We start from the raw sequence: 110,673 nt of genomic DNA on the forward strand, positions 1-110,673 counted from the left end.
ATCTGTTCATTTCTGACACCAAAGAGTGTGCAATTCTAACATCCCCTAGACTCATCATATATTAAAGCTAGGCACCAGTGGTTCACATCTGTAATCTTACCTATTCAGGTGACTGAGATATCAGGATCTAAGTTCAAATCCATCCCAAGCAGATGAATCTGGGGCATATTTTCAATAAATCTGCAAACACCAGAAAAATAGGTATGGCTCTTAAGCAGAAAAAAAATTTAAGAGACAACACCTAAGCCCTAACTAAGGTCAAGCCCCAGTAACAGCACACAAACATAAACCAAGAAATCCCTCATGTGTTAAAGCTTGGTCCTCAATCAAGCATGCTCAAAGATGTGGCTTTAAGAGATGATTGATCATAAGACTTTCTTCAACAAATTAATACCAATTAAGAGAACTATTCAGAGGTAGGACTAGTGGGAGGAAGTAGGTCAGGGGGAGAACGCCCTTGAATGGAAGGAAAGTATTTTGTCCCTGCTATAGCTTTGAGAGAGGGAGATTAAAAAATGGGAAGAGAAAGTGGAGCTGTGGCTCTAACTGGTAGAGCTCTAGCCTTGAGCAGAAAAGCTCAAGGACAACACCTAGACTCTGAATTCAAGCCCCATGACAGAGAGACAGGGAGAGAGAGAGAGAGAGAGACAGAGAGAGAGAGAGAGAGAGAGAGAGAGAGAGAGAGAGAGAGAGACAGAGACAGAGAGAGACAGAGAGACAGAGACAGAGACAGAGACAGAGAGAGACAGAGAGACAGAGACAGAGACAGAGAGACAGACAGACAGACAGACAGACAGACAGACAGACAGACAGAGAGGAAAATAAATGGGACTTGGACTGGGATGTAGCAGAGACTGAGACTCTGTGGTGACAATGCCCCTAAAGTCCCTCAAAACTGAGATAATGACACCAGTTAAAGCAAAGCCTCTGACAGCCCTGGAGCAGACCCCTGCCCTACCACTTGGGGTGAGGTGGTCAGTGACCCAGCAAATGGCCAGAACAGCTGTGAGTGAACCAAAAGAGCTATAAAAGAGGGACTCCAGGGCTGGGAATGTGGCTTTGTGATAGAGTGCTTGCCTACCATGCACAAAGCCCTAAGTTCCATTCCTCAATTCCACATACTCAGAAAAAAAAGAGAGCATTGTTAATAAAATTTGGGCCAGTAGTAGGGCCTAGTGGTAGAGTGCTCGCCCTAGCATGCATGAAGCCCTGAGTTCGATTCCTCAGAACCACATACACTGAAAAGGCTGAAAGTGGCGCTGTTGCTCAAGTGGCAGAGTGCTAGCCTTGAACAAAGTATCCAAGAACAGTGCCCAGGCCCTGAGTTCAAGCCCCAGGACTGGAAAAACGAAACAAAACAAAACAAAGGACTCCATGGAATCTCAATTTCCAGGGCCCATTTCTTCATCTCTAACACCAAGAAGGCTGTACTCTCCTGCTCCTCTTCATCTGGGGAGGTGAACAAGCCCTCATCTGGCAATGGTGGCCCTCCCAGTCAGGAGTCTGGGTTCCCCAACTTACCAACAGCTAAGAGGTTTTCCTTAGTTTCCCTACTTACTTTCAAATAAAATTTGCCTGTACTCGCACTTTTCCTGCCTTATACTTCTTGTATTAGATGGAGAAAAGCAAAAGGACACAAGACCTTTATATGGTAACATCTGTCTGTGTCTTTGCCTTCCTTTCTCCCTTCCTGTCTGTCAAGTTCTCTCTGCTCCTCTGCCTCCAGAGCGTTCTGCCTTGCCTCAAGCCTAAAGCAATGAATCCAGCTGAAACCTTGAGGCAGAATAAACCTTTCCCCATTTTGGTTGCTTTTCTTGAGTATTTTGTCCCAGTGACAAAAAAAAAAAAAAGCAGAGGTTACTAAAGCAGAATGCCATAGATTACATGGTTTATACACAACTTAAATTTCTCACAGTTCTAAGGGCTGGGAAATCCAAGGTCCAGGTGCTAGAAATTTTCTGTGGTGAGGATTCTTTTCTCTGGTTAAAGACAACCATCTTTGTGTTATGGCAAAAGTAGTGGCCTTTGAGGGCGAATATCCATTGTTTTTCATAAATGAAAATATGTCTGGCAGGTTTCCTGGTATGCCAGTGCCTCTTTATTTTTCCTTTTTTCTTTTCTGCCAGTACTAAGACTTGAACTCAAGGCCTGTATATTGTCCCTAGGCTCTGTTGCTCAACGTTAATGCTCTACCAGTTGAGCCACAGCTCCACTTTTTGTGGTTAATTGGAGATAAGAGTTTCCTGGACTTTTCTTTTTTTCTCTTTCTTTCTTTCTTTCTTTTTTTCTTTCTTTTTTTTTTTTTTTTGCCAGTCTTGGGCCTTGAACTCAGGGCCTGAGCACTGTCCTTGGGCTTTCTCAAGGCTAGAGCTCTACCACTTGAGCTTCAGCACCATTTCTGGCTTTTTCTATGTATATGTGGTTCTGAGGAATCGAATCCGGGTCTTCATGCATGCTAGGCAAGCACTCTACCACTAAGCCAAACTCCCAGTCTTTCCTGGACTTTTCTTGCCTGGGCTGGCTTCAAACTGCAATCCTCAGCCTCCTGAGTGGCTAGGATTACAGGCGTGGGTCACTGGTGCCTGGCTAGGGCTTCTTTTAATAGGCACTAATCGCCTACATTAGAGCTCCACCCTGACGACTTAATCTCCTCGAGACCCCATTGCAAATATTGTCATATTGGGAATTAAGTTTCAACATATTGTTGGGGGCCGAGTAACGCCATTCTAATAACTTTCTGCTGAGACCTGTAGCAGGGGTAAACAAGTGGACCTCTTTATCCTGCCCACCTGTTGTGCTGATAGGCTCCCGCACCCAATATAAGGAGGGGAGTTTTAGAGAGAGAGATTCCTGCCTTGATGAAGCTGCGTGGCATTTCTGTTCGTGCTCCAGAGAAGCAAGGCTGAGTGCGGGAGGACAGTGGGCCCTCTCCTCTCGTGGCTTGGACTGGTTGGGGTGTGTTTTTCCCCATCCCTCCTCAAGAGGGACTGAGGATGAAGGACCCTGACAACATATGAATTTAGGAGAGATACAACTATTTAAGTTATGCATAGGAGGAATGTAGTAGATGGTTCTTTTGGATTATGATAAAGTCCAGTAAGAGCTATAAGGGTAGGACATAATTTGACCAAAATCCAAGTAGGCCAATCAGACATTTGATTTCTGTTTAGACTTGCTTGAGGATATAATTTGCCCTTGTTTATTTATTTATTCTTTTTGAAAAATATTATTTTGTATGATCAGAGGCACATAGACATTGTATCTTTGTGCTCTTCCCCAGAGGGTGTCCTCCTTTGGCTTTTAATTGTCTGAGTTTAATTCCTAAGCACTAATTTAACTATTTTCTTGGTCTTAGGAAGTAGAGTTCTCTCTACTGTGTGAGCGCTGATTTGAACTTAGGGTCTCAAGCTCTTGCTTTGCTTTTCCGGCCCGCGACAAGGCTAGTGCTCTACCACTTTGCCACAATTCTATTCCCTTCATTTCGCTGGTTAATTGGTGACAAGAGTTTCTGATTTGTCTTCCAAAGCAGGCATCCAACCAGCTTCATCAGGCTCTTGAATAATTAGGATTACTGGTGTGAGCCACTAGTACCTGGCGGAACTCTTTTTTTTTTTTTTTTAAGTCTAATAAGTATCTGTATCCAGGTTGGATCTGTATCCAGGTTGGAAAACCTATTTTCTTTATGGGTTTTAGGGGCCCCTTTCCTGGTCTTCCCAGGAAGGAGGCTATAGCACCTGGGACCTGAGGGTCTCTGGATAGCAACTTAGCAACAACTTTGTATCTGAGCTAGTTTTCTCCTCTCAATTCTCTGATTGCTCTTTTCAGGCTGCCCTCTCCACCCAACTTGAATTCCTGGGAAGCCTCTTTCTTAGTGTATGAAGCCACCCCAGCTATTGGGCTCCTTTGCAACCTCAATATCAGCTTTTCTGGAGCCTACATTTGTGTGTGTGTGATTCAGGGGCTTGAACTCAGGGCCTAGACATTGTTTGTGAGCCTTTTTTTGCTGAAGTCTAATGCTCTGTCCCTTGAGCTATAGCTCCACTGTTTTGTTTGTTTGTTTGGTGAGGGATGGTTCTTGGGACTTGAACTTTGGGCCTGGGTGTTGTCCCTGGGCTCTTCAGTTCAAGGCTATCGCCCTAACCCTGGCCCTGGGTATTGTCCCTGAGGTCTTCAGCTCGAGGCTACCACCCTACCCCTGGAGCCTCAGCCCCATTTCCCATTTTCTAGTGGTTAATTGGCGATAAGAGTCTCTTTTTCTTTAGTGCCTGGGCTGGCTTTGAACCTTGATCCTCAGATCTCAGCCTCCTGAGTAGCTAGGATTACAGGCAACAGCCACCATGCCCAGCACGGCTCCACTTTTGACTCTTTTTGTGATTTATTGGAGATAAAAGTTTCATGGACTTGGGGCTGGGAGTTTGGCCTAGTGGTAAGAGTGCTTGCCTAGCATGCACGAAGACCAGGGTTTGATTCCTCAGCACTCCACATACATAGAAAAAGCCAGAAGTGGTGGTGCTGTGGCTCAAGTGGTAGAGTGCTAGTCTTGAGAAAGCCCAAGGACAATGCTCAGGCCCTGAGCGCTCAAGCCACAGGACTAGCAAAAAAAAAAAAGTTTCATGGACTTTCCTACCCCAGCTGACTTCAAACTGGGACCTTCAGATCTCAGTTTCCTCCATAGCTAGGATTCTAGGTGAGAACCACCTGCACCAGGCTCTGAAACTTTCTTAATTGACTTTCATAGTAATTTCTTTTCCTTTCATTATTCTCACTATTCCCCTTCCCACACCCACACGCACTGTTTCCTTTAATAAGAGACTAGTGACTAGTCCAACATATTTTATCCCCCTTTTCAGTTGGGTCTATAAAGCAAGACCATTGATTGATTGAAAGTCTCTCCCCAATACTTGGGAATGACAAATCACCTTAGTATGATTGTATCAGAAGCATGGAAACATATTTCAGAGGCTTGGCTTTTGGGGGGAAAAGGGAGTGAGTATTTAGTTGATTAGTTCTTAATTTAATCTACTTCTTTTGTTCTGGATCTGGGGCTTGAACTCAGCTCAGATCTTGTGTTCTTGCTTAGTTTTGTTTTTATTTTTTGGTTGTGTGTGTGTGTGTGTGTTTGTTTTTGCCAGTCCTGGACTTGATCTCAGGACCTAAGCACTGTCCTTGGACTTTCTCAAGGTTAGAGCTCTACCACTTGAGCCTCAGCACCATTTCTGGCTATTATTTTTTTTAATGTATGTGGTACCGAGGAACCGAACCCGGGTCTTTGTGCATGCTAGGCAAGCATTCTACCACTAGGCCAAACTCCCAGCCCTTGTGTTTAGTTTAGTTTAGTTTTGTTTTCTCAACGCAGGTCCTCTACCTCTTAAACCAGCCTTAACTTTTGGCTAATGGGAGATAGGAGTCTCACAAACTTTTCTACCCTGGCTCATTTCAACCCAAGATGCTTAGATCTTAGTCTTCTGAGTAGCTAAGATTACAGGTGTGAGTCACAGAGGCCTGGCTTGTTTAAAAAATAATTTTTTGTTTCTCTTTTTTTCTTTCTTTTCTTTTCTTTTCTTTTTTTTTTTTTTTGGTGCTAGAGATTGAACCCAGGGCCTCATGCAATCCAGGCAAGTGCTCTGCCACTGAGTTAAATCTGCAGCCCAAGAGTTTCACATGCTACTAATCTATTGCTATTACTTTTATCTGATGAGGAAATATACAACAGGAGGGACTTCATTTTGTTTTATTGTTTAAGACAGGGTCTTATGTGTAGCTCAAGTTGTGATCCTTGCCTTAGCTTCCCAAGTGACAGTATTATAGGAATGTACTACTAAGCTCAGATGAATTACCTTTAAATTCTTGCCCCTAAAAGTTAGATACACTTTTTTTCTACTTAGAAGGGAATATTACATTTGAACAGTAAGAATGCTTAACGTATGTCCCTTTTTCTCTTTTTTCTTGTTCTGTTCTGCCTTCTTTCCTTTACCCTAGTGTTGGAAGAGACTGCACACAGAATCTCTCACATTTTTTTTTTCCCAGTCCTGGGCTTGAGCTCAGGGCCTGAGCACTGTCCTTGGACTTTCTCAAGGCTAGAGCTCTACCACTTGAGCCTCAGCACCACTTCTGGCTTTTTTCTATGTATGTGGTACCGGGGAATCGAACCCTGGTCTTCGTGCATGCTAGGCAAGCACTTTAACCACTAGGCCAAACTCCCGGCCCCATTTTTGACAAACTTTTTTTTACCACTGAGCTATATTTCTAGCTCATAAGTAAATATTTTTAGTTCTCTATTAGTCATAGGTATAGAGAAATAACTTCCTGGTTTGAGTAGATAGCAGTTCCAGTAGAATAATAACCATCAATTCCTGAGTAGGATGGAATAGGAATCAGGAAAACAACTGAGAGTGGTAGAGCTAAGGCCCTGAGAGACAGACTTCTCCAACTCAATTTTTTAGAGTTTAGGCTTAACTTAAGCTCCAAGACTCGGGACTACTGCCTGGATCTACCAGCCACCTCTACCACTTCTGGGATATCTCACAAATGACTTAGTCTTTTTGTGCCTCAGTTTCCATACCCCCATATCCCATTTTTTTTTTTGCCAGTCCTGGGCTTGAGCTCAGGGCCTGAGCACTGTCCTTGGACTTTCTCAAGGCTAGAGCTCTACCACTTGAGCCTCAGCACCACTTCCAGCTTTTTTCTGTGTATGTGGTACCGAGGAATTGAACCCGGGTCTTTGCGAATGCTAGGCAAGCACTCTACCACTAGGCAAAACTCCCGAACCCATATTCGACTTTTTGTTGGTTACTTGAGATAAGAATTTCGTGGACTTGGGCCGGGAGTTTGGCCTACTGGTTAAAGTGCTTGCCTAGCATGCATGAAGACCCAGGTTCGATTCCTCAGTACCACATAAACAGAAAAAGCCACAGTGGAGCTATGCCTCTTGTGGCACTGCTAGCCTTGAGCAAGATAAGCTCAAGGACAATGCCTAGGCCCTGAATTCAAGCCTCAGGAATGGTAAAAAAATAAATAAATAAAAATAAATAAATAAAAATTAAAAAAATAAAAATAGGATTATAGGCATGAGCCACTAGTGCTGTACCTGGTTGTGACTCAGTTTTCCTTTTCTTAAGGTATGGATAATAACAATAAAGGAAGATTAAATTTGTAAAATAGAACACTTCTGGGGAAGTACTATCAGCTGATCTCTGATTATAGAAATATGAGGCTAGGGGCCGCGAGTTTGGCCTAGTGGTAGAGTGCTTGCCTAGCATGCACGAAGACTGGGGTTTGATTCCTCTGTACCACATGAGTAGAAAAAAAAACTGGAAGTGGTGCTGAGGCTCAATGGTAGAGCTCTAGCCTTGAGAAAGTCCAAGGACAGGGCTCAGGCCCTGAGCTCAAGCCCAGGACTGGCAAAAAAAAAAAAAAAAAAAAAAAAAAAAAGAAATATGAGGCTAGATATTTTGGAGTTGGAATATCCAATTTCTTTCTGGACTGGCCTTTACCTGAGATTCTCTGTTTTGTTGTTGTTGTTTTGTTTTGTTTTTTTCCAGTTCTGGAGCTTGAACTCAAGGCTTGAACAGTGTTCTTGGGATTTCTCAAGGCTCTACTACTTGAACCACAGCATCACTTCTGTTTTTTTTCTGTGTATGTGGTTTTGGGAATTAAATCCAGGGCTTCATGTATGCTAAGCAAACACTCTACCACTAGGCCACATTCCTGGCCCCCTGAGATTCTCTCAACTCAGCTTTCTGACTACCTAGAATTATAGACATGAGCCACTAGTGCCTGGTGAAATCTAAGTTCTTATATGAAATTTCTCATTGTTTTAGTTGTGGCTTGCTTAAAACAGATGTGGTATCAGTATGCCGTGAGGGTGCAAGCTCTATGAACCCGTGTACTCTCTGCCATGGCAACCTCACCAGCTCACAGGAACTCCCTGGTAACAACCATATGTTCACAGCACTACTCATCAAATCTCTTCCAAATCCAGAGCCACATACCAAATACAAATAAAATGCCTGTTTACTATCTTCACACAGACCCCCATACTCAAAATTTCCCAAGGAGAATTCCTATTTAACCTCCCGCCCCCACGCCAACAACAATTCTGAGGATGGAACCTGAAATATGCTAGTATGCACTCTAACACTAAGCTATATCCATAGTCCAAAAAAGGGATGTCTGTCTGTCTCTCTGTCTGTGTGTCTGTCCTGGAACTTGAAGTCAGGGCTTGGACACTGTTCTTGAGCTTTTTTTTAACTCAAGGTTAGTACTCTACCACTTGAGTCACAGCTCCACTTCTAGTTTTTTTGGTTGTTAATTGGAAATAACAGTCTCACCAATTTTTTTTTTTGCAATGACTGGCTATAAACCCTGATCCTTGGATCTCAGCCTTCTGAGTAGCTAGAATTGGAGACAAGAGTTAATGAAGCCCAACCAAGGATTTCCTCCCCCACTACCCATCCCAGTACTGAGCCTTGAACTCAGGGCACCAAGTTTTCTCTTGACTTTTCTACTCAAGTAGATACACCTCTACTTCCTATTTTTGTTGTTGTTGTTGATTAACCAGAGATAAAAGTCTCACAGACTTTTCTGCATAGGCTGGCTTTGAACTGAGTGCCTTAGATCTTAGCCCCTGAGTAGTTTAGGATTACAAGAGTGAACCCAGTAGTGCCTGGCTTATCTGTTATTAAAATAACACAGTGTAGGCAGCTGTGATAAAAATCTATCAGATCTTTAAGTGATGCAAACTTTCTCATGGGATCATATTCCTATTGCACAGGTGGCCAGTGAAAGTTATCCAAGTCTCCCCTGGCCTAAAACTAATTGGATAAAATGTTGTATAGAAATTTGAGGTTTGGGAGTCCGGGGGAGGGAAATGGGGACCAAGACATGAGAAAGGGTATCAATGTTTGTGAAGTAATGCACCTGGTGAATATAATGTAACCCTTCTATTAATCACAATAAAAATATATGGAAAAAAATTCAAGGTTTGGGGGCCAGGAGTTTGGCCTAGTAGTAGTGTGCTTGCCTAGCATGGACGAAGACCCAGGTTCGATTCCTCTGCACCACATACATAGAAAAAACTGGAAATGGTGCTGTGGCTCAAGTGGTAGAGCTCTAGCCTTGAGAAAATCCAAGGACAGTGCTCAGGCCCTGAGATCAAACCCGGACTGGCAAAAATTAAAAAAGAAAAAAAAAGAAAGAAAGAAAAAGAAAAGAGAAGAGAAATTCAGTGTTTCAGTCCTATCAGAGCCTTCTGACTTTTCTATGGGAGGCAGTGGCAAATTGTGGGGGGGGGGAGGGAGAGCATTAGCTCTGTAGGCTGGGTTGGGAGCTACAACTTGGGTTCTCACTGGCCTCTGCTAGTGTATGCCTGCTCTTTCCTGGTCATTACTGCCTTCATCTGTGGATGAAAGTTGGTTGGTATGTTCAGGATGTGTTGCTTCAGTGATATCTAAGAGTTTGAAGTTTCATCTTAGACCTCTCTTCTATCCCTGCTCCTCTTAACCAGACGATTTTAAAGCACTTCAATTCTGCAGGCAACCTCAGCTCTGCCTATTCCTGATGTTTTAACCATATTTCCATCCCTTCCCTGCCTATCAGCCTGCATCACAAGGTCTCTCTGCTTTATGATCAATTGAACTTAACACAGTGGCCACTGGCCCATCTATGGTTCTCAATCGGGCTTCCTGTATGTCTGGCAGGAGAGTGCAGAGAAGTCAGATTTCCACCATAATAGTTGCCAAGTGGTGGAAATTAGTAGCATTATATCACACTCATTTCATGTCTGCATAGTGTAGGGAATCTCCCCAAATGGAGAGGCCTTCCAAAATAGGCCAGGGGAAGTTTACTTCTAGCTTTCTGGGCATTTTCCTATGTCCTGGCCTTAAGGGTAGACCCCCCAAGAGAGAAGAAACTCAAAACACTCATCCTAACCACTTACCTTATCTCATTTCCCTGCCCTTGCTGGGCTGCACGTGATCCTCCCTTTAGCCAAGTGTCTGGGACTACAAGCCTGAGCCACCACAGCATCTGTAAAAGGTACCCCTGTCAGCACAGAGGTATTCACAGATGGCACACACCTACATATCATAATTACTATTGTTATTACTGTGGAAGCTCATGTACAGGAAACTGAATACCAAACTACATTGAAAGTAGAATTCAAATATTTAACTTTAAATTTGTATTGTTATTATAAAGGTGCTGTACAGGGATGTTACAGTTACATAAGTTAGTTAACGAGTACATGCCTTTTGGACAATTGGAATTCAAATCTCCTAGGCAGGAAAACAAAAGATGACAGATTGCCCCGTAGTAGGTAGATCCAGGGTCAGACACCCACGGGCACTGACCACGCCCACAACCCCGCCCTCGCCACGCCCCTGCAGACGAACTCCGCCCCCAGCTGCGCGCGTCCCTGTCGCCGTAGCTCCCGCCCCCGCTGCTGACGCGCGGGGCGGAGCGGGTCGAGCGGGATTCGTCGTGCCGAGTGCTTCCGCGGCTGCAGGGTCGTCGGGGCCTCGTGGCGGAGCGTCCCTGCGGGCTTGGCGCGCTTCCTTCTCTCCCGGTACTCTCGCATAGCACCTGGAGGGATCGCGGTGCAGCCGGAGACGGGAGGAGGTGAGCGTCGTCGGGAGCAGGAAGGACCTGGCGGGTGCGCGCCCCGCTCTCCCGGGCTTTGTCTGGGCGGGGGCGGCGCGGGCACGTGCGCGCCCCTCCCCCATGGCGGTCGGAGGAGCGGGCGGGGGCGGAGCGGACGGGGGCGGAGGCGGGAGCTGGCCGGGGCAGGCGCGGGCGGCGGGCCGCGGTCGGGACTGAGTGAGGAAGGGTCGCGGGCCTGGGCGGAGGGGTGGCGGGATCTGGATGCGCGGGTCGGAGGCTCTTAGCGGAGGGCCCGGCGTCCTGAGGAGATGGGAAGCGGGGGAGGCCCTGCAACCACTGCGCCCGAACTCTTCGGGCGGCTCGCCGGAGGCCTGCGGGGGGAGGGGGCCCGAGGAGGGAGGGGGCGAGGAGAGCAGAATGCTTGGGGCCCCCGCAAGTTGTGTGTGTACTCCGTGAAGTCTCGGGTGTCCTTCGGACCCGTCGCCACCCCGGCCGGCCCTCAGGTGAAGGGTGGGTGGGATGGACAGCCGTGAGGGCCCCCGGGGTGAGGGGCTCCCCCACCGACCCCCCGAAGGGATCCTCGTGGATGGTAGCCACCTTGCAGGGCACCAGATGCTTATAAACACCCTCTCCCCGTAGACACAGATTTATATTAGAAAAAAAGAAGAAGGGGAAGTGTTACCAGTATCCTACAGCCTTGACCCGTCTCTGAAAACCTCATCTAAGCATGTTTGTTTCTTGGGGAGGTGTCGGGGGCAGCACCGGAGCTTTGAGTTGAAGGCCAGGATTCTGTTAGCTTTAGCTCAGGCCCCCACCACTTGAGCCACTGCTCCATTTCTGCATTTTGGTAGATTGGAGATGTTTCTCATGGACTTGACTGCCTGGCTGGCTTTGAACTCGGATCTCCACATCTCAGCCTCCTGAGTAACAGTACACTGGCATGAGCCACCAGAACCCAGCACTTGAACCACATCTCCAGCCTAATTATTTATTGTCAAGTATTTTGTGCCTGAAGCAGGCTTGAACTCAGGACCAGGACACCTTACCTGAATATCTTTGCTCCAGGCTAGCATTCTACGACTTGAGCCATAGCTCCACTTGTGACTCTTCTGTTATTAATAGAGATGAGAATCTCAGACTTTTGTCCAGGCAGGCTCCCACCTGGAGCCTCAGATCTCCTCCTCCTAAGCAGCTAGGATTACTGGCGTGAGCTGTTTGCACCCAGCAAGAATTTATAATTTTTTTCAGTCCTGGGGCTTGAATTTAGGACCTGAGCACTTTGGGCTTTTTCCTCAAGGCCGTTGCTTCTGACATCACTTGGGGCTTTTCTATGTATGTGGTATCCAGGAATCTAACCCAGGTATTTGTGTATGCTAGGCAAGCACTCTACCACTAGGCCAAACTCCCAGCCCAAGAGTTTATTATTACTATTTTTTTAATGGGACATCTTTGAAAATTTTAATAGTGTGATTGAACGGCCAAATAAAGGAAAATTCTTGAGTGGAGCTGAGGAATCACTGTTGCGTTGGGTTGGGTTCATGACAGTGGAGATGTGAAGGAATAAAAGGATGAAAAATACTTTGGAAGTGGGATTAACAAAACTTGGAAGTGAATTGAGGAGGGAAAAGGGAATGAAGTGAGGAATCTTTGCTGTTTCTACTTTCTAACAAATGAGAAGGTAAGATGGTGAAGCTGTTTACTGAGATGAAAATGGAAGAGAGAAATTGGAGATGGAGAAAATTATGAGTTTTTTTAATTGTAATGTATAGAAGGGTTACAGTTACATTCACCACATAGTAAGTGCATTATTTCTCACACATTGATACCCTTCCTATGAGTTTTATTTTCGATAAATTGAATTTGTCAGTTTGGAACTCTGGGCTGTAGATAAGAATTTGGGACTAAACCATTCACTCTGCTTATAATTCTAGCTACTCAAGGGGCTGAGATCTGAGGATCCAAATTCAAAGCCAGCCTGGATAGCCAAATCTGAGACTCTTATCTCCAGCAAAAGCCAGAGTGAAAATGTGACTCTAATGGTAGAGTGTCAGCATTGAGAGAAAAAACCAAGTAAGAGTATGGAAACCCTAAGTTCAAGTCCCAGTACCTGCAAAAATAATAAAGAGTAAAGAAAAAGCAGAAGAAAGAAAAGGAAAAGCTAGATACGGTGGTGTGCACCAGTCAGCCTAAGTTATGTTGTGAAGCATAGGGTATGGCCTGGGCAACAGTGAGATCCTGCCAAATGAAAACACCAGTTAAAAACATCAGTCCAGGAAAGGGTGGGGTGGGGGGACAGTGGAGAGTGCTTGTTTTTTCTCTTCTTTCATTGAACCACAGATTTTTATTTGAATCTTTGTTGTGGGCTTGAGCTCAGGGCCTGAGTACTGTCCTTGGGTTTTCTCAAGGCTAGAACCACCACTTCTGGCTTTTTCTATGTATGTGGTACCAAGGAATTGAACCTGGTCTTCATGTATGCTAGGTAAGCGCTCTACCACTAGGCCAAACTCCTGCCTTGTCTCTTCTTTAAAGTGGCCAATTTCATAGTCTTTAGTCCTGCCCCTCTTTTAGTCTATTTTCTGCACGGCTGCCTATTGGAGGTTGGGGTTAGTGCACTCATTTCTTCAGAAAACATGAAATCATTTTCATATGATTTGCTCTAAAGGAATAGGAAAAAGAAAGGTGCACTTGCCTAATATGGGCAAGGCTCTGAATTAGTTCCCCAGCACTGCTAAAAAGATCAAAGAGTATTAGAAGGCTAGAGTTCACCTCATGTATGAGTTGGAATTTAATTTGTCTTTTGAAGAACGGTGAGTGCTTTGGTAAGGAGAGATAGTTGAGATGAAATCTGAATGCGTTGGAAGGTGATTGAGATGTTCAGGCATGTAAACTTTGTTGATTACAAAGCTACAGAGGTAAGAAAACTAGTTTTCCTAGATTGGGTGGTTTATTCTGCTCATGGAAGAGTGAGCTATGGAGGGAGAATTGTTACTCAGCCTAAAGAAAGGTGAGCTAGGCATGGTGGCTGACACCTGTAATCCTAGCTACTCTGGAGACTGAGATCTGAGGATCAATGTTCAAAGCCAGCTGAGTCACGAAAAAGAGCTAGACCGATTCTTATCTCGAAATTATCCACTAGAAAATGGGAAGTGGGGCTGTGACTCAAGGGGTTGAGAGGTAGCCTTGAGCTGAAGAGCTAAGTAAGGGACAGTGTCCAGGCTCAGTTCAGTTCAAGCCCCATGACCCTCACACACACACCCAAAAAAAGGGGGAGGAAAGAAAAAGGTGATTGGGATAGGGGTGGTATTAATTCACAGTTGTAAATATTTATTTATTTATTTGCTGGTCCTGTGGCTTGAACTTGGAGCCTGAAGGCTGACCCTGAGCTAGCTGTGTGTGTGTGTGTGTGCGCGCGCGCGCGCACACACACGTGGGTCTGCGTTCGTTCTTTTTTTTGTTCTTTTTTTATAATATTTTTATTGTAATTAATAAAAAGGGTTACATGATATTTGCCAGATAGAAGGTGCAATAGTTCACATGCATTGATACCCTTTCACATGTCTTGGTCCCCATTACCCTCCCCCCCCACCCCCCCATCTTTTTTTTTTTTTTTTGTGGGTGCCGTCCCTGAACTTTTCATCTCAAGGCTTCCACCCTACCCTTGAGCCAAGCCCCACTTCCCATTTTCTAGAGGTTAATTGGAGATGAGTCTCAGGTCCTTTGGTGCTTACGCTGCCTTTGAACCATGATCCTCAGATCTCAGCCTCCTGAATAGCTAGGTCGCTCCTGGTGACCCTGAGCTTTTCTGCTCTACCACTTGAACTACACCTCCTACTTCTGGTTTTTGGCTGGTTGACTGGAGATAACAATCCCAGTCTTCTGGCTTCAAATCCGTGACCCTTAGATCTCAGCCTCCCAAGTAGCTAGTATAGCAGGAATGAGCCACCCATGCCTAGCTTGTTTTGTGTTTATTATTTTGTGTATTTGGCGGCGGCGGCGGCGGCGGCGGCGGCGGTGGCGGTGGTGGTGGTGGTGGTGTGTGTGTGTGTGTGTTGGTACTGGGGCTTTAGTTTCATGTTCTTGTTTGACTTTTTTACTCAAGATGGACATTCAGCCACTTGAGCCACACCTTCACTTCCGGGTTTTTGCTGGTTAATTGGAGAAAAGTCTTTTGGATTTGTCTGCCTGGGCAGATCTCGCCCTCCTGAATAGCTAGGACTAGGAGTGTAAGCTGTTGATGCCCAGCTTGCCTAACTTTTGAAGTGTATAATTCAGGTATTTTCTGTAATAGTCACAAAACTGTTCATCCATCACTATGATTGAATTCTGTGGCATTTCTTATGAGTGGTCAATCCCAATTTTCCTAACCTCCTGGCAACTGCTTTCTGAGGACTTGCCTATTTGTAGACATTTTATGTAAATAGATACTACAGATAGCTTCTTTGACCTGCAGTAGTTTTCAGGGCTCATCCATGTATTAGCATATATTAGCACTTTGTTTCTTCTTCATCTATGTTTTCGTTACTGTTTGGGAAACATCTATGTTTCGTTACTGTGGGTGGACATGCTAGGGATCAAGCTTAGATCTTGTATCTATACCACTGAGTTACAAACATTTCTTCTTATTGCATAGTACTTTTTTTTTTTTGTCAGTTGTGGGGCTTGAACTTTGGACCTGGATACTGTCCCTGAGCTCTTCAGCTCAAAGCTGCCACCCTACCCCTTGATCCACAGTGCCACTTCCTGTTTTCGGGTGATTAATTGGAGATGAGAGTCTCAAGGACTTTAGTGCCCGGGCTGGCTTTGAACTGAGATCCTTAGATCTCAGTTTCCTGAATAGCTAGGATTACAGCTACTGTAATCGTACTACTGAGCCACTGTGCCCAGCTTCATAGTACTTTTTACAAGAATGTACCACATTTTGTTTTTGCTGTTCATCCATTGATGGACATTTGTGTTGTTTCTACTTTTTTTCATTATAAATAATGTTGTTCCATATATTCACAGTTAGCTGTTCATTGCTATGACAAGACCTTTAAAATAAACAACTTGTAAGAAGGATTTATTTTGGCTTATTGGTTTCAGAGGTTTCATGGTTACTTGGCTCTGTAGTTTTTGAGCCTGTGGCAGAGGAAAGCTGTCATCACATGGCATCGGAAAACAAAAAGAGAGGATAGAAGCTGGGCACCAGTGGCTCACACCTGTAATCCTAGCTACTCAGGAGGCTTGAGATCTGAGAATCATGGTTCAGAGTTAGCCAGTTCAAAGCCAGCCTGGGCATGAAAGTCTGTGAGACTCTTACCTCCAATTAACTACCAGAAAACCAGAAGTGGTACTGTGGCTCAATTGGTAGAGTACCTTGAGCTGAAGAGCTCAGAGTTCAAGCCCCACAACCAACCTGAAAGTGAAGGCATGGTATGTGGGAGGGGGGAATGAGAATAAATGGTGCTGAGGTTCTAGTATTCCTTTCAATCACTTACTTGGAATAAGATAACTTATTTCTGCTAGGTCTTAACCTCCAAAAGATTCTACCATCTCCTAACATCCCATCAGCCTTCAGAGCTTTTGGGACATTTAAGACATGAACTGAGCACTGATGGCTCACACCTGTAATCCCAGCTATTCACAAGGCTGAGGACTAGAGGATTCAAGGTAGGTTGGTTAGGGGAAAAAAAAATCTTTGAGAGTCATCTCCAACTAACCAGCAAAAAGCATGGCTCAAGTAGTAGAGTTCCAGCAATGAGCAAGAAAGCTGAACAGAAGCACAAACCTTGTACTGCCCTCCCACCAAAAAAAAGCCAAATCATAACATGTACGCATAATATTTTTACATAGACATGTTATCATTTCTCTTGGATAAGTAGGGATGGGATTGCTAGATCAAGGAGTAATTCTGTGTTTAACTTATTTAGAAATTGCCAAAAATTCCAAAACAGCTGTATCATTTTCTATTTTTTGGGGGGGGTAAACTCTTATCTCTGAGCCTCTGTGCTCAAGGCAGTGTTCTACTACTTGAGCCACAGTGCCATTTCTGGCTTTTTTTGTTTGTGATGTGGTACTGAGGAATTGAACCCAGGTCTTCCTGCATGTGTGAGCACTCTACCACTCTACCATATTTCCCAGCCCCAATATTTATATTTGTTTAGTGTGTGAGTTCCCATTATGTATTTTGTGGAGAGGGAATGAGTCTGGGAGCTTGAATTCAGGGTCTGGGTGCTCTCCTTGGGCTTTTTTGTTTTTGTTTTTTTTTGCTCAAGGCTAGTGTGCTTGAGCCACAGTTTCCCTGTTTGAGCACACACTTCCACATTTTTGAGTGCTTAACTGGAGATAAGAAGAGCCAGTACTGGTGGTTCATGCCTGTAGCTGAGATCCAAGGATCACAATTTAAAGCCAGCCAGGGCAGAAAAGTCTGTGATACTGTCTGTGCTCAGAAAAAGCCAGAAATGGCACTGTGAATAAAATGGTAGAGCACTAGCCTTGAGCAAAAGCAGCTCAGGGCAGCATCTATGCAGAATCCAAACCCCAGTACTGGCAAGAAAAAAATGAATTAAAGATATAGGGGCTGGGAGTTTGGTCTAGTGGTCAAGTGCTTGCTTAACATTCACGAAGATCCAGGTTTGATTCCTCAGTACTACATAGATAGAAAAAGCCAGAAGTGGTGCTGTGGCTTAAGTAGTATAGCACTAGCCTTGAGAAAGTACTATGGTCAGGCCTTAAATTCAAGCCCCAGGACTTGCAAAAAAAAAAATAATAATAATAATAAAAGTCTTACAGACTTTCTTGCCTGGGCTGGCTTCAGACCATAATCCTCCGTCTAAGCCTCCTACTTGGCTAGGATTAAAGGTATGAGCTACCAATATCTAGCTCCTATTGTGGGTTTTTGGGAGAGAGAGATGGGAGAGGTCATGGGGCTTGAGTGCTTGAAGCTTGAGGCCTGGGCTCTGGCCCTGAGCTCTTTTTAGCTCAAGGCTAGTGCTCTACACCTTTGAGCCACAGCACCACTCTGGTTTCACTTCTGGCTGAGTAGTTAGTGTTACAGGCATGAGCTCCTAATAACAGTGTACTCTGGTCTTTTTTCTTTTGGTGTATGTGCCAATCCTGGGGCTTGAACTTAGGGCCTGAGTGCTGTCTATCCCTGAGCTTCTTTGTTCAGGGTTAGTGCTCTTACCACTTGAGCCACAACTTTACTTATATTTTTGGAGAATTTCACAGACTTTTCTGCTTGGGCTGGTGTTGAACCTTGTTCCTCATATCTCAGCTTCCTAAATAGCTAGGATTACATATGTGAGCTACCAGTGTATGGTAATTTTCTTTCTTTTTTTTGGGGGGGGGGGGTCAGTCATGGGCTGGAACTCTGAGCCTGGGCTCTGTCCCTGAGCTCTTCAGCTCAAGGCTACCACTCTAGCCCTTGAGCCACTTTTGGATTTCTAGTGGTTAATTGAAGATAAGAATCTCACAGACTTTAGTGCCTGGGCAGGGTTTGAACCACAATCCTCAGATCTCAGCCTCCAGAGTAGCCAGGATTACAGGCATGAGCCACCATACCTGCAATCATATTTTTAATTATACAGTTTGAAAGATTATTTTTTTTCTCTGAGTTTAATTCAAGGTATAAAACATTAAAAGGTTTTTTTTATGGTTTTGGGCTTAAACCTTTAACAACTTGTACCTGTTTATGGTGTTTGGATGGGGCTGGTAGGTTTACTTAAAAGCTTTCATTTTCATGTGTTTGCTGTGGAAAGTATTTTCTGTTTGAATGGATAATATTTGCTTTTTATAAGAAGGCTGCTTTGATGAGGTAGAAATTTTAAGTTGGAGGATAGTAGGTCTTATTTTAGCCCTGGTAAATTATTCATTTGATTTTGTATCTACATATTTGGTTTTGGTCTAATAGAGCAAAAATCTACTCTTATAAATTATGAGGGTAACAGTTTTAAAAAAAAAATTGTTCACGGGGATCTGGGAGTTTGGCCTAGTGGTAGAGTGCTTGCCAAGCGTGCACGAAGACCCGCGTTCGATTCCTCGGTACCCCACATACGTAGAAAAAAGCCGGAAGTGGTGCTGAGGCTCAAGTGGTAGAGTGCTAGCCTTGAGAAAGACAAAGGACAGTGCTCAGGCCCTGAGCTCAAGCCCAGGACTGGCAAAAAAAAAAAAAAAAAATCACCCTTTCACGTTCAAAATTTAGAGAGGATTAGGATACTTTGTTTCAAAGTTGAATTGCCAATTTCTAACAGCTGCTTACATCTCCTTCTCATAAATCTAAAAGCCTCACAAGAAGAATCCCAAATGTAATTTAATCTTGGGTCACAGATGTGCCTAGCTTTAGCTAGAATTTATTTCAGTGTGGCATGTTTGTACTTTAGTATTTATTGTTTTTGCTAGATAGCAGCAGACCTGATTATTTAAGAATGTTCAGGGCAGAATCTTTAAGCTTTTTTTTTTTTTTTTTTTTTCCTGGATCTGGGGCTCTAACTCTGGGCCTGGGCGCTGTCTCTGAGCTTCTTTTGCTAAAGGTGAGCATTCTACCACTTGAGCCATAATGCCACTTCTGGCTTTTTATTGTTGTTGTTTAGTAGTTTATTGGAGCTAAGAGTCTAGCTAGAGGAGTTTCCTGCCCAAGCTGTCTTCGAACTGTGATCTTCAGGACTTAGCCTCCCGAATACCTAGGAATACAGACATGAGCCACCAGTGTCTCTGGTTTTGCCAGTCCTGGGCTTGAGCTCAGAACCCGAGCACTGTCTTTGGACTTTCTCAAAGCTAGAGCTCTACCACTTGAGCCTCAGCACCATTTCCGGCTTTCTTCTATGTATGTGCTACCAAGGAATTGAACTCGGGTCTTTGTGCATGCGAGGCCAAACTCCAGGCCCTTAGTGTCTCTGTTTTTTTTTTTTTTAGAGAATTTATTAACATTGATTTTTTACATCATATTTCAAATGACATATTTAACAAAGAAGTATTCAAGAAGGGAATCTATATACAATCACTGGCACTTAGATTTTAGAACATAATTAAAATTAGGCTGAGGGTTTGTATATCATAGATACATATTAATCTATGTAATATATATATAAACATTATGTTTAGAGTCATAAGTTTTTATGTCTATGTAGTTGTGTTTATATTTCCAATACCATGTCCATAGCATTGGGTATACAAATATTGAGTCCTCGCTCTTGTACTGTTTGGATCTAATAGCCACATATTAAGGACACCATGTGCCTTTTGTTCCTTTGGTCTTGACTTGTCTCACTCAACATGACTCGCTCTAGATTCATCCACTTCCCTGTGAATGCCATTGTTTTATCTTGTCTGTTGGCTATGTAGAATTGCATTGTGTGTGTGCACACACACACACACACACACACATATCACATTTTCTGTATCCATCTGGATTGTTTCCATCGCCTGGCTATTGTGAATAGTGCAGAGATAAACATAACTGAGCAGGTGTCCTTATCATATCCTGGGTTATGATTTTCAGGGTAGATGCCCAGAGGTGGTATGGCGGGATCATAGGGAAGGTCAATTTTCAGTTCTTTAAGAAACCTCCACACTGCTTTCCAGAGTGGCTGAACTAGTTTACAGTCCCACCAGCAATGCAGTAGGGTTCCTTTTTCTCCACAACCCCACCAGCATCTGTCATTGTCTGAGTTCAAAATCTTGGCCATTCTTGTTGGGGTAAGGTGATATCTTAGCGTTTTTTTATTTGCATTTCCTTTATGACCATGGATGATGAGCATTTTCTCATATGCTTTTCTGCCATTTTAACCTCTTCTTTTGATAAGTTTCTCTTTAGTTCCCTTGCCCATTTAGTAAATGGTTTGCTGGGTTTGGGGGGGATTAGTTCCTTGAGTTCCCTGTAGATACTAGATATTAAGCATTTGTCAGATGTATTATTGGTAAATATCTTTTCCCAGTTGGTTGGCAGTCTCTCTACTTTTGTAGCTATGCTTTGATCTGTGCAGAAACTTCTTATTGTTAGGTAGTCCCATTTATTGAGTCTCTCTCCAATCTTTTGTGACCCTGGGATTCTTCTGTTCAGGAATCTTTTGCTTGTGCCTATGAGTTCCAGTGTCTCTCCTACCCTATCATGTAGCAGTTTCATGGTTTCCAGTCTGACATTGAGGTCTTTGATCCACTTTGAGTTAATGCTTGTGCATGGTGAAAGGCTAGGGTCAATTTTTAGTTTTCTGCATGTGGCTGCCCAGTTTTTCCAGCACCAATAATTGAATAGGCTGTGTTTGTTCCACTGTATATCTTTGGCTCCTTTGTCAAATACAAGTTGACTATAGGTATGTGCTTCTATTTCTGGATCATCTATTCTGTTCCATTGATCTTCTGGTCTATTTTTGTGCCAATACCATGCTGTTTTTGTTATTATGGCTCTATAGTAGAGTTTGAAGTCTGGTATTGTAATATTGCCAGCATTGTTCTTCTTGCCTAGAATTATTTTGGCTTTTCTAGGTCTTTTCTTGTTCCATATAAACTAGTGTCTCTGTTTTTATCAGAAGCTTTTTTTCTCAAGGACTACATGAAAAGTAAATTACTTTGTCCCCTCAAATTAAGTTATTAGTGGGTTTTTCTTATCTTCCTTCTCTGCATAAATTTCTTCTCTGATAACTCTCCTAATTTTAGAGGAGTCAAGAGTTATGCTTTATTGAGGGAGGGAATGTGGGAGAAAAACATGAGAAGGGGTATTAATGTTTAAAAAGTAATGTACCCACTACTTGACAAATAAAACTGTAACCCCTCTGTACCTCAACAGTAAAATACAATGAAAAAAAGGAAAAGAAAAAAAAGTTATGCTTTATCCCTGAATTGAGGATAAAATAAACTACATAGTTTGTTTATATACATATATATATATATGAACCCTCCATCTTCTTAGGGAGGAGCCATTGTTACTTTTGAAATTACTTGAGAGGGGCTGGGAGTTTGGCCTAGTGGTACAGTGTATGCATGGAGACCTGGGTTCAATTCCTTGGTACCTCATACATAGAAAAGCCAGAAGTAGTGCTGTGGCTCAAGTGGCAGAGTGCTAGCCTTGAGGCCAAAAAAAAAAAAAAAAGAAATATCTAGGGATGTGGTGAAGACCATGCACACCATGAATTTTATAGATGAATAAATGAGAATGATGCTTGACTTGGGGTCTGTTTTACAGATAATCCCATAAAATGATCTACAAGCTCTAGAAGACAGGTGGCCACTGAGGAAGCACTTTGGTGCAGGAACAAAGTGAGGTCTATATGTTAGAATTTATTGACCTGGTTTAAGGTTTATCTGTGAGTAGAAGATAGGGTTCTTTTTACTTGTCTGCATTCATGAGGAAGAAGTAAGGCTTATATAACTACCAGAGTTTTTCTCACAGTGTTTAATTATGACCAAAGAAGAAACAAAACTCCCCTCTTTTTAAAAATTAACTTTACAAAAATAGTAATTAGATTCTAAGGTACTCCAAAAATATTCAGAATTACAGCAGTTGACTCATGATTATGGACTAGCATTTTAATAAATTGCTGGGATATTTACAAATGCATGAAGCATAGTGTTATTTTAATAAATTGCTGGGATATTTACAAATGCATGAAGCGTAGTGTTATTGGCACAGTTCTGCAGTTAGAGAAAAATGTTTTCATGGATTTAGGCTTTACATAGTTACCATTCCATAATGAATCTCCCACCTGTATCAAGTGCTCTTATATGTCTCATAAGATGTACTAACATAGTTCTTCATGGTGCTTTGAGGTGTAAGTGCTCTTAGCACCTCTAGTGGCATCTTTTTTCCATTGGTGATTTTCAAGGTAAGGTTTTACTTTCATACTCCTGCTGACCTAGGCTGTGATCCTTCTATTTATGCTTCTCCTGTTGCTGGGGATGACCCAGCCATTGTCATTCCCTTAGCTAGGTTATCAAGCATTCTGCCACAGTCCCCAGATAATGGTTGAGGACTTGTTTTTTGCCAGAGCTCATCTTATACCTTGTTCTCCTAAGTAACTATGATTATAAGCCTGAGTCCCAAGGCTCAACCTTTTTTTTTTTTTTGCATTTAGCAACTTTTGTGTGTGTGTATGTGTGTGTCAGTAGTGGAAGGTGAACTCAGTGCTTTGCTCTCTTTTAGCTTTCTTTTTTCAGAGCTAATGCTCTACTGTTTGAACTGTAACTCTGCTTCTAACCTGTTGCTTGTTAGTTGAAGAGTCTCATGAACTTTTCTGTCCAGGTTGACTTAGAACCTGGATCTCACATCTCAGTCTTCTGAGTAGGTAGGATTATAAGTATGAGCCACCAGCAACTGGCTACATCAACTTTCATGTTCCAATATTGTACTGCATGGTAAATACCCATGTGTACAATGCTGTTTGTCAATTTATTATTGTTTTGCAGTGAAGAACTGAACATCACCATGTCTGGAATCAAGCGAACAATCAAAGAGACTGACCCTGATTATGAAGATATAGCTGTGGCCCTTCCAAATAAACGACAAAAAGCAATTGAGAATTCAGGTAGAAATTGATTACATTATATTAAAAATGAACTATGTCACTTGAAGGGAAATTGGGGGAGAAGGAAGGAAAGAAGGGATGGCATTGGCCAAGAAGCATTATACTCATAGCCTGACTTGCAGATTGTAACCCTTTGTACAACTACTTAATAAATGATAATAATAAAAATGACTTGCCTTGGGAAATTATTTCTTAGTTGACATTTGCCTTTTTTTTTTTTTTTGCCAGTCCTGGGGCTTGAACTCAGGGCCTTGGACACTTTTTGTGCAACGCTGTGGCCACAGCACTACTTATGGCTTTTTCTGTGTAAGTGGTACTGAGGAATTGAACTAGGGTCTTCATGCATGTCAGGCAAGCACTTAACCACTAGGTCAAACTCCGTGCCCCCATTTGCCTTTTCTCTTAAGAAATGAGAATAATTAGGCTCCTGCCTGTAATCCTAGCTACTCAGGAGGCTGAGGTCTGAGGACTGCAGTTCAAAGTCCATGAGATTCTTATCTCCAATTAACCATTAGAAAATGGGAAATGGGGCTGTGGCTCAAGGATAGGGTGGTGGCCTTGAGCTGAAGAGCTCAGGACAAGCGCCCAGGCCCAGAGTTCAAGCTCCATGACCCACACATACCCCAAAAAATGAGAATAATTTCCATGGTTGTGTATATAATCACAGGAGTTTGTAAGAAGGATTTGTCAAGTGTTTTGTGTAATAGTATATAATAGTGGCATAGAAGACTGATCTGGCAGAAACACATTAAGTCATGTGTGAAAGTGGTGTGAATGAAACAAACAGCTTTAGCTATTTTTGCGTGTTCCTTTTCTTTTTTTTTTTTTTTGCCAGTCCTGGGCTTGAGCTCAGGGCCTGAGCACTGTCCTTGGACTTTCTCAAGGCTAGAGCTCTACCACTTGAGCCTTAGCACCACTTCCAGCTTTTTTTCTATGTATGTGGTACCGAGGAATCAAACCTGGGTCTTCATGCATGCTAGGCAAGCACTTTAACCACTAGGCCAAACTCCGGCCCTGCGTGTTCCTTTTAATTATAGTCTTACGATATTTGGACGATACTGGGTAATCGTGTGGTGACAATAGATGATCTATAGATAAAGGCTATTTATTTTGATGTTTGCATGTTATTTTAATGTGTATAGAAACAGTTTCACCAGACTTGTTTTGTGACTTAGAATAAAATAAATTATTTAAGAATATTACTTGTGACTAGGAATGTGGCTTAGTGGTAAAGTGCATAAAGCCCTGGGTTCAATTTGTCAGTACTATGTAAAGAAAAAAAGCTGGAGGTACCATTGTGGCTTACGTGGTAGAGAGTTTGCCTTGAGCAAAAGAAGCTCAGGGACAGTAATCAAGCCTTAAGTTCAAGCCCCAGGACTGGCCAAAAAAAAAAAAAATTACTGTTAGTTAAATATTTTACATGTGTGTCAGCCTGTATTTTATCAGTGATGGAATACTTGAGAAACAATGAAAGGAGGAAATACTTATTTTGCCAGTCCTGGGGCCAGAACTCAGGCCTGGTGGCTGTCTCTGAGTGACTCAGGCTCAAGACTACCAATTGAGCCACAATGCTGCTTTTGGCCTTTTCTGAGTAGTTTATTGGAGATAAGAATCTTGCAAGTTTGCCTCCCATAACTCACACCTGCAATCCTAGCTGCTCAGGATGCTGAGATCTGAGGACCATGATTCAAAGCCAGCCTGAGCAAGAGTGTTTGTGAGACTCATTATCTCCAGTTAAATCAAAGAGAATGCCAGAAGTGGTACTGTGGCTCTAGTGGTAGAATACTAACCTTTAGCTAAAGGAGCTGAGCTGTAGTTCTCAGGCCCAGAGTTCAAGCCTCAGGACTGGTAAAAGGAAAAAAAGAGAGTCTTATGGACTTTTCTGCCCAGGCTGGCTTTGAACTGTTATCATAGATCTTAGCCTTTCGAGTAGCTTAGGAATACAGGCAAGAGCCACCAGCACCTGCCTGAGGGAAAAAAAAAATTGTCAGTCATGGGGTTTGAGCTCTGGGCCTGAGCACTGTTCAAAGCTAGCACTCTACACTTTGAGCCATAGTGCCACTTCTGGTTTTCTGGTGGTTAATTGGAACCAAGAGTCTCAGAGATTTCTGTGCCCAGGCTGTCTTTGAACCATGATCCTCAGATCTCAGCCTCCTAAGTAACTTAGATTACAGGTGTGAGCCATAGGCACCCAGCTAGGCTGAGGAAATTTTTGATTTCCTGGTTCCAGTCCAAGCCATAAGTCAATTACTTTGGTCTTAAGATGGATAGAATGTCTGGTAGTGTAACAGAGGAGGCTGTTCACCTAATGGCAGCCTAGAACCAGAGCTTAGAGAGCCAGCAGGCCAGAAATGGCCCTAGGGAAAAAAATATACTCGTCATAGATAATCCCTAGTGCTGGGAGTTTGGCTTGGTGGTAGAGAGCTTGCCTAGCATGCACGAAGACCTGGGTTCGATTCCTCAGTACCACATACATAGAAAAAAGCTGGGAGTAGTGCTGCAGCTCAAGTGGTAGAGCTCTAGCCTTGAGAAAGTCCAAGGACAGTGCTCAGGCCCTCAGTTTAAGACCCGGGGTGGGGGGGGGGGGGAATAATCCCTAGTGAGCTCCTTCTTCAACTAGGCCAGACTGCCTAGAGTTTCCACTACTTCAATTGCTTCATCAGCTGAGGATCAAGCTTTTAGCATATGATATTTAGGAGACATTTAAGATCCAAACTAGATTTACTTGGGAAGAAATTAGATAGCTTTTTTTTTTTTTTTTAAAGCTGTTCTAGGGCTTGAACTCAGGACCAGGGCACTGTACTCACTTGAGTGACAGCTCTACTTATGGTTTTTTTGGTGCTTAATTGCAGATGAAGAATTTCTTGGACTTTCCTACCTGTGCTAGCTTAGATCTTAGCTTCTTGTGAAGCTAGGACTATACACATGAGCCACTAGCATCCAACATATATATATATATATATATATATATATATATATATATTTTTTTTTTTTTTTTTTTTTTTTTTTTTTTTTTTGCCAGTCCTGGGCTTGAGCCCAGGGTCTGAGCACTGTCCTTGGGTTTTCTCAAGGCTGGAGCTCTACCACTTGAGCGTCAGCACCACTTCTGGCTTTTTTCTATGTATGTGGTACCGAGGAATCAAATCTGATTCTTCATGCATGCTAGGCAATCATTCTACCACTAGGCCAAACTCCTGACTAGATATATTTCTTTTTTTTTTTTTTTTGTGGGGCTTGAACTTGGCCAGGGCACTGTCCTTGAGCTTTCAGCTCTAGACTACTGCCTTATCCCTGGGCCTAGGCACTGTCCCTGAGTTCTTCAGCTCAAGGCTACCACCCTACTCCTTGAGCCACAGTCCCACTTCCTGTTTTCTAGAGGTTAATTGGAGATAAGAGTCTCATGGACTTTAGTGCCCTGGCTGGCTTTGAACCTTGATCCTCAGATCTCAGCCTCCTGAGTAGCTAAGATTATAGGCGTGAGCCACCATGCCCAGCTTGGACCAGTTATTTTTATTTTATTTTTTTTTTGCCAGTCCTGGGCTTGAGCTCAGGGCCTGAGCACTGTCCTTGGACTTTCTCAAGGCTAGAGGTCTACCACTTGAGCCTCAGCACCACTTCCAGCTTTTTTCTATGTATGTGGTACCAAGGAATCGAACCCGGGTCTTCATGCATGCTAGGCAAGCACTTTAACCACTAGGCCAAACTCCCGGCCCTTGGACCAGTTATTTTTGTAGGCTGTCTTTGGTTTGGTTTTGGCTGATATTTTGTTGTGAATAGATCCAGGTTTTTTGTTTGTTTGTTTGTTTGTTTTTGTTTTTTGTTTTGTCGTGGGGCTTGAATTCTAGGCCTGTGTTGACCCTGAGCTCTTCAGCTCAAAGCTGCTGCCCTACCCCTTGAACCACGGTGTCACTTCTGATTAATTAGAGATAAGGGTCTCATAGACTTTAGTGCCCAAGCTGGCTTTGAACCATGATCCTCAGCTCTCATCATCCTGAGTAGCTAGGATTACAGCCACTGGGCCCGGCATTCCTTAGACATTTTTTGCTCAAGGCTAGCACTCTGCCACTTGAGCCACAGCACAGCTTATTCTGTGTATGTGGTACCAAGGATTCGAACCCAGGGCTTCATGCATGCTAGGTGAGTACTCTACCACTAGGCTACACTCCTGGCCCCTAGATCCAGCATTTTTGCAGGAATGTCACATGGTAATACAGTAGTCCCTTTAGTGCTTTGTTGTTGTTGCTGCTGCTATTGTTGCTTATTGACCAAATCAAGACAGCTACTAAATTGGGCTTGGGCATATTTTATGTTTCTTATGTAGCTCGAGATGCTGCTGTCCAGAAGATTGAGACTATTATCAAGGAACAGTTTGCTCTTGAAATGAAAAATAAAGAACATGAAATTGAAGTCATTGATCAGGTATAAATGATGATATATTATAAATGATGATACATTGAAAAAAGACATTTAAATCTCTGGAGGAAAGTATATGATGGTTTTTTGTTGTTGTTGTTGTTTGTCTTTTTTTTTTTTTTTTGCCAGCCCTGGGTCTTGAGCTTAGAGCCTGAGCACTGTCCTTGGGCTTTCTCAAGACTAGAGCTCTACCACTTGAGCAACAGCACCACTTCTGGCTTCTTTCTATGTATGTGGTACCAAGGAATTGAACCGTGGTCTTTGTGCCTGCTACTACACAAGCACTCTACCACTAGGCCAAACTCCTGGCCTGATATTTTTTTTTTTTGTGAGTCATAGGTCTTGAACTTGGTCTGGGCACTGTCCCTGAGCTCTTTAGCTCAAGGCTACAACCCTACCCTTGAGCCAACCCCCATTTCCCGTTTTCTAGAGCTTAATAGGAGATAAGAGTTTCAGGTCTTTTTGTGCCCGGGCTGGCTTTGAACTTTGATCCTCAGATCTCAGCCTCCTGAGTAGCTAGAATTACAGGCATGAGCCACTGCGCCAGCCTCTTGAGATTTTTTTGCTCAAGACTAGCACCTTACCACTTGAGACACAGCTTTGCTTCCGGCCCTTTAGTGGTCTGTTGGAAATAGTCTCAGAGGCTTTCCTGCCTGGGCTGGCTTTGAACCTTGATTATCAGATATTAGCCTCCTGAACAGAATTAATTATAGGGATGAGCCACCAGTACCCAGCAATCCTATTGTCAGTCTCATAGGTAGCTAGAATTACAGGTATGACGTACTAGCATCAGCCCTTCTATTTGTTTTAAAATGACATAGTATCTTACAGTGTAACTCACCACGGTGGCCACAAAGTTATGATTCTCCTCCTTTAACCTCTAGAATTGGAATTGCAGACCTAAACCATCAAATCCAGCAAAAAATACTAGTTAAAAAACATCCTAGCTGGACATACTAAACCCACTAGCACAACGATGTTCATTGCAGCACTATTTACCATAGCAAAGATATGGAACCAACCCAGATGTCCCTCAGTTGATGAGTGGATCAACAAGCTGTGGTATTTGTACACAATGGAATTCTATGCTGCTGTCAGAAAGAATGACATCACCCCATTTGTAAGGAAATTTACTTAGAAAAAATCATATTAAGTGAGGGAAGCCAAAGGAACATAGGCCCAATAGTCTCCCTCATTTGTCATAATCAGTAGAAACATTGGACTCTCCTAACAGAGATTCATAATAGAACAAAATCTAGAAACATAAGGCCATATAGTATGACACTAAATGTAAGGACCTCCAGGATAAGGAAACAAAAGCCATATAATGAGTGATTGTTGTCCTTAATGTACCATGTTATCTCTCATCTCTTTTGCTATCCCTTGGTTATCTCATATTGTTACAATATTTCACCCTGTTATCTGATATATTTTATATGTGCATAATTGGTTATTTGAAATTGGATAGGGAAGGGGGGAAATCAAGATAAGGGGTGGGGGTGGAGGGAGGGAAATGGGGACCAAGTCATGAGAAAGGGTATCAATGTTTGTGAAGTAATGCACCTTCTGTCTGGTGAACATAATGTAACCCTTCTATTAATTACAATAAAAAACTTATTTAAAAAAATCCTAGCCGGGCACCCAGGCTCAGAGTTCAAGCCCCTGGACCCCCACCAAAAAAAAAAAAATACTGAGACATTGGTACCAAAGCTGTAATTCTAGCTTCTCAGGAGGCTGAGATCTGAGGATAGTGGTTTTAACCTAGCCCACACAGGAAAGTCTTGAGAAAGAGCTGGTGGTAAGAGTCTCCTTTTGACCACAAAAAATTCAGGAATGGAGCTGGAGCAAGTGACATAAAAGTTCAGGTACGCTTCCCAGTTCCTGAATTCCAACCCTAGAACTGGCACCAAAAAAAAAAAAAATTGGTTATAAGATTTATAGAGGTGGGCCAGGAGTTTGGCCTAGTGGTAGAGTGCTTGTCTAGCATGCACAAAGACCGGGGTTCAATTCCTGGGTACCACATACATAGAAAAAAGCTGGAAGTGGTGCTGAGGCTCAAGTGGTAGAGCTCTAGCCTTAAGAAAGTCCAAGGACAGTGCTCAGGCCCTCAACTCAAGCCTAGGACCTGAAAAAAAAAAAAATTACAAAAGAGAAAACGTTATTTGATTGTCAGAAATAATCCTTCTTTGTTATTTGGGTAGAATATGGATAGTCTCTATTTTCATACACGTACATATTAATATATTAACATATCTTTTTGGTAGTTCTTTAAATCTTTGCCAATTTTTTGGTTGGAAATGTTTTGTTTTTCTTTATAAGTCATGCCTCTATTATTTGCATGTCTTGTTTTGTTTGTTGTATGTTGCTTGTATTTGCTGTATTCTAAAAATAACATGCAAACACTTGTTTTTAGCGATTGATTGAAGCAAGAAGGATGATGGATAAACTTCGTGCCTGTATTGTAGCGAACTACTATGCTTCTGCAGGTCTTCTAAAAGTTTCTGAGGTAAGAATTCCTTATTCACTTGCTAGTCAAATTTGTTGTATTATGTCAGTATGGAATGCCTATCTTTTAGAATTTGACAAGCCTAGCCTATCTTTCTGGTAAAATACACACATTTATCTGTCATTACATGCTTCCATATCCCTTGGTTTTCCTTCTCTAACTTGTTAATACTTAATCCTTCTTACTAATTGTTAGCATTATCCTAAGCTCTGTGGTTTGATTGAATACAAGTGAGACTTGTTTGCAGCTTGTCCTGGTTCCTAATTTGGCTTATTTCTCTGCACCCCCAACCCCACCCTATACCTGTATGAGGGCTTGAACTCAGGGCTTCGTGCTGTTTTTTTATCCAGCACTGAAGCTTTACCACTTGAGCCTCACTCTACTTCTGGCTTTGTGCTGGTTTATTGGGAATAAGAGTTTCTTCAGTTTGTCTCTCTGGGCTGCTTTCAAACTGTGATCTTCAGTTTTCAGTCATTGGAGTAGTTAGGGTAAGTAGCTAGGTGTAAATCAACAGTACCCAATCCATTTAATTTATCTTATTCAACATCCCTTGCTAATTCCTCCCACTCTTTTTTCTTTATTTCTTTTTTTTAGGGGGGAGGGTAGGGGGGGCTCAGTCATGGGTTTGAACTCTGGGCCTGAGCGCTGTCTCTAAGGTCTTTAGCTCAAGGCTAATGCTCTAACACTTGAGCCACAACCCCATTTCTGGTTTTCTTGTGGTTGAAGAGACTTAGGGATTTTTGTACCTGGGCTGACCTCAAACTGTGATCCTCAGATTTCAGCCTTCTGAGTAGCTAGGATTACAGGCATGACCCACTGGTGCCCAACTTCTTCCACTTTTTATATCAACTTTCAGATTTTTTTATTTTTTTATTTTTTGCCAATCTTGGGTGTTGAACTTATGGCTTGGGTATTGTCCTTGAGCTTTCTCAAGCCTAGCACTCTATTACTTGAGCCACAGCATTACTTCTGGCTTTTTCTCTGTGTGTGGTTACCTTGGAATCAAACCCAGGGCTTCGTGCATGTGAGGCAAACACTTTACCACTAGGCCATATTCCTGGTACATTTGTTTTTTTCTTTAAGCCAGGGTTCATACATGCTTTTATAATCATGTGCTCTATCACTGAATTCCATCCCCCAATACTTTGCTCATTCTAGTAATCTTTCTAAAGTCAGGCATCAGGGATTAGACTGAACTGAACTGAAATGGGCTCTTCTTGTTTGATGTTTTGGTAATTTTAGCATAACTTTTGTTCTGTGATATATATATATACACACACACACATATACATACACTTTTTTTTTTGCCAGTTCTGGGGCTTGAACTCGGGCCTAGGCACTGTCCTAAAACACTTTTTGCTCAAGGCTAGTGCTCTGCTACTTAAGCCACAGCACCACTTCTGGCTTTTTGTGCATATGTGGTACTGAGGAATTAGCCCCAGGGCTACATACATGCTAAGAGAGCACTCTACCACTAGGCCACACTTCCCTCAGTGAGTGATTGTTGTCCTTACTGTACTATGTTATCTCCCATCTCTTTTGCTATCCCTTGATTATCTCATATTGTTACAGTATTTTACCTTGTTATCTGATATATTGTATATATGCTGATTTGGTTATTTGAAACTGGATAGGGAAGGGGGGGGACAAGATGAGGGGCAGGGTGGGGGGAGGGAAATGGGGACCAAGACATGAGAAAGGGTATCAATGTTTGTGAAATAATGCATCTTCTATCTGGTGAATATAATATAACCCTTCTATTAATTACAATAAAAATATGAAAAAAAGACAAAGTAAATTGTTTTGCAATATGAAAAATAAAAGGTATATGTTACTTTGGGGGAAAAAAAGCTTATTATCCGGGCCTGGAGTGTGGCCTAGTGGTAGAGTGCTTGCCTATCATGCACAAAGCCCTGAGTTTGATTCCTTGGTACCACATACACACACAAAAGCTGGAAGTGGTATTGTGGCTCAAGTGGTAGAGCTTTACTAGCCAAGCCCAAAGACAGTGGTCAGGCCTTGAGTTCAAGCCCAGAATTGGCAAAAAAAAAAAAATAGCAGTTCTGATCTGTGATATTTAGTGGTCTAGAAGTGCATATATTTTATCTTGTTATGATGAATAGGATTTATTCAAGGTTATTGAAGTATTTTTTAATTTATTATATGATACCTAATTGACCAGGGCACTTACTATCCCTTAGCTTTTTTGTTCAAGGCTGGCACTCTACTATTTGAGCCATATTGCACTTGTGGCTTTTTCTGTTTATGTGATACTGTAAAATTGAACCCAGGGCTTCATGCATGCTAAGCAAGCACTCTACCACTAAGGCACATTCCCAGCTCCCAAAATTACTTATTTAAATTAATCTCATTTACTTAAAATAGTCCTAGAATCATTTAGAGTTTATCACAAAGTTCTGAGAAATCTTTATTGATGATCTTTGTCAGCTTTGAGACTTTGATTCTGAAGAAGTAGTGTGATTCCTTTTCACTAAAATGAGTATTTTTGGTCTGGTCTTTTTTCCTCCAAGTCCTGGAGCTTGAACTCAGGTCTAGTCAATATGCCTGAGCTTTCTCAAGGCTAGTACTCTACCACTTGAGCCACAGCACCACTTCTGACTTTTTCTGTGTCTGTGGTACCAAGGAATCAAACCCAGGGCTTCTGTGTATGCTAGGCAAGCACTCTGCCACTGGGATACATTCTTGGCCCTAAACCAATTTTTTTCTTTTCTTTTTTTGGGGGGGTGGGGTCATGGGGCTTGAACTTGGTCTGGGCACTGTCCCTAAATTCTTCAGCTCAAGACTACCGCCCTACCCTTGAGCCAAGCCCTACTTCTGGTTTTCTAGAGGTTATTGGAGATAAAGTGTCTCAGGTTCTTTTGTGCCCTAGCTGGCTTTGAACCTTGATCCTCAGATCTTTGCCTCCTGAGTAGCTAGGATTACAGGCGTGAGCCACCGTCCAGCTTAAACCTAATATTTTCATAAAGAGTTTTAAAGTAAATAATACAGTTCTAAAAATGGCATCTTAGGAACATAACTACATTGAATGACTTAATGGAATGCAGTGTATTTCACTTGTTTTTTTGAGAATGAAGAGTACTTTGCTAGGAAAGTAAACTTTTTTTTTTCTTTTTTTTTATTGTAATTAGTAAAAGGGTTACATGATATTTGCCAGATAGAAGGTGCATTAATTCACATACATTGATACCCTTTCACATGTCTTGGTACCCGTTTCCCTCCCCCCCACACCCCCTAGGAAAGTAAACTTTTATCTTGAGGAATGATGTAGATAGTTGGATAAGGATGCTATGAAGAAGCTATTACTATTTTCCCCCCCCATGGTGGATCATGGAACTTGAACTCAGGGCCTGGGTGCTGCCCCTTAGCTCTTCAGCTCAAGGCTAGCACTTTACCACTTGAGCCACAGGGCCACTTCCAACTATTAGAACCTAGAGTTTATTGTCTTATAGGATGGATTACTGCTTGAGACAAAATCAGGGTTTTGTCCACTAAGAGTTTTGTTTGGTTTTATTCTGTTTTGTTTTCATAGACAGTTGTATTATATTTCAAAATTACTCATTCTTTTTCTTTCCCTTTCTCCTTATCACATTGCTTTTTTGTTTTGTTTTGTTTTTTGTTTTTTTTGTTCCTTTGCCAGTCCTGGGGCTTGAACTCAGGGCCTGGGCACTGTATTACTATATATCTTTATTTCTCTATTTCTTGTTTATTTTCAGAAGCCCTTATATACTGTAGCTTTTTGTTTGTCTTATTTTGAAACATTGTCTCACTATGTATTCCAGGCTGGCCTCAAACTCCTGATCCTCCCTTGTGCATTGTGTATACTGGCTTATCTTTGGCTTTTAGTGTTGAGCTTACTCTAGCTTTTTTTTAAAAAGGACTTTAGACTTTTATGGATATTGGAAACTTAAGGATTTTAAACAAGATCTTAAGGTGCAGATTTTTAGAGAACAATTTTTTTTTGTCAACTTCTTCTGTCTATTAAAAGTTCACTTGCATAAAATAATGGCATTTGCAGGGAAGTGGATAAATGTAGAGCGAATCATGTTGAGTGAGACAAGTCAAGACCAAAGGAACAAAGGCACATGGTATCCTTAATATGTGGCTATTAGATCCAAACAGTACAAGAGCAAGGACTCAATATTTGGGTACCCAGTGCTATGGACATGGTATTGGAAATATAAACACAATTAGTACATAGACATAAAAATCTATGACTCTATAGACATAATGTTTTATTACATAGATTAATATGTATCTATGATATACAAACCCTCAGCCTAATTTTAATTATGTTCTAAAATCTAAGTGCCAGTGATTATATATATAAGATTCCCTTCTTGAATACTTGTTTGTTAAACATGTCATTTGAAATATGATGTAAAAGTCAATGTTAATAAATTCTTTAATAAAAAACAAGTTCACTTTCTTTTTTTTTCCTCTAGGGATCAAAGACATGTGACACAATGGTTTTTAATCATCCTGCTATCAAGAAATTTTTGGAATCACCATCTAGGTCATCTTCTCCTACTAATCAGAGATCAGAAACACCATCAGCTAATCATTCAGAAAGTGATTCTTTATCTCAACACAATGACTTCTTGTCTGACAAAGATAATAACAGCAATATGGATATGGAGGAAAGACTCTCAAGCAACACGGAGCAGAGACCAAGCCAAAATCCTGGAAGGGTATAGAGTTTGATGGAGGGGAGGGAGCCAGAGGAAAGAGCTAGCATTTATTAAGTATGCATGAGTTGTTCATTGAATATTCAAAAGAGTCATAGCATGTTTTCCTTTTGAGTGACACTGTAGGTCTTAATGAAGTTAATTATAATTGCCTAAAAGGATTAGAATTGAGTAGCCCATATTCTAATTTTAGGGCTCAGAGCTCCAATACATAGCACAGTTCCTTGATGTCATTATGTATAAAGGCAGAAACTTTTAGGAGTTGGCATTTCAGTGACCTTCTAAAATTCTTTACACTCTTGTCAAATTTATTCTGTCATCTTTATTAAGTGACTCTCAAGCGCTTTACTCTGTGAGGCTATTTTATATACTAGTAGCTGGAGAGAATTGGACAAATAATAAATAGAATTGAAAAACATAAGCTTGGCGTGGTGGCTTATGCCTGTAATCCTAGCTACTCTGGAGGCTGAGATCTGAGGATCAAGGTTCAGAGCCAGCCCGGGCACAAAAGGACCTGAGACTTTTTCCCCACGGGAAGTGGGGCTTGAGCTAAAGAGTCCAGGGACAGCATTCAAGCCAAGTTCAAGCTCTATGACCCCTCCCCCCCCAAAAAAGACATGTATTAATATATGATCCTGTTAGCTTGTGTTTGAGTTTCCAGCTCAAACTTGATACAGAGTGTTTACTAGGTTAAGCCTAATAAACAGAATTGAAAGACATGTATTAATACATGATCCTGTTAGCTTTTATTATTTGAGTTTCCAGCTTAGTATATTTGGCTACAGTGTTTATTAGGTTAAGCCAATGGTTTTTCCATGTTCAATAATCGAGGAATTTTCTGAGTTGCTTTCCACATACTTACATATTAGTTGTTTGATTTTTTTAAAGAAACTTTTTCTAATTATAAAATAAGAGCAAAATAGACCAAGACACTCAATGGTGCTACATAAAAATCAGAACTTTAGTGTTTGAATTTACTTTTATCTTCCTACTGTAATTTCTGAGAAAATATTGCTAATATTTTAAGAATAGTTTAGGTCTAAGTAGTCATAGGATTTAGAAATTCAGGTCTTTTAAACACTGTTAGATCATTTGTGTATATATTTAATAGAATCAGCATTTCGTATGGGCAGTGCACTTTCCTAAGAACTCCAAACAATCATAAATTAGGTGCTATTAAACAAAAATCCTTTCAGGAAATTGTAGCAAAGAGTAAGTACACAAGACTCTGTTTTAATACATAGAAAGAGCAAGATTTTATCTTCCCGCCCCGCCCCCCGCCCCCCTCCTCTGGTTGTGGGGCTTGAATTCTGGTCTTGGGCTGCTGTCCCTGAGCTCTTCAGCTCAAGGCTACAGCCCTAACCCCTTGAGCCACAGCCCCACTTCTGTTTTTTCCAGTTGTTAATTGGAAATAAGAGTCTCAAGATCTTTAGTGCCTGGGCTGGCTGGCTTTGAGTGGCAATCCTCAGCCTCATCAGTAACTAGGATTATATGATTTTTATCTTTAAAATAACCATTTATTGCTTTTCCTTGCAAAATTATTATAGAAGTTTAAAAGGTAAATTGTATTGAACTCTTCATTTCCATTCCCATTTTCCAGAGATAACCATTTTGTTTTTCCCCTTCCACACCTTATTTTCATATGTAAAGCAGTTATGTGAATCAGCAGACCATTAAGAAGAATACAAACTTTTTATTTAGTTTTTGGCCTGTCCTGGGGCTTGAACTCAAGGCCTGAGCACTGTCCTTGGGCTTTTTCTTCAAGGCTGGTGCTCTGCTACTTGAGCCATAGCACCATTTTTGGCTTTTCTATATATATGGTGCTGAGGAATTGAACCTGAGTCTTCATGCATGCTAGGCAAGCACTCTATCACTAGGCCAAACTCCTGGCCCTGAAGCACACAAATGTTTAAGTAAATTAGTTCAGTATTTTCAGTAAATATTTTAATATTTTAAGAAATATTACAAAGCTTATATAGTAAAATTTCTGAATTTTCCACTCATAGCTTTTGTAATAGTTCAATTTCTGTCTTATTTCGAATTGCATAAAATATAAGTGAATATTAATTGTGACTTGTTTGTTTGTTTAGGACACTTCCAATGGTACTAGCTCCCATAAACCAGAACAAAGGAATACTGATATCACAGGGGATGAGACTTCACGCCTATTTGTGAAGAAAACAATAGTTGTTGGTAATGTGTCCAAGTGAGTACAGTTGGATTGTCCCATTTTCAGTGTCATTTATAGTAATACTTTGGCATTGCTGTTCCTTTATTGTGGTATTGAAGTGGGATAGTGTCAGGAATTCGTTTTCACAAGCTCTCAGTTGCTTCAAAAGTAAATTTTGAAGACAGGAGTCAGTGTGGCTCACAGCTACTCAGGAGTCTGCGATCTGAGGATTGATGTTCAAAGACAGCTCAGGCAGGAAAGTCTGTGAGACTCTTATCTCTGATTAAGCACAAAAATATCCATAAGTAGAGTTTTGGCTCATGTTGGGTAGAATGCTAGCCTTGAGCAAAAAGGCTCAGGGACAGTACCTAGGCTCTAAGTTCAAGAGCACACACACACACATAAAAGTAAATGGTGGTCCAGAGACTTACTTAGTACAATCTCATTAGTAAGCAGAATTAGAATTAGAATTTAGAGGCTTCCTCCTTCCTGTGCCTCTATTTTCTGCTGTATTCACAAATATCCACATATAGAAAGACTTGAGATGGTCACTCTAATAAAATGTTGCTGGAGAGGCACTATAGTAATAATAATCTGTTGTATTTTTTTGTTCCATGCTTCTTGTTGGTCATGGGGCTTGAACTCAGGGCTTAGGCACTGTCCCCAAGCTCATTTGCTCAAGGCTAGAGTTTTACGATTTTAAGCCACAGCGCCACTTCCATTCTTTTTTGGTGGATAATAGTTTCATGGGCGTCTTTCAGCCAGAGCTAGATTTGAACCACAGTGCTCAGATCTTAGCCTCAAGAGTAGTTAATTACAGGCATGAGCCAGTGGTGCCCAGCTCTCATTAAATTTTTGAAAGCCTGTGAGAGTGATAAATTCTCAATGCATTGGTTCTCTAGTTTTCAAATCTACATTTTTTTTCCCTCCATGTATACAGTTAGTCTCAGTACCAGCCATTTATTTGTGATTGGCCCTATCAAAGCTAAAATAAAATTCTTTTAGGGCACCCAGCTTCTTGTTTTCTGTTGAAAATGGAAGAATTTAACGGTGGTAAGCTTCTTTAACTTTTTTTCTTTAAAAACCTAATTTTAGGTCCTTCTTAGTGCTTCTGTAAGGCAAATCAAAGAGGCTTGGATCTTACAAGTGATTGAGACATGAGAACAAAGTAGATCTCATTTATAGCTCTTCATGTACATGAATATTTGGGTGTAGGTACTCTTTGTCATCCTAGAAAATATAATAGTAGGCAGCTGTTTTCCAGATTCTTTATTTCAAAAGTAAACTGAGGTCTACCTTCCTTAATGTGTTTAGATCCTTCCTTAAAGTGTTTGCCATACATTAGTTTAGAAGAAAAAGTACTTGGAGCTGAACACTGCTGGTTCATGCCTATGATCGTATATACTCAGGCTGAGATCTGAGGATCACAGTTCCTCACCAGCCTCTTTTTAGAACAGCAATAACAGAAAGTTTTAGGGGTTAAAAATACAATGATTAGCTACAAAGACTCATTTTTCTTGTTAGGTGATATAGCTACTTAATACTGTTCACCTTTATTCTTGTTTTTTACCCCTAGGTATATACCTCCAGATAAGAGAGAAGAAAATGACCAGTCAACCCATAAGTGGATGGTGTATGTCCGAGGGTCCCGTAGAGAACCCAGCATTAACCATTTTGTCAAGAAAGTTTGGTTCTTCCTTCATCCTAGCTATAAGCCAAATGACCTTGTGGAAGTTAGGTGAGCACATGTACTATTTAGCCTAAAAAGTACAAGAATGATTTAATTTCACAACATTCCTTTGGAAGTTATGTATAATTAGTAATTTACTCAGGGTTGGATCTTAATCAGTTTTACCTGTGTACATTAATGTTTCCTGGAAAAGACACTGTCACTTCCTTCATATTTCTCCTGACTTAATGATATGAGTTAGTTGCTTCCCTCTGGAAACTAAGTTTGTGTATCTACCTTTCCTTCTGACTTTTTGCTGATTTATTGGAGATCTAAGAGTCTCTTGGGATTTGTCTGTACCACCTGGCTTCAGCTCCCACTCCTTGTGGAGGTACTGGGTACTGACTCCAAGGCCTCAAGCATGCTAGGCCAGTGCTCTACCATATGAGCCACACATCAAGTCAGAAATGTAATTTGTGGAGAAAATACAGGAGAAATTAATGGAACAACACTGCAAACTATTAGGGTTATCACTGGGGCTTGAACAGAGGGCATGGCACTTTTACTTTAGCTTTCTTTACTCCTTGCTGGTTAAATGGAAATTTAACCAGCCAAACCACAATCCTCAGATCTCAGCCATGATAATAGCAGGTTTAGATTGTAACTTAAAACAGGATCAAAGCCAAATATATAGTGGTGCCAAGGGGCACAGGATGAAGTAATTTTTGTAACTAATGTAAATGTGGATAGCAAGCTTAATTATTTAAATTCCAGCAAAAATGATAGTCTAAACTCATTTGCAACATGCCTCAATTATACTGTTTGTATGCTAAACCCTTACAGAGAATAAAATATATTAAGTTCCTAATTCATACATACAGACTAACCTTCAGAGACTAGACAGAAATGACTGTGGCCAAGAAAAGTCAAAGGCAAAAAGTCAAGTCAGGAATTCAGGAATACTTGTTTGTTAAACATGACATTTAAAATACGATGTGTAAAAAAAAGTAAAGTCAGGAAAAGGAACTATATATGTGTGTGTGTGTGTGTGTGTATATATATATATATATATATATAGAGAGAGAGAGAGAGAGAGAGAGAGAGAGAGAGAGAGAGAGAGAGAGAGAGGGAGGGAGGGAGGGGGAGAGGGAGAGAGAGGGGTGAGAACTATAGATATATGTGTGTGTGTGTGTGTGTGTGTGTATAAAGAGAGAGAGAGCGAGCACTCTACCACTTGAGCCACAGCACCACTTCCAGCTTTTTCTATGTATGTGGTACCGAGGAATTGAACCCGAGTCTTCCTGCATGCTAGGCAGGCACTGTACCACTAGGCCAAACTCCTGGCCCTTTTTTTTTTTGCCAGTCCTGGGCTTGAGCTCAGGACCTGAGCACTGTCCTTGGACTTTCTCAAGGCTAGAGGTCTACCACTCGAGTCTCAGCACCACGTCTGGCTTTTTTGTTGTTGTTGTTTCTATGTATGTGGTACAGTGGAATCAAACCCAGGTCTTCTTGCATGCTAAGCAAGCACTATACCACTAGGCCAAACTCCTGGCCCATGATTTAGCTTTATGTGAGGAAACCTAGGAGATTATAGAAGGACATGGATTCCTGGTTCATTCATGATAAAAGAACCTTTTCTCTGTAGAGTAAAAGGATGAATATGGATTGAATGTGTAAATAAGTATCTTCTTTTCCCTAGAGAGCCTCCTTTCCACCTGACCAGAAGAGGATGGGGTGAGTTTCCTGTGAGAGTTCAAGTTCACTTTAAGGACAGCCAGAACAAGCGGATAGACATCATACACAATCTGAAGGTATTGTAACAAAGGATTGTTCTAAAAAAAACGTGGAGCATGACCGGGAGTTTGGCTTAGTGGTTAAAGTGCTTGCCTAGCATGCATGAAGACCTGGGTTCGATTCCTCGGTACCACATACGTAGAAAAAAGCCGGAAGTGGTGCTGAGGCTCAAGTGGTAGAGCTCTAGCCTTGAGAAAGTCCAAGGACAGTGCTCAGGCCCTGAGCTCAAGCCCAGGACTGGCAAAAAAAAAAATGTGAAGCATCTTCCTTCACTAACAGTTTACTTAAAAAAATGGCAGTGTTAGGTTTGCAGAGGGAAGTGGCCAAGGACAGTGGCAGGGTAGTCTTTTGGGCATGTTTTGTTGAGTGCTGAACTTCTGTAACTTTGGAAGCTTGGAAAGGCAGTTGCTATACAATTGGAAGATTGATTTAAAAAAAAACAACAACCTTAACATTAATGTATGACTTGAGAATAAGTTACTGATATGTCTGTTTTGAAAACATCTATTTACTTTTTTGTAAAATAAGTAATTGATGAGGCCTTAGATTCAGTTCTTAACACTGCAAAATAAGCAACCATATAATTCCCCTCTACACACACAATGAAGCAAATAACAAGTTTTGCCTGTAAGTGCCATACAAGGTCGCAATAATTTGATAAAACGAAAACTACTCATAAGCCGATAAGCCGGGTATGGTGGCTCACACTTGTAATCCTAGCTACTCAGGAGGCTGAGATCTGAGGGTCAAGGTTCAAAGCCAGCCCTGACACTCAAGACACTGAGATTCTTATATCTAATTAATCACTAGAAAAGGGGAAGTGGGGCTGTGGTACTAGAAGTAGGGTGGTAGCTTTGAGCTGAAAAGCTCAGGGATAATGCCCAGCTTCAAGGGTAGGGTGGTAGCCTTGAGCTGAAGAGCTCAGGGACAGCACCCAAGCCCAGAGTTAAAGCCCCATGACCCACAAAAAAAAAAAAAAAATCACAAATCCTACATTGTATCCAATTGTTATAAATAATTTTGTAAAGTATTTTAGTATGTGGGGAAGAACCACTAGCGTACATGAAAAGCAGAGTTTAAGACTTCTGTTTATAGGGAGGGGGATAACTCAGTGGTGGACATGCATGCACAAGGCCCTGGTTTCTATCACCATTGCTGCAAAAGACTTACAGGACTGCCGTGGGGTCCAGGGGTAGAGCACTTGCTCAGGGAATTGATTCTCAGCACTGTTAAACAAACAAAAGCAGAAGTATTCATAATGAAATCAGCCATAGTTTTACAAGTATAAAAGAAATATTGAAGTAGTGATCACTTTCCTCACAAGGAAAAGGCCATATTTTTGTTTAATGCCTTTGCACAATAAATATATGTAACTTTTATAGTCAGAAAACAGACCTGTGTGTGTGTTTGTGTTCATGTTCATGTGTGTTTGTGCATGTGTGCCAGGCCTGGGACTTGAACTCAGGTGTGAGCTGTCCCTGAGCTTCTTTTCTTCTAGGCTAGCACTCTACTACTTGAGCCAGAACTCTATCTACTTCCAGCTTTAGGGTTTAGTTTACTAGAAATAAGCCCTTCGTAGACTTTTCCTGTCCAGGCTGGTTTTGAACCATGAACATTACAGCTTCCTAATTAGCTAAGATTATAGGTGTGAGCTGCCTGGGCTCCGCTAAGATTATTATTACTTTTTTTCTTTGCCAGTCATGGGGCTTGAACTCTGGGCCTGCGCATTTTCCCTGAGCTCTTCAGCTCAAGGCTAGCACTTTACCGCTTGAGCTACAGTGCTACTTTCAAGATTATTTTTAAAAATATTCTTCTAGTCAGTCTTCCTTGTGCAGGGGTTGGAAATCCAAGGACCATTTAGATTTTTTTTTTTTCCTGTTTCCAAGGCTTGAATTAAGGTCCTCCCGGATTTGGCTTGCTCACTTATGTGGTACTTTACCACTTGAGCCATGCCTGCTTTTTCTTGAGGACTTTTACGTTGTCTTGTTGTACAGTGATCATTAATAGGTGTATATTTCTGTAACGTGGCATTTAAAATACTTTTGTGTGGGGCTGGGAGTTTGGCCTAGTGGTTGAGTGCTTGCTTCGCATGCATGAAGACCCGGGTTCGATTTCTTGGTACCACATACATAGAAAAAAGCCAGAAGTGGTGCTGAGGCTCAAGTGGTAGAGCTTTATTTAGCGTAGAGAAAGTCCAAGGACAGTGCTCAGGCCCTGAGTACAAGCCCAGGACTGGCAAAAAGAAAGAAAGAAAAGAAAAGAAAAGAAAGACCTTTATTTTAGATTGTCCTTCGGCTTTCTCGGGCTAGGCAAGCACTCTTACTACTAGGCCAAATTCCCAGTCCCGGAATAGGTTTTTTAGAAGTATATAATTTAAAATGTCCATACCTTTTTTTTTTTGTCAGTCAAGTGGCTTGAACTGGGCCTAGGCACTGTCCCTGGGCTCTTAGGCTCAAGCCTAGTGCCGTACCACTTTGAGCCATAGCACCACTTCTGGTTTTCTGGAGGTTAATTGGAGATAAGAGTCTCACAGACTGTTGTGCCTTGTCTGACTTTGAAATGTGATCCTCAGATCTCAGCCTCCCGAGTAGCTAGGATTACAGGTGTGAGCCGCTTTTTGGGTTTTTTTCTGTTTTAATTTTACTTGAATTTTTATTGAAGATGGTAGTTTGCAAAATTAAAAAAAAAAAAGTAGATTCCATGGTATGAAAACTTAACAGTTTTAGGTATGATTGTATCTAGGATTTATAAGGGAATGCAGAGAAATGACATTTTCCCTTTCCTTTTAATAGTTGGATAGAACTTACACTGGCTTGCAGACCCTCGGGGCAGAGACAGTAAGTATTTTTCTCCTTATAGTATTTTGAAATGGGTATCATATGAAAAAAAGATGTACCTTTTGTCCTGTTTGGGGATTTTATTTTGAGACAGTTTCACTATGTATGTGGCTTATGCTGGCTGCAATCTAAAGATCCTCCTGCCTGAACTCTCCTAATTGTTGGAATTACAGGCGTATAGTACACATAGTGTTTTACGTTTTTGTTGTTGTTGTTCATGGGGTTCGAACTCAGGGCTCAAGTGCTGTCCCTGAGCTCTTTTGCTTCAAGGATAGCACTGTACTACTTTGAACTACAGCTCCACTTCTAGTTTTCTGGTGGTTAATTGGAGATAAGAGTCTCACAGACCTTTTTTGTCTAGTTGGCTTTGAACTGCAATCCTCAGGTCTCAGATTCCTGAATTGCTAGGATTACAGACATGAACCTGTAATCAGTGCCCCTCTAATGTTTATTTGTTCATTTTGTGAGGGGGGTGGGTCATGGGGTTTAAACTCTGGTCTGGGTGGTATCCCTAAGCTCTTCAGCTCAAGGCTACCACCCTACCCTTGAGTTAAAGCCCTACTTCCCATTTTCTTATGATTAATTAAAGATAAGATGCTACACCCACTCCAGTGGAGTCTGTGCATTATGGAGCAGAAAGAGCTTGAATGGCTGCCAGTCCTGAGGTTCGCACCAATGGTGATCAGGCCTCCTGGAGGTCCCTGGCAGAGACCGGGACATATGCATGGAATGCTCATAATGCTGGGTGCTGGGATTCTTTTATCACTCTTTTCATTTCTGATAGTTGATGGTATGGCAGTAATATTCTGTGCCAGCTACTGGCCTATACAATTGATTGAGCGACTAGATGCTCCAGGAACTAAAAGTGCATGCCCGGCTACTCTGGCGCAAGACACACCCACAGCAGCCTTGATGACCTCAATGCATTATATTAATAATAAGACAGAATTAGAAACTAAAACGGAAAATATGATCTTTAAATTAGTAATAAATGTTAGTTTGCCTGAATATGCCTTTGATGCGTCTGCATTACTTGTGTAAATGTTGCAAGTATATAATGAATCACATGGGAAAGGATTAGAAGGGCTAGAGCACCGTGGTGTGCTCTAACTGAACAGCAACAATGGACTCTTAGGCTTAAGGTTTTACAATTCCTGGCACAGGGTAATAATTACTGACTCAGAAACAGAATCATAGGAAGAACTAGAATGGAACAGATGGTAAACAAAGCTAATATTGATTAATGCCAAGGCGAATGACGCCTAATCACAATGTCTGACATATTAACCATAGCTTCTTAGAAGGGAGGGAGAAGTTTCTTTTCTACTTAGAAAAATGTACCCTGTAACCATTCTTAAACATGATTGTAATCTTTTGACCTTATGCCAACTGAAAGAAAGTGCTCCTACTTTGACTGTTTATAATCTCACATTCAACAAGTAAAGCTTCGCAGCAGACTTCAAACCTCCCTTGTGTTTGTGTCTGTCTGTCATCGCCGAATCCATTCCTGACCTGTGAATCCAGACTTGGTCTCCCCGCACTCCCGCTGAGTCGGTCTGCTGCAATAAGAGTCTCTGGGCTTTGAATTGCCTGGCTGGCTCTGAACCTTGATCCTTAGATCTCAGCCTCCTGAGTAAACAGGCGTGAGCCCCTGAGCCCCTGAGCCCGGCTTTGTTTATTTTTAGTTAGGAAAAGCAATTAGTTTTTTTTTTACTTAAGTTCTCCTTCCTTAGCACATTTTCTTAATTATGGTTTAAAACCATACAGGATGAAATTTCACCATCTTAACCATTTTTTAGTGTAAACTTCTTTGGCAATTATTGTGAACCTATCACAACCACCAATCTCATGAATTCTTCCCATCTTACAAAATTAAAAGTTGGGGTTGGGAATTTGGCCTAGTGGTAGTGCTTGCCTAGTATGCAAAAAGACCCACGTTCGATTCCTCAGTACCACATACATAGAAAAAGCCAGAAGTGGTGCTGTGGCTCAAGTGGCAGAGTACTAGCTTTTAGGAAATGCCCAAGGACAGTACTCAGGCCTTGAGTTCAAGCCCCAGGACTGGGGGGAAAAAAATTAAAAAATTAAAGTCCATACTCATTGAGTGAAAATCACCAGTTTCTTCTTCCCACTACCATTCTTTCTGCTTCCAGATTTGCTTAGTTTGGGTACCTCATACATTGGGAATCATAAAATGTTTGTCTTGGGGTAATTGCCTTTTTTCTTTTGTGTGTGTGTGTGTGTGCGTGTGCGTGTGCGTGTGTGTGTGTGTGTGTGTGTGTGTGTGTTGGGGGCTTGAACTCTGGGCCTGGGCGTTGGCCCTGAACTCTTCAGCTCAAGGCTACCACTCTACCCTTGGGCCTGGGTGTTGTCTCTGAGCTTTTCAGCTGGAAGCTACTGCCCTACCTCTTGAGCCACAGCCCCACTTCTAGTTTTCTAGTGGTTAATTGGAGATAAGTCTCAGGGACTTTATTGCCTGGGCTGCCTTTGAACCTTGATCCTCAGATCTCAGCCTCCTGAGTAGCTAAAATTCCAGGCGTGTGCCACCACTCCCATAAGGTAGAGGTAGCATGTGCCAGGATCCTTTTATTACTATTGTAAATGTGAGTATATACATAGGTGTACAAATTTCTTTTTTCAGTATCCAGAAGTGGTACTGCTAGGTCATATGGTATGTTCAGAGCATTTTTGAGGAACCACCATAGTGTTTTCCATGGCATTTTATTTTCCCTGTATAAGTGTAGGGTTCAGTTTATTCTTATCCTCATCAAGATTTAGTGTTTTGTTTTTTAAAAAGTCTATAGGTGGGTTGGGAGCATGGCCTAGTGGTAGCTTGCTTGCCTACCACTCCTGAAGCCCTGGGTTCGATTCTTTGGTACCACATATGCAAAATAAGCCAGAAGTGTATCTAAAGTGGTAGAGTGCTAACCTTGAGCAAGCCCAAGGGCAGTGCCTAGGTCCTCAGTACCACATATACAGAAAAAGCCAGAAGTGGTGCTGTATGCTGTATCTCAAGTAGTAGGGTGCTAACCTTGAGAAAGTCCAAGAGCAGTGCCCAGGCCTTAGTTCAAGCCCCAGGACTGGCCCTCCCCCCCACTCCCCCCCCCCCCCCGCAAAAAAAAAAGAATCCAGAGGTGCAGGGTGCCAGTGGCTCACATACCTGAAGTCCTAGTTACTCAGGAGGCTAAGATCTGAGGACCATAGTTCAAAGCCAGCCCAGCATGAAAGTCCATAAGATTCCAGCTAATCACCAGAAAACTGGAAGTGGCACTCTGGCTCAAAGGGCAGAGCACTTGAGCTGAAGAGCTCAGCTCAGAGACAGTGCCCAGAACCAGAGTTCAAAAAAAGTAAAAAAAAATAAAAAATCTATAAGTAGCTATTCTAATGGTTGTGCAATTGTTCCTTATAGTTTTGATTTGCATTTCTGTAAGTGATGTTGAACATTTTTTAATGAGCTCATTGGCTTTTATTTTATTTTCTTTGGAGAGATATCTGTTCAAGTTATTTGTTTATTTTTTCAAATCAAGTTTTGTTGTTTTTATTTTGAGTTTCAGGAATTTTTCAGTATTACCAATATTAGTCCCTTATATGATTTACAAGTATTCCCATTTTGTTATTCATTTCTGCCTTTTATTCTGCTGATTAATCTCCTTTGATGCACAAAGTTTTCATTTGATATACTTTCTTTTGATTTTTTTGTCATGTTTCCCTTGTGTTGTGTTGTACAAGTTTTACTATTTTAGTTCTTACTTGTAGATTTTTTAATTAATTTTTAGATAGTTTATATATAGTGCAAGAGTCCAACTGCATTTGCAGGTGGTTCCATAGTTAAATAATCTTGGCACTTTAGCTGAACATCATATGATCATACTTGGAATGATTTATTCTGACCTATTGGTCTGTGTATGTCTTATATCACAATTGCCGTTACAATCAGCTAGTGAAATTGTGTTACATCAAAAGGAATATATTTAGCACCTTCTGTATGCTATGCACTGTTCCCAGAGACCAACAATACAGAAATGAATAGAATAATATTTAACATCAAGGAGTTATATTCTTAGTGACTTTGCATAAGGGAAAACTATACAGTAAACACAAAAACAGTTATGATTTTAGTTACAGTAAGTGCTATAAAGAAAGTTGGTGGGAACATGGGGTTGCATAAGCTAAGGTATTCAGAAAAGATTTCTCTGAGAAGGTGACAGATTGATACCTCTTGGTGACAATGGAACATGCAAGATCTAAAGAATAAAAATAGCAAATGGAACAGCATTTATTTCACTGAGGTCCAACTTTTAAGAGAAAATAGAGGCAGTATTAAGAGAAAATAGAGGCAGTTCTGGAGATTGAAATTCCTTTGAGATATGGCAAGAAATTTCTCAGAGACCTCATTCTGGATCAGGACTTGAGCTTTCCATTACATGAGTGATAATCTCATGATCCCAATTGTTGCCCAATTGTTTAGGTAGTGGATGTTGAACTCCATCGGCATTCTCTTGGAGAAGACTACATTTATCCTCAGTCCTCCGAATCAGACATCTCTGATGCCCCTCCATCTTTACCTTTGACCATTCCAGCCCCCGTGAAAGCTTCCTCACCAATAAAGCAGTCCCTTGAGCCAGTATCTGATGCCCCTGTGGAGAAAGGTAATGCAGTATTTTTCCTTTTACAGAGTTGTTCTCTGGGAAACTTCTCATTTGGGTAATATACTGAATTTCTGCCTTCTGCAACCTAGAAAATAAATTGTTATTAAATAGGCGTACTGCCTCTCCCATATAGACGTTATGAAAATAGCCAAGTATCGGCTTTCATAAAAAGCAAACATCAGTAAAAATACTAGATTTTTATCATTTGCTGAAGACTTTCTGTTTCAACTTCTGATTATGTGACTAGGGGACTTGAATATTAAGTATATAGCTTTATTAAAAATAAAATAATCCTTGGCATAAATTTTGACTGTGGCATTTCCATGGTCAAAAGAATATAATTATATAAATAAGTGTTCACATTTATAACCTCTTTGCTCTCTCTGTCTCTGTCTCTATCTCTCTGTTTTTCTCTGTTTCTATGTGTGTGCTTAAACTCAATTTGGGTGCTGCCTGAGATTCTGTGCATAGAATTAGCACTGTATACTGTACCACTTCCATCACATATGATCATATATAATGTAAAAATGATCTTAAATATTCCTTTTATAAAAAGTTCTTAGTTTTTTGGGGCGGGAGTTTGGCCTAGTGGTAGAGTGCTTGCCTAGCATGCATGAAGCCCCGGGTTCAATTCCTTGGTACCACATACATAGAAAAAAGCCAGAAGTGGTGTTGAGGCTCAAGTGGTAGAGCTCTAGCCTTGAGAAAGTCCAAGGACAGTGCTCAGGCCCTGAGCTCAAGCCCAGGACTGGCAAAAAAAAAAAAAAACCCAAAAAGTTCTTAGTTTTATAAGGTCTTAATTTTTATTTCTCTCCTTTTTTTATGGGTGGGGGTGGCTAGTTCTGATGCTTGAACTCAGGACCTGAGCACTGTACATGAGTTGTTCTGCTCAAGGCTAGGGCCCCACTATTTGAATCAGCAGCTTAACATCCAGCTTTTTTGGTGGTTAGAGTGGGGCCTTAATGGCTTTCCTGCTTGGGTTGGCTTTGAACCCAGTTCTCAGATGACAGTCACCTGAGTATCAGGATTACAGGCATGAGCCATTGGCACCTGCCTTTGAGTTCATTTCTTTTTAAATTTCAGTTGTATCCTTTTTTTTTGGCCACTCCTGGGGGGCTTGAACTCATGGCCTGGACACTGTCCTTGGCACTTTTTTTGCTCAAGGCTAGCGCTCTGCCACTTGAGCCATAGCACCACTTCTAGCTTTTTCTGGGTATGTGGTACCAAGGAATTGAACCCAGGACTTTGTGCATGCGAGGCAGGCACTCTACCCTTAGGCCACACTCCTAGCCCTGCATCCTCTTTATAGACATTAATAAGCTAAGACTTTGTAGCCGGGCATTGGTGGCTCAAACCTGTAATAGTAGGTACTGTGGAAGTTAAGATCTGAGAATCACAGTTTGAAGCTAGCCAGCCCTCGCAAGAAAGTTTACTTAAACCAAAAACTGTAAGTGGAGCTGTTGACTCAAGTGTTAAGAGTGCTAGTCTTGTGCACAAAAGCTGAGGGACTGCACCCAAACCCCAAGTTCAAGCCCCAGGACTGGCACACACAAAAAAATAGGACCTTGTTAGATTTTGAGTTTTTCCTTATTTGGCAACTATGTTTTAAAAATCAAAATGGAGGACCATATGCATGTATGCTCCTTTTATATTTTATTTAGCTGTGATGGTTAATGTTTTCTAATATTTGTTTTCTTTTTTTATCTTTTCTATTTTTTTTTTTTTTTTTTTTGCTGCTCCTGGGGCTTGAACTCAGAGCCTGAGCACTGTCCTTTGGCTTCTCTCAAGGCTAGCACTCTGCCACTTGAGCCACTTTACCACTTCCAGCTTTTTCTATTTATGTGGTACCAAGGAATCGAACCTGGGTCTTCGTGCATACTAGGCAAGCACTCTTACCACTACGCCAAACTCCTGGCTAACTATCATTTATATTCTGCCAGATTAAAAAAAAGTACACTGGGGCCGGGAGTTTGGCCTAGTGGTTAAAGTGCTTGCCTAGCATGCACGAAGACCCAGGTTAGATTCCTCGGCACCACATATAGGAAAAAAAAAAAAGCCGGAAGTGGTGCTGAGGCTCAAGTAGTAGAGCTCTAGCCTTGAGAAAGTCCAAGGACAGTGCTCAGGCCCTGAGCTCAAGCCCAGGACTGGCAAAAAAAAAAAAAAAAAAAAGTACACTGATTGTAATACTGGATAGTATAATATACTTGATATAAATATATCACAAATAATGCAATACTTTTTCCTCACAGTGGTAAAATTCTGTTATTTGATTGATTGATGACACATTTGCTTATTAAATTTCAAATAGGATTCCTTGCTAACATTGAAGCGGAGAGACCTGCTGCATTGTATTCTTTATCATCTTCATTGGAAAGAACACCCACCAAAGTGACAACAGCCCAGAAAGTTACCTTCTGTTCTCACGGCAATTCTGCTTTCCAGCCAATAGCATCGAGCTGCAAAATTGTGCCACAAAGCCAGGTTCCTAATCCTGAGTCACCTGGGAAATCTTTCCAACCCATCACTATGAGCTGTAAGATTGTTTCAGGTATGTAGAAGATGTGTTGAAGAAGATGTGTGTAAAGTTAGCTGCATGTTAGAATTGTTGGAATGTTGGGCCAGTGATGTGATTAAGTTGTAGGGTACCCACCCAGCATCACAAGGCCCTGAGTTCAATCCTAGTACCTTGTAAAAACCAAAATCAAACCATTGTTGGAATTCTAAGCAGAGGTTTTGTTTTTGTGACATTTCCCTCCACCCATCACCATCCCTTACCTCATTACCCCTTCTTAAAATCATTTCAACATGTCTTATTGTTCTTTTTTTTTTTTTTTTTTTGCCAGTCCTGGGCTTGAGCTCAGGGCCTGAGCACTGTCCTTGGACTTTCTCAAGGCTAGAGCTCTACCACTTGAGCCTCAACACCACTTCTGGCTTTTTTCTATGTATGTGGTACCAAGGAATCGAACCCTGGTCTTTGTGCATGCTAGGCAAGCACTTTAACCACTAGGCCAAACTCCTGGCCCTTATTGTTCTCTTTTTATACATAAGTAATGTAGATTTTTTTGTTTCGTTTTTCTGACACCAGGACTCAAACTTGGCAACATTTAGGCAGAGGGAGCACTTCTATGCAACTCTTAAGTAAAGGAGGAAAACAGGAATCTTGCTGCTCAGTGGACAACTATGTAGAAATTTATCTAAGTCTTTGAAATTAAGGAAAAATCAAGAACCCAGTTTTACCTACCAAATAGGATTTTGTAATACACAGATGATAAACTTCAGTGGACAGTTGAAGGCGTTTAGCTATAGCTGAGTAACCTTTGAGAATGTTTTGTGGGAATATGAATCTTTATATATTGTGCCTGTAACATAATACAGCAACAGGGTTTGGTGCATTTTGCATTTTTTCTGTTAAGTTCCTCAATGAGGTTATTCACTTACTAATCTCTTGTTAATTTTAGTATCTTTGTGAATAGTTAGTATTATAATGACCTGCCTATTACATTTACAAGTCTATCATGGCAGTTTATGTAGTACTATGCTTTGTTATACAAAGCACTGTTCTTCAAACTTGAAGGTTCATTCTAGGAGATCTAGTTAAATGAAGGGTTTTGTTGTTGTTTTGTTTTTTGTATTTTTTTGTATTTTTTTTGTTTGTTTTTATTTGTTTTCATCAGTCTTGGGGCTTGAATTGGGCACTGTCCTTAAGCTTTCTCAAGGTTAGCACTCTACCCCTTGAGCTTCAGCACCACTGCTGGCTTTTTCTCTGTGTGTAGTACCAATGACTAGAACCGAACCGTGGACTTTGTGCATGCTAGGTAAACACTCTACCACTAGGCCACACCTCTGGCCCATAAAACTTTTTTTTTTTTTTTTTTTTTGCCAGTCATAGGGTTTGAACTCAGGGTCTGGGCACTGTCCTTGGGCTTCTTTTTGTTTGTTTCCTCAAAGCTAGCATTCTACCACTTGAGCCACAGTCTTTTCTGTTTCTGTGGTACAGAGGAATCAAAGCCAGGTCTTCATGCGCGTTAGGCAAGCACTCTACCACTAAGCCACATTCTGAGCCCCTAAAATGCAGGCTTATATTCTGTAGTAGGCCTGGAGTGGACCTGAAAATCTATTTCTTGTTAGTGCCCAGTGATGTTGATGCTCTGGATCCAGGAATCAGGTGCAAAGTGAGGCATGCTACTCTATAGAAACAAGCCATGCTGCTCCTGCTGCTCCTGCTACTCCTGTTCCTGCTGCTCTTGCTTCATGCCCAAAGCATACAGTTCTACCCTCTCTTTCTCATTTTTCACCTTTATTATTGGTGTCTCGTCTCCTTCTCCCCCCTCCCTCCAGGTCCTGGGGCTTGAAATCAGGGCCTTGGTTCTGTCCTGTAGCTTTTTTCTACCACTTTGACCAATTGCGCCACTTCTGGTTTTCTGGTGGTCAATTGGAGATAAGAGTCTCATGGACTTTCCTGTCCAGTCTGGCTTGAAACCATGATCTTCATATCTCAACCTCCTGAATAGCTAGGATTTACAGGTGTGAACTACTGGCACCCAGCATTAAATGAGTAGAATATATGAATTTTGTCTGTTTTCTCTTTTTAATTAACAAAGGTTCTCCAATATCAACTCCAAGTCCATCACCACTGCCTCGAACCCCAACCTCCACTCCAGTCCATGTGAAGCAAGGCACGACCACCTCTGTTACAAGTAACCCTTACGTTATCATGGATAAACCAGGGCAGGTTATTGGGGCCCCTGCTACTAGTACAGGTGTGTATTTGATCAGTATTTGTGCAGTCCAGAGAATTTGATGTTTTATTAAGGTGAAATCTGAGCATAACTTTGTAGTTGTATAATAGGAGAATGCAGGAGGAGAATGAAATCTCCATCTGTAAATAAGATTATGTAGAGAGTAATGTTGAGAGCTGGAAGCATGTCTAAAGTGGTTGTATGGTGCTTGCCTAGCAAAATGCAAGGCTGAGTTCAAACCCTCTACCACCACAAAACAAAAATAAACTTACAAAATTAAGTAGTGTTTCTTTGAGGGAAAAATTGGTCTTTACAAAAATTATAACATAAATTTTAGGAATTAAAATGCCATAATTCATTTTCTTCTAAAGAAATAGTTTTCAGGGGCTGGGAATGTGGGTTAGTGGTAGAATGCTTGCCTAGCATGTATGAAACTCTGAGTATGATTCCTCAGTACTGCATAAACAGAAAAGGCTGGAAGTGGTGCTGTGTCTCAAGTGGGAGAGTGCTAGCCTTAAGCAAAAGAAGCTCAGGCCCAGAGTTTAATAAGCTCTAGGACTGGCAACCAAAAAAAGAGAAATGGTTAAGTGTTTTGTTTTTATTTTCTTCATTTATAAATACACGTCTTATTTTTGGGCCTGCAAATAATGTGGTTAACCAACTTCTAAGTTAAGCTTTTAATATAGGAATAGTATTGTGAGCCATGCACATTTCTCCCAAATCACACAAAAATACTTACCTTTAAAATATATTTTGCTAGTGGTAGGAAAGTAGGAACCTACTATTATAAAAAGAGAGTCCTTAGCTGGGCGCTGGTGGCCCATGCCTGTAATCCTAGCTACTCAGGAGGCTGAGATCTGAGGATCACAGTTCAAAGCCAGCCTGGGCACAGAAATCTCTGAGACTCTTATTTCCAATTTAACCACCAGAAAAACAGAAGTGGCACTGCAGCGTAAGTGGTAGGCCAGTAGCCTTAAGCTGAAGAGCTCAGGGGCAGCACCCAGGCCGAGTTAAAGCCCCATGACCACCAACCCCCCCAAAAAAATAAGAGAGAGGGTGGGGGGATCCTAGTAAGAACACTAACAAGTCTCCTATGTAATCTTTGTCTTCACAGTCCTGTACAACTACATAGTGCTTTTTAGGGTTGTTTATATGCTTTAACTTATTTTATTTCCACAAATAATGTAATTTACCCCATCATTTAACCCACATGTAATACATTTTCATAAATGTTGTCTTCCCTGATTAAGAGAAATAGTGGAAAGAAAAAAAAATTAGATGGTTCCTTCCTTCCTTCCTTCTTTCCTCCCTCTTTTTTTGCATTACAAGGGATTGAACTCAGGGAGGTCATTGTGTTTGCTAGGTAGGTGCTCTGCTTGAGCTAGCTATACCTTCCCCTCAACAGACCTCTTTTTAACTTGTTCAAAATATGTTTTCAGAGTAAGTGTTTTTGTTGTTGTTGTTGTTGTTTGTGTGTTTGTTTAATTTTAAAGCTAAGTACTTTAACTGGTTTTTGTGAACACCTTTAAAAAGTACTGCTTTCAGCCTTGAGAAAGTCCAAGGACAGTGCTCAGGCCCTGAGCTCAAGCCCAGGACTGGCAAAAAAAAAAAAAAAAAAAAAGTACTGCTTTCTGGGCCAGGAGTTTTGCCTAGTGGTGAGCGCTTGCCTAGCATGCATGAAGACCCAGGTTCAATTCCTCAGTACCACATACATAGAAAAAACTGGAAGTGGTGCTGTGGCTCAAGTGGTAGAGTGCTAGCCTTGAGGAAAGCCCAAGGACAGTGTTCAGGCCCTGAGTTCAAGCCCTAGGAGTGGCCAAAAAAAAAAAAGTATTGCTTTCTGGGTTTCCCTAATAGCCCTTTGAATATGTTTAAGGATAGAACCCTACCACTTGAGCCTCTCAGCATTACTTCCAGCTTTTTTCTATGTATGTGGTACCAAGGAATCAAACCCAGGTCTTTGTGCATGCTAGGCAAGCACACTACCACTAGGCCAAAATCCTAGCCCCAATAATTAAATAAATCTTGATTTACTGTTACTATTGATAAAATAAATCAGTGTAATCACACTCTAAAATTTGTGTAGATAAAGTAAAATTTTCACATGGGCATCTAACATAGCAAAACTATTATAAAAACTAAATTCACTTATGTGCATTTTGGCTCAATACCATTATGCTATATTATTTCTTACTACATTAAGGAATAGTGTATATAATTTATATCATTTTTCTTTTGTATGTGTGTGTATGTGTGCTTACTAGCTTCTTATCCAATCTCAGGCTGAACATGTGAGCAGTTTTATAGAGATAAAAACCACAAAAATGCCTTTTCTTTTTGTTTCAGGGTTGAAAACCCCTTAAATAACAAGTAGTGGAGTTGAGTACCAGAGTCTCACACTTGTAATCCTAGCTACTTGGGAGGCTAAGATCATGATTCAAATCTAGCCTGGGTAGGAAAGTCCATGAGACTTTTTATCTTCAATAAACTACTCAGAAAAAGCCAGAAGTACTGCTATGGCTCAAGCTGTAGAGCACCAGCTTTGAGCAAAAAAAGCTAAGGGATAGTACCTAGGCCCTGGGTTCAAGTCCCAGTACTGGCATAAAAAAGGAAGGAAAGAAGGAAGGAAGGAGTGGCAGAGAGAGGAGGACAGTAGAAAATATTCAAATGATATAAATTTTACTTTGTTTACACTTAATTCTGCCTTGCTTATCAGGAAGTCCTGCAAACAAGCTCTCCACAACTTCTCAGGTCTCTCAAGGAACAGCTTCCCCTATTCCAAAAATTCATGGAAGTAGTTTTATAACATCTACTGTCAAGGTAAGACCCTTACTCCATTTCTGTGTTTTGCTGGTTTCTAAAAAGATTGTTCGGAGGGCTGGGAGTTTGGCCTAGTGGTTAAAGTGCTTGCCTAGCATGCATGAAGACCCGGGTTTGATTCCTCGGTACCACATACATAGAAAAAAGCCGGAAATGGTGCTGAGGCTCAAGGGCTAGAGCTCTAGCCTTGAGAAAGTCCAAGGACAGTGCTCAGGCCCTGAGCTCAAGCCCACGACTGGCAAAAAAAAAAGATTGTTCGGAGTGTTGGCAAGAGTATGTGAGTTGATGATGCAGATTTCATCTTCAGCATTGGAAAGTAGTATCTTGAGGAGCATCTACTCCTGACTACCCCTACTTCACTTTGCCTTTTCTAAGTGTCAACAATGCTTGTTAGTGCTTCTATCGGATGATCATCATATCAACTTGGAAACTTAGTATAGTGAGAAGGTGACCTTATTTATTTATGTTTCAGAGGTACCAACTTCATTAGAAATACTTTTTTTCTTTTTTGCCAGTCCTGGAGCTTGAACTCAGGTCCTGGTCACTGTCCTTGAAATCTCAAGGCAAGCACTCTACCACTTGAGCCACAGTATGACTTCTGTTTTTTTCTGTGTATGTGGTACCCAGGAATCCAACCCAGGGCTTCATGCATACTAGGTAAACACTACCAGTAGGCCAAACTCCCGGCCCTAGAAATATTTCTTTATAAAATGTTTTATATTATGCCTCATGTTTCCTATATTTGTACACCCAAGTAAAAATATATTTCCATGTTAACCCTTTAATTACTTACACATTCATATTGCTAGTATTGGAGCTTGAACTCAGGGCTTCATGCCCAGTTTGCTTCTTTGCTTATGGCTGGCACACTACTACTTGAGCTATACCTGTAGCCTTATATTTTGCTGGATAATTGGAGTTGGAGTTTCAAACTTTTCTGCTCCTGGGATGGCTTTGACCTGTAGTCCTCCAAGTCTCGGGCTCCTTAATAGGTAGGACTACTGGCATGAGCTACCATACCACCTTAATAATAATTCTTTTATGCTGATGCCGGCCAATTTTGCTTTACTGCTTTGAGCCACAGCTCAACTTCTGGTTTTCTCTGGTGGTTAATTGGTGATAAGAGTCTCACAGACTTTCTGGCCTGGGCTGGTTTTGAACCATGATCCTTAAATCTAAGCCTCCTGAGTAGCTAGGATTACAGGCCTGAGCCACCAGCCCCTGGCAAAATAATTCTTACCTATAGGCTGGCACCAAAATTTAAAAAAAAATTAGTTCTTCAAAAATTGAAACTCTAGCTGCTGGTAATGGTACCTGCCTATAATCTACTGCCTACTCAGGATGCTTTGGTAAAGTTCAAAGCCAGCCCAGGCAAGAAAGTGGTTAGACTCTTTTTTTTTTTTTTTTTTTTTTTTTTTTGCCAGTCCTGGGCTTGAGCTCAGGGCCTGAGCACTGTCCTTGGACTTTCTCAAGGCTAGCACTCTACCACTTGATCCTCAGCACCACTTCTGGCTTTTTTCTATGTATGTGGTACCAAGGAATTGAGCCCGGGTCTTCATGCATGCTAGGCAAGCACTTTAGTGGTTAGACTCTTATCTCCAGTTAATCACTCAAAGGTTGGAAGAAGAATTATGGATCAAGTAGTAGAATACTAGTCCTGAACAAAAAAAAAAGCTAAGGGATCTGACTTGTGTAACTGTAATCCATCTCTCTGTATATCACTTTTATACAGTTAAAAAGGTGCTGGTGGCTCATTCCTATAATTCTAGCTACTCAGTGGCTACGATCTGAGGATCACGGTTCAAAGCCAGCCCAGGCATGAGAGTCTGTGAGACTCTTACCTCCAATTAACCACCAGAAGAACAAAAGTGGCACTATGGCTCAGAATGGTAGAGCACTAGCCTTGAGCTGAAGAGCTCAGGTACAGTACTCAAGCCCCCCACAACCAACAAAACAAGACAAACTCAGGGACAGTGTCCAGGCCTGAGTTCAAGCCTCAGGACTAGTTTAATCCCTCTCCCCGCCCTCCCCCCCCCCCCAGCACACACACACACCCTAGAAAAAGGAACTTTGAATATTGATTTAATTAATTCAGATGAGATTGCCAGATGCTTGCCATTTGGCAAAGATACTTTTCCCTGGTATTTGGTTCATTATGTATCTTTCTTGTTATGAGTACCATCAATTAGATAATAAACTCTGAGAAACCCTGAGAATACAGTTTTTTCCTCTTACACAACTATTGCTAATCACAGCATTTCTTATTTAGATGCTGTATGGTTTTGACCTTGATTAGGTTCCTGACCCAAAGTGAAGTTTTCCTGTATAAATGCAGCATACAAATACTATTATGACTGAATTACAGTAATTTCCTTGAAGCTTTTACCTTTGTAGTTTTGTTTATTTTTGTCGTTCTGGGACTTGAACTCAGGGCCTGGGTGTTGTCCCTAAGCTATTCAGCTCAAGGCTACCACCCTGCCCCTTGAGCCACAGTGCCACTTCCAGTTTCTGGTGGTTAATTGGAGATAGTGCCCAGGTTCAGATCTCAGCCTCCTGAGTAGCTTGGATTATAAGCATTAGCCACCAAGCCTGGCCTCTTTGCAGTTTAGATTTGCTTCTTAAATACTTGATGATCTTTTAATTCCATGCCCCCAAAATGTTCTTGACTTTGTTTCTTACTCTTAAATTTAATTATGGCATATTGCCTCTGAGATTTGCATTTTATCTTTGTAAACTAGAAGCATACAAACTATAATGGTTTGTTTATAATTTAAGTAGTTGTACAAAGGGATTTCAGTTAACAGTTTCTCAGTATAATGCATCTTGGTCAACATCACTCTTTTCTTTTCTTTTCTTTTCTTTTCTTGTTGTTGGTCATGGGGCTTGAACTCTGGGCCTGGGCACTATCCCTGAGCTCTTCAGCTCAAGGCTACCACCCTACCTGGAGCCAAGTTCCACTTCCGTTTTTTTCCTAGTAGTTAATTAGAGGTAAGAAACTTAGACTTTAGTGCCGGACTAGCTTTGAACCTCGATCCTCAGAGCTCAGGCTCCTGAGTAGCTAGGATTACAAGCCTGAGCCACCATGCTCAGCTGACATCACTCCTTTCATCTATATAGTGGATTTGAATTGATCTTGTCTTTACATATACTGATTTAAGTTTTTTGTGATAGGATTATAAGTAGACTATATGAAATCACCGATTTTAACCAGATTGACTATACAGTTATGCTTTTACTTATACAGCAGGAAGATTCTTTGTTTGCATCAATGCCACCTCTTTGCCCAATTGGTAGTCACCCTAAAGTTCAAAGCCCTAAACCTATAACTGGAGGACTTGGAGCTTTTACAAAAGTGAGTATGTATTTTATAGTCCCACAAGTCCATGTGGTCCTGTTAATAATCCTTCCTACTTCCCCCTCCTCTTCTTTTTTCTTCTTTTCTTCACTGGGGCTTGAACTCAGGACCTGGAGCTCTTATTTGGCTCTTTGCTCCAGGTTGGTGTTCTACCATTTGAGTTACACCTCTTGTTTAATATACTCTAACACCTCTACTTCTGGAATTTTGGTGGGTAAATGGAGATAAGATTTTCACGGACTTTTCTGCTAGGAGCGGCTTTGAACCTTGATCTCACTTAGCCTTCTGAGTTGTTAAGATTACAGGCATGAGCCAGGTGCTGGTGGCCTATAATCCTAGCTACTCAGGAGGCTGAGATCTGAGGCTGTCAGTTCAAAGCCAGCCCAGGCAGAAGAATCTGTGAGACTTACCTCCAATTAACCACCAGAAAACCAGAAGTGGTGCTGTGGCTCAGAGATAGAGCACTAGCTTTGAGCTGAAGAGCTCAGGGACAGTGCCCAGGACCAGAGTTCAAACCACATGACCTACTAGCACCTGTCTCAACTCAAATCATTCACTATAGTGAGACATGCTTCATTTACTTTGTAATGACTGCTGTCTTAGAGTCCAGAGAGCACAGCTATGTCTTGTTTCTTTCTGCTTCTGTTTTGCCATCAATCTCTCAAGTGACAGTAGCATAGAGTCCAGCCCAGATGTTGTGTTTGGTCTCTTTTTTTAGCTGTTAAGGCTGTGGAGTAATTTTTTATTTATTTATTTTTTTTTGCCAGCCTTGAACTCAAGGCCTTGCTACTGTCCCTGAGGTTCTTCTTTTGCTCAAGGCTAGCACTCTACCACTTGATCCATGTTTATATGGTACTGAGGAATCAAACCCAGGGCTTCACATGTGCTGGCAAGCACTCTACCACTGAGCCACATTCCCTGCCCCTATGGAGTTCTCCTCCTCCTCCTCCTATTCCTCCTCTTCCTCCTCCTCCTCCTCCTCCTCCTCCTTCTTCTTCTCATTACTATTGCTAAGTCATTATTATTGTTGTTATTTTTTATTTATTTATTTTTTTCTAGGCTTGGGCTCAGGGTCTGAGCATTGTCCTTGGAATTTCTCAAGGCTAGCACTCTACCACTTGAGCCTCAGCACCACTTCCGGCTTTTTTCTATGTATGTGGTACCAAGGAATCGAACCCAGATATTCGTGCATGCTAGGCAAGCACTCTACCATTAGGCCAAACTCCCAGCCCTGTTGTTGTTATTATTGCCAGTCCTGGGGCTTGAATTCAGAGCCTGAGCACTGTCCTTGGGTTTTCTCAAGGCTAGAGCTCTACCACTTGAGCCACAGTACCACTTGTGGCTTTTTCTATGTATGTGGTACTGAGGAATCGAACCAAGGCATACTAAGCCAAACTCCCAGCTCCTGTGGAATCATTGTTTATACACCAATTTTATTAATTTATTAATTGTTGTAAGTAATAGGCTCGGATACTAGTAATTTTTTTCTATTATAGAGTACTTATTCAGTGTTTATTGTCATGTTTATTGCAAGGTGATCATCAAACAGGAACCTGGGGAAGCCTCTCACGTGCCCACCACAGGAACTGTCAGCCAGTCACCGCTCCCTCAATATGTGACCGTGAAAGGAGGTCATATGATAGCTGTGTCCCCTCAAAAACAGGTTATAAGTACTGGAGAAGGAACTACCCAGTCACCGAAGATTCAGCCTTCCAAGGTTTGTCTTGGGTCGGGATATAGGAAGGTCACCGTATAAATGAATTTTGTTTGTCTCAATAGCCAGCATGTACTAAACAGATTCAGGATGCAGAGTTGCAGATTCCATCCAGGTCTGTGGGTGACAGCCCATTTAGAACATTACCTGACAGCCAGCCAGGTAATGTTAAAACTCTGTGGTCCAACAGTTTCCCCAGGAGGAAAGCATGTACGAAGGTCAGGGTGGAAGCATGCTTAGAGGAGGTGTTATGGATGGAATTCATGTGTCTTAGCTAGATTTTTACCAGTGATTGGTGGTGTACAGTGTATCATAACCAATTTGATGATTTATTAATCACAAAATAACAATACACAAAAACAAAACAAAAAAAACCCTCTGTGGTCCAAGCCGTGTGCGATGGCTCACACTTGTAATCCTAGTTATTCAGGACTGAGCCCTGGCACTAAAGACCGTGAGACTCTTATCTCCAATTAACCACTACAAAACCAGAAGTGGCACTGAGGCTCAAAGAGATAGGGTGATAGCCTTGAGCTTGTCCCTGAGGACAGTGCCCAGGCTCAGAGTTCAAGTCCCATGACCAACAAAAATAAAACCAAAACAAAACTCTATGGTCCTTAGCATCCCAACTACAGGGACTGTCCAGGAATACTACAAGAGGCAAATGGATGTTGTGTCTCCTCTCTGCTAATGAATGACCAACTTCAGGGACACATCTTTCCACCAGATTCCAATCTAAGATGGGGATACTATTTCACTTTTTTCTAAGCTGTGTTTGATGAATAATTAATTCCTAGCTCTTCGGAGAGTTTATTTTCCTTATAGTTTGGAGCTATTGGAAGAGCTAATGTATTGGGAGATTGATAATGTACTTCATTATCTATTAACTATTATTTCAGTGTTTTTGTATTTATCCATAACCTATAATTTTCCCACCACCCTGGAAGGTGGCATTTTCACCCTCATTTTATGAATAAGAAAACTGGCTCTGAAAGGTAGCTTCCTTAGCTTAATAAATAACAGGGTCTTTAATCCAGGTCTGCCTGCTCTAGACTTCTAATTCTAGAAGTAATGTGAATTTGTGATCCATTGTCTCTAACCTAAGCATGCTTTTAGAACATCCAGAGTTAAAATAGCTCAGCATTTTGGCATTTGCAATCTAAATTTATTAAGAATATTTTGTGTACTTTCTTTGAACTTGGAAGCCAGCCTATGAATGATTTTTTTTTCTTTTTGCACTGATTCAGATATCTTTGCTTTTATTATTTTTTTTTTTTGTAATTAGTAAAAGGGTTACATGATATTTGCCAGATAGAAGGTGCATTAATTCACATACATTGATACCCTTTCACATGTTTTGGTACCCATTTCCCTCCCCCCCTCACACCACCCACCTGAATGATTTTTTTTTTTTAGAAGAATACTCTAAGCTTGGGCCGGGAGTTTGGCCTAGTGGTTAAAGTGCTTGCCTAGCATGCACGAAGACCCGGGTTCGATTCCTCGGTACCACATACATAGAAAAAAGCCGGAAGTGGTGCTGAGGCTCAAGTGGTAGAGCTCTAGCCTTGAGAAAGTCCAAGGACAGTGCTCAGGCCCTGAGCTCAAGCCCAGGACTGGCAAAAAAAAAAAAAAGAATACTCTAAGCTAGAAAAATTTTTAATTTGGGTTTGTTTAGATAGCTGGATAAGGATTGATATAAAAAAGTCTTAGCATTTAAAGCTAGTTCTAAAATCTGCAAAAATTTTCTGCTCAGTCCCATCTGCTTCTGTAAAAAGTACTAAAGGCAGATATAGTAACATGTCTGTAATTCTAGCACTTGGGAGGCTGAGGCAGGAGAATTGTGAGTTGTAGCCCAAATGGGTTATGGTGTAAGACCTTGTCTCCATAAATAACAATGATAAAAATAAAAGTATTGTACTTTTCTGTGTTCCTATGGAAACTACTTGCATATTTGTTTTCTATGGATTTGTATTCACTTTTCCAACATGCTATAAAGAGTGTCCTTGCTGCCGAGCAAGCATTTGTAGCTTGTGCAATGGCAGCAAGGGCCAGAAGCTTAGTGTTGGGACCTGTTTTGAAAGTAAAGTATCTTGAAATAATGAAAAAAAAAATAAAGGCATTGATTGATAGCTAGGGTCTGAATCTTCTCTAGGGCCATGATAATCTGGATATTTAATTGCTCCCCTGATGGTTGATTTTCATAGAATTTGGGGTATCAAATCGAACAGTATCAAATTGAACTTTGGGTTTTTTTCCTTCCTTCCTTCCTTCCTTCCTTCCTTCCTTCCTTCCTTCCTTCCTTCCTTTTGCCATTCCTGGGGCTTGAACTCAGGGCCTGAGTACTGTCCTTTGAGCCACAGCACCACTTTCAGCTTTTCTTTTTACACATGTGGTACTGAAGAGTTGAACCCAGGTCTTTGTGCATGATAGGCACTCTACCACTAGGCCCTACTCTCAGCCCCTGATCTTTGGGTTTCTATGGCCAAAAATTACACATCCCCACTTGTATCACAGTAATACCTCATGTTGTTTTAGCCTTGGGGATAAGCATTCTCTCTCAGTCCCTTAGTAAATCTGTTGTCATCTGAACTTCCTATTCAGATTGTCTTAATCTATTTTACTTCATATAGAGATATGTGGTGTTACTGACTCAGGGTTTGACTCAGTCTGATTTTGCTGTTAAAGATAAGACCTGAGATAGGTTAGTTTCCACTTTTTACCACTGCATTTTGCCAGTCCATTTATCCCTAGTGCTGACTGTCTCGTCCAATTGATACCTGCTTAATGGCACTATAGGACTAAGATAAAACAAGTGGATTGATGGCAATACAGGCTCTCTCTGGCTACTGCAGAAGTTCATTCCTAGAGGGCTGGGAGTTTGGCCTAGTGGTAGAGTGCTTGCTTGGCATACACAAAGACCCAAGTTCAATTTCTTAGTACCACATACATACATAAAAAACAAAAGCCAGAAGTGGTACTGTAGCTCAAGTGGTAGAGTTCTAGCCTTGAGAAAGCCCAGTGTTCAGGCCCTGAGTTCAAGGCCCATGACTGGCCAAAAAAAAAAAAAATCATTCCTAGAAACCACATGAAAACTAGAGGGTGGAAAAATTGGTAGTTTTCCTTCCATTCAGTGTTGGCCCAGTAGAAACATAGCTTTTTTAAAAAAATTAAAAAGAAAGAGGAACCCTACTGCACTGCTAGTGGGAATGCAAACTAGTACAGCTAGGCAATTAGAGGAAGGCAATTTAGAGGTTTCTCAAAAAACTAAAGATAGACCTTTCCTATGACCCAGCCATATCTTTCCTGGGCTTCTGCCCTGAGCATTATAACCTAGGATATGATAAGGACATCTGCTCAGCCTTATTCATCTCTGCACTGTTCACAATAGCCAAGCAATGGAAACAACTCAGATGCCCCACTACAGATCAATGGATACAAAAATGTGGTACATATATACAATGGAATTCTACATAGCCAACAGACAAGATAAATAATGGCATTTGCTGGGAAGTGTATGAAACTAGAGCAAATCATATTGAGCGAGATAAGTCAAGACCAAAGGAACAAAAGGCAAATGGTCTCCTTGATAGGTGAATATTAGATCCAAACAGTACAAGAGTGATGACTCAATATTTGGGTACCCAAGGTTATGGACATGGTCTTGGAGGTATAAACATTAATTATGTTCCAAAATCTGTGTGCCAGTGATTGCATATAGAGATTCCCTTCTTGAATACTTGTTTGTTAAACATGACATTTGAAATATAATGTAAAAATCAGTGTTAATAAAATCTTTCAAAAAAAATAAAAAGGAAACTTACCTTTATAACAAAAAGGGAAGTCATAAAATGAGTGAGCCATAAATTAATTGGTTGTAGACCTCATTAATTACTCATTACTTTTGACTTGGGCAGGTTACTTAACCTCTCTGAACCCTTGCCCCCCCCCCCCCACTTCTCCTCTCCTTCCCCCTACCCCTCCCTGCCAGTCTTGGGGCTTGATGAACTCAAGACCTAGGTGCTATCTCTTAGTTTCTTTTTGCTCAAGACTAGTACTCTACTACATGAGCCACAGTGGCACTTCTGGTTTTTCTGTTTATATGGTGCTGAAGAATTAACCCCAGAGCTTCAAGCATGCTAGACAAGTACGCCTAGGGAAATTTCTCCACCAATCTAGTTGTTTTGTTGTTTTTTTTTGTTGTTTTTTTTTTTTTTTTCTGGGAGGGGTTGTTTGTTTTTGTTTTGCCAGTCCTGGGGCTTGAACTCAGGGCCTGAGCACTGTCTTTGAGCTTTCCTTAAGGCTATTGCTCTACCACTTGAGCCAGAGTACCATTTCAGGCTTTTTCTGTACATGTGGTATAAGGGAATCAGCTTCATGTGTGCTAGGCAAGCATTCTTACCACTTCTCTGTGTAGGAGTTCTAGAGCTGAAGAGAAGAAATAGTTACAGGTAAGGATAATGGAGATGTTATGAAAAGATGATACTTAGCTAGGTGTGGTAGTTCACATCTATAATCGTAGTCAGAAGACTGAGATCTGAGGATCATGTGTGAAATCAGTCCAGGACTAAAAATCCTTGAGATGCTTTAAAATCTCCAACAAAAAAGCCAAACCCAGAGGTATGATCCAAGTGATAGGGCCCCAGCAGTGAGTTGAGCAAGAGTGCCAAGTCCTGAAATCAAATTCTAGTACTTGTGCATGGGCTCACGCACACGTGCACACATACACACACACACACACACAGGAGTTTGTTTTCCTAAGTGAAGATACTTATTACTAAGTTTTAAATTCTTGAAATGTTAATGATAGTGAAATGTTTACGGTTTTACAGTAGTATACCAAATATACTATTAATTAGCCATTTGAAAATGTTGGAAACACTGGAAGATGCTTACAATACTTTGGATAATAATCATAATGTGTTCAAGAATACTCTATATGGGGCTGGGAGTTTGGCCTAGTGGTAGTGTGCGTGCCTAGCATGCATGAAGACCTGGGTTCAATTCCTTGGTACCACATAGATAGAAAAAGCCAGAAATGGTGCTGTGGTTCAAGTGGTAGGGCTCTAACCTTGAGAAAGCCCAAGAGCAGTGCTCAGGCCCTGAGTTTAAGGCCAAAGACTGGCAAAAAAGAATACTCTATATGAATAGCTATTGAATAGGCAATGTGAAATGAGTCTGGGGATAGGGACCAGATAGGATAGTGGTGACTGATCAAGAAGCACTGGACAATTATAAATGTTAAATTATAACTGCATTGTACAACCTTTAGAAGTTTGGGTGTGAGGGGAGGAGGGACTTTACACATAATTCTAGATCTTGGAAGTTGATGGCCACCTGGGATACATAGTAAAATCTTGCATTAAGTCTTAAGTATTTACTTGGTCAGTGTCAGGGTATTTTTTTTCCAGGTTTCCTTGTTATTTTTTTATGTGGGTACTAGGGCTTGAACTTAGGGCTTTGAGCTAAAATTTTCTGCTCACAGGCAGTATTCTACTATTTGAGCCACATCTCTCTATTTCTAGCTTTTTGCTGGTTAATTGGCAATAAGAATTCCCTCTTTGCCCAGCTGGCTTTAAACCACGATCCTTGGATCTCAGCATCTAGAGTGGTGATGATTACAGGCATGAGCTTCTATCATGAGGCAAGTTTCATTGTTGTTGAAGATAATTATAAACAAAATAAGGCTTTATTATTGTCTTCAAGTATGATTTTTTTTTTTTTGGTCAATCCTGGAGCTTGAATTCAGGGATTAGGCACTGTCCCTGGGCTTTCTCAAGGCTAGGGCTCTTCCCCTTGACCCACAGCACCACTTCCAGCCTTTTCTGTGTATGTTCAAGGAATTGAACCTAGGCCTTTGTGCAAGGTAGTCAAGCACTCTACCACTAGGCCAAACTGTGATTCTTTTTGCTTTCAAGTTGAAATTCTGAGTTCTCATTTATATTGGTGAAAGATTTGGGGGTAGGGCTAGTTGGAAGGCTGGTTCTTTTTTTAAAATAGTATTGGGGTTTGAATTAAAGACTTTGTACTTACTGGTAGCAGGTACTCTGCCACTTGAATCATTTCTACATCTCTTTTTGCTTTCATTACTTTGCAGATAGTTTCTCACATTTATGCTTAGGCTATCCTGTCCTGCCATTCTTCTATTTATGATTCTTGTAGTTAACAATGACAAGTGTGTACCACAGCCAGCTATATTGTTTAAGGTAGTGAAAACCCAGAACTCATTACTCAAAAGTTCTGAAAAGTATCTGCGTTTATGCCAACAGTGCTTAAGATATTAATATTGTAATATCCAAAATGTAGAGACTATTGTTTCACATCTCTCCTTAGCTTTGCTTAACACCTGAATTAGACTCTAAGTGTTCTTTCCAGGCCTTTGCCTGGTACTTTGTTTCAGAGCTCTCAGAGGTACTGTGGGAAGCAACTCTGCCAAACTTTTCCTTTGTGTTTTGAACAGGTTGTTGGGGTTCCTGTTGGGTCTGCTTTACCTTCAACAGTAAAGCAGGCTGTGGCAATCAGTGGTAGCCAAATCCTTGTAGCCAAGGCCAGCTCTTCTGTTGCCAAAGCAGTTGGTCCAAAGCAAGTAGTGACCCAAGGAGTCGCCAAAGCCATTGTGAGTGGAGGTGGAGGAACCATCGTTGCTCAGCCAGTGCAGACCTTAACCAAGGCTCAGGTCACTGCCACTGGCCCTCAGAAGAGCGGATCCCAAGGCTCAGGTAACTGATCCTAACTGGAGACCATTTTAGAAGCATCTCTGCCAGAATTTGCTATGCTAATCTTATTTGGTATTTGGTTTAGACTAGGGCGGCCTAATCTGTTATTGCTGTCAGAGTATACAGAAATATTCTCTTTTGGGGGCAGGGAGTTTGGCCTAAGTGGTTCAATTGGTAGAGTGCTAGCCTTGAGAAAGCTCAAGGACATTGCCTAGGCCCTGAGTTAAAGCACCAGAACTGGCAAAAAAAAAAAATTTCTCTTTTGTGGAACATTTCAATAGAAATTTATTAGTAGTTTGCTTTATACTTCATTATAAACATTCTTGGGGCCAGGAGTTTTGCCTAGTGGTAGAATGAAGACCAGGGATCGATTCCTTGGTACCATATAGATAGAAAAAGCTGGAAGTGGTGCTGTGGCTCAAGTGATAGGGTTCTGGCCTTGAGAAAACCCAAGGACAGTGCTCAGACCCTGAGCCCTGAGCCAAGCCCAGGACTGGCAAAAAAAAAAAAAAAAAAGAATAAACCTCATCTGTCTTCATCCCCCGTTGGGTTGTATTTCAGATTTAAATCCTGGTTATGAGCATTTACCACCAACATTCTAACATGCTTGATTTGTTTTTGTTGTTGGTTTGTTTGTTTTTGTCAGTCATGGGGCTTAAACTCTGGGCCTTGGCGCTGTACCTGAGCTTTTCAGTTCAAGGCTACTGCCCTACCACTTGAGCCACAGTGCCACTTTTGGTTTTCTAGTGGCTAATTGGAGATAAGAGTCTTACAGCCTAGAATGGTTTTAAACTGCACTCCTCAGATTTCAGGCTCCTCAGTAGCTAGGGTTACAGGTGTTAGCCACTGTGCCCGGCATTATTTGAGTTTTCTAGCAAAACTTTGAACCATTTGAATATATTTTAGCCCATATTGTGTTGTTTCTTTGATAGCCTGAAAGAAATACCTTAAGATATTGGGTATTTATTTTGAAGGTCTAAAAGAGGCTAAAGAATTGTTACAGTGAGTTGGAGGGGATAGAAATAGTAAATATCCAAAACAGATTTCAAAAGTGGTCAAATGGGCCCAGGAATGTGGCCTAGTGGTAGAGTGCTTGCCTTGCATACATGAAGCCCTGGGTTCAATTTCTTGGTACCATATACACAGAAAAAGTCAGAAGTGGTACTGTCACCCAAGTGGTGGAATGCTATTTATAAAAAAGTTTAAGGGGGGCCAGGAGTTTGGCCTAGTGGTAGAGTGCTTGCCTAGCATGCAGGAAGACCCGGGTTAGATTCCTCAGTACCATATACATAGCAAAAAGCCGGAAATGGTGCTGAGGCTCAAGTGGTAGAGTGCTAGCCTTGAGAAAGTCCAAGGACAGTGCTCAAGCCCTGAGCCCTAGCCCGGGACTGGCAAAAAAAAAAAAAGTTTAAGGATAATGCCCAGGCCCTGAGTTCAAGCTCCAGGACTTGGCAACAAAAAAAGAAGTGGTCAAACCCTGGTGGTGGTCTAGTCCATGTCATGGTATTCAATGTATATCTGTGATATACAAACCTTTAGCTTAATTTTGATTATGTTCTAAAAACTAAGTGCCAGTGATTGTATATAGAGATTCCCTTCTTGAACACTTGTTTGTTAAACATGTCATTTGAAATATGATGTAAAAATCAATGTTAATAATTTTTTTTTTTTTTTTTTTTTTTTTGCCAGTCCTGGGCTTGGGCTCAGGGCCTGAGCACTTCCTTGGACAGTGTCAAGGCTAGCACTCTACCACTTGAGCCTCAGCACCACTTCCGGTTTTTTTCTATGTATGTGGTACGGAGGAATTGAACCCGGGTCTTCGTGCATGCTAGACAAGCACTCAACCACTAGGCCAAACTCCCGGCCCCTAATAAATTCTTTAATTTAAAAAAAAAAAAGGAAAAAAAATAAGTGCATGAAGAAATGGAGCTGTGACTTAAAGTGGTATAGCACTAGCCTTGAATGAAAGATCTCAGGGAAAGCATTCAGGTTCTGTGTTCAAGCCCTCCAACTGACCAAACACACACACACATACACACGCGAGCATACACATATGCACTAGAGCTGGGCATGGTGGAACATATTTATAATCTCAGCACTTGGAAAGCAAAGCCTGAGGATTGGGAGTTCAGGGTTAATCTAGATTACATATTGAGATTGTATCTCCAAAAAGAAACCCCTAAGAACTAGGAGCTCATGACCATAAAGCTTCTTTGGAAGCTGAGATGCAGGGTTTGAAACCAGCCTGGGTGGAAAAGTGTATGAGACACTTAGCCTGCACAAAGCAGGTGTGGCTGATGTGCTAAGATACCACCCTTGAGGGGCCGGGAGTTTGGCCTAGTGGTTAAAGTGCTTGCCTAGCATGCATGAAGACCCGGGTTCGATTCCTCGGTACCACATACATAGAAAAAAGCCGGAAGTGGTGCTGAGGCTCAAGTGGTAGAGCTCTAGCCTTGAGAAAGTCCAAGGACAGTGCTCAGGCCCTGAGCTCAAGCCCAGGACTGGCAAAAAAAAAAAAAAAAAGATACCACCCTTGAGCTAAAAGGCCAAACCAGAATATAAGGCCCTAAGTTTACCCTCCAGTACTAGTACACACAGACACATGACTTTAAAATATATATATATATATATATATATATATATATTTATGATGAGATAGTTTAGGAGAAATTTTCTCTGGAAATCGAATAGCTGAGAAGCTAGAGAATAAATGTAGTTTTGACACTGACAAATTCTTAATAGGAGAGCAAAACCTAATTAGGAATTGGTATTTGGGTATGAGAATGATTCCATAATGTATGTGCCATTTGAGCATTTCTAAGTTCTTAGAAAGTAGGGAAACATTAGAAATCTTGTTTGTTAGAAGTCTTGTTTTAAGTCAGTAAATTTAGTTCCTTTTTTTTTTGTGCCAGTCCTGGGTGTTGAACTCGTGGCCTAGGTGTTATTCCCAAGTTTTTGTACTCAAGGCTAGCACTTTACCACTTAAGCCATAGCTCTTTCAGCTGTTTTAGTGTTTAATTGGAGATGAGAGTTTCATACACTTTTCTGCTCAGGCTGGTTTTAAATCATGATCCTTAGATCTCAACCTCCTGAGTAGCTAGGATTACCACCATGAGTTACCAGTGCCAGGCTGGACATTCTTGCTGGACATTGACTAATAGAACTTTAAATGGGGGTAGTAATTGTATTCATCCATACGTGTTATCATGTCACTGATTATGAAAGTCATGGTATTTTCTGAAGATAAAAAGTTAATAAATACAATGAAGATCTGATGATACAACTTAAGTGCTAATGTATACTTAGTGTGCCAATGTCTAGTAATGGTAATAACACCTATGACATACAGGTGTAAACTAGAATTGTTCTTAGCAAAACTGACTCAACGATTAGCCTACTTATGTGCAAGATAAATTACTTTGTAGGATTGTTCTGGTATGGAAGATATTTTTTAATTAGCAAGCTATTTAAAAAGCACCTGGGAACAACCTAAGTTGTTTTAAATAAGTGTTTTACTCTATGTTTTAATTTTAGAATGTTGCTGATAGGTCTAGTTATCTAACAGGCTTTCTTCTTCCTCCTCCCTCCACCATTTTAGTGATGGCAACACTGCAGCTACCAGCCACAAATTTGGCCAACTTGGCAAATTTACCTCCAGGCACTAAACTCTACCTTACCACGAACAGCAAGAACCCTTCAGGAAAAGGAAAACTGCTATTGATTCCCCAAGGAGCCATCCTTCGAGCAACCAACAATGCTAGTTAGTCCATCATTAAATCCTTTGGGCCTTGGGTCTCTAGGCGTGTTCATCTGTGGCTGAAGGGAAGTCCTTAACTGCCCTAGGAACTATTCCTATCATTCTTTTTGGTGATATAATTGCTTTTTCCCAGGAAGATTTGCCCAGAGTAAGTCCCTGGTAGCTCATTCCTATAGTCCTGTCTACTCAAGAGGTTGAGATTGTAGAATCACTGTTTGAAACCAGCCTAGGCAGGGAAGTCCATGATTCGCTTATCTTCAGTTAATCACCACTAATTGAACATCCATAATCTAAACACTTGAAATCTCAAATGCTCTAAAATTCAACACTTTTTAATGTCTTTTAGCACATAAAGAATTTGTATTTTAGATATACTGAATAGTACCCAACCTGTAACTAGATTTCAGTCCTATCTTTAGGAAATTCTTTATTTCCCTCCAATTGGTAGGGTTTGAACTCAAGTCCGGGCACTGTCCCTGAGCTCTTTTGCTCAGGGCTATCACTCTACCACTTTGAGCTACAGCTCCGCTTCTAGAAAGTTTTTGAGTGGTTAATTAGAGATGAATCTCATGTGGACTCTTCTGCACAGGCTGGCTTTGAACTTTAATCCTCAGATCTCTGCCTCCTGAGTAGCTAGGATTATAGGCTAGAGCCACTAGCACTCAGTAGGCAGTTCTTATTGTCATAGTTAACAGAGTAAGAGGTGGAGAAAAATAGTATTACAAAAAGTCTGTCTAGGCTTGTCTGCTTTTCCCGTATAGATTTTTGTACTTCCCATGATTGCTGTCACTCACTACATTTGTAGATCTTCAATCCAGCTCAGTTGCCAGCAGCAGTGGCAGTACAGGAGGAGGAGGAGGAGGAGGAGTTGGAAGCAGCAGTGGTGGTGGAGCAGGAGGAACCCAGAGTACCACCAGCCCTGGAGGAATCTCCCAGCACCTGACTTACACCTCCTACATCTTAAAGCAAACTCCTCAGGTCTGATCACTTGTGCTTAATTTTACAAACCTTTGACTTGTCTTGACAGTTACATCTAATTATGATTGACTTATTTTTATTTACCACTTTGAGATCAGGGATCTGCACTAACATTTTAGCCATGTTAGACGTCTGTATTAGGTATGAGGGATGAAGAAATAGGTTTAGAAAATTCTTAATATATACTGTTGTGCCCAAAATTCGGGGTCCCCAAAGATCACCAAGGAGCTGAATTCGAAGTCTATTGCAGCTCGAGCCTGGACTCACAACTGACACTGGCACAGCGTGTCTGAGTTGAGAGCCCCGACCCTCCTGTCAGCAGGGTTTGTATACAAAGTCAGGTCTTGGGGGTTTCCTGCCGAGTTACTACATGATTGGTTCAAATCACGATCTTATTGACTATAGGCACGAGTTTAAAAAATACAATGCTCTCTTACACCTGAGGCTCTGATGTTTGTCACCTGGTAAAAGCATTATTAAAATGGAATGAATTTAAAATGGCTTCACTGTGGTTAGGGCCCTACAATACAAGATCTCCTTATTAAGCTAATAGTAGGGATAGAGTTTAAGTCCATCTTCTTGCCCCAAAGGGGGATTTCTGCTCTATTAATTTTAATTTGCTATTCAAAGGACATAACCAAAGAGAAATCAAACTGTGTTGAAGTTAGGTTGGGTATAATAGAACAGATTCCTGCCATTCTCAAAAGTCTTTGCTCTCTAGGTCTTCTTGCAGCAGATGGATAGTTACTATCTGAATGGTTGAATTCAGTTTTGAGAACTAGATTGCAAAACTAAAGTTTATACCATATTGGTCTAACTACTATTCAAAGTTGGAGAAGTGGGGATACTTCTAACTTACTGATACTCTTCAGTTATTGTGACTCAATTTTAGAATGGAGGCGAGAACATTAATTTGGTACCTAATGATTTAAAGAACGGAGCAGTGCGTTGAATTCAACAAATTCTTGTTTCTTTTTTCTTTACGTAATAAGGGGACTTTTTTAGTTGGCCAGCCATCACCCCAGACGTCTGGAAAACAATTGGCTACAGGGTCAGTGGTCCAAGGTACCCTGGGAGTCAGCACATCTTCTGCACCGGGACAACAGACATTGAAAGTCATCTCTGGACAGAAAACCACTTTGTTCACTCAGGTAAGTGCACACTTGTATATTCCTAATGTGCTGTGATGTATAACTCTTTTTCTTTGGTCAGTTGGGGGCTTGAATTCGGGGTCTCGGCATTGTCTCTGAGCTCAAGGCTACTGTCCTACCCCTTGAGCCACAGTGCCACCACTTCCGGGTTTCTAGGGGATAATTGGAGATAAGAGTCTTGCAGACTTTTGTGCTCAAGCTGGCTTTGAACAATAATCCTTAGATCTCAGCCTCCTGAGTAGCTAGGATTACAGGCGTGAGACACCGTGCCTGGCTTTGTGTATCTCTTATCTATAATATTATTAGTTTCTCTGTTTATACAATCTCCAAAAAGTTCTAAGGAAGTTTACACATGTCTGTAATCCTAGGTACTCTGGAGGATGAGATCTTGAGGATCACATTTTGAAGCCAGCAGAAAAGACCCCATGAGACTTTTTTTTTTTTTTTTTTTGCCAGTACTAGGGCTTGAACTCAGGGTCTGGACACTGTCCTTCGGCTTTTTCAAGGCTAACACTCTACCACTTGAGCTACAGCACCACTTCCGTCCCCCACCCAGACTCTTATCTACAATTAACAACTAAAAAACTGGAAGTGGTGCTGTGGTTCAAATGGTAGAGCAATAGCCTTTAGTACAGAGAGGCTCAGGGCCCACACCCTGAGTTCAAACCCCACAACTGACAAAAAAAAAAAAAAGGAAATATGTGCTGCTCATTTTGGCAGCACATATACTAAAATTGAAATGATATTTGCAAGGATGACATACAAATTCATGAAGCACTTCATATTTAAATGAATAAATAATAAATCATGGTCAAAAGTAAAATAAGGGGCTGGGTCTTTGGCCTAATGGTAGAGTGCTTGCCTAGCATGCATGAAGACCTGAGTTCGATTCCTTGATACCACATACATAGAAAAAAAAGCTGGAAGTGGTGCTGAGGCTCAAGTAGAAGAACTCTAGCCTTAAAAAAGTCCAAGTAGTAGAGCTCTAGCCTTAAGAAAGTCCAAAGAGGGCTGGGAGTTTGGCTTAGTGGTTAAAGTGCTTGCCTAGCATGCATGAAGACCCGGGTTCGATTCCTCGGTACCACATATAGAAAAAAAAGCCGGAAGTGGTGCTGAGGCTCAAGTGGTAGAGCTCTAGCCTTGAGAAAGTCCAAGGACAGTGCTCCAGCCCTGAGCTCAAGCCCAGGACTGGCAAAAAAAAAAAAAGAAAGTCCAAAGACAGTGCTCAGGCCCTGAGCTCAAGCCAAGGACTGCCCCCCCCCCCAAAAAAAAAAATTAAATTTTCAAGTTTGGAGAAATCGTAAGAATGAGAACATTCTTGCTCGGGTACACAAATAGTACACTCATGTATACAGTTAATAAAGTGAAATATAAGTTTAATAACGAAAGCAAAACACTTGGCCAGGAGTGTGGTCTAATGTGACAGACAGTGCTTGTCTAGCATGCACTATACCCTGGGTTCAATTCCTCTGTACCACATACACAGAAAACGCCATAAATGGTGCTGTGGTTAAAGTGGTAGAGCACTAGTCTTGGAACAAAAGTGCTCAGGGACAGTCCCCAGTCTCTTGAGTTTAAGCCCCAAGACTGGCAAAAAATAAAATCACACTATTTGTGAGAAAGATTTAAGAAAATAACATTTCCTTAGAGGAAACAAAGATTCCTTGATAGTACATTTTTTTTCTCCGTGTGTGTGTGTGTGTGTGTGTGTGTGTGTGTGTGTAACTGTGCACACATGCCTCAGCATACTGAGCTTTATGCTCTTGGTTGGCTTTTTTGCTCAAGTCTGGTGCTGTACCACTTCAGTCACACCTCCCTGTGGTTTGTTTTTTTTTTCAGACTTTTCTCTAGATAGGATCTCTTAGATTTGATACTCAAATTTCAGACTCCTGAGTAGATAGGATTATACCCAGCTTGATTGTAAAATTTTTCTAAAATTTACCTGAAACCAAATATGTTTTAATGTTATTTCAGCCACAATATCCATACAGTTAGTGCTGTAATGCTTGCTGAGGGGTTTAGAAAAATATATGTCTATAACTGTTTTTTTTTTGGCCTGAGCACTGTCTCTGAACTTCATTGGCTCAAGGCTAACACCATACCACCTGAGCCACAGGGCTTCATACATAGTAGTCCACTAAACCTAAACCACATTCCCAGCCCATCTATACATTCTTTAGAATAAAGAATGATGTCATCAGAGAGAAATGATGAAATTTTGACTAGGCAAGGGACATCATGATCTGTAGGAAGATACTGAAGGTAGATCTCCAAGTCTTTTTCTTTAATGTTTACTTCATTTTTAAAATTGGCATACATTAATAATAGGGAGTTTCATTATGGTAGTTAGAATATGTGGTATAAAGAGAGCAGGTTCATTCCCTCTAGGATATTCTTGTTCCTCCTCATTCTCCTTTCCCTTTTCAAACACTGTTCAGTGCATTTCTCATGTTGCCTTTGATTGTATATGTGTCTGCATGTGTGTGTAACCTACTTCAGTTTTCCTCACCCATCAGAATCGTTTTCTTTCTTTTCACTGATCCCATTGCACAACAATTTTCTTTTACATTCATATCTTATTATGTCTCATCAACAAATAAGTAAGAACGTAACAGTATTTGGTTCTTTGAGATTGTCTTATCCACTTTATCCACTCAGCATGACGATGTATAGTTCCATCCTCCTCTCCCCCCCACAGGTTTGGGGCTTGAACTATAGGGCTGGGCACTGTCCCTGAGCTGCTTTTGCTCAAGGCCAGCTAGTGCTCTGCCAGTTGAGCCAAAGAGCCATTTCCAGCTTTTTTTGAGTAATTTATTGACAGTAGTAATCTCAAGGACTTTCTTGACCCCGCTGACTTCAAACCACTATCCTTACATCTCAGCCTTGTGAGTTGCTAAGATTACAGATGTAAGCCATGGCACCTGGCTAGTTCCATCCATTTTCCTAAAGCTGACATCATTTTATTTTTCCTTATGGCAAGGTAATACTATGTTTTTTTCCTTTCACTATTCTTTGGGCCCTTCTGCTCAACACACAAATTAGCTATAGTTAACAGAACTACAGTAAATATGGGTATGCAGATATCTTGTATATTGATTTAATCAACATTCCTTCAGATGTATGCCCAAGAATGATATTACAGAGTCATAACATAGATCTATTTTTAGTATTTTGAGGCACCTCCATACTGTATTTTCACTATGGAAATAGAGATTTCTGGAATTTTATACTAGTTTACATTCTACTAGCAGTGTGTGAAGATTTATTTTCCCCATTTCCTCACCAGCATTTGTTATTGTTTGCTTTTTTTGTTTGTTTGCTTTTGATTGCCTTTCTGGCTGGGGTGAAATGGAATCTTGCTGTAATTTTAATTTGTATTTCCTTTATTGCTAAGAAGGTTGAATGTTTACTAATTGGTTTATTTGGATTCTTTTCGCTGTTCAATTTTTTGGGGCTCTTTGTCTACTTTGACTACTAGTCTTTTATTAATTGAGTAGCTGTAGAAGATTTCCTCCCTTTTTGTGGGTTCTTGATTCTAGTCATTGTTTCTTTTGAAATTCAGAATTAAAAATTAAAGAAATTAAGGGGCCAGGAGATTTCCCTAGAGGTAGAGTGGTTGCCTAGCATGCATGAAGACCCAGATTCGATTCCTCGGTACCATATACATAGGGGTAAAAGCCGGAAGTGGTGCTGTGGCTCAAGTGGTAGAGCTCTGGCCTTGAGAAAGCTCAAGGTCAGTGCTCAGGCCCTCAGTTCAAGCCCCAGGATTGGCCAAAAAAAAACAAAAAGACACAATTGTTTTTGTCTATTCTTGTTGACAATTACCTGGGTAATTGGAATCCTGTGCCTGGATTTTCTAGCATCCCTCTCTATGCTTTCTTGTAATGGTTCAGAATTTCAGATGTTACTTTTAAAGCTTCTATCCAATTGGATGTACAGAGTGAGATGGGTCTAGTTTCAGTCTTCTGCCTGGAGATTGTCATTTCCCCAGCACCATTTGCTGAAGAGGCCATCTTTTTTTCAGTGTATGGTTTTGGCTCCTTTGTCAAAGATCAGATGGTTTTAGCTGTATGGCTTTATTTCTCATCTTTCTATTCTGTCCTGTTGGTTTTTGTTCTTAGTTCTTCCAAGGATGACACTGAGAGTGTGATGGGCATTGCTTCAAATTTGTGCGTTGCTTTCATTAGCGTAGCTATTTTCATAGTATTAATTCTAGCAATACATGAACATGAGAGGGATTCCATCTTCTGGTGTCTTCAGTCCCTTTCTTCAAAATTTTACAGTCTGTGTTACAGAGTCTTTTACCTCCTTGTTTTGAATCTATACTAGGTTTTGAGGGGTTGGGTTTTGTTTTTGTTTTTTTTCCCCCTCTTTGTGCTGGGATCAAACCTAGGGTGTTGGACCTGCTAGGCAAGTGCTATATGGTTGAGCTGTATTTTCAGTCTATCACTATTACTTTAGGATTCTTAGTTAACTAGCAGTGACCTTGATACAGTCTTAATTACATCTCTGTGATAGAACTAAATCTGCCCTTTATAGTTAATGAAAAGAATGACTAATGAATGACATAAATAAGTACATGTGCCTTCTGCCATCTGCCACATATTACACTCTGAGAAACTGAAAAATGACATCTGCTTATGATGGGCATTTAATTTAAGGCACTTTGCTTTGTTTAGTTCAGTACTCCCAAAGCTTTCTGTTTTTGTGGAACTCAGTCGCGCTTATTTCATGCTATCATAGTAGAACCAAGGAATTGAAACAGTGACTCTGCAAAACCAAAAATGTGTACTTACTCTGTTTATAAATAAAACTTTTACTGAGATTTTATGGGAGGTGATAGAGGCAGTACTTTACTGAATGAGTTTCAACTGTTTATTAGGTAGTTCTGCAAAGAGATTTCAATTACATAAGTCAGGTTATGAGTACAATGCAGCTTGGTCAGTATCACCCCTTCCATCATTCTCCTCCCTTCCACCTCCCATCCCTACCCTCAAATTATATAGTTTAGATTTTATGCAGTGTGGATTGAATAAAATAACTACATTTGCTTACCCTTTCTCCCCATTTTTATTGACTTCGATTATTTTGAAAATAGATGGCTTGGTATCTTTGAAGATGCTGCTACTAGGTAGAATATTGCAGATACATTCATTTATTCTGAATCAATAGTAGGTCAAAGGTAAAGAATTTAGGCTTGTTGGGAATACACAAAAACATTTCATGATCTGTTTTATTCCTTGTTATGTACTGACAATTGTATGTACTTTTTTTTTTTTTTTTTTTTGGTCAGTTGAGGGGCTTGAACTCTGGGCCTGGACATTGTTCCTGAACTTTTCAGTTCAAGGTTACCACCCTATCCCTTGAGCCACAGTGCCACTTTCAGTTTTCTGGTGGTTAATTAGAGATAAGAGTCTCACAGACTTCAATGCCTGGGCTGGCTTTGAACTGTGATCCTAAGATCTCAGCCTTCTGAGTAGCTAGAATTATAGATATTAGCCACCACACCAGGCTGTATGTATTTCACATATAGTTAAGAACTAAATTGTGAGCTATTATTACTTCTAATCCATTTTGTCTTTTCAGGCAGCCCCTGCTGGGCAGGCATCTCTAATGAAGATATCTGATAGCACCTTGAAGACTGTGCCATCGACTTCACAACTCTCAAAACCTGGAACCACAATGCTGCGAGTTGCAGGAGGGGTTATCACCACTGCCACGTCCCCAGCTGTGGCCCTCTCAGCAAACAGTCCTGCTCAACAGGTGAGATTTAGCATGCAAGTAGAAAGTCATCGTGAAACAGAAAAGCAGGATGAATTGCAGAAGCTGTTCAGCAGGTCAGGTATACCCATGAGTCTTTAAAAACTGAAACCAGCCTAGTGCTGGTGGCTCACACCTGTAATCCTAACTACTCGGGAGGTTGAGATCTGAGAATCGCAGTTCAAAGCCAGCCCTGGAAAAAAGTCTGTGAGACTCTTTATCTCCAATTAACCACCAGAAAACCAGAAATAGTGCTGTGGCTCAGTGGTAAAGTGATAGCCTTGAGCTGAAGAGCTCAGGCCTAAAGTTCAAGCCCCACAATGGACCAAAAAAAAGAAAAGAAAAAATTTCCATTGACAGTACAACCATCCAGCAATTTTTAAGATACTCATAGATACGCACAACTCTGATCATTGTTATTCAACCCAGAAGGTTTCCTGTGTCCCAGAAGAAAACTTATTAATAGTCATCCCCAGTCCTGGAGGACCACTATTCTTTCTTCATAGATTTCCCTTTTTTTAAGACATTTCATACAAATGTAGTCCTATAACATGCATCCTTCTGAGTCTGACATCTTTTGCTTAGAATATTTTCAGTGTTGGTCCATGTTGATAGAATACATCAGTGGTCCATTCATTTTTATAGGTAAATAGTGTTCATTAGGTTTTATGGATGTACTACAATTTGTCTTACCAATTGTTGCACATCTGGATTGCTTTCTACTTTTTGGCCAGTAGAAATAATGCTACAATGAACATTTATGTACTTAATTTTTTTGTACAAACATATAATTTCATTCTTGTTATCTGTATATTAGCAGTATAGATGGCTCATGTGGTAACTTGTATTTAGTATTTTGAGAAACTGGAAACATATATATATAAAACTGGATCAGTACTGGGTTTCTTTTTTGCCAGTCTTAGGGCTTGAACTCAGGGCATGCTAGCCTTAAGCACAGAGAGGCTCAGAGGCAGCCCAGTGTTTATATATATAAACATATATATATATTTTCCCCTCATTGCTAAGTATTGAACAGAGGGTCTCACACATGCTATGCAATTACTTTACCATTGAGCTGCATGTCGACCTAGTCCCCAAGGTCAAAAAATTTGAAACTGTTTTCTTCTTTCTGACATTTAGTTTCATTAATAGTTTCTCCCCCCCATCCCTTTCCCTCTCCCTATCCCTCTCTCCTTCTCCCTCCCTCTCTCCTTCTCCTTCCCTCCCCCCCTTTTTCTTTTTGTAGTGGGGACTAAACTGTGGGCCTGGGTGGTGTTCCTGAGCTCTTCAGCTCAAGGCTAGTGCTCTACCACTTGAGCCACAGTACCACTTTCAGCTTTTTCTGCGTATGTGGTACCAAGGAATTGAACCCAGAGCTTTGTGCATGCTAGGCAAGCACTCTACCACTAGACTAAACTCCTGGCCCCCAGTTTCATTAAGTTTAACACCATTTTGAATTTGCTTTTCACTAAGATTTTTTTTTGGGGGGGGGGCGGTTATGGTACTTGAACTCTGGTCCTGGGCACTGTCCCGGAGCTCTTCAGCTCAAAGCTAGCACTCTATCACTTGAGCCACAGCACCACTTCCTTGAATTTGCGTTTGCATATGGTGTGAGGTAGGGACCACGCTTCATTCTTTCACGTATCAATATCTATTTTGCCCAGCAACATTTTTTTTTATTGTAATATACCACCTTTTATTATTACTATTTTGTTTGTGCTGAGGCTTGAACTCAGGATATTGTCTCATTGCCCAGCAACATTTATTGAAGCTTCTCTTTTGATTTGACCTGTATGATCTGACTCCTTGCTAACTGCCCCATTCCACTTTGCCGCTCCTTAGCATACCACATTTTTTCTTTCTTTAGGCTTTCTGCATGTCAAAAAACACTTTCATTTTTCCCTCTCTATACCTTGAATCTTGAAAGGTCTTGTCAAGTGGCATTATCTTTTCTCTACTACCCCCATTTGTAGGACATCTGAGAGGCAGACACGGTAACTTCACTCTGCCTCTGGACGTACCATATGACACCGGTGACGGTCTCCTTGATGGCATTAATTGATTGCCCACCAAGTAGCAGATGTCTCCAGAGTGATATACTAGATTTTAAAACATTTAGACTTTGTAGACAATTGTTTGTAACAAAGCTCATTTTTCCATTGTTTCATTCTGAAAATATGCCCTCCTACTTTTTTGACATCAAAGTAGCCTTTTATTAAGTGGAGTGATGGGTGATGAATGATTTTAATGTGGTAACCCTACAACACTCCTTCATTTTCCTGGTCTATGAAAGTGTAGAAAACACTGAATTAGAAAGCCCCCCCTTTTTTTTTCAAATGGCTTTGCATTTAATAGGTATTAGCTGATAGCTGATAGTTCATATTTACTGAGTGCGTTATGGCAGTCGCTGCTTGAAGGAAGTTACACTGCTGTCATCTTCATTTCTTCATTTCTGGCGATGTGGATGAACAGTCTGAAGGAACAGCCCCAGGTTCATCATCTACTATTGGTTCTGTAATGAAAACGGTTGGGCAACCCCAAGTGTGTGTGAGCCAGGCCACCATGGGAACCTGCAAGACTGCGACCCCCACTGTCGTCAGTGCCACATCCCTGGTGTCCACACCAAGCCCCATCTCTGGGAAAGCCACAGTATCAGGTCAGACCATGGTATTCTTTCTCTGTTTCTCTCATTGGGATAGAATGTTTTTGCAAAGTCTTAATACCTTACAGAGTACATTATTAAGCCAGTTAATCCTGAAATGTTTTCCAAATAATGGTTAAGTAAAACATTTTTATTTGAAAATCTGTGTATAAAGTTTTTAAGTTTTAGACTTAAATTTACCATTTAAAAATGGTACATTGTAAATAAACCCAACTACTTAAGAGATGAAAGTTGGAGAACCAGGTTCCAGCCAGCCTGGGCAAAGTTATCTTGAGATCCTATATGAAAACAAACTAAAAACAATAGGGATATGTCTCAAGTGAAAGAGTACTTGCCTAGCATGTGCTAAGAACTAAAAGCATAAAGCCCTTAGTTCTTTTGTTGGTACTAAAGAAAGAAAACAATGAAACATGCAAATAAATATGATCAGCTATTCAGAGTCCTTTGGAACTCTGAAATATATTCACCATTTTCATTATTGATTTATTGATTTATTGATTTATTTTGGTGTGTGCTAGTCCTGGGACTTGAACCCAGAGCATGTGCACTCTCCATAGCACCATTTCCAGCCTTTTCTCTGTATGTAGTACCAAGGAATTGAACCCAGGTCTTCATGCATACTAGGCAAGCACTCTACAACTAGGCCACACTCCTGGCTTAATTATTTTTTATAATGTAATTTTGGGAAGAATTTTAGTGATCAGTTTTGAATTGAACTCTGTAAAACATGGAATATATTTGTTTTTCTTTCAGAGTATATTATGTATGACAATGTATGACATCTTTCTGCTGAGCTAAATGACGCCAGAAATCTTAGCGGAGAGTACCATAAATCCTGAAGCTTTTGTGTAGTTGCCTTCCTTCAGTTTCTTGGCTAAGAAATAAAGTTGATAATAATACCCACCAGTGGAGGTTTCAAGGAGTGGTATAAGTTTGTAGAACCCCATCTGACTTATGGTAGTTGTTGCATAAATAATAGCTGCCATAGTTATCCCCAATGGCACCTGTTTTTGTTGTTATGAGTTCCTGGTTCTTCATTTATAATTCTAAAGTCCAAAGAACTGTGAGCACCAAAACTTTTATTTTTCATAATTTTAGGGCAAAAGTTTGCCTCCACTAACAGCCTGTTCATACTACTTAATGTAAATATGTGTCAGATGCTCAATTAGGTTGATATAACAAATAGCTTTGCCTCTCTAACTTGAGAGAGCACCAGCCGTGAGTGAAAAAGCCAAATGAGGCTATGAGGCCCTGAGTTCAATTCCCTGTACCAGCACAAAAGAAAGGGAGGGAGGGAAGAGGTTTGTGACAGAAAGTAAATATGTTGCTGTATATTCCTTTGGATCAACAGAGAAAAGTATCAGAGCATACAGAATACCAAGCACAAGTGCCTCAAAGACTTGTACCTAGGAGATTGGTGGTGGTAGTGGGCCCTTGAGCCATAAAAGTGGATGAACCAAGGCCTGCAGTATGCATATTATTATTATTATTATTATTATTATTATTATTATTATTATTATTTTGCCAGTCCTGGGGCTTGAACTCAGCCTGAGCCGAGTCCTTGGGATTTCTCAAGGCTACCACTTGAGCCATAGCACCACTTCTGGCTTTTTCTACATAGGTGATACTGAGAAATCGAACCTGGGTCTTCCTGCATGCTAGGCAATCTACCACTAGGCCAAACTCCCGGCCCCACTTTATTTTTTTAATGTTGAATTGTTTTGAAAAAAGGACCAGTGGGTAAAAATGGATGATGCTGGAAAGTAGAGGAAAACAGGAAGGTGAACCAAAGTCAACAGATTTTATAGTTATAAGCTTTTTTCCTTTTTACTTTCACTGCCCAGCATATAATTGGTAAAAATAAGAATTTTAAAAGTACAAAAAAAAATGTTGTACTTAGTCTCAGTAAGTATTTGAATGAACATACCTCTATTCTGAAGAAAGATTTTCCTGTTCATTGAAGGCCTCATTCTGGAATGTATACAAACGAGCAATTTCTTTCAGGGGTTTTGTTTTGAGGTTTCTGTAGACTCCGTTGCTATTTTCAGTGGTGGTTACCACATTTGTGTGGTTTATATCTACTGTGCTTTCATGTTAAAGACCCTTTACCACGATTTTTCCTATCCTAACATAGTTCCCTAATGCATGAGATCATAGATAACCTTTACAATAAGAGAGGATTACTCTAGGGCTGGGAGTTTGGCCTAGTGGTAGAGTGCTTGCCTAGCATGCACGAAGACCCGGGTTTGATTCCTTAGTACCACATACATAGAAAAAAAGCCAGAAATGGTGCTGAGGCTCAAGTGGTAGAGCTCTCATCTTGAGAAAATCCAATCCAAGGACAGTGTTCAGGCCCTGAGCTCAAGCCCAGGACTGGCCAAAAAAAAAAAAAAAAGAGAGAGAGAGAGAGAGGATTACTCTAAAAAATGATAAAGGTATCTGATGTTTGAAAAATAAGGGCTACACAAAGATAGGAAGTTAAGAGATGCACATATTTAAGTAGAAATATATGGAAGGTCTGTGTGGAAAAGATATAGGTAGATGGGAACCAGCCTTGTAATGGGTACACTGAAATCTGAAGCTAATTCAGGAGCCAGTGACAATTTTCTACATCAGAATATAAAACCTTTTATCCATTACGAAACAAATTGACATAGGAAACAAACAAGGAAAAGACCATCTTCAAAAATGCTAATCCTGATTTTTCCTGTAAAGGACTGGTGATATTTCCTACTTTTCTTTTCTGTTTTGTTATGTTTTTGTTCTGAGTCATGTTTTGGTAGCTCAGGGTGGTCTCAAATTCAAAATCCTCATACCTTTGCCTTCCAAATGCTGGGCATACAGCTGTGCACCTCATACCTATCCTTTTCTTTTTATTACTCTCGCATTTGCAAAGATTTCTGTATTTTATGATTGTGGAATAAGGACACTAATAATAAATCATCATGTCGTGTCAGTGTTTCATTGTGAAATCTGCACCTTCTGTTTTTCTCCTGATCCCGGCTTTTTATTTAGTGAAAGAATAAATGTCTTGGGAATTTCATCCTAGGAGAAAATTGGCATGAGTGATGAAGAGGGTAAGAAACTTGAAAGAAACATCTCATCTAAGGTTTGGCCTTATCTTCTAACTTATTTTAGGATTGTTAAAGATTCACTCTAGTCAGTCCAATCCCCAGCAGGCTGTCCTGACAATTCCCAGCCAGCTGAAGCCTCTCAGCGTAAGCACCTCTGGCGGTGTACAGACTATACTGATGCCTGTAAATAAAGGTATGTTCTATACTGTGGTCCTGTCACATAGATCCATCTTATAAAAAGTCAGAATCTACTGGTTGGTAATGACTTTGCCACTGAAGCCTGCCTTTAGCTGTTGAGGCCTGTCCTGCCACCTTGGACTCTAAAAACTTAAAACCAAAGCTTAAGGTGGCTCACACCTATATCCTGTCTCCTTAAGAGGCTGAGATCAGAGGATTACAGTTCAAAACCAGGAAAGTCTGTGAGACTCTTTATCTCCAATTGACCACCAAAATGCCTGAAGTCAAGCTGTGCTTGAAGTGGTTAAGTATTAGCCTTGAGCAAAAAAATACTCAGGCCTCCCCTGACTTCAAGCTCCAGGACCAGGATGAGGGGGCAGGGGGAGAGAAAACTTAAGCCATCATTGGCTTCTAAATAGCTGGAATAATTCTAAAATTGAGTTGAAAAGGAAAATTTGAGAACATTTCTGAGAATTTAGGTTAATTGGATTTTAATTTTCTTAGTTTACTGATCATTTACTCTGGTATAAATAATAGCCCAGCTTATTTAGTTACCTTACCCTTCCTATGGCCCTGAGATTGTACTGTTAATATAATGTGCAACTAGCATGTGGGAGTTAGATCATCTTCATTAAAAAGAATTTTGGTCTCTATATCTTTCCCTTTTTTGCCCTTTAGTAGTTCAGTCATTTTCTACCAGCAAGTCACCTACCATTGTGCCTATAGCTGCCCCAACTCCAGCTGTTCCCATCTCTGCTCCAGCAGCTGTTACAAAAGGTATGTAAGATCTCATGGTATTTTTATCCTTAAGTTTTCCTGTGAGATGTTGCTATAATTGTAGTCCTTTGAATTTTTTCAGTTTCTGAGTCATTTAGCAAATAAAGACAATTAGGAAATACAGAAACAGAATTTATAAGCAGGTTGAAGAGAGTTGCAGAAGACAGCAAGCCATGATTGATCTGGAAATGATTGCTGAAATGTTGTGGTCATTAGGATTGTCAGTGCAGAATGTGATGTGGGGAATGGATTGTGAGCTGAACTGTGCAAAGAGTGGAGTCTTTAACCTGTGGACAGGGCAAGGGAAATACCAGATTAAGGGAACAGTAAAGAGACTCCAGGCTTGTCTGGGGAATAAATTAATTTAGGGATTAACTGGGAAGTATGGTTATGGTAAAGAAGCATTAGGCAAGAACTGGACTGTGGCAAACAGGTCAGGGAGGTATTCCTGGCCCAAACTAGAATAATATACAATAGCACCCTGGATAAAAGCAATATATTTGCCAACTGTAATACATCTACCATGTGTTCAGGTATATGTGTGTGGCCAGGGAGGGCTATTTGATGTGTGTAGGTGTAGTTCTTTTCCAGTACTTTAGCATAGCCATTATAACCATTTTGGAGTTGAAACAAATTTAGAGGTACTAATCCAAAAGACTAGGAAGCAGTAAAGTTGGACTTTGAATTATATTTGTCCACAACGATTTCCAGTTACTTTTCAGGTATCTGGGATCTCAGAAAGGAGTGTTAGGAAGAGGTGATCAGTGTGTACCTAAGTGCTTATCTTAAAGGATCATAGAAAGCAAGAGTTTGGCTGATAGTCTGCTGTGCATTTTTCTTAAGTGAAGCTCAATTGCATGGCCTTCCCCATTCATCTATATATTATATTTCTTTTCCAACCACAGTCAGGTTCCTACCTAAGCTATTTACTGACCAGCGTACCTAGCTGGCACCTAGGGAAACAGCCAACACTTGCATTTTGAAAGAATTGATGTCAGTCTGTATTTGAACTTCCCAATAGGAACTGTCATGGGCCTGCAGATTGTGGATTTATTTAATTTTGGATTAGGCCAGAGCATTTGTGTTAGATTTTTGTTGAAATAAGATGATATATAGTGAAATGCATGCCATTTGATGAAATATCAATGACCTGTGCTCTGCTTAATTTCCACTATTTGGATTTCTGTTACCAGAACTTTATTGAAATAAAAGCAGAAAGCATGTAAATTCATTTGTGTCTAGTTTTATTTGTTCAGCATAATGTTTTTGAAATTCTTCAATGTTTCTGAGTAGGAGCCTGTAATGGAGGCGTATCCTTTTAAGTTCTCTTTTCTCCTGTTAAAGGACATAGGAATTGTTCCCAATTTGTGGTCTATTGGTATAAACTTTAGAGACTATATGTTCATTTCTTTCAAAGAAGAGCTGCCACAATATGAAAATGCTATTTTTATATGTCTGCAGTTGTTTAAGTGCCAGCTAAAGTGACTAAACCTGAGCCCATAGATTTGTCTGAGCTCTTTCTAGGGGCTCCCCCCCCCTTTTTTTTTTTTAATTTGTTTTGTTTTTGTACCGGTTCTGGATCTTGAAAGGGCAAGTACAAAAGGTAACTAGAACTTGCCTATCTGCTAATGGAACTATAAATGGAGAGCACTTTGGAAACAAATTTGATAGTTTCTAGTTTAATATCCAAGCCTGGTGCTGGTGGTTCACGCCTGCAATCCTAGCTACTCAGGAGGCTGAGATCTGAGGATCGCAATTGAAAGCCAACCTGGGAGTGAAAATCTGTGCAACTTTTCAATTAACCACCAGAAAACCGGAAGTGGCACTGTGGCTCAAGTGGTAGAGTGCTGGCTTTGAGCTGAAGAGCTCAGGGACAGTACCCAGGCCAGAGTTCAAACCCCATAACCGACAAAAACAACAAAAAACCCCCAATAATATCCACCTTTGTTTCAGCTACTCCACTTGTAAGAACAGAACACATAGTGTACCAGAAGACATGCAAGAGTGTTCATTGCATTATTCCTTCTAACAGCTAACATGGTGCATATAATCATGTATGGACAGTATGATTCTAGTACTTGTTTCAGAATAGGTAAAAGGTGGCATCTTTGTCTTTGTCAGGGAGTACCTGCCAGAGCCCAGCAAGCAATTGAGTAGTAGATATATGAATGCATAGATTTATGTCTCACTTACAGACTTCTATTATATACAGAGTTACTTACTGCTAGTACACAGTCAGATGAGATTGTTGGGGGAAGAGAGTGGAGTCTGGAAACTGGTGCAGGACATTAAGTGTGTTACGCTTTTTGGCAGTACTAGGAATTGAACTTGATCCTTGCAACTTGTTAGGCAGGTGGTCTAACATTTGAGCCATGCTTTGGTCCTGCTTTGTGATGGTTATTTTGTAGATGGAATCTTGAGGAGTTTTTTTGTTGATTTGTTCTTGCCTGAGCTGTCTTCAAACTTTGCTCTGCCTTTCGAGTGTCTAGGATTATACGTGTAAGTGCACCTGGCTCACTAGTTCTTTTTAAGATAGTGTGTCTTTTCCTGACCTGTGCCTGCACCACAAATGTGTTTTAGGCTTCCTTGTAGTTGCATGCACTCTCATTCAGCTTACTGCATTGTACTGGAACCCCCAAGGGTTTTCTGCTCTGGCTGGTCTAGAACCATAATACTCCCGTTCTCAGCTTCCCAGGTAGTTAAGGTTATAAGTATGAGGCACAGGTGCCTTGGCCCAACATGGTTTTTATCAAGGAAGAACACTGAAGGAAAGGGATGAATATATGTCTAAAACATTGTTGTCTTCTCTCAGTAGGTTTAGTGCAAGTAAATTGGAATCCCTTACACAAAATGCTTGAGACTAAAAGTGATTTCAAATTTGAATTTTGGATACAGTATTTGCATGTATATAATGAAATGACTTGGGGATAGAATTAAACATTGAATTGTTTTGTGCTTCATGTGTATCTTATAAACATACCATGAGGATGATTTTATATAATATTTTGCTTATTTTTATTGGTATACATTAGTTGTACAAAGAGGATTCATTATTAGATTTTCACACATGATTTTACACAATTTTGGGGGAGGTCTGAAATCAGGACTCATACTTGGTATTTGCTTCCGCTCATTGACTGGAACTTTATCACTTGCCACATTTCCAACCCTGCACAAATTTTTTTTTTTTTTTTTTTGGCCTCTTTTTCTTTCTGGCCCCGCTCGCTCCGGCCCTGCTCGCTCTGGCCCGGCTAGGCCCCCCCTTTCTAGCTCAGGCCCCGCTCGCTCCGGCCCGGCTAGGCCCCCTTTCTAGCTCCGGCCCCGCTCGCTCCGGCCCCGCTCGCTCCGGCCCGGCTAGGTCCTCTTTCTAGCTCAGGCCCCGCTCGCTCCGGCCCCGCTCGCTCCGGCCCCGCTCGCTCCGGCCCGGCCCTGCTCCTGGCTTGCTCTGGCCCCGCTCGCTCCGGCCCGGCCAGCTGTCGCTTGCTCCTGGCTCTGCTCGCTCCGGCCCCTTCTCGCTCTGGCCTCGCTCGCTCCGGCCTCGCTGGCTCTGGCTCGGCTCGCTCCCGCACGCTCCGGTCCTGCTCGCTCCGGCCCGCTCGCTCCGGCCACCACTCGGTTGGGCTCTGTTCACTTCAGCTCAGCTCGCTTCTTTCGCTCTCTGTCGCCGTCGCAGTCTTGTCTCTGCCACTTTTCCGGTTTGGTTGTGTCTCGTCTCTGCCACTTCCGGCTTGGTTGTGTATGTGGGATACCGAGGAATTGAACCCGGGTCTTTGTGCATGCTAGGCAAGCACTTTAACCGCTAGGCCAAACTCCCGGGCCCCAAATTTTTTTTTTTTGCTAGTCCTGAGCTTGAACTCAGGGCTTGAGCACTGTCCTTGGACTTGGACTTTCTCAAGGCTAGCACTCTACCACGTGAGCCTCAGCACCACTTCCAGCTTTTTGCTATGTATGTGGGTTACTGAGGAATCGAACCCAGGTCTTTGTGCATGCTAGGCAAGCACTCTACCACTAGGCCAAACTCCTGCCTCCCTGCACAAAAATTTTTAATAATTTTGTTACATGGAATTTTTTGCTTATAACATCGTATGGGAGCTAAACAGTTTTGGATGTTGGAGCATTTTCTATATTAGATTTTCAAAGTAAGAATGCTCAAGTAATATTGAAAGCCTGTTGTGTAGCAGACTGATTTTGGGGTTTTTTTTTTTTGGTGGAGGGGGGCAGTCCTGGGGTTTGAACTCAGGGTCTGCATACTATCCTTGGGCTTTCTTAAGGCTAGAGTCCTACCGCTTGAGCCAAGCACTCAGCACTTTTGGCTTTTTCTATGTATGTGGTACCAAGGAATCAAACCCAGGGCCTTTGTGCATGCTAGACAAGCCCATGATTTTTGCTTTTTGTTTTGTGTCTCTGAACATGTTGGAATAATGCTGAAAGTCAATAAACTTAACTGGAATAAGTGGTGTCAGAAGGTTTTTGTATTAGCAATCAGAACAACTGGCATTATAAATTTTATTGCCATTATAAGTTTTAATGTGGTATTGTTCTGTTCAGTGGTAAGAGGGATCTACAGTAATGTGGATGGCCCTCTTAAGAAATTCATAAAAGCCTACGAAAGGAATAATAGAGGGTTAGTGATATCAAAATATATTGTGCCTATGTATAAAACAATAAAAATTGTAAAAATGCATTTTATGGCCTTGTCTTGAGCTTGGAGTTGCTCCCTCTGAGACTCAAGCTAACAGTTCTTCCTTGTGTCCTGACTGTGGTGACAGAAGCCATCCCAGTCTCCTGGCTGTGTCCCTGTCACAGCTGGAGTGGCAGTTTCCTCACTGAGCATCAGTGGAAGAACTTTGTTTCCATCTGCATGTGTCCTTCCCCTGCTGCTAAGCCCTGACAGATCTCTTTGTTGCTTTTCCCTTGTAGTAAAAACTGAACCAGAAACTCCTGGGCCAACCTGCCTCTCACAGGAGGGTCAGACAGCAGTGAAAACAGAAGAAAGCTCTGAGCTGGGAAGCTATGTCATTAAGTAATTATTCCAGTCCTTCCTAATTTTACTTTGGTCATGCCTGTGATGGTGAGGAGGTGAGCTTCTTGAGGGATGATTGGTCCCTCAAGATCATTAGGGGCAGCAGTTTGTTTGTGGCCTTGGAAGCCTCAGGTGGGATTCCAGAACTCTTCATTTGAGCTTGTCAACGTAAACTCGTGGTAAACCTTAGCATTCACCAGGATTCAGGTGTTCACATTTGGTGACTGGTATTTACACAGCTGCCTTTTTCTCTCAAGTGCTTCCTGAGGTTTCTTAATGTCCATGTCAGGACCATATGCTGTGAAATGTCTGCAGCTTCTGGGGACAGTAGAAACTTGGCCACTTTAAGTTAACATGACAGATGGATGCATCACCTGTAATAACCCTACCATAGGCACTTGTATGATAGAACTTTTCTAATCCCTTTGCAATAGATTGTTTCTGTTTAACTTTAAAATATAAGTAAAATGTAAATATGTGTATTGCCAAAATCTATTTTGGATAATTTTTAAACATACAACACTTTTTATAAAGAAGGCTCTGTTAGAAGGGAAGATGGGTTCATACTTTGGTTTTAAATTCAAATGCACTCAGAAAGGGGAATTATACTCATAAATGTATGTGTCTGTGTGGTTAGAAACTGTTATGTGTACTTCCTGCTTTACTTTCTGTCATACTTCTCAGGATAGACCATTTGGAGACTATCCAGCAACTCTTAACAGCAGTAGTAAAGAAGATTCCACTTATCACTGCAAAAAGTAAGGCAATTTTCTGAATATATAAGTGCATTTTTGAAGTTGTGAACTCCTTGGAGTATTGTGTCAACTGAAACTACCTAGTATTGTAAATTAACACTGATGGACGGTTATGAGGGTTTTGATAAGTATGTACTCATTTCAAGGGCCTTAGGCATTACAATATTTTGGCCATCTACTTTTTGTCGTGTTCGATCTATAGAAGGATGTTTCTGCATTAAAGTTTTGTATATAAACTACAAGTTATTTTTCTAACTAAAATTGCATTATTTTTTATACTTAATAATATGGAATATGAAATTAGCATTTGCCCACAGTGTGCCAGACTCACTTACCATCTTGTTAATCAGTCTTGTGTAATAGGCATCATCTCCAGTTCACAGTGAGAATCTAGCAGAGTTAAGCACGGTTAAGCTGTGGCAAGGCAGAATACAGTCCCAGTTTTTTGGGATCCAAAGAAAAATGTGCTGCCCCACTATCTGTTAGCAAGATTGAATGATCTGCACTGTAGCCACAGTTGTCCTGACTGAGGGAACAGCCCTATTGGGTGTGTTTACTAGAGGGTGATTTGATTTCACAGAATCCTCTAGGGGGGCAAGAGGTAGACCGTCCTGCCGTGTGCATTGGGCTAGACCCAACACAGACTACTCTGCTTATGTAGTCCCATTATTTCATCAGCTGCTTAGCAGTATCAAAGAAATCAGTTTCACAAGGAAGATGTTGTTTTGAGTACATGGGAATGGGATGCCTTCTCTTTGAAGGAGAAAACCTGTGTGTGCTGTACCTGAACTCATCACGCAAGGAAGACACATTGAGAAAGAGGTCTGGGACATGGCAGTCTTTCCTGCAAATGAGGTTTGGTCTGACTGTAACAGTTTTCCTTATTCGGAATGTACGGGTTTGTGCTTTCTAGGTGAAGATGCCAGCTGTTTTTCCGCGAAGTCTGTGGAACAGTATTATGGCTGGAATATTGGGAAAAGGAGAGCTGCTGAGGTATGCTGTCTATGTCTGGGCCACTGCTGAGAGCCAGTTGAGGAAGAAGAACTGAAACATACATAAATTCTACCTGTTTTGAAACAGTGATCAAATTTGCAGGGTATTGTATTAGGTTGTATGGTGGTAAAATGTTTCCCTCAGTTAGAAACCTCATTCTTCAAAAACATGTAGCTAGCCTTTGAAAACTCCACCCTCTTTTCCTGTATTGGTAGAAGACCTCTGACAATTTCTAAGAATTTGAATTTCAATACTTCGAATGTGAGGGTTTTCAATTTCCACACAAATGAATTTGAGGTTGTTTTGTTTGGGGGAGGGTTTGTGTTTTTTGGGGGGGAGGGGGCAGTCCTGGGGCTCGAACTCAGGGCGTAGGCACTGTTGTTGAGCATCTTTTGCTCATGGCTAACAGTCTACCAATTGAGCCATAGTGATACTTCTGGCTTTTTCTGTTTATGTCATATTGAGGAATCAAACCCAGGACTTCATGTGTGCTAGGCAAGCACTCTACCAGTAAGCCACATTCCCAGCCCTTGAGTTGTTGATTTCTTCCCCCAATCCTGGGGCTTGAACTCAGAGCCTGGGCACCGTCTCTGAGCCTCTTTGTGCTCAAAGCTAGCGCTCTACCACTTGAGCCACTGTACCACTTCCAGTTTTTTCTGAGTAGTTTACTGGAGATAAAAGTCTTAAGAACTGGGCTGGGAGTTTGGCCTAGTGGTTAAAGTGCTTGCCTAGCGTGCATGAAGACCCGGGTTCGATTCCTTGGTACCACATACATAGAAAAAAGCCGGAAGTGGTGCTGAGGCTCAAGTGGTAGAGCTCTAGCCTTGAGAAAGTCCAAGGACATTGCTCAGGCCCTGAGTTCAAGCCCAGGACTGGCAAAAAAAAAAAAAGTCTTAAGAACTTTCCAGCCCTAGCTGGCTTGGAAGCATGATACTCAGATGCTAACCTCCTGAGAAGGTAGGATTACAGGCATAAGCCACCAGTGCCAGCTTGAGTTTTCTAAATGCTAAAAGCATTGTGGCAACTACCTTGCCAGATCCATGGAAGCTATAAGAAGAGGAAGGTGGAATGTTTCGGGAGCAATAAGAGGTTTCTGTGCTTGATTTGGAAAAGAAAGGGTTGAGAAATCACAGGTAAAGAGCCTTAAATGCCAAGCCAGTAGTTTCTGTTGTATCTTAGAATTAGGAACCTGATAGAAGTTAAACTCAGGGCCTCTTGATCTCACAGAGCTGGCCTTCCACTTGAGCCATACCTATACTTCCAGCTTTTTGCTGGTTAACTGGAAATAAGAATCTCCCAGGATTAATCTTCCAGGATTATCGTTGTAAGCCACCATTGCCCAGCAGCATGTAGTTTTTATATTATGCGGTTGCTTCAATACACAACTTAAGTTGCAGGATTTAATGATAGTTCAATTTGGCTTTTTAGTGGCAAAGAGCAATGACAATGAGAAAAGTGTTACAAGAAATACTGGAGAAGAATTCAAGATTTCACCACTTGACTCCCCTTAAAACCAAGCATATTGCGCACTGGTGTCGCTGCCATGGCTATACCCCGCCAGATCCTGAGAGCCTGAGGAACGACGGGGACTCCATTGAGGATGTGCTCACCCAGATCGACAGCGAGCCAGGTAGGCCAGCAAGCTGCCATAGAGAACTAGAGCCTTCACTGACCTCTCCCCATGACATTCCAACTACCCAGTCCCCTCCAGAACTGTTGTATCCTAGTATTTTGAGTGCTAGTCTCTAGCAAAGAATATTTAGTTCTTGCTGTCTGGTAGGCACACACCGTTCATTTGAGCATCATTATTCTCCAAGACATCTAGCCCGAGTCCTTTTCTCTCATAGAAGTAACTTCCTCTTCCGCTGTGAACTTAGGAACTTCCTGTCTCCGTGAAGATGGGGCCTGTGTCTTACCTTTTATTTTTTCTACAAACCTGGCTAGAAAATCTGTTAGCTAGCCTTGGAATCACAAGGAACAGCTAGTAACATTGCAGGTAAAATGAGAACACAGACAACTGCTGGAGATGGGCAGAGTAGGTAGAAAATGTGTTTAAGGTGACATCCAACTTCTCTCTAAAGAATAAGCTCTACCATCGAGGCTGAGGGAGCCTGGAGGTCAGAAGAGGAGTGTTGGCCTTCTGAGAGGCCTATGCAGGAACCCTTTCCTTTCTCTGATTTCTTGCAGTACTTAATTCAGTACCTGAGTGTCTGTCTGGCTTCTGGATCTAAGTTACCAGACCACCAGAGGCTGTACTAGTTGCCATCAGACTCTGCTAAAGCTCTGGAAAACTCTAGTTACACATGTTGAGACTTCTGTCAACAGGCCTGGTTGACTCAGAGACTGTCAGTAAGACAAATTCACCAGTGCCCTGCACCATCTTGCAGATTGCTGTGAACCCATCTTGTGCTTGGGGCTGGACCTCGTCTCGGGCAGTGGCTCCTTGTATATCTGTGCTCATTAAATCTGACACACAGTACGCTAATCAGATACAAACAGTAGTTCTCTTGGAGCAGTGAGGATGCTAAGTGATTTTTTAAAAATATCTTTCTGTTATTATTAAGTTGTTGTACAGAGAGGTTACTGTTTCCTAAGTCCAGCAATAAGTACATTTTTTCGTTTTGTTTTGTTGCCAGTCCTAGGACTTGAACTCAGGGCTTGGGCACGGTCCTTGAGCTTCTTTTTGCTCCAGGGTATCACTCCACCACTTGAGCCACAGCACCACATCCAGCTTTTCTGTTTGTGTGGTACTGAGAAATCAAACCCAGGGTTTCATAAGTACTAAGCAAGCACCCTGCCACTAAGCCACATTCCCATTCCCATGAGTAAATTCATTTCTTTCGGGACAATGTCATCCTTTCCTTTACTTTCCCCGTTTCCCCCTCCCATGCCTGCCCATGATAAGTGATTTTTATGTTCTTCACAATGCAAAATTTTCTAGATTTTAAGATGAAGTAAAATCAGTAGACATGGGCCAGGAGTGTAGCATAGTTGTAGAGTGCTCATCTAGCATGCACAGAGCCCTGGGTTTAATTCCCTGAAACGACATACACAGAAAAAGCCAGAAGTGGTGCTTGGTTCAGGTAGCAGAGTGCTAGCCTTGAGCAAAAAGTGTCCAAGGACAGTGCTCAGGCCCTGAGTTCAAGCCCCAGGACTGTCGTCCTCCCCCCCCCAAATAGATAGATAGATAGATAGATAGATAGATAGAGAGATAGATAGATAGAGAGATAGATCAGTAGACATTACTGTTGGGAGCAGGGCCTGGTTTTTGGTGGCAGGAGTTGACTATCAGTTGGTCTTAGTGGTCTTAGATGACAGTGGCATTACGTAGAATACATGTTACTGTCTGATTTCTACCTTAGAAGCCCAAGCTCTCACTCACCATGGAGATCCACAGAACTTTACAATGGGGAATGAGGTCAGCTCCCTGGAGATTGTCTCCTTTCTCACACTGTTTATCTCAATGGAAAAAAGGAATCTTTTCCTGTTGTCAGATCAGCTATTATAAGACTAATTACTTCTCATTTAGAGTGCCCATCATCTTTCTCCTCTGCTGACAACCTCTGCCGGAAACTGGAGGACCTGCAACAGTTTCAGAAAAGGGAACCCGAGAATGAGGAGGAGGTGGACATCCTCAGCTTGTCAGAGCCATTAAAGGCAAACATCAAAAAAGAACAGGAAGAGAAACAGGAAGAAATTAAGTTCTACTTGCCACCAACTCTAGGCTCTGAATTTGTTGGTGACATCACACAGAAGGTAAGAGCTCTGGCCTGTGGTATTGACAGATTACAGATTTAAGGTGTTTATCCTCATAAATTCAACAGCTTGGTGATGGAAATATGCTGTCTGTTACCCAGCTACACTCTCTGTGTCTCCTCTTGGCCATATCAGTACTTCAGCAAGATTAATTACATGGGAAACATTGCTTGTTGAACATGGACTTGAAGCAAAGACGTCTACATAGACAGTTCAGTGCCTTTCATCCTTTCAAGTTATAATATTTCCAAGTTATAATTTAGTGGGTGATCTTTCCCTGACAGTTCTATAGCTTCCAGGTGGCTGCTGTGGCGGGCGTGACCCTGATTACAAGAGAGGAACTATGTATTACTCCCTATGAAACTTAGCACATTTTGGCAGCTGCTCAAGGCACAAAGTGAAAGACAGTGTTCATTCTCACGCATGGAGGGAGAGGGACAAGATGTCACTTCCAAGTTTGTCACCTCATGCCCTTGACAATTGTTCCTATGCCTTCCAGAATGTTGCATTTTCAAATTCCTAGCATATCGCAACTGTGTTATTCTGCCACAAAGATTTGGGAATAGAAACAAGACCCAGTTTTGTTCAGAATGCTTTAAGAGTCCTCCTTCCAGCCAAGCATTTTTTGGTCAGGAAAGTCTGGCTGATAAGAAGCTGTTTTTGATGCAGAAATGAAAACAAAGACTTTTTTCTGCTTTTCCAGATTGGAATCACCCTGCAGCCCGTAGCACTACACAGGAACATATATGCATCAGTGGTAGAGGACATGATCTTGAAGGTGGGTGTCTGCTGGCAGCAAAAGGACCATGAATCGTGGCTAGCCAGGCTGTTTGGAGTTGGGAACAAGCTTCGAAAGGGAACAGAAATGATAGGGGTTTTGGGGGGAGTTTGTTTTGTTTTTTTTTGTTTTTTTTTTCCATTTTTCTACTTGGGGTTAAATTTTCCCTCCCTCCCTCCCTCCCTCCCTCCCTTCCTCCCTCCCTCCCTTCCTTCTTTCCTTCCTTCCTTTCTTCCTTCCTTCCTTTCTCTTTCTTGCTTTTTTTCTTTCCTGTCATGGAGCTTGAACTCAGGGCCTGAGTGCTGTCTCTAAGTTCTTTTTACACAAGGATAGTGCTCTACCACTTGGAGTAACAGCACCATTTCTGATTATCTGGTGGTTAATTGGTGATACAGGGTCTCACAGACTTTCCTGCCCAGGTTGGCTTTGTTTGAATCTTGATCCTCAGATCTCAGCCTCCTGAGTAGCTTGGACTATAGGAATGAGCCACTGGTACTAGCTTTTTCCTTTGCTTTTTAAATCAACTAAGTCATGTTTCCTCTTTTAAAGCATCTTCCAGAATTTTTTGCTAATGACATTCTTGAATATATTTCCCCACATCCCCAGCTGTAAAGGTTTGTTTTTTTTTTTTTTAATAGCCATTTCAGGTGCTGTTTAATTAGTATTCCAGGATAGGAGTCAGTGCTTTCATTGTTTGGGAACTGGCAAAGAAAGCACACAATAGGCACCACTGTCCCGTCCTAGGCAGTGGTTGGGAAAGCTTGTTTCTGTGCCAGGTTTCGTCCTAGCCTGGTTCCTTCCCAGCCTGGTTCCTTCCCTGGTACAACCCCTCCATCAGCAGACATACATTGGTGGTTGCCCAGTTCAGACTTAATTTTTGTGGAAGACTTTTTGATCCTTAGTTGTAGTTATTTCAAAAGCTTGGGTGAGGGTGAAGACCAGTTTTCCTCGGGAGCAGGCAGGTGGCCATTTTGACAATAACAGTGTCTTCTCTTGTAGGCCACAGAGCAGCTGGTGAGTGACATCCTGCGACAGGCGCTGGCAGTTGGATACCGGGCAGCCTCTCAGAACAGGTACTGTTCTCTCTCTGGCCCTGGTTTGACTGGTGCAGCTATTTCCCAGCAGCAGACGTCAGTGCTATGGACATTCCTTGAACCAGAGAGACTCAGAGTCTGGTCTGTTGTTCTGAAAGCCTTTTGGCACAGAGTTGAGCTTTGCTAGAGGTCTGTGCCCTTCACATGCCAGAGTGGGGCATGGAGCAGCTCTATGCAATTATAGTTAGTAACAGCATCCATTATGTAGCTGACACGTATATTACCCAATTTATTTTCACTCCTCTTTTAGAATCTGAGAAAATTTGGCTTTAAAGGGAAATCTTCCTTGCTCCCAGAAAGTAGATGCTGAAACTTAGATTCATACTTAGGTCTCTAACCCTGAAGTCCTCATGCTCACCAGCACTGCACAGGGCCGCCAGGCCCTGAGCAAATGGTAGGTAGGTCACACCCTAACAAATACCGGGGTTTGTTTTGTTTTTTTTTTCCATTATGCTAACAACGATCATTTTTTTGGCGTGGCAGGGGAGGAGGGTTGGTTGTGAGACTTTAAACTCTGGGCCTGGGCATTATCCCTGAGCTTTTCAGCTCAAGGCTACCACTCTACCCCTTGAGCCACTTCCAGTTTTCTGGTGGTTAATTGGAGATAAGTCTCATGGACTTTAGTGCCTGGGGTGGCTTTGAACCTCGATCATCAGATCTCAGTCTGAGTAGCTAGGATTACAGGCATGAACCACCCAGGCTAGCCTAAAATATTGACTGTGCTTTTTTTTTTTGCCTAGTCTTGGGGTTTGAACTCATTGGGTTTTCTCAAGGCCCACTTGAGCCATAGCACCACTTCGGGCTTTTTTATATGTATATGGTACTGAGGAATCAAACCTGGGTCTTCATGCATGCTAGGCAAGCGCTCACCACTAGGCAAAACTCCCAACCCTATAATAAATTTCTCATAGAAGTGCCTGGGGACATGAGGAAGCTTAAGACAATGTTAGACTGTACTATCCAGTAATTTCATAATCAGGCAGTGGAAGTATTGAGAACAAAGGAAGGAGAGCACAGAGTTCCAGTCCTGCTGTCTGTTGTCCTTGAAACCAGGAGTGAGCCAGTGTCTTTCATGGTGCGCTGCTCATACTTGCGAGGCAGACACGGTACTGCCTGAACCACGCTATTACTCCTTTTGGTTAATTTATGGTGTCTGTGTGTGCCCTAGGACTTGAACATTCAGGGCATAGGTGTTGTCCCTGAGCTTTTTTTGCTCAAGGCTAGTGCTCTACTACTTAAGCTACAGCTCCACTTTTACCTTTTTGTGATTAATTGGAGATAAGAGTCTCATAGACTTCCCTACCCAGGCTGACTTTGAAGCACAATCCTCAGATCTCAGCCTCTGAGTAGCTAAGATTACAGGCGTAAACCACTGGGTACCTTGCAACATTGGGGTTTTTTTAGGTAGGGTCTTGTGTCCTCTCCAAGCATATATGTGCACTGTGATCCTTATTGTTGTTGTTTTGTTTTGTTTTTTTCACTTACTACTGTAGCTGGAATAATCGGTATGTTTGCCCAGCTTTGGGTCTTGCTTTTTTTTCCCCCTAAGCTTGTCTAGACCTACTTGGTTCTCGTTATACCTACTACATAGCTGATATTACAGGCATGCCCCACCACATTCAGCCTTGTCATTGAAATAAGAATCTATTATCTTGGCTTGCATTGAACCATGATCATTTCCTGAGTAGCCAGCACACTTGGCTTTTGTCTACCATCTTCTTTTTTTGGGGGGAGGGGGTGGTCATGGGGCTTGAACTCAGGGGTCTGTGTACTGTCATTGAGCTTCTTTTGCTTAAGGCTAGCACTCTGCCACTTGAGCCACCTCACCACTTCTGGCTTTTTCTTTTACATGGTACTGAAGAATCAAAACCAGGGCTTCATGCATGCTAGGCAAGCACTCTACCACTAGGCCACATTCCCAGCCCTCTACCATCTATTCTTTTTGTGTGTGTGTGGTGGGGGAGGGAAGTGGTCATGGGGCTTGAACTCTGAGTCTGGGTGCTGTCCAAGAGCTCTTCAGCTTAAGGCTACTGCCCTACTCCTGGGCCTGGGTGTTGTCCTTGAGCACCTCAGCTCAAGGCTACTGCCCTACCCCTGGAGCCACAGCCCTACCTCCCCTTTTCTAGTGATTAATTGGAGATAAAAGTCTCATGAGTTCTTTTATGCCTGGCTGGTTTTGAACTGCAATCTTCACATCTCAGCCTCCTGAGTAGCTTGGATTACAGGTGTGAGCTACCATGCCTGCCTCTACCATCTTTTCAAGAGATAAGAAATATGGTCCCAGAATTCCACAGTATTTTGATATACTTCAGACTACTGAGACTAAATCATTACTGAGTCTAAATCACAACCATATTCTCTCCTGATACCCACTTTACTTTTTTTCTTAGTCATTTAGTCAGTGTTGGAATCTTCTTTCCTAAGTAGCACAGTGATTGAGGGTCAGCTGGACCATTCATGAAAATGCCAAGGCAGTTCAGGGAAGAAGAGAGAGAATACATCTGGAACTCCTACCCCACAAACGCCCACGTCATTGCTTGGCCCTCATCATCCCTTTCCAAAGCCAGTGCAGGGAATAGTCCCTTTGGTAAATGATAGATCTGACAGCATTACACCTGGTGGTAACATCTTTTTTTGTTTTTTTTGGACCAGGATTCCCAAAGAGATCACAGTGAGTAATATCCACCAGGCCATTTGCAACATTCCCTTTCTGGACTTCCTCACAAACAAGCACATGGGGATATTGAATGAGGATCCGTGAACATGGTGAACATGCTCCTAGAAAAGCGCAAGGTTCGAAGCTCCCTGAAGTTATTCAACTGTGATGACTCTTTTGTTTGGAGAAGGTCATTTTCTGTGGCCACCAAGCCATAGCCTCTACCCAAATGAGTAACAACCATGTCCACTTGCAGATGAAACCCTGTAGGACAGATTCTACTCCCAGGTCGTGGAGGAAAGCGGAGTGATACATGCTCTGTCACCTTGCATTCTTTACTCTGTAATGGCTCCAGGAGCAGGGCTAGGCAATGTGTACCAGGCTCTCTCTCTCTCTCTCCCTCCCTGGCTATGCGTGGGGGAAAGGGCACGGTGGGCTGAATCCTTAGGAGATAGAAGTGAGTCTGTCAGGCTAAAGGTGTCGCCCCCTCAGTGAGCTGGGGTTATCATCATGAAGAGGGGCTAAGCTAGGCGAGATAGCTGCAGGAGGCAGGGATGCCCTGCTGAACCACAGAGGCCTTGGAGGCTATACATTGAGGGGAATTCTTTTTCCATGAAGTCCAGGAGCATGTCGGCAGTAAAGCAGCATCATGAGGTAGCAGACCCCAGCAGAGGGCAGGAAGAGGTTTGACCATGCTCAGGACACTGCACATAGGTATAGAGAGTGTCTACACACCTCAGGCTCTGGGGAAATCATAGCAACCAGGCCCATGTGTACCATGCCCAGGTGCACGAGCTGCAGGCCCTTCTTGTTGCCTCCATGCCCAAAGCCGCCCTGGACAAGCTTGGCCAGCCTTATTGGTCTTCAGTGGATCTAGATCTAGAGCCCTGTTCTCTGCTAAGATTTTCCCAACAGAAACACTGGTGAGTGCCTTAAGGTTGGAGAAGAGCTGCTCAACTGCTCAAGCCCAGAGAGGGGCTGCAAGTGCCCAGAACACACAGAGAAGAACAAGGAAGAAAGTAATGGGCAGGAGGGCAGTTAGCAGGGCCACTGCGAGGCATCCAGGCCTGCAGGGCCTTCCTGGTCTTCTCATGGTTTATATCAGGAGGACAAAAGAAAGAACATACTCTCAACTAGAAATCCGCTCATATTCTGCTTATAGAAAATTTGAAACCTCCAATTCTGAATTAACTATTCAAGCAGTGTGATTCAGGTTTCATGGGTCCCACACGCCTGTGTCAGGAAAATAAAGCAGGAAGGTGGCTGAATATTAATTCAGCATCTAAAGGTTAACAAAATGCAGAAGAAACCTGGTAGAGCCTGGGGCACTCTTGGCACATATATGTATAATGCAACAGTACTGGGGGTTTGAACTCAGGGCCTAGCGCTTGCTAGGTTGGTGCAATATGGCTAGGCCACACCTCCATCCCTCTGGCTTGGTAATATCAATTACAGCTTAGTGATATTAATGTTAGTACATGATATTGGTACATGAGGTTGAGACTACATACATAACCTGCCATAAGCCTGATGAGCAGGTAAGCAGATGCAGTCAGTGCCAGGACTGAGATCTACAGAGTGGAAGAGCCAAATAAAAACACAGGTATGAAAGCCTAAGATTACCATTTTGCTAAAAATAATCATTGATTTAACAGTCTTTGTGTGTTAACATTTTAAATGTATTTCTGTCGTCATTTGTAACCCAATTGTGTAAGAGTCTACAATAAACGTTTAGTATTTGTGATGAGTTTTCTAGCTTGGAGCACTAAGGTGGGCAGCTTCCTTCCTGCTGGCATGGGACAGGGGCACAGGCTCCATGAGCGCCTGTTTCTCTACTTCCACAACGTATTGCCCAACCACCTAAGATAAAAGTTGACAATTATAGACAAAAAAAATGTTTTGGTCAGTTGTGGGGCTTGAACTCTGAGCCCCTGGGCATTGTCTCTGAGCTCTTCAGCTCAAGGATACCACCCTACACCTTGAGCCCGCAATGCCCTGTCCACAGATCTTTGAAAACATGGAAGATGCATGTTGGTCCTGGATGTAATGGTATCTGACAAGTAGCTAGAGGCAGAAACAATGTAAACGAGCTCAGTTTCTTGCAGACCAAGGCAGAAGGAAATTCTGTCAAGCAAACTGGTCAATCTAGTGAGTTAAAATTGGACAAGCTGATGTCCAGAAGTTGCCTTTGCAACATAGTCCTTGTGCTAGGTCCATCTGCTGTCACATGGCTAAAAAAATAACAGTGGAGAAACATGGAAGCTGAAGACTCTGAAAACTAGTTTACTGAAGGCAATGTTTTCTGCCTAGAAGTAGCTTTTTGGGGCACCAAAGCTTTTTGGATCGCAGCTGAGCTGAGTGTCCTGGGGGAAGCAAGAGGAGGACCTCACTCAGCCAGACCTTCCCCAACACTGGTTATCCCTGCCAGGGAGTGAGAAAAGCAGCAGAGCTATGATCCATGCCATGGGAACAAAAAGGGATCTCCCTGACAGAAGGGACCCTGAGTGAATGGCCAGACTCTGGCATACCTGCCTCAAGTGGGGCCCTCTCGCCCAGGAGAGCCTAGCTTCCCCCTCTCCCTCTTTTCCTTTTCTTGTGTCCTGGCCTTTGAACGCAGAGCCTGGGGTGATCCTGAAGCTTTTTTGCTCAAGGCCTATGCTCTACCCACAGCTCTGCTTCTGGATTTTTGGTGGCTAATTGGCGATGAGTCTCACAGTCTTTCCTACCTGGGCTGGCTTCAAACCGCAGTCCTCGGATCTCTAAACCACTGAGTAGGATTTGTAGTCACTAGGATCTAACGGGAGCCTGCCTGCCTAGCTTTTTTTTCTTTCTTTCTTTTTTGTCAATCATGGGACTTGAACTCTGGGCCTAGGCGTTGTCCCTGAGATCTTCAGCTCAAGGCTACTATCCCTGCCCCTTAAGCCACAGAGCCACTTCTGGTTTTCGATGATTAATTGGAGATAAAATCTCAGGTCTTTCTGTGCCCTTGCTGTCTTTAAACCTTGATTCCCAGATCCCAGCCTGAGTAGCTAGGATTTCAGGCATGAACCACTACCATATCAGCTAGCTTTTTTTTTTTTTTTTTTTTTTTGCCAGTCCTGGGCTTGAGCTCAGAGCCTGAGCGCTGTCCTTGGACTTTCTCAAGGCTAGAGCTCTACCACTTGAGCCTCAGCACCACTTCTGGCTTTTTTTCTATGTATGTGGTACCAAGGAATTGAACCCAGGTCTTTATGCATGCTAGGCAAGCACTCTACCTCTAGGCCAAACTCCCGGCCAGCTAGCTTTTCTTCAAAGCCATTGTTTACAGCTTGTTCTAGAGTTCCATGCTATGGCAACTGAGAAGTAGGGCCTTGATATGGATGGTTTCAAACCCCCTTGACCTGGGAGAGGGGCTTTCCACTTGGAGTCTCCGTGGCTTTGGAGCAGTGGCGTATGTAGTACTCACTTCGGTTCATCATGTTGAACATTTTCTATAGGCTACAATTGGTGAACAGATTGGATTTTTTTATTTTTCAAATGTAACTTTTATGACAAATATAAAGTATTTCACAGTTATCTGAAATAACTGGGAGTGGTTTGAAAAGGCCTTGTGCTTGCTAGGAAGGCGTTCTGCCACTTGAGCCACAACCTCAGCCCTGCTTTTATTTTTAAAATCTTTTCTTTCACATAATACAAAAATGCTTAAAATTTTATAGAAATTTTAGTAAGTATAATAAAGTATAAAAAGTAGCTACCCATGACTCCCTTCGCAGAGATAGGAACTCCTGGTCAGTCATTTGCTGCCATCAGCATTTCGAGTGTCTATGTAAGGTTGGTGTGGGCTGGATGCACACAGCTGAGACTTGCCTCAGGTGCTTTTCGTGTAGGGCCTGACCCCAGCCAGGAGCAGGCGGGTAGGTTTACAGCCAGGTTTCCTGGTACCTGATGCAGCCTGGCAGGGGCTCGCTGTGGTGCTCTGCAGAGCAGCCAGCCGCACCACATAGGTCTGGGATGGCATTTCACCCGGTGCAGGAGGCTCTGCATCTGCTGTAGTAAGAAAGGACTTCCTGCCAGCCAGGGCTGGCGGAGCAATGCATCCCCAGGCAAGAGAACCAAGGCGTCCAAGCGTGTGGCTTCCCAGCGGGCTCTGGGACCAGGGCCTATGGCCTTGAGGCCCAGTGGCACAAGTGTGAACTGGTTGGCACCAGGGTAGGTGTGCTAAGGAAAGAATCGCTCGAGCAGCTGCTCTGGTGGGCTCTGCTGTGTTTGTCCTGCGCAGAAGCTCGAGTGCTTGATGGACACACAGGTTTGGGTGGTGGCAGCTTTGCTTTTAGGTGAAGCCAAAAGTTCTCACAGCACACAACCAGCAAAAAGCACAGCTGGTGCCCAGGCACAGACAGCGCTTTCCCCATCATCCTGGGAGACGGTGCCCACACGTACTACCTGCAGGACCTCTGCCCACCCACAGCAAGGACAGCTGCAGCCTCTCTACATTAAGGTTCTTAGTATTGAGAGATGGGGTTAAAAAGGTATGAGAAGGTGCTCATGTATTCATTTAAAGACATAAATTAAGAAATCAGAACAGTACATTTTTGCATTTTAGTAAAGTCAGACTGTAGTTAATCTGCTCACCTCCCACATTAAAATGCCCAGCAGGCAGTGTGCAGTCTCTCCTCTTAGCAACATGGAACATGCAAACCAGCAAGGGAAGTGACAGGCCCCTCATGCATAGCTGTGCTAGTGTTTAACTTTAGACTCACTCTTGGCCCCCCTGTGTCTTTTGCTGCTGCCAGGCCTGTGCCTACCTCAGCCAGCACCCGGAGTCTGAGTTAGGAACTTCCTGGTCTGAAACCTGAGTGACACAGCCTGGGGCCACACGATGCTTAGATGGAGCCACCTGGGAGCCAAGAACCTGTCAAGCCAAAGGGAAAGCCTTAGTTCCCTCATCCACACACATCAGCCCTTCAGATGTTTGCCAGGCTGTTGTACAAAGAGCTGCCCGGGCAGCTACACTGGTGGGACTTACTGAGACCGGAGGGACTTTCAAAGGTGATGAGCCACGCTGCCACAGGTTCACGGCAGAGCAAGGGGTGGGGAGGGGCTGGTGACGAGGTCTCATTGCCATCAGCATTCCCCATGCTAGGGCCTGTGTATGGTGGTTCCTTTCTAATCTTTCCTGTGTTAAAATGCAAGTTGGCAATAAAATACAGGGTTCACCTCTTAAGAGACCATCACAGGTTTCTTGTTTGAATACTTCACTCATCCAAAAAAATGGCTTGCTGAAACATGGGATCATCTTGGCTATGAAGAGATTGTCTTCAAAGCCCCATGATCCCTACTCTACTCGGAAACTTCTTCCTAGTGACTTAACCACACCATGTTGTCACTCAGAGGTGATAACCTTCCACAACTCAAACACCCTAGCCATTGTCGGAAGACACAAGGATACCTACCGCCTGGGTTACCACAGGCTGTAAAATGAATGAAACTACCATGCAACCTGGGGAGGCCACCCAAAGTGGGCTCGATTGGTTCTGCTGAGGACCTGACACATCCACATTCCTCAGCTTCCTGAGATGTAAAAGCCCAAGGAGGCGAATGGCAACTGGAAACAGGAAGTCCTCACACTGAGGACGGCGAGGCCAAGTGGAGCTGGTGATGGTGTGTTCCCTGTACCTCCGCGCTCACGCAGGCGCGGTGTCTGCTGCCCGTCCACCAGGACTGTCACACGTTGAGAATCCTCCGAGCTGGACCCTGAAAGATGGCTGACGGGTTCGGTGTGAACTTCTTTCTCACTTCAGGAACCTGGAAAATGAAACATGGCCTGTCAGTGAGTCTTACCCTCAACTCCCTTTCACCAACCCTGGCCCCGGGGAAGGGAATTCACCTCTAGGAATCAGGAAGCTAAGCAGCCTCTTCCCCTCAACACAAATGGGTACTTGGGGATGGACCCCAACACTTCCTGTGGCCTAGTACTGTTGGGATTTAGGAGACACTGCTCACCAAGATGCAACCGTAGAGATCCACCCACCTGGCTGAGGACAAAGAAGTGCCTAGAGTTTCTCTGGCACTGCTGTCCTTGTTCATGACGCCACTGGATGCTACCAGAACCTGGCTCCTACATCCCAATCCTGGAAAAGAGGCCTCTGGGGCGCCAGCCCTGCAGCCCTGCAGCCCTGCTCACTTGGACTAACCTGGCAGCCGGGCCCAGGGCTGCCAGCCCAGCCACAGGTGTGGGTTGTGACGACTTGAGCTGGTTTTGCCTTTGTGGATCTTGAGGGCTTCACCCCGGTCCAAGCCTGGAACTCCTGCCTGTAACAGAATACAAGTAGAAGCAGAACCTTGCACGGGGTCAGTCAGCCATCAGGACCTTGGACTGCCAGGCCCTAGCCCCTGCTGCAACCCTGCTTCAGCTCAGGCAGGACTGGCAGAACACATGGCCCAGAAAGACAGCAGCTGTCCTACCCTTTGCCTCAGTATTTGCTAGAAATCCCAACCTCTAAGTTAATTCCATGGTGCAGGTGACAATAAGCCTAGTAAGGGCAGAACTCAGTCAATACCTGGGCCTTACTGACAGGCAAATCCCACTGTCTAGTCCTGAAGTTTCTTCCACAGGCTATGCCACTTAATGGGGATATAGAGACCCAGTGCCAGTGAAGGCTGGTCACCTCCACTTATGTCTGGAGGAAGTGCCAGCCTGCACAAGCCCAGCCCAGCAAGGATCCCCATGCCTGACGAAAGAAAGGTCAGAATTCTCTCTTGAGAGTACATATATCATGTATGTGTGTGTATGTATGTATTTGGGAGTGAATGCTAATGACCATGTCAAAAGCTGCAAGATGGTGTGGCTTTTGTGGGATTCATCACGCTGTAAGGTGTGGACTTGTGAGCCTCTTGAGACTCCAGGTGAGGCAGATGGTCTGAATGGGAGAAGCTAGCTCTTGGAGGGAAGGACAGGGATGGTACAGCCTTGTCCTGTGTCCTGGGAGCAGCTTTTGGTGGAAATACTTAATTGTTCACAGCCAACCAGACCTCTTGTTTTGGGTGCCAGTCCTGGGACTTGGGAAATCAGGCCCCGGGTACCGTCCCTGAGCTCTTTTGCTCAAGGCCAGCATCAGACCTCCTTACCCTGTCAGAATGTCCCTGCTAGACGCAGAGCTCAGGCAGGCTGTGTTCCCGGGACGGAGTGCCTGGCTAGAACAGCACCCGCCTGTGCACTGGGCTCCCGTGCCCCTCCGAGGCCCACATTCCATGCAGCTCTGGCCTGGCCTGGGCCCTGAGGACAACAAAGTTGCCTTTTCTTGGCAGCAACACAGCTGGGGCCTTGCTGGGAAAGCAGCATGGACAGGGAGGGCGGTGTCTGTCTGTGGCCAGCACTCTGAGCCCCGGGTGCCAGGAAAAGGGCTGGGCCAAGCTGTCAGGTAGCTTTTGCTTCTGAAACTGAAAGGTTCAAAGACCAGCTGCCCAAACCATCTGCTGCTCTGTCTCCTCGGGAAGCAGTTCCTCCCCCACCACCTATGCTGAGCTGCTCCCCCAAGGCAGGAAGGGCTCAGCACTGAGGCCCAGGAGATCCCTGGGCCTACACAGGAAGAGCCCACCCAGGCAGAGAGCCCTTCAGCGAGGCAGAACTGACATGCAGTGACTGCCCAGGAAAGGAGAAAGGCAGACTATGGCTCAGGCCAAGATGACTACTAAAATACAGCCTGGCTGCGCCCACTGTGTGCCAACCCCTTACAGTGCTTTGAAGCATTTTCCTGCAACCGCCCATCTCATGGGCTTCAGCCAAAGTACTGAACGACCAAAGGAGTCAAGGTGAGGAGCTGGCAAGGGCCACCTCATGGCAGGACCCAGGCTGGCTGGACAAGACTTCCTAACGCCATCCACCAGCCAGTCAAGGAACACTGATATTCCCCTCTTTTGGGAGAGGTCAAGGCCTGAGGGTTGATAAGGACTAGAACTGTAGCTTAGGAACAGCCACACCTTGATGTCTTGAGGTCCCTCTTCTCGTTTGCTTTCTGAATTTGGTTAGTTACCAGATGCGTGAGCCAGGTCGAGGCTAGCAGGTACCATGCTGCAGGGAGCCAAGTTCTAATGATTCTGTATCTGCAAGGGCCGGGCCAGTCAATCTGCTATTCCCACCTCCAGAGGAGGAAAGTGCTGGAGAAGCAGTTTGCACACCAGGAAGAACTGAGGAGGCCCCGTTCCCATCTGCCAGCGCTTCTCCACTGCTGGCTGTGTGAGCCAGTTAAGGAGCCCCCGGCTTCCTTGCCTTATATATGCTTAAGGGGTTCCATTACCGTGCATGTCCTCCCATCCTATGGCTGTGCTGCAAACAGCACATGAGGACAACAGGCTAGCTCTCCCATCGCTGACCTTTTAGGGACCTGAGGGGACACTTCCTGCCATAACCAAAGTGTTAATAACCCCAACTTCAAGACCGAATAATAGCACTAGTAGACACACACATATCCTCCTGTCAACCTACATAGACACACATAAATATCTCCAAAGGATAAACAGCACACTTATTAAGACTCATGTAGAACTGCCCATAATATGGCCAGACCTCCACAGTAAGTGGGGAGGAAGTAGCAGGAAGAAGGAAGCCATGAGTACGGAGTGCACCTAAGAATCAGAACCATGGATCCGGGGAGTGCTTTAGGGAATATTGGTTATTCCAGTTCCCCTTCCTACAGTGTGAGGGACTTTTGTAAGTGCAGAAGAAAAGGAGGACGCCCCCAGTTGTCCCGCAGACAGGCCCCCGGTCAAAATACAGCTGGGCCCTAACGTTTCCTCGGCGGGGGTCCCCTGTCTAGCTCCGCCCACCCCAGAGAAGTTGCAGGGGGGCAGGGGAGGAATGGATTCCAGCCCGGTGCAAGGCAGGCCTAGGGTCGAGGGAGGGAGGGGACTCCCGGTCCCCGGGCGCCAATCCGGAGGCATCTGCGGAGTCAGGGGACCGAGGTCGTGCGGGACTTGGGCTCCACCCGTCCCCCGTCCCCCGTCCTGCTGGCTTCGGAGCCCCGTTTCCTTCCACCGCGGACGCGGGCGCCCGGCGCCAGGCCCGTACCTGTACGATGTGGTCGCTGCGGCGGCGTCGGCGTCGCCTAGGGGCAGCACGTAGACGCCCCGGGCGGGGGGCGCCGAGCCTCGGCCCCTGCGGCCTCCGGCCCCCGGCCCGCGCCCCTGGGCCGCATCGCGGACTCCCGCGTCTCGGGGCCCCGCGCGCGCTGCCCACACGCCGAAGTCGCGCTGGTACTGAGTGAGCGGCACGGGGTCCCGGGCGACCACCGCGGGCGTCGGGCCCCTGGCCGCGGCGGCGCCCCCGGAGCCCGGCTCCTCGCTCTCGAGGTCCGAGTAGCCGTGCAGGGTCAGCGGCACCGCCACGTCGGAGCGGTCCAGCTGGTTCCAGCGCCGCGCCAGGCAGCACAGGCGGCTGATGCAGGGCCACGCCATGCCGGTGCCCGTGCCCGCCGCGCCGCGCCGCGCGCTCCGAGCCGCGCCGCCCCCGCCCGGGCCCGCCCCCGCGGCCCCCTGCGCCGCCGCGGCGCCGCCCCCCGGGCCCGGGCCCAGCGCCCCGCGTGGGGGAAGCGCCCCGCCGCCGGGCGGCCGACCTCCGGGACAGCGCGGGCACTGCCGAAGGCCCGTGGGCCCCAGCGGGCTGTCCAACTTGAAGAACGTTTCATAATTCCATCCGACGTTCCCAAGCTGGAACAGGCTTCGCAGAGGCGGGCGCACCCGGAGACGGCTCCGTGGACTGCTCGCTGCCCGCGCCCCGCAGGCGGCTGCGCGCTAGGGGCTCTGCGGGGGCGGCGGGCGCGCTCGTGCAAAGACCTACCACATAGGCCATGCTTCCCAGAGAACCCGTGTTCCAGTCACCCTGGGAATCAATTATTTGCCTGTATTACGCTAGTCTACATTTGTGACAACCAATCCCATTTTCCTTAACTGGCGTGCAGCCTGGGGATGGAAGGCTTCACTGCATGCTGAGGGACGTGTGGTTCAACCCCCTGTGTGTGAGTTGGGGGAGAGGTGTGCAGAGATCTTCCCAAGGAAAACCAAACTGCTGATAATTTCCAACTGATCATTTAGGGGTCTGCTATTTTTTTTTTTTCGTTTTCCTTT

The 110,673-nt window shown here is 42.5% G+C and overlaps 2 protein-coding genes across 2 annotated transcripts; one reads left to right on the plus strand and one right to left on the minus strand.

Annotated features, from left to right (window-relative positions):
- Nucleotides 1-10,473: 10,473 nt before the first annotated feature.
- Yeats2 (YEATS domain containing 2) lies at nucleotides 10,474-102,314 on the plus strand. The gene is made up of 31 exons (XM_090342871.1): nucleotides 10,474-10,617; nucleotides 22,978-23,096; nucleotides 27,418-27,515; nucleotides 29,923-30,015; nucleotides 34,479-34,724; nucleotides 36,812-36,927; nucleotides 38,468-38,629; nucleotides 40,260-40,371; nucleotides 43,147-43,191; nucleotides 47,660-47,840; nucleotides 50,149-50,388; nucleotides 52,442-52,600; nucleotides 55,296-55,399; nucleotides 58,644-58,751; nucleotides 60,289-60,471; nucleotides 66,926-67,184; nucleotides 70,780-70,941; nucleotides 71,744-71,916; nucleotides 72,909-73,067; nucleotides 78,654-78,830; nucleotides 81,300-81,483; nucleotides 84,628-84,756; nucleotides 85,419-85,517; nucleotides 90,438-90,540; nucleotides 91,225-91,298; nucleotides 92,209-92,288; nucleotides 93,717-93,918; nucleotides 95,818-96,044; nucleotides 96,748-96,822; nucleotides 97,822-97,895; nucleotides 100,569-102,314. Exons 2-31 carry the CDS (start codon nucleotides 22,997-22,999, stop codon nucleotides 100,675-100,677), a joined length of 4,233 nt encoding a protein of 1,410 aa, XP_090198997.1. The 5' UTR covers nucleotides 10,474-10,617; nucleotides 22,978-22,996; the 3' UTR covers nucleotides 100,678-102,314.
- Nucleotides 102,315-105,081: 2,767 nt separating this feature from the next.
- Nucleotides 105,082-110,004, minus strand: Map6d1 (MAP6 domain containing 1). The gene is made up of 3 exons (XM_090342884.1): nucleotides 109,619-110,004; nucleotides 106,746-106,863; nucleotides 105,082-106,356 (listed from the first exon to the last, which is right to left on the minus strand). Exons 1-3 carry the CDS (start codon nucleotides 110,002-110,004, stop codon nucleotides 106,276-106,278), a joined length of 585 nt encoding a protein of 194 aa, XP_090199010.1. The 3' UTR covers nucleotides 105,082-106,275.
- Between the last annotated feature and the right edge of the window lie 669 nt (nucleotides 110,005-110,673).

Source organism: Megascapheus bottae, chromosome 1 (assembly GCF_031878675.1).
Source record: "Megascapheus bottae isolate mThoBot1 chromosome 1, mThoBot2.hap1, whole genome shotgun sequence".
NCBI lineage: Eukaryota > Metazoa > Chordata > Mammalia > Rodentia > Geomyidae > Megascapheus > Megascapheus bottae.

What these genes read in the sequence shown, in the direction of transcription:
- Yeats2 (XM_090342871.1), top strand. Translation starts at nt 22,997, where the DNA reads ATGTCTGGAATCAAGCGAACAATCAAAGAGACTGACCCTGATTATGAA. An exon ending in ACATCATACACAATCTGAAG is followed by an intron (nt 40,372 to 43,146) that starts GTATTGTAACAA and finishes TCCTTTTAATAG; the next exon opens with TTGGATAGAACTTACACTGG. An exon ending in GACTTGGAGCTTTTACAAAA is followed by an intron (nt 58,752 to 60,288) that starts GTGAGTATGTAT and finishes GTTTATTGCAAG; the next exon opens with GTGATCATCAAACAGGAACC.
- Map6d1 (XM_090342884.1), bottom strand. Translation starts at nt 110,004, where the DNA reads ATGGCGTGGCCCTGCATCAGCCGCCTGTGCTGCCTGGCGCGGCGCTGG. An exon ending in GCAGCGACCACATCGTACAG is followed by an intron (nt 106,864 to 109,618) that starts GTACGGGCCTGG and finishes ATTCTGTTACAG; the next exon opens with GCAGGAGTTCCAGGCTTGGA. An exon ending in GCCCTGGGCCCGGCTGCCAG is followed by an intron (nt 106,357 to 106,745) that starts GTTAGTCCAAGT and finishes TTCATTTTCCAG; the next exon opens with GTTCCTGAAGTGAGAAAGAA.